Raw genomic sequence first — 138,556 nt, 5'->3', positions numbered from 1 at the left:
GGACCCCACTGGAAACACATCCGGTTGGTGATGATTCCCAGTTTACAAATACTCTCTGAGACCTATCAGTTAACCAGTTTTTAATCCATTTAATGTGTGTCGTGTTAATTTTACATCATTCTTGTTTTTTAATCAAAATGTAAAGCAGCACCAAGTCAAATACCTTACAGAAATCTAAGTACATCACAACAGCGCTATCACCTTTATTAACCAAACTTGCAATCTCACCAGAAAAAGATATCAGGTTAGTTTGGCATGCTCTATTTTCCACAAACCTGTGCTGATTATTAATTACATCACTCTCCTGTAATTCTGCATTAAGATTTAGGCACCTAAGTCTCAGTTAAACTCAGTTAAGCCTAGGTCTCCGTTTTAGCTGCACTTCAATCCACAAAACTCCCTCTGAATCCTGCAGGCACCTGAGCTACTTGGTAAGTAACTTTTCAGGGTAGAAGTTCTCTAAGCACCTACATTTCTGCCTCTGGGCCTGCACACTGCTGCCTCTCTAAGTATCTGGATGCCTCATGGCTTAATTAAAACAGCTGCTAGCGGGCTCTGCTTGGAACATGTATTACTTCTGATTTAGGTTTCCAGCTTTGTTATTTGTTGACGAGAAAAGGTAAAGTAACAAGACATTCCAAGGCTTTGTATGATCACAGCTAATGGAGTACAAAGCTGACGTCTGAAGGAATGCATGAATATTAAGACTGCATCTTCACTTCTGAGCACATTCGTGCTGCCAAGTTAATTTCCTTTTGAAACCATTCTAGTGTATGAGGCACTAGAGCACTTCCCCTAAGCAAACTAGGAAATGTGGGCGAGATGGAATTACTCTCAGGTGGGTGCACAAGCGGTTGAAAGACTGTACAGACACTAGTTATCAATGGTTCTCTGGGGGAAGCATATCTAGTGGGGCCCCACAGAAGTCAGTCCTGGGTCTGGTACTAGTCTAGATTTTCATTAATGATTTGCATAACGGAGTGGAGAGTAAGCCTATCAAATGTGCGGATGACACCCAGCTGGGAGGGGCTAGAAGCACTTCCTAAGACAGGATTAGAATTCAAAACAACCTTGAAAAATTGGAGAATTGGTCTGAATTCATCAAGGTTAAATTCAATAATGACAAGTGCAAAGTACTACACTCAGGAAGGGGAAAAAATCAAATGAACAATGGGGGATAACTGGCTAGGGCTATGTCTACACTGGCAATTGAACGACAAAAGTTTTGGCAACAACAAGCAAATGCCACTCATTGGGGGTGGAAGTTTTTGGCGTCAGGAGAGCTACGCTGCACGAATATTAGCGGCACGGTTGTAGCTACACAGCTGTGTTGCTAAAAGCCTAGGTGGCAGTACTGCTGAAAAGGATCTGGGGGTTGCTGTCATAGGAGTCAACAATGTGATGCAGTTGTGACAAAGGCTAATCTCATTCTGGGGTGTAGCAACGGGAGTGTCCTACATAAGAGATGGGAGGTAATTGTCCTCCTCTTCTTGGCTCTGGCGAGGCCTCAGCTGAAGAACTGTGTCCAGTTCTGGGGGCTGCACTTTAGGAAAGATGTGGACAGATTGGAAACTCCAGAGGAGAGCAACCAAACTGCTAAAAGCTTCAGAAAACCCGACCTATGAGGCAAGGTTAAAAAATCTGTTTAGTCCTGAGAAAAACAGACTGAGGGGAACCTGACAACACTCTTCAAACATGTTCAGGGCTGTGTCATGGGCTGCATCCCTATTGGGTGATTCTGGGGATTAGCGCCACCTGGTTCAGCGCCCCCTTTTCCCCTTCCAGCATGGCCGCTCTTCTGCCACAGAGTCGCAGCACGGCGGTGTCATAACGCGGGCTCTGGCCAGGTCACACTATGATTCCCCTTCTGGGGAAGCCTTTCCAAGTGGTGTCAGGAAGTTCTCACGCTCACCACCTGATTGTGTCACTCCCCATGACTCAGGCAGCCTTCCCGGTCACTGCCCCAAGCAGCCCCCCTCTGCAGTGCATGGCAGGCCCAGGTCCCCCTCTCCTCTGGGCTCCAGCCAGAGCCCGAGATCTGCAGCTACCCCAACCTTACTGCTCTTCTGCCTCCCATGCTTCTTTAAGCTTCCCCTCCATCAGCCTTCCTCAGGCCCCTCTCTCCTTGCCACCCCCACGCTGAGGCTAGCCTGCTGGTCTGTCTCAGGTGAGCTTCCTTCTAATTAGTGCCCTCGACACAGCCTAAATCTCCCTCCTGTGCTGCTTAATTGGCTGCTTGGGGTCTCTTGGCCTGATTCACTCTCTCCGGCCTTGTGGGGAGCAAACCTCATCACAGGCTGTTACACAGGACGGTGACCAACTGTTCTCCATGACCACCGGAGGTAGGACGAGAAGTGATGGGCTTCACCTGCAGCCAGGGAGATCCAGGCTAGATATTAGGAAACACTCTCTAACTCTAAGGACAGCTAAGCTCTGGACCAGGCTCCCAAGAGAGGTTGTGGAATCCCCATCACTGAAGATTTTTAAGAGCAAGTTGGACAAACTCCTGCCAGGGATGGTCTAGGGCAGCAGTGGGCAAACTTTCTGGCCCGAGGGCCACATCTGGGTGGGGAAATTGCATGCAGGGCCACGAATGTAGGGCTGGGGCAGGGGGTTGGGGTGCAGGAGAGGGTGCGGCAGGGGGCTCAGGGCAGGGGTTGGGGTGCAGTAGGGGTGTGGCATGCGTCAGGTGGCTCAAGGCAGGGAGTGCAGGAGGGGTGCGGGTGCAGCGGGGTCTCAGGGCTGGGAGCTGGGGTGCAGGAGGGGTGCGGCATGTGGCAAGGGGCTCAGGGCAGGGGGTTGAGGTGCAGGAGGGGTGTGGATTACAGCAGGGGGCTCAGGGCAGAGGGTTGGGATGCAGGAGAGATGCGGGTGCAGTGGGGGCTCAGGGCAGGGAGTTGGGGTGCAGGAGGAGTGTGGAATACAGTAGGGGGCTCGGGGCAGAGGGTTGGGGTGTAGGAGGGGTGCGGGTCCAGCAGGAGCTCAGGGCAGGGAGTTGGGGTGCAGGAGGGGTGTGGAGTGCAGCAGGGGGCTCAGGGCAGGGAGTTGGGGTGCAGAAAGGGTGTGGGTACAGCAGGGGAATCAGGGCAGGGAGTTGGGGTGCAGGAGGGGTGTGGGGTGTGGCAGGTGGCTCAGGGCAGGGGTTGGAGTGCAGGAGGGTGTGGGGTGTGCCGGGGGCTCAGGGTGGGGATTGGGGTGCGAGGTGCAGGCAGGGCTGCCTAGAGGCAGGGGCAAGAGGGGCAATTTGCCCCAGGCCCCAGACCCCGCAGGGGATCCCACAAGAGTTTTTAGGGGCCCCTGGAGCAGGGTCCTTCACTTGCTCCGGGAGCCCCGGAAAACTCTCATGGGGCCCGGGCCCCCGGAGCTTCTTCCACTCTGGGTCTTCGGCGGCAATTTGGCAGCGGGGGGTCCTTCTGCCCCAGGATCCACCGCCGAAGTGCCCCGAAGACCCACGGCGGGGGGTCCTTCCTGCACTTCGGCGGCTGGTCCCAGGGCGGGTCTTCGGCGGCATTTCGGCGGCAGAGGGTCCTTCCGTCCCGGACCCACCACCGAAGTGCCGGGTCTTCGGTGGCGGGGGGCCCCGCTGCCGAAGACCCCAGGCCCCTCGAATCCTCTAGGCGGCCCTGGGTGCAGGAGGGGTTCGGGGTGCGGGCTCCAGCCCGGTGCCGCTTATTTTGAGCGGCTCCAGGGTGGCAGCAGCGCGCAGCAGGGCTAAGACAGGCTCCCTGCCTGCCTTGGCCCCGCATTGCTCCTGGAAACGCCACGTCCCTGCAGCCCCTGGGGGAGCGGGGGGCAGAGAGAGCTGCTCCTAGTGCGGGCAAGGGGGCAGGTGCCAACCTTAGCACCAACACAAAAAAAGAAAAAGGTAATATTTTCTCTCTCCCCTTTCAAATAAATACACTTAGACAGAACACAACAAGCCTCACAGTAGAAATGGTTCCCAGTCCCCACTTCCCCATGTCGGCTGAGGTTACAAAATGCAGAGAAGTGCCCTCTCCTCCCCCGCAGGTTCTGCAGCCAGCAGCACTGGGATGCCCATAAAGATCTTGCATTACAAACTGATCAAATAGTGATTCTCGGCCCTGCTAAGCCACTGCTGGAATCAGTGTGTTCTGTGTGATTGTATCCCCCAAGCTAATTCCATGAAACTCCCTGAGCAAATATATTTCAAATGAATCCACTGATGGATGAACACTGCCTGTGCACAAAGGCTGCTCAGGCCTCTGTCATTCTGTATTGCTGGGTCAAGTGAAAACCAACATGATGCCTGCAACTGAAGGAATTGGTGAATGAAAGTGCATGATTTGCCACTTGGGATACTTTGCCTATAGCATTTTGGTAGACACCAAGAGCTGGCACTGTATGTGAGCAGGAGAGCATATTCCCAGTATCTACGAGCATTCTCTGTCTGCACCAGGCGAGATCATAGTCCCATTGAAGCTAATGGCAAGGCCAGGGTTTCATCTAGCAAGTGTCTGTCTAGGCTCCCATGTCTATACATAGCAAACAGCTGCCTGCTAGGGAGGGGCTCCCTGCATCCTCTGGCTTGGTGGTTAAGCGCAGTGCTCACACCCGTCTGTCTCAGGGGTCACTGTTATTTACTCGTGGTTTTATGGGGGCGCACGGAGGCCCCAGTCATGGTCCCATTCTCAAGCTTTCCTCCAAAACCACCAGGATTAGAAACTGACTTTTTTGTTAAAATAAAACCTGAGTCTCCGCAGACTGGGCCTTCAGAAAACCCCAAATGCTGTGAGGCTGCCATAAGAAGGGGTGAGTTGCCAGCACTGCATGGGAGGGCAAGTACCATTGGCTCATGATTCTAAATCATTTAGGCACTTGGAAATCCCAACCCCGCTGCTTCCCCCTCCTTGGTTGTTTAACCCCCAGGCCCAGATCCTGCAGCCGGAGCCACATGAGCAGGTGTTGCCCCATTGACAGGGCTTCTCACAAGCATAAGCAGCCCCCTGCAGATCCAACAACAGGACTGGAACCACAGGCCCCCGTCCTGCAATGTGAGGTGTAAGGGCAGACTCCTGAGCCCACATAGAGTCCCAGCAAAGTCCACAAAGCTGTGGGCGAGTGTGGCCAGGCGCCTGCATGCAGCACATTGCAGCAGCAGGGCTGGGGGCTGTCTCCAAATAGACGTTGGCTCAGTGGTGCAAAGCTGAATGTTCGGTGCCCTGTGGACTGTGGAACCTCCACCCTGAGCCAAGCACAGTCTGGGATTCACAGACGCCAGCCCACTGAGCAGGGAGCCGCCTGAGCCAGCCAAGAGGAAATTCAGAGAGAAGGGATGCCTAATCTCCACCCCTTAAAGGGGACAAAGTCCGGGGGGGTGGAGTGGGCTATCGCAGCATGATAGGACTCACAGCTCCATCCCTCTCCCGTAGTCAGCACCTGGGCCAGGTCACAGCAGGGAGCTATTCCCTGGGGCAGCGAGAGCAAATGACTCTGTGCCCTGAGGTCCCGGCACTTCCCCTGGGCGTGAGGGAGTCGAGCTCAGGCCCTGCACCGTGAAATATTCACACAACATGGAACATCCTCAACAGGGGACAGAGCGAGCCCAGAGGTTGGGGCACTCGCCTGGGATGTAAGAGACCTGGGTTCACAGCCCTGGCTCAGATCAGGCAGAGGAGCTCTGAACCTGGGCAGGGCCGGCTCCAGGCACCAGCCAAGCAAGCTTGGGGGGTGGCAGAGTCATGGGGCAGCATTCCACCCAATCCTAGGGTGGCACAGCTGCTTTTTTTTTTTTTGTTCGCTGCTCTGGTCGCCCTGTAGGGGGCGGCGGCGCAGAGGAGGGGAGCGCCCTGTAGCAAACTCGGCAGGGCAGCTCTCGTCCTTCCCTCCCCATCGACCGGAGCGGCGTGGAGCCCTCCGGCAAGCAGCGCGGCAGTCGGGGCCGCATGGCGAGCGCCCCGCTGAAGCGCGGGCCTCCCACCTTCTCTCTTCCCCCTCGCTCCCTCCTCCTCCCCTCCACTAGACCGGGCGTGCACTCTGCAGCACAGGAAGTCCCCTGGCTCCAGCTGCCCTGGAGGGTCTTTTTTGTTTTGTTTTTTGCCCTGCTCTGCCGGCCGCGCTGTTGTTCCCCCTCACTCTTGCTCTGCTGCTCTAGCCACGCTGTTTTTGTTTTGTTCCCCCCCCGCTTTGCCGCTTCAGCCGCACTGTGTTCCCCCCCACGCGCTTTGCTGCTTCAGCCGCACTGCGTCCTCCCCCGCTTAGCCGCTCCAGCTGTACCGTGTCCTCAGGGCCGGTGCAACCATTTAGGCGACCTAGACGGTCACCTAGGGCACTGGCATTTGGGGGGCGCCGTTTTCTTTGGCAGTGACTGCGGCGGCCCGATCTCCGGCCGCTGCTCGCCAGCGGCATTTAGGCTGAGGGAGCTGAGGCAGGGCAGCGCGGGGAGCGACGCCTGCAGCAGGTAAGCGGGGAGGCGGCACTCAGGGGAACTCCCCGCCCCAGCTCACCCCTGCCCCGCCTCCTCCCCGAGCACGCCGTGGCCGCTTCACTTCTCTCACCTCCCAGATTTGCGGTGCCTAAGCTGATTGGCACCGCAAGCCTGGGAGGCGGGAGAAGTGAAGCAGCCACAGCGTGCTCGGGAGGAGGCGGGGCAGGGGTGAGCTGGGGCGGGGGCGGTGCCTCAGAGTGGGGGGTGGGGAGCTGCCACAAGGGGGGCACCTCAGGGCGGAGGGGGTGAGCTGCCACGGGGGGGGCGGGGCGCCTCAGGGCGGGAGTGTGGGGAGGGAGGGCACAAGGTGGAAGTTTCGCCTAGGGCACGAAACATCCTTGCACGGGCCCTGCATGTCCTCCCCCGCTTTGCCACTTCATCCACAGCGTGTTCCCCCCCCACTTAGCCACTTCAGCCGCACTGTGTCCCCCACCCCCCACTTTGCCGCTCCGGCCGTGCCGTGTTTTTTGTTCCCCCCACACACTTTGCTGCTCCAGCTGCCCCCCCCCCTTATTTTTTTTTGTTTGGGGCTGCAAAAAAGCCAGAGTTGGCCCTGAACCTGGATCTCTGACCTGCTAGGTGCCTGTGCTAATTGGTGGGCAGTAAGGGAGCTCTGTTTTGTGCAGGACCCAGTCTTCTGAGCCCCACTTCCTGGTCAGGAAAGATGACCAGGGAGCACCTAGTGTGTGAGCGCTGCTGGCTTGGAGGTGAATTAGACACTGGCCAGAGGCCTGAGGCAGCAGGAAAGCAGATGCCTGCAGGGCAAGGCAGTGACCCTTGAGGGTGGGGGCGCTCAGGAGCTGAATTTGTGACTTAGATCCTTGAAGAGGCCATTAGGTGCCCACCTCGGGCCTGAACGCCCCAGGACAGGGCACCTAGGAATTAGTGACTGCGACACCCACGCTCCTTTCTGGATCCAGCCCTAAGGCATACAGAAAGGCTGGGGGAGAACGGAGACTTGTACCCAGCACTGTCAAGCCCTAGGGCCGTTCCCTAAGCACTGGACCCCCTTCCCTCTTGCTAGCCCTGCAGCGTGTATCTCAGCATCACTTCCTGATTTACCTCAGCATCACTGGCCGTCTCGCTAGGCCCCAGGCCTAGGTGAGCAGAAAGCTTCATGTCACTCTACACTAGTCAGCTTCACCTTGTCGTCAGGGGTTTGAACAATGCACACCCCTCCCCGAGCAGCATATTAAACCCACCCAAGTCCCTGGGCAGACAGCGCTAGGCCGATGGAAGAGTTCTGCCAACCTCTCTACGGAGAGTGACCATACGTCCCGTTTTGGCCGGGACAGTCCCCTTTTTAAGCCCTGTCCCGGCCGCCCTGACTTTTTTGGGAAAAGTGGGCATTTGTCCTGTTTGCTCTCGCCAGCTTGATCAGTGGGTCAGAGCAAACAGGATAAACACATCGTTTTGTCAAAAATGGGGGGTGGGGTGAGGAACGTGCTGGGGGATGAGCGGCAATGCCAGCCCCACATGGGGTAGGAGGCAGGGCCCGGGAGCGGGGCAGGCAGGGCTGGGGCAAGCAGCGACACCAGTCCCATGCGGGGAGGGGGGAAGGGCTTGGGCTAGCCCCACGCAGGTGTCCCATTTTCCCTTTTGGAAATACGGTTACCCTACCTCTCAGGGAGGCGGATTAACCCTCCCATCCACGTACATCGTGTGCACGGTGAAGCGCTGCGAAGCGCTGACAAGCCCCCGGCTGCAACGCAGGGATTACCAGAGCAGGGTCTGCAGCCGCTGCAGCAGATCTCCTGGTTTGCAGTGCAGCAGAGGAGACCCTTGTACTGAATTGCTCTCTGGTGGCATGTGTGGAGCCTCCAGCTTGCTTCCCACACTGCTGTCTGGAGTGGGGGGCAGCTGGATTTGATTTTCTTGGAGCTGTGTTTTGGGGCAATGGGTCCTGATCAAAGGAAGGCACTTAACTAAGGTCTCTGGATGTAGCAGGTGCTCCACTGCACTGTAGTTATTTTTCTGCGGCTTCCAGTTGCAGATTATCCCCAGAAACTAACTACATTTTCTATAAGACACTGTAACAGCTTAAGTCAATAAGAGGTAATTACATGGTAATTTTCACATCATTACAGAGCAATTTGAAGGCTGTTGCAATGTATTAAAAAGACTCTGGTTGCACCAGCATCACTGAGCAAGGAGAAATATTGCACTTCACTTCCACTTAATAAAGCAACTAGCTGGTGCAGGGGAGCGGGGGCTTTCCAGACCTAAGTTCAGTTCTGGGCCAGGTTGCTGGTGATGTGAGGGATGCTGTTGCCCTCTGGTGGCTTTTCAAGCTGCCTGCATGCCCAGAGTTTGGGGGGGTCTCAGAGCAGTGACCACGTCCCCACTACCAGCCCGGGCTGAGATTTTCAAAGCAAGCAAGGGCAGGGCTCCTCAAGCTGGGGGTCATGACCAACTATCAGGGATCGTGACCTCCCTGCCCTTCCCCTATTGTTATAAATAGGGCCCCACCAAATTCACAATCCATTTTTGTAAATTTCACAGTCATAGCATCTTAAAAATCTTGAATTTCATGGTTTCAGATATTTACATCTTCTGTTTCACAGGTTGTAACAAAGCATGACCATGTATTTAAAACCAGCAAAATATAAACGTGTGAAGCCCTTAAGTCAGCGTTTCTCAAACTGGGGGTCCCAACCCAAGAGGGGGTTGCAAGGCTATTGTAGGGGGGTGGCAGTACTGCCACTCTTGCTTCTGCTGTGCCTTCTGAGCTAGGTGACCAGAGAGCAGCTGTCTGGATGTCCAGCTCTGAAGGCAGTGCCACCACCAGCAGCAGCACAGAAGTCAGGGTAGCAATACCGTGCCATGTCACTCTTACTTCTGCACTGCAGCTGGTGGCAGGGCTGCCTTCAGGACTGGGTGCCTGGCCAGTAGCCTCTGCTCTCCAGCCTCCCAGCTCAGACGGCAGAACAGAAGTAATGGTGGCAATATCGAGAGCCCCTCCCCCCCCCGTAACCCCCTTTTGGGTCACAAAAGACCAGATTTAATGGTTCATGATGCGGTTTTCCAGGCCGTGAATTTGGTCGGGCCCTAGTTATAAATCTCCATGGGCTGGATGATGCAGAGCGGCCCGGATAGGTGGATGGATGGGGATAGATAGACAGGAGGGAAGGAGAGACTTAAACAGCCCCCAGCTGGCCCCAGCCATCTGACTGGCAGCCAGCTCTGAACTGGCCAGATGAGGAGCTCTGCGCTACCCACCTGGATCTCCGTGCTGAGCGGCTGCCACAGCAGAATTGCTAACCTGGAGCCATCTCCGCTGTGTTCAGTGAGGGGGATCTAAAGGGCTGCTGTGCTAATTGCAGCTTCCCCTCTGCCATGGTGAGTGGGTGGCTGGTTAATGCAAACCCAGGCAGGAGTGCGATCTGCAAGGAGCAGCGGCGGTGACAGTGGAAAATGGGTCAGAGATCCTGACCTAGGGATAGAGGAAGAACTGGCAGTGGGAGTGCATTCTCTGGGCATTTTGTCTAGTGGTCAGAGCAAGGAATCGGGGAGCCAGCACTCGGTTCTGTTCCTGGCGTAGGGAAGAGCGTGGCCTAGTGTCTGAGCAGGGGACTGGGATCCTGGCATCCTCACCCTGGCTCTGCCTCCAACCTGGGGGAACATCCCAGTTATGGAAGCCCCCGTGAGCCCCACGAGGACCTGCCTGGTTGCCCATTGGATGACTTGGAGCCTGCATCCCTGCTAATGGCTCACAGAGAAACTCAGGTCTCAACTGCTTCCGTAGGTCATAGGCCAGTGACCCAGCTTGGCTGCCCCCAAAGCCCTCAGGGGTCGAGCCCCCACCAGGCAGCGCTCGCAGAGCTGCCCCCAGCAAATGAGCTGCTCCGAGCCCTAGCACAAGCTGCCCCCACAGCAGGATGCTCAGGCTAGATGTGGGGATGCACAGCTCCCCCATGGGGCTCAGTCCTGCTTAGTGCCCACCTACGCCCTGCATCTTTCAGCCCCACAGCAGGCAGACTGGAGGCAGACCACTGAAGGGGGGACGAGGGGCACACAGCCCCGCCCCCAGAATACAGCCAGGGGGAACGCAGGCTGGGCAGCTGGGCAAGGAAAGCCCACTCACCTTGATGTAGGAGACCTGGGTTCGAGTCCCCAGAGGACTCCATGAGCCAGAACGGCAGCATAGCCACTGGGCCCTGGTGTTCTGGGGCTCTCACTGGTGCCTGTTGTGAGAAGAGGCTGCCGGTCGAACTTGAGGAGAGGGGTCAGGGCTGAGAATCCCAGCAGCAGAGAGGGAGCTGGCTCCAGTCAGTCAGACATCTGAGGCCCAGATCAAAGGGAGTTTGGTGCCCCAAGCCCCACTCCTCTCTGTGGCGTCTCCTAGGAGCTGGCGTAGGCAGCTCGCTGCCCACTCAGCCCGCTGGCATCTGAGAATCCTTGGTGTAGGCGCCTGGCGAGCCCGGGGTTGAGAATTGCCCTGTGTGTGTGCTGGAGGGTGGGCATTGCTATTGGCCTTGTGAAGCTGGGCTGGTCCCCAGCAGGAAGCACTCAGTGCAGTGCAGCACCAGCCTCCAGGGAGCAGAGTCCGTCCAGATAAGAGGTTTAACGCAGGGCCTGCTTCTCTCCTTTGCAGGCTGCAGTCTCCTCTGCACAGAGCCCTTTGCACCCCCAACCTCCAGGGCAGATCCTCAGCTGGAGCAAACCGGGGTGGCTGTGTTGATTCAACACGGCAGTGTCGATTTGCACCCGTGGCGGGCTCGGCCCTCATCATTAACCACTGACCCTGTGAGGAAGAAGTTCCCCGGCTCCCAGGCAGAGGAAGCAGAGCCGCAATGATGGGCATTATTCTTTACCCTGCCGTCGTTCTGTGCTACTTCTACCAGGTATCCTGGGGGAGCCAGCGTGACCGGCTTGTCCTAGACTTCAAGGCTTCCTTCAATGTCTTCTGCCTATTTGCCATTGTCCAGCCCATCTGCCTGGCCGTGGGCGGCTACACTGGCATGCTGGTGTATTGCATCGCTGCACTGCTCTCCTATGCCCTTCTGCCAAGGACAGAGCATGGCGGAGACGCGGGGCGGGTGAGGCGCCAGGACAGGAAGGCAAAGAGAGCCTGAAAGTGACCTGCAGCCACACCATGGCCAGGACCCTCGGGGTGGCACCATCTCCTCCCCCTGCTGCTGCTTCTGTGCCCACAGACCAGCTCCTCCACACAAGCGGGTCCTTCCCTTCCCAGCTCCACACCCAGGAAGAGGAGCAGGAGATGCTCTTGCCCAGGGATCGTGTGCCCAGCCAGGTGTGTTACGGGAGAGGGTGTGGGAGCAGTAGCTACACCTCCCTCTGATGCATCTGACATTGGCCATTATTGGACACAGGCCACTGCACTCTGGACTCTGCCCTTGGCCTGCTGTGATGCCTATGTCCAACCTGTGGCACCAAAGACTCCCTCACAATCCCGCCAGCTGCTGCCTGACCCGTGGCTGCCCAGCGTCCACCAGAGGCCGGGCGCGCTGTCCTGACGCTGCCCACCAGCAGTGAGCTCCTTGGCAGCCTGGCTCATGCCTAGGTGTGGCCCACAGGATTCTCACGCCAGGCATCGCTCGCCTGTCTCACCAGGGAGATGGGGGTCCAGCTGGGAGCAGGCCCAGGCCTTGCAGCCGGTTTGAAGCCGGACAGCCCAGGTTTCCTAAGATTTGTCCTTGTCCAGTGCTGATCTAAAAGCCAGCGTGGCTTTGGCCAGTGCCATTGGGGATGCACTGAGGGCCCCATTGATCAGCGTGTGCTTCTCTGCTCCCCCCATATGTGTGAGACCAGTCTGCCAGGGGTGGGGTCATGTAGTTCCAGAAGTCCTGTATTGTAGGAATCCATCAGTGGCCCCCTATCCGGCAGGTGTGCTTGGAGCTTGGCCAAGTGTAACCCACATGCCTCCTGGGTGTGGTGCTCTGTCCCATCTAGTGGCACTGAGCCCACGGAGAGAAAGAGATTAACAGGTCTGCTCTACACAGCCATCGCTAAGAGCCTGTTGGCTTTTAGCTCATGCAGTAGAGGCTCCTAACCTAAACTCCAGAGGCCCCAGGTTCAATCCCGCCCGTCAACGACTGGGGTCTGTGGGTGTTACACAAGGACAGAGCGGTGTGGGGGGCAGCGTTGGGGCACTCCCCCACACTATGTGGGAGACCCAGGCTTAGATCCCTGCTCTGCCTGACTTGGCCAGGGGCACCCTACCTCCAGAGACTTGAACCTGACATGCCTCCATTGCCCAGGGGTGCCTGCGCCACCCCATTGCAGAGCCACTGAACGTGTAACTTGTTATAGAAAGCAGAACAGCTTCAGCAGGAGTCCTGGAGAGATGCTTTCAGCCCAGCAGGCAGGGCCCTCTACTGGGAGGTGGGAGACCAAAGTCCCTGCTCCAGATCAGGCACAGCAGGACTTTGAACCCAGCTGGGCACCCGTTGGCTGGGTGTTCAGTGGCTTGGTGCCCACTGGCTGGGCACTGGCTGTTCACAGAAAGGGCTGGCCTGGTGGAGGTAGCTGAATCCAGGACGGTTCACGGCTGAGAAGGCTGAGCAGAGACTGGCGCCTCCCTCCTGCCTGTCTGTCTGCGTCTCTTTGTGGATTTGGGTCCTGAGCCCCATCCCCTCCCTCTGTCTGTCACCCCTGGCCTGCTCAGCAGGCTGGCATGCTGGTGCCCATTCTGGGGTGCCTGGCTCTTCCCATGCAGTGCACATGGCGCCTGCAGGCCTGACTGGGGACTGTGAATCCAATAGGGCAGCCGAGCCCATAGGAGTTGGGCAGTGCAAAGCCAAGCCCCCTTGGTGACTCTAGCAGTCAGGCAGTAGCAGCGCATGCGTTCAGTACTGGAGATCCTGGTTCCAGTCTCACTCTGGGCCCAAACAGGGGGTTGTGCCAGTAGGGGCAGCCTGGGAGCGGGGCTGGGTGGACTGGGTGAGGCCCCTTCTCTCATCCAGCTATGTGCAGGGCAAGGCAAACCTGGCCCTGGCTGGGCTCGTGGGCTGCTGCACCACTCAAAAGTGGCAGGGTTTGTGCTCTGTTTCCACCCCCTCCAGGGGCCCTGCTCCTGGTCTTTACAGCTGAGGATGACAGAAGTGCCACAGAAGCACTAAGAAGTGTGATAGGGTCAAAAAGACCCCCCAGCTTCCCAGGGGAGGGGGAGGGTTTCTCCTCTGAGTATAACGGATCTTTCTCACTAATGTGCTGCCCTGCGGCTCGGCGTAGCCCAGGCTTTGTGGTCACTCTGGTGAATTCCTCTCTATAGGTCGTGGGCAGATGCAAATGGGTGTCATTGCACTGGAGTCATTGGGGTTGAAACAGTCTGGGCCCTTCCTCAGAGCAGTCCAGTGGGGCCGGCAAGCAGAACCAGGCCCTTCTCCCTCCCTGTCTGTGACCAACCTTATTTCTACCGAGACCTGTGAGCTCTCCAGGACAGGCAGCCTCTGCCCAGTACATCCGTGTACACAGCCAGGGCTGGCTCACTGGGGCCCGATCCTTGAGTTGGACCCCTGGCCACTACTGTAATCCGAATAATAAATACTAGTCCCTAATTCTGTGGGCATTGTGTCCTTCCACTATGAAATACAGGACGTGGGTCTGTGGCCATGCATGGATCCCTCCCCTGTGGAATGCAGTCTCTCGTTTTGGGGTCACGTGTGTATCCTTCTGGTGTGGGTATGTGTGTATCCTTCTAACTAGGGAGGGCTCACGTAATCGCAGATCAAAAATAATCTGCGATTACATGAGCCCTCCCTAGTTAGAAGCCAGCTGGTGAGAACTGAAGGTCGGCTGGATGCGCCAGTAGGGTGAATGCCAGCATCAGGGATGCCCAGGGACAGTCTCACACACGTTGCAGTGTGCCATTATTAATATGTTCTGCATATGCAGATCAGCTGGTGGCACTGGCTCTGCTGTGTAAGAAATATTGTGGTGTCGGCCGTCTCATGCATTATTCACTGGATGAAATGAAAACGCACAGTCTCTGGCGCTGGCTCTGGCATGCTCATACGTGTATTACAAACCAGAGCCCTCCAGATCTTACCGCTGTGGGCAGAAGGATCAGCTGCTCGGCGGGTGTAAATCCAGAGGAGTGGACCTGTGTGGGTTTCTACCCACTGAGGAGCTGGTCCGTAACCGGCGAGCAGTAGTTCCAGCCGCAGCATGGCTGTGCACCAGCATGCAGAGAAACCAGCTCGACCGCAATGAGTTCGATGGAGGACTTGATGTGCTGGAGCGACCCCAACTCTCAGCTGCTGAATGTCTGCAGAGCTCCAGGGAAGACAATGGAGTTGCACCCATTTACACCCGCTGGGGATCTGGCCCAGTGAACCTTGCCCTGACCTACTGCTCAGGGGGACTGACACCAGGTAGTGGCAGAATGGAGTTTGCATTCTAACAATAGTGACAGAGACTTGCACCCGCTGGCTGTCAGCATCTGCTCTCCTCAGCTTGGGCAGGGAACAGGCCAGCATCAGGGCATGAACCTTGGGAGAGGGAAACCCACCCAGCTGGCTCTCCCCTGGGGAGAGGCTGAGCTGGGCAGGATTCACGGCAGGCCCTCAGAGCCGCCCGCAGACGGCCCAACCCTGGGACACAGGGCAGACTGTGAGGGAGCGGGGGGGGGGAGGGGGGCGGGCTAGCCAGTGGCCAGTCAGGCAGGCTGGGGTCAGGGTGGGGCAGCCACGAGCCGGCAAGTGCGGAATTTTGCCATCAGTGAGTCCTCCCCAAACACACCCTGATTTTCCTGCTGGACACCCTGTGGGAGAGCCCAGGCCTCCTCCTGGCAACTAGCCTGAAGAATGTCTCTGGTGACCTGCCCCATGGTGCCCACTTTGGACATGTCCCACCCACTGGCTGAGACCCCTCCCATCCCTGCCACATCACCAGGTGATCCCGACACACCCGGCCTGGGCCTCCTGTCAACCCAGCTTTACAGCAATGTAACTCCCTGACTTCAGGGGAGTCACTCCTGATTTACATCAGGGTCAGGGAGATGGGGCATTGGGCCCAGTGGGGTTACTCCTGATTTACACCAGGGTCAGGGAGATGGGCATCGGGCCCAGTGGGGTTACTCTAGATTTACACCAGGGTCAGGGAGATGGGCATCGGACCCAGACCTTTTTCAGGGCATACCTTGAATTAGCACTAAGTAACCCTTAACCGTGACTGAGCTCGGGGGCAGCAGTGTGACCAAGCAGGGCTGGTGAACTCGCTGTGACCAACTGGCAGCCTGGTGCCCCGTCTGAGCAGCTTTCCCTGCACTTTGCAGCTCTCCGCCAGGCACAACTGTCCTGCACTCGGGGGTCAGCCTGGGCTATCACCACCTTCTAATCCTCCCAAATTCCTCACGAGGAATCAGCTACATACAGATTCCAGCGCTCAGCCAGATGTGGCACTTGAAGTCCTCTGCTTGTGTTTTCCCTATTATTTAATTGAACCAATGCCTAAAATAACTCCAACAATTACTCCAGCTAATGGCTGTTCTGTTTACCAAAAGCCTTTATTCTCCCAGGCTTTGTCTCTAGGATGATTAACTTGCTGCAGATCTCTGCTGGAGTAAGGAGGAGAATTGTTTAGGGTGGCACAAGAAGCTGGAACTAACTGGGAGCAGTAGGGTGAAAAAAGAACAAGAACATTTGGACTGAATATCACAACCAATAGCAAGAGCTGACATTCAGCCTAGGAAGAGGGGGAAATCAGCCACCCTTGTGAAGGTGGAATGGAGAATAGACTACTGGGAACAATTCTGTGCCACCGCTGAATAGATGACATGACATCCAGGTATGGGATGGGACATGGCCCTGCCTACTTCAGCTCTCCGGTGTAGTAGCAAGACTGTCAACCTTTTATCCTCATGAGTTGGAGCTAATGAGAGCCATCTGGTCTGGTTGCCAAGGTAAGTTAGCAGAGCAGCTCTGCACCTCTACACAGGTCACCTACAAGTATGAAAGTGGAGCCAACAGCAGGATTTTGAACCTGAGCCACTTTGAATCCCATGAGGCTAGTCACATTCTGCTCCCCCTGGAATCAAACCCTGTAGCTGGGTTAGATTCAACACCAGAAGAAACCAGTTTTCAGGCTCTGTTTTGGCTATTGCCAAAATGCCATGAGACCAGCCATCCTCGGCCCAAGATGGTGGCAGTCTGGCTGGGACAACCTGGGCGATATTAGTGCTTGACCCTTCCAGACACAAACCCTCCGCCTCAAGCCTTGGCCTCACCCAACTTTGGATTGGATCCCCAATCCCATGGCCCAGTTGGCGTTCACCTGGGAAAAATTCCTGTAAAGAAGAATATTAAAACTGCGGTTCAACCTGCCAACCCATGAGAGTGCTGAGATCAGGCTGAAATCTGTGGTGATGCTTCGCTCTGAATTCACATTGTGCATCTGGGTTTACACTGTGGCCTGGGTCTAAAGCAGGGAGTTTGGATCTGACTTTTAAATTCCCCCTGCTAGCCTCAGCTAGCCTTGCATCACTGTGCAGAGTGTCTGTGTGCCATCAAAACAACTGCTGTGTTCCCCCAAAGGCAGCTGCATTTCAGTGATGGGTGAAGCAATTTCTATATTTAGTCAGTAAAGTAGGAAAGCGTTTTCAAAGCCTTCTGGATGAATATAAAGGCAAGTCATTATCACAATCCTTATTATTCCTACCTCAGAGTTTCCTTCCTTTCGCAGAGGTGAGCAGAGCCAGGAATTTAATTTTTCTTCTGCATAGTAGAATTTGGCACCTTTTTTTTTTATTTTAAGCTGGTATTTAAAGATGCCCTGACTGTCATGAGGCGAAGGTCTCCAGGCAAGGATGTAATAACTGACATTTCCATGGAACCTCTCAAGGGATCTCAAAGTCCTTTGAAAGTGAATTTAGGTTCACTAATACCCGGGGAGAGAGAGCTTGGTCTTATTAACCCCATATTACAGATAGGGCAACTGAGGCACAGAGAGGGGAGGTGTCTTGAGCAAAGTTCCCTACTGAGTCAGTGATGGAGCAGGAAAGAGAACGCTGGTTCCCTCCACTAACTGCTCTATCCCACTCCCCTCTCAAGGCTGGATACAGAACCCCGAAAGAGAGCTCAATAGAAAAGTTCAACCAAAACATTTTTTATTGGAATTTGCTGATTTGTTAAACTTGTGGAAATGGTTTGGTATGGGTGAAGGTCTGAGGCTGGGCTCAGAGGCAGGATGGAAAAATGTCCCAAAACTCCAGTGTTTGTGGAACTGAAATTTGGTTTCCCAGCCAGATCTCCCCACCCTAAACACTATCTCTGTCTCTTAAATACTAGATAGCACCCCTTGCCAGAAACAGGAAGAGAATCTAGAAATCCTGAGTCCCAATGCCCTGGCCTGGTGCTAGGGGGCTCTGTGCTGCTACCGCTTTATGGAGATCTAAAACAGATCCTGACTCCTATTACTGCTAGAGGCGACCTATAAAAATGATTAAGGGGCTGGAGCACATGACTTATGAGGAGAGGCTGAGGGAACTGGGATTGTTTAGTCTGCAGAAGAGAAGAATGAGGGGGGAGTTGATAACAGCTTTCAACTACCTGAAAGGGGGTTCCAAAGAGGATGGATCTAGATTGTTCTCAGTGGTACCTGATGACAGAACAAGCAGTAATGGTCTCAAGTTGCAGTGGGGGAGGTTTAGGTTGGATATTAGGAAAAACTTTTTCACTAGGAGGGTGAAGCACTGGAATGGGTTACCTAGGGAAATGGTGGAATCTCCTTCCTTAGAGGTTTTTAAGGTCAGGCTTGACAAAGCCCTGGCTGGGATGATTTAGTTGGGAATTGGTCCTGCTTTGAGCAGGGGGTTGGACTAGATGACCTCCTGACGTCCCTTCGAAACCCTGATATTCTATGTTTCTAGGACCTGCAAAGGGGGAAAAGTTTCCTCTTTGACCTCTCTAAGGGTGGCCTGAAAGGTTTTACTGTTTACATAGAATGGGTGCCTGCAGCCCTGGAGTTCTCTGTCCCCGGAAGGTGCAGGTCCGTGGTTTCTCTCCGGCTTAAGCTGCGGCCCCGCACCTGCTGGGGACCGAGAACCCCGGCTTCCACAGCCTGCAGCCCCGGAGAAGCCGGAGAGAAGCCGCAGCCTCGCACCTGCCAGGGACAGAGAACGCCGGTGCCCACAGCCTGCGGGCCCTGGAGTTCTCTGTCCTCGGCAGGCGCGGGGCGCGGCTTCTCTCCCCTGCTGGGCACTAGGCGGGCGCATATAAATGCCCCAGCGGGCGCCATGGCACCCACGGGCAAAGCGTTGGGGACCACTGCTCTAAGTTCTTGCAGAAGCTTGAAATCTGCAGGGTTTATGCTCAGCTGAGTGGAACTGAAAAGAACTAGAGAGAGAGAGATACAGCAGAGGCATAAAATTAAGGGTGATTTTCTAAACATTTGCCTTTCCATCGGCTGCTGGGCCAAGGAAGTGATTGGGGAGTGGCTGTTCCAACCACCCGTAAAGATTTATAAACAGAACGGAAGGAACTCAAATGTGAAATTGCAGAACTACTAACTGTGGTTGGTAACCTGTCATTTAAATCAGCTTCTGTCCCAGATGAGTGGATAGCTAATATGATGCCAATTTTTAAAAAGGGCTCCAGAGGTGACCCTGGCAATTACAGGCCAGTAAGCCTGACTTCAGTGCTGGGCAAACTGGTTATAACTCTACTAAAGAACAGAATTATCAGACACATAGATGAACATGATCTGTTGGCGAAGAGTCAACATGGTTTTTGTAAAGGGAAATCATGCCTCACCAATCTACTAGAATTATTTGAGGGGGTCAACAAGCATGTGGACAAGGGGGATCCAGTGGATATAGTGTACTTAGATTTTTGGAAAGCCTTTGACAAGGTCTCTCACCAAAGGCTCTTAAGCAAAGTAAGCATTCACTGGAGAAGAGGGAAGGTCCTCTCATGGATGGGTAACTGGTTAAAAGATAGGAAACAAAGGGTAGGAATAAACGGGTTTTAGTTTAGTTCAGTTTTCAGAATGGAGAGAGGTAAATAGTGGTGTCCCCCAGAGGTCTGTACTGGCACCAGTTCTATTCAACATATTCCTGATCTGGAAAAAGAGGTAAACAGTGAGGTGGCAAAATTTGCAGACGATACAAAACTGATAGTTAAGTCCAAAGCAGATTGTGAAGAATTACAAAGGGATCTCACAAAACTGGGTGACTGGGCAACAAAATGGAGATGAAATTCAATGTTGATAAATGCAAAGTAATGCACATTGGAAAACATAATCCCAACTATACATATAAAATGATGGGGTCTAAATTAGCTGTTACCACTCAAGAGAGAGATCTTGGAGTCACTGTGGACAGTTCTCTGAAAACATCCACTCAATGTGCAGCGACTGTCAAAGTAGTAAACAGAATTTTGGGAATCATTAAGAAAGGGATAGATAAGATATAAAATATCATATTGCCTCTATATAAATGTATGGTACACCCACATCTTGAATACTGTGGGCAGATCTGGTCACCCCATCTTAAAAAAGATATACTGGAATTGGGAAAGGTACAGAAAGGGGCAAAAAAATTATTAGGTGTATGGAACAGTTGTTGTATGAGGAGAGATTAATAAGACTGGGACTTTTTAGCATGGAAAAGAGATGACGGGGGATCTGATAGAGATTTATAAAATCATGACTCGTGGAGAAAGTAAATAAGGAAGTGTTACTTACTCTTTTGCATAACACAAGAACCAGGGGTCACCTGATGAAATTAATAGGCAGCAGGTTTCAAACAAACACAAGGAAGTATTTCTTCACCCAATGCACAGTCAACCTGTGGAACTCCTTGCCAGAGAATGTTGTGAAGACCAAGACTATAACAGGGTTCAAAAAAGAACTAGCTAAATTCATGAGGTTAGGTCCATCAATGGCTATTAGCCAGGATGGGCACCTCTGTTTGCCAGAAGCTGGGAATGGGTGACAGGGGATGGATCACTTGATGATTACCTGTTCTGTTCATTCCCTCTGGGGCACCTGGTATTGGCCACTGTTGGAAAAGAGGATACTGAGCTGGATGGACCTTTGGTCTGACCCAGAAGGGCCATTCTTATGGTTTTATGAACTACTATAACAAATCCTGGGATGCCAAGGGATTGTCACCATAGCCACTCAGGACAGCCAGCAGTAGCAGCAGGAGACCGCTGATCCCTGTACTCCCAAAGCACCCACCACAAGAGCTACAAAGGGACTCACCGTGAGCTATTAGCAGGATGGAACCTATGACACACAGAGGAGCAGTTATGATTCCATCAGCCGGAAGTGCTGAGCGCCTATGACTCTTCCTGATTTCTGCAAGGGGAGCTCCAGCACCTCTGGAAACCACACAACAAACAGCCTGGGCTGAGCCAGCACCAGCTGCCAGTGTCACTGCTTGGAGACTGACAAGTGCTTCACTGCTGAAAAGCATCTCCACAAAGCGCTGCAGGCAGCCTAGGGACCTGGAGCGTGAGAGCTTGGGGTGAGGCAGCCATGGACAGCGTGTTTCTCCCTGTCTTATGCTGCAGCACAGTGACTGAGTTCTGCTCCTCATGCTGCAAATTGACTAATAGGAGATTAGTTTAAATCTCAAGCAATTTATTGCCTCTGTCCCCACATAGAGCTACAAATTACATCTATTCCTCGCTTGGTATCACTGGTTTCCTCTGTCCCTGTCAGCTACAGAAAGCAATGGGAGGTGGAAAACTTTTCACGGAACTTTCTTCCACTGGGGAGCACCCAAACTTTGCCCAACTAGGGACACGGTGGCCATTTACTGGGAATGGCACTGAATAGAGATTCAAATCGGAGCCAGCCTTGTGTTTAATAGGGGCAGGTGGCCCACGGAGACTAGACCGCCCCCATGCAGTGCTAGATGTGGATCCAAATGGAGCAGTCGATGCTGCAGCTCCCCCCGTCCAGACGGGCAGCCCACACAATCCCACCATGCAACGTGCCACCTTGCACTGAGCTGTGCACAGCCTCTGCAGGGGTCCCAAAGCACGTGGGGGGGAGCACCACTGCAGGTTGTTACTGAGCAGCTGAACGTGGAAGCCAGCGCTCAGAATATGAACTGCTGCCGCTTGTGCTGCAGGAGCAAAGAGCTGCAATGGCGTCACGTACTCTGGAGACCAGCCACGAGGGGCAGCGTCGCTGATGTAGTGTATTGAGTACTATGCTGGAATTGCAAGGTAATCATTTGCAGAGCGGGGGATGGTTCCTGGTCCTGCCTGTAGGCTCGGGGGCTCTGTAGGGCAGAATGCAATCCAGGCCTAGCAGCAAGCTTCAGTCTGCAGTCAGCCAGCCTAAAAGAAGGTGGGCTGAGCAGGACCTCATGCCCTAGGGAGCAGCCTGCTTTGTCTCGCTCTGTGTTTGGGTCCTGAGTGCTGCGCAGACTGTCGGTCCTTCATCAGTTGAGACTGAGCCGATCACAACACATCTTCCAATTTTCTCTTGCTCTGGCCATTCTTCGCCATGCTTGTCCATATCTCCTTGTTAGGAAATCATCCCACCTCTTTGGAGGTTGACTGTGTGGCCGTTTCTGTTCATGTGGATACAACTCGAATATAGCTGCAGTCCATCTGTTGTCACCGAGTCAGGCCACATGTCCCACCCACCACATTTTGTTGAGCCTGCTTTCAACAACAACGTCTCACACTCCAGACTGCTGCCTAATTATTTTGTTGGGGATGTGACTGCGGAGCAAAATGCCCCAAAATGTTTATTCCAGAGCCCTCTGTGTGACAGACAGTTCACGTTCTTCAATCTTTGTCATAGAACATCGCTGGAAGCACGGTCGAGCTGAAAAGATTTGCACATCTTTCCTTGGAAGATGTCCTTGACGTCACTGAATGCATGTCATCCAGCTTTTTTTCTGCGCGACAGTTCACCTTTCTGATCATGGCGCATGTTGACTTCCTGGCCCAAATGAACGTATTTATCAACCTCTTGGATCTGCTCTCCTCCAGGAGTTATTTGGGTTCTTGGCAGATCTCATGTATTTCGTTTTTGACTGATTCATTTTTAATCAGACTTGATTACTTTTCACGTTCAGTTCTTTAAGCATTCTCTCAAACTGGGCTGTATTTTCGGATATCAGCACTATATCATCTACGAACCTGAGATGATTTAGCCGCTCGCCGTTGATATTAATCCCACCTTTCAAGTCTGCTCATCGAAAAACCAATGCAAGACAGGCTGTGAATAATTTTGGTGAAACTGTATCTCGTTTCACACTTTTCTCAATGGGGATTTGGAGGGGAGTATCAAACAGCAATATGTCTGTGCTGCAACCAGAGTTCGCTTCCTTTAGTATTTTGCGCTGATGCCTTTCTGAAAGAGCTTCAAGAACGGTGTTAGTCTCTACGCTGTCGAACAGCTTCTCAGACCATGAAGGCAATGCATAAAGGGAACTTATATTCCCTTGAACGCTCTAGTAGTTGGTTTAGAATGAATAGGTGGTCTATCATGCTATAATTCCTTCGAAAGCCAGCCTGCTCTCTAGGTTGCTGTTCATCCAGGTTTCATGATAGTCGATCTGTTATTATTTTAGTGAACAATTTATAGATAAGTGAAAGCAGGCAGATCGGGCTATCGTTCGCAATTCCAGGGCACAAGCTCTTGTTACATTGTAACCTTCCAGTCAGAGCGTTTATGTTTTCACCTAACTTGTGTGTGGGAATATAACACCCCTCTCCTTGCAAAGCTCCAGCCCTGTGGAATTCTACCCCTGCCTGGGGGAAAATTCCTGATTGGCTGCAACCCCCACTGCCCCATCTCTATGGAAAGAGCAGCCAATCAGGGCTGCTGTAGGAAGCAGGCAGTGCTCCAACCCCACCCCAGGAGCTGACATCATTTTCACGGGAGGTGAGGGGGAAGTAGAAAGAGCTCAGCCGCTCAGTGCAGCCCTGCTCCCTGTCCCCTCCCACGAGTAATAGATCAGTCTTCTCCCCCTCCCTGCAACACCTGGTGGGGGAAGAGGCAAGGAGGGGAGCCTCTGGAGCTGCAGGTGGAGGAGGGGGACACACAATGAATGAGTTGGGGGCAGAGAGGAGCTGGTGGCTCTGCCCCCATCAGGCAGCAGTGAGTGGGGGGCAAATCCTCTTGCGCTGTGCAGCAGGGAACTGGTGACACTTGTTGCCCCAACACCTAGTGGGCAGAGGGCAGTTCATTAATCCAAACACAGTGTTGTCTTTTTTTTTTAAAAAAGGCAGGATTCTGGGGCCGAGCTCATAATCATTAGGGTGGCCACATGGGGGCTGCCTGAACCTGTGTGTAGCATGTCAGCCGGGACCACCAAGGCTACACACCCCAGCATGCCCTGCTCCAGCATGTTCCCTGTGGATTCTGCAGTTCCCAGGCTGCAGTTCTCCAGCGTGGTCCCTGTGGAGTCTGCGGTTCCCAGGCTGCACTGCTCCAGCGTGGTCCCTGTGCAGGTGACATGTCCCAGCATGCTCTGCTCCATCTTCCCTAAGTAGCCTGGCTGCAGTTCAGGCTTGCTCCCTCCCAGAGCAAGGCTGGGGCTTGCCCCTATGGCAGACAAAGCACCGCTGCCCTGTTAGCCCCTGGGCCATGCTTGGGCTGGTCCAGCTGGAAATGAATTGAGAATTAGTCCCTGGGCAAGTTTCCCAGACACCCAGCCTGGGCCCTTTGCCCCACTCTCCTCTCTGGAGCAATGACCCCTGGGCTCCTGCAGTCCTCATCCCCAGCACAGCAGCTGTGGAGTGACACTGGTCCCTAGTGGGCACATTTGAGACTGGCTGGATGCCCAGGGGCTCTGCTTGTGCAGGGCTTCATAGACAGAGCTGCTCCAATCTCGAGCTGTGGGCTCCTTCCCCTGCTCCTCCGCTATGTTTTAGAGAGAATATGGTGCTGGGAAAGGAGCCGCCTCATCAGCCCTGGAGACCAAAGGCCTCTGATTACCCACCCCTAGGGCAGCCTTCGCAGCCCTGCCCAGCAGGGACCCCTTCGCCACATCCCCCGGAGCCACCTGGCCAAGACAGGGGCTGCTCAGTGTCACTGAAGATAGCTCTGCAATGTGTCCAGGAGAAGAAAAGCAAGGATTCACATGCCAGGTTATTAGAGGAAGGGGCCTAGGAAGCCTGTACCTGTACCTGTGGGGCCAGAAGAAAAGTGCAAAATGGAAAAAGGGCAACAAAGAGATACGGAATAAAACCACCTGATGAGAAATGCTGCACAGCAGGCAGTGACTTTGGAGCTGATAATCTGGACACCCAAACCGGCTGGATCAACTGGTTGGCAAACTGACTTTGCACCATTCTCTTGAGCGGCCTGGCACGTCTCCCGAGGCCAGTGACTTGGATTATAGTCATGCAGAGGTGGTTGGAGTGGATTACGGCCTTAAGAATTTCAAAATGGTTGTGTTCAAAATATGATGGGAGTGTTAGTTTGCTGTGGGATTGTATATCAATGACATTTTGACTGGTATTGCTGGACTTCTGAAATGATGTTTTATTCTACAATATAATCAGCCTAGGTGAAGATTTCCTATTGAAAACTGTATTAGGTATTTATGAATTTTAACATTTAAAATTTCCTTTTCAAGCTGTTTGGGATGTTGCCAGCTAGATAAAGGCTTAAATAGATTTAGATAATCTTCATCATTACTTATTTTCTCTATAAAACTGAGGCTAGAATAAATTAAGCCATTTAAGCGGTGGTATAAACAGCTGCAGGAGGAGGAATCTTTCATTTACAATTTCATGTTTTTCAAGCAGTGCCCCAAGTAATACTCGGTGAGAGTGACTTGCATTACTCTTGTTTCAGGGTCCAGGTTAGACAGAAAGGGGTTATGAACATCTATCAGCTGCAGTAGCTACAACTTCAGAGGCAGCTGCTGGCCCCAACAAACATACATCAGACAATAAGTGATCTGTATTGTTTTTAAAAAGACTTTCTTTATCATCCATAGTTTTGCTGGATGAGTTCATAATCAGGACCAGCAAATTCCAATAAGATTCCAGTTGAAAGCCTGCTCGGTTCATTTATGCAACGAATTCCCCCTTTGATTGATATAGTTCAATCAATACAACCAGGCTGTGCTCCACCTGGCGGAGCAGGTGCTGTCAGAAGGTTGCTTCAAAGATAATGCCCAATCACATCAGCCAACTCCCTCAGCACCCTTGGATGCTCTAGATCTGGACCCATGAACTTGTGCATGTCCAGCTTTTCTAAACAGTCCTTAACCTGTTCTCTTCTAAATAGTCCTTAACCACTGAGGGCTGCTCACCTCCTCCCCATACCGTGCTGCCCAGTGCAGCAGTCTGGGATCTGACCTTGTCTGTGAAGGACGAGGTTAAAAAAAAAAGCATTGAGTACTTCAGCTTTTTCTACATCATCTGTCACTAGGTTGCCTCTCTCATTCAGTAGGGGGCACACACTTTCCCTGACCACCACCTTGTTGCTAACATACCTGTAGAAACCCTTCTTGTTACCCTTCACATCCCTTGCTAGGCCAACTCCAATTTTGCCTTGGCTTTCCTGATTACCCCCTTGCATGCTCGAGCAATTTTATACTTCTCCCTAGTCATCTGTCCAAGTTTCCACTTCTGGTAAGCTTCCTTTTTATGTTTAAACTCACTGAAGATTTCTGTTAAGCCAAGCTGGTAGCCTGCCATATTTGCTATTCTTTCTGTACATCAGGATGGGTTGTTCCTGCACCCTCAATAAGGCTTCTTTAAAATACAGCCAGCTCTCCTGCACTCCTTTCCCCCTCATATAAGCCTCCCAGGGGATCCTGCCCATCAGTTCCCTGAGGGAGTCAAAGTGCTCTTCTGAAGTCCTGAAATGCCACCGAGTTGAGTGCAAGGCCTTGCACCTTCAGCCAATAAGGAAGTGGAGGTTGAATGAGTCCAGCGGGGACTTCAGTGCTTAGTGTGCAGCCCTAATGATGCATTAGTCAAGTTTCACATTTCACTGTTAAGAGAAAGTGCCCAGTCATTCAGCCTGACAACAGCAGACTAGTTGTGCTGCACCTCAGACTGCCTGCACCCCATCCTTTCCCCCTGCCCCTAGAAGGGACCAGCTCCTTGTTCAGTTGTCTCCTTACACACTTGTGCCACCTGCACAGACAGATCCACTCCACTCCATTAACTCCCCAGGTCCCAGAACTGCAGGTGTCCAGCGAGCAGAACCAAACCAACCAGCCGCCCGAGGGAAAGTTCAGTGCAACAGCTGCTCTGACAGGCTCTATTGCATTAGGACTGCAGCGAGCAGGAGATAGGATTCGCTTCCTGCCAAGCGTACAGTGCTCTGAAGGCAGATGAGTAGGCACAGGACAGCTGAAGAGCAGTCCCCGCTAGGAGTCAAAGGCCCTTCAAGGAGTCACATACATTTGCAGGGTACCACAGGTGAGTGGAGAGATTTCTTCTGAGCAACCAGCTCCCTGCAGGAGTCACCTTTGCACACCCAGTGAAACCAGACACCTCTCTACCTAGTTAGCATTTCCAGGGACAGAGATCAGAGCAGCAGTGAACTTGCCTCAGCCTACTGCAAGAGCAGTCCCCTTCAACCAAACCAGTCATTGTTTGCTTACCTGCCTCTCTTCAGGAGACTGCTGTCCCCCAGGAAGCTCTTTGAGAAGCTCTTCAATCAGAGGCCCTAGAAGTTATTAAGTTTTGCCAGCACGGAAGCACACAGTGGGAGCTGCTTTCAGGGGCATTTGAGGCAGAGCCTGAAAGCGTTATTTCAGTGGGAATGTTCTTCCACTTTAAAAGAAGTTGTATTAAAGCAATGGAGTCGCAGGCCCATTGACACTGTTGAGTCCTGCCCCACATCAGCAACCATGCTCTCTACAGAATGCATTTCAGACCTTTATTTTAAGAAAATCCACGTATTACAAAGAGTATACGAGAGCACACTGATCTTCCATGCATGCACACGTCTTCCTGCAATAAGGAGCTTCAATGGGGGAAGTGGGGGGGCGGTAGCGGGAGCTGAATTAGATTTCACAGAAACTCAGTTCTCTGAGAGAGGGGGATTCAGTATCCATATCCTAGAGACCATGGAAGATTCTGCTCTTCTCCAGGAAGCTGTGGATTCTCCTTACAAGTTCATTCTAAACATGAATGAATGACATTTAAGGTAGCCCCACCTGCTGGAATAGATTCTTCGGTGCTGGGGAAAAAGTTCCCACTGCCTGTTCTCCTAGTCCAGTTTGGCACATTAATCATGTTCCACTGTACTCTTGGTTCAAGTGATCCTATAGATTAACGTGGCCTTTTGGTTGCCTTTTAGAAAGATAAGACAGTCACTGATTGCCCAGCTCGGAGACTGCATTAAAAGGGATGCCATCAAGCTGGCTAGGCCCAATGTTTGCCAATAAATGAGGATGCAGGTTGTCAGACTCTCATGATTAGAATCTTCCTTCTCTCGACATGTCAACTCCCTCACCCTCAAAGGAGAGGGTGCTGCAACGCTGTTATTGCTCCTTTGCTGCTGAGGTACAACACCCACACTGGATTGCAGCACAGCTGTGAGTATGCATGGCATGCGAGCAATCTGCTCTGTGTGGCCTTTGCATGAGACAGTTCCCTTACCATCAGAACAGAGAGAAAAGGGGTGGCATGGTGGATACTTGCACCCTGGTCACACCAACCAAAACAGGGTTCAGCAGGGGTAATTTCAGGCCACAAGACTTTGACAAGAGACCCTTTCCCCAGTGAGGCAGCTCAGGAGAAACAGCACTGCCAGCACTCTTGGAGAACCCGATTCGTTTTAGTTCCTAGGCAAACTAATTGTAGATATTTTTAAATCCACTTTACTTAAAAAAAAAGCGCTGCCACAAATAGATTGTAGAGTAGGTAAAACTGGGCCTAAACCACTGGCTCACATTCCCTGGAATGACAGGACAATCCCATGGGGGATACAGGATTTAACACACCAGAGTGCCAACCAATTAACTGCAGAGGACTCTGGTCTAACCTGATGGGTAAGCCTTCAGAATCTTCACATCATCTGCTGGGCGATCTTGGGCATTTGTCTCCACCATGCCCACTCTGTTCACCATCCCGATCCCTTGGCAAACACGGCCAAAGATAGTGTGCTTCCCATCGAGCCACTGGGTTGGTGCCAAGGTTATAAAGAACTGACTGCCATTCGTGTCTGGGCCGGCATTAGCCATGGCAAGGATTCCTGCACCTTTGAAAGAAAGAGTACAAGTTAGTAACCTGCCCTTAGACCAAAGATCTGAAGCCAGTTTCAGTTAAAACCAAATCAAACCCAAAAACCAGATCAGTCTCTTCCTAAGCCAATTACTTCTGGTAAGAACTAAGGATCCAGTCATATGGCTTAGTTACCAGTATCAAACATACAGCAAAAAGCTTTACAGTTATTCTCTACTCCTGTTAAACATCCTTTCTGTGCTCAGCTAGGGTAATTTTGATTAAGAGAGACTCACGTACTGTAATTTTTTCCCATAAGGACGCCAGTGAGGTCTTTACGAGCTGAATTATAATGTAAGAACAGTTTAGTTGTATTACACAGGAAGCCTATCGCCACACTGCACTCCCAGGCGAGTTCAAAACATTGTGTTTGTAACAACCCAGTCGACCTTTACCTTAATTCACAGAAATAATTTTAAAGGCAGCAAACATATCATTCAGCCCTTGGGATTTGTGATTTAGCACAAGGAGTTCCGCTGGTGTTAGACCACTGATTAACTAGCTCAGTGGTTTAAGCATTGGCCTGCTAAACTCAATGTTGTGAGTTCAGTCTTTGAGGGGGCCACTTAGGGATCTGGGGGAAAATCAGTACTTGGTCCTGCTAGTGAAGACAGGAGGTTGGACTTGATGACCTTTCAGGGTCCCTTCCAGCTCTATGAGATAGGTCTATCTCCATAACTATCCTTGGGAAGAGACTACATAGCTGAAAACAGGACAGCTGCAGCATTAATTCTGCAGGCTTAAGGGTCAGAGCGCCTCAATTCCATTTGTTTGAGGAGGAGAGGGTACCATGTTATCATTTATTTGTCCGCATGGCAACCCTAGTTAGTTGTTACTTTTTCATTTCCTGCCAAGTCTCTTTAATGCTTCACTTGTCGTTAAGAGCTACCAAGCCTGCAGCCCTCACTCCACTCAGACTCCCAATGACTTCCTCATAAAGACAGTGGGACTGAGCCCTAAACTGGTGCTATGCCCAACCTGCAAGATTAACAAAACACCCACACAAGTCCCTCAAATGGCACTTACCTGTAAATTTTAGTTCTGGGTGAAGTTCATCTTCAAACTGCTTCCCATAAATGGATGCACCCCCTCTGCCTGCCCAGCGGAGAAAAGCAGATATGCCAATTCAGAAAGCCATGTTACACATTCAGGACCACGCTCACTGTCATATAAGTGCCAGCCAACAGTCTAGGAAATGAGGTTTGCTCAGTTCTATTGGTAACATGTGATGCTCACCACAGGAGGGACAGCTCAGTGGTTTGAGCAGTGCCCTGCTAAACCCAGGGTTGTGAGCTCAATCCTTGAGGGGGCCATTTAGGGATCTGGGGCAAAAACAAAAAACCCACCCTGTCAGTAGAGGGACCAGATGTCCCAATTTTGGGGTCTTTTTCTTGTGTAGACTCCTATTATCCCCCACCCCATCCCAATTTTTCACACTTGCTGTCTGGTCACCCTGGATACATCCCATCATCCAGTCCCCATTCCTGGCAGCCAGAGGTTTAGAGATACCAAGAGCATGGGGCTGGTCCCTGCCAATCTTGATTAATAGCCATTGAAGAACCTATCCTCCATGAACTGATGGAATTCTTTTTTGAATCCTGTTATACTTTTTGCCTTCACAACATCCCCTGGCACCAAAGTTCCACTGGTTGACTGTGTGCTGTGTGAAGAAATGCTTCCTTTTGTTTGTGTTAAACATGCTGCCTATGAATTTCATTGGGTGAGCCCTGGTTCTTATGTCATGTGAAGAGGTAATAACACTCCGTCACTTTCTCCACAACAGTCATGATTTTATAGACTTCTATCATAGCCCCCTTAGCTGTCTCTTTTCCAAGCAGAGCAGTCCCAGTCTTTTTAATCTCTCCTCATACGGAAGCTGTTCCATAACCCCTAATCATTTTTGTCGCCTTTCTGTGTACCTTTCCCAATTCTAATATATCTTTTTAAAGATGGGGCGACAAGAATTGCATTGCACTGTTCAAGGACTGGGTGTACCATGAATTGATATTGTTATTTACTGTCTTAATAAGAACAGACTAGTAGTCATGTTGTAGGAACCTGCAAGTCTAGAACCTGGAACCATGGGGGTTAGGGGCCGCTGCCACTTTGACATTGCCACTGGGCACTTACTCTGCTTCCAGGTAATGCAATCTAATAGGGTTCCCCATTGCCACAGAATCAAAGCAACTCACAATCTGTAATTTATTTAACCTCACACACCCCTGTGAGGTAGGGCCATACTATTAGTTCCATTTTACAGATGGGGAACTGAGGCCCAGAACAACTAAGAGAGAGGGCGTTGGGATCCCCAAGGTGCATCCTGGAACTGGGGTAGTGCCCAGAACAACTAAGGCTACATCTACACTAATGGCAGCGTGTGGACTATAGGCATCACACATATAGTTGCATACCACACTGAAAGGCTCCCCCCTTGCCAGAGCCTTTTCCACACTGTCTCCCCCCCGACAGAGCCTTTTCTTCACTGCTGGACTCTTTCACTGCAATGGGGAAAGACTCTGGCAGCAGGAGGCGGCAGCAGGAAATACCAGTGTGGAGGTGGGAGGCACTGCTTGGGTGTTTAGACAACACGGAGAGTTTATACCCTAGGGGTTCAGGCATGTAAGACACTCTAAGCTCTGCCTCGCCATCTACACTGCTGTTTATATACAGGCTAGCTGAATGTGCTTTTATCTGTACTCTGCAGGCAGCCTGTAGACCTACCCTACGTGACTTGGTCGAGGTCATACTGGAAATCGTTATGGGCACAGGGAGTTGAACCTGGGTTTCCCCAAGTCCCATATCAGTGTCCTAAACACTGGGCCATCCTTCCACTTTATTTTCTGCCTCCTTCAGTCCTCTGGCCTCCCTGGGATGGACAGCCCTTGGGACGCCGGCGAGGGCACACACTGGAGCAGGAAGCGTCACCGCACATATGCTTCCTTGAGGGCTGCTCGTGCTCCAACAGGGAGGTTTATCTCCCACAGACACTCACGCCCCCTGCACCCATGACGAGCAGACAAGGCTCCCAGTTGTGTACCCAGCGCACCCACTTCCGCTTTGGGCCTCACCTGTTCCCGTCGGATCTCCCCCTTGGATCATGAAGTCTTTAATGATCCTGTGGAACTTTGTGCCATTGTAATAACCTCGCCTGGCTAATTCAGCGAAGTTCTTACAGGTCTTGGGCGCGTGTTTCCAGTACAGCTCCAGGACAACGGTCCCCATGCTACAGGAGGGAAACACAGCGAAAGGGCTCAGGGCTCCCCAGCGCCTGGGAGGGGCGGCAGCGGCGATCACACCTACAGCCACACGCTGTGGGGTCTGCGGGGCGAGGGGCCAGTATCGTGCCGGCTCAGAGCCCGGGCACCGGGGGCTCGCCTCCCACCCTGCCCGGCAGGTCACTTCCACCCCCCGCCCCGGGCGGACACGAGCCTGGCTCCGGGGGGCTCCCCACGCGGGACACCCCGCCGGAGCCGGGGCCTGGGGCAGGCCGTGCGGTGAGCCCCGGACGCGCCCCCAGCCTGCAAACCGCCCCGGGCGCGAACCGGGCCAGGGACCCGCCCGCTGGGCCGAGCGAAGAGACCCGGGCGTCCCCTCCGGGCCGGGAGGATGGAGGCTCCCAGCGGCCCCTTACGTGGTTTCCATGGAGACGGCGGGCGGCTGCCAGGAGTCGGGGGGCACCGCTGCCATGCTGCTCGCACACCGGAAACACTCCGCCCGGGGGAGCAGCAGCGTTGCGCACTTCCGGTGTCACAGCCAACCCGCTCCCTCCGCTTTTGCGACGCGGGCGGGTGCGCTGGGGGCGGGACCTGCTGGGGACCGAGCTTTCAGTGGCCTCTAGGATCTGAAACTGGCGGGGGGGGGGGGGGGAGCCACCAATCAGCGCGCTGGGCGGTAACTTTGCTATTGTGACGTCCAGGAGGGAGAATTCGAATTTAGCCACGCCCCTTCCATGCCGGGATTCTGCTCGGCTGGGCACTGTGCGGAGTGGCACCCCGGGCCGGGGCCGGCCGGAGCGGGTGAGCGATGGGCGGGGCCAGCGCCGCCTCCCGCGGAACCGCAGGGATACAGGGTGGGGCTGGCTGGGTTGTAGGGGGGTGGGGTGCGGGGATTGGGGGCAGGGACTGGAGTCTCTCTCACCATCCACCAGTAGCGAGCGAGACCCACCAGGGGTCCAAGTTAAAACCCTACCAAGGGCCTTGGCCTCCCTGTTGGCCCTTTAACTTTGCAGGGTGTTGTGCGCAGAGGAGCGGAGCCGGCCCTCGCAGCAGTGGGGCTGTTGTAACTCAGTTAACTTGTGTTTGGTTTATTCTGTTATGCGGGGCCGTGTTGCATCAATGGGAGGTCAGGCCCCTAGGACTCAGCACTAGCTCACTCCGGGTGCTGGAACATGTTGGAGGTGGGCAGAGTTGGCCTCTGTTCTTCCAAAGGTATGGGGAGATTTTTGACTTGCTCTGGGGCAGGCAGAAGGGACCTGGGTTTCAATGTCCCTCTACCCAAGCCTAGCACCTCTTGGGCCTTTGGTGCATATCAGGCCCACACTGTCTGGTGTCCTCCATTTCTGGGTCGGGAGTTCACAGTCTTGGGTCACAGCTGAGCCTACAGAGTTCTGGGAGAGGGTGTTGGGATCCCCAGGGTGCATCCTGGAACTGGGGTAGTACTGTGCCCCCTTAACTCTATAGCCTGGGCTGTCTCTCACACTGCTTTGCTAGTCATAGACTATCTGGGTTGGAAGGGACCTCAGGAGGTCATTCAGTCCAACCCCCTGCTCAAAGGGGGATCAATCCACAGATAGATTTTTGCCCCAGATCCCTAAATGGCCCCCTTAAGGATTGAGCTCACAACTCTGGGTTTAGCAGGCTAATGCTCAAACCACTGAGCTACCCCTCCCCCTGAATCGCAGTGTTTGCAATTCAGTGACAAGCAGCAAACCCCTCCAGGTGCTGTGATCACTCAGCGCAACAGCACATGGAGCCCCACACCTAGCTAGATTGCATGAATGCTCCCTGAGCCACTCCTGAATCACACACAAAAAGGCATCAGCCAGTTCCTTCAGCCTTACACCCCAGAGTTGTACCATCTTGCCCTGTTCGTAACCCTGACTAGTGTAAGTTTATTACCCAGTCTGCCCCTCCCTCAGTGCGGTGAGGACATGGACTAGCTGAGATTTCCCAAGCACTTCAGCCAGAACACACTGTTTTTGGTAAAATATAAAACAGATTTATTAATTATAGAAAGATTGTAAGTGATTATAAGTGGGAGCCATAAAAGGTCAGAGATTGTGCATTTATCTTTTATTTCCTAAAGGTAACTATCTAAATCTTAAATCTTTATTACACTAGGCAGCATTTAGATCAAGCAGTTTTCTCACCCCACTGGATGTTACAGTTCTTAATACACTGGCTGCTCCTCCCCACTTCCTTCTGCCTCCAAAATGCTGCAAGCCAGCAGATTGCCGTGGGCAGGAGGTGGGGGAGGAACGGGAAGGCACTGATCCACAGACTCTTTTGGTGGGCGGGAGGCGCTGGGAGATAGGGGTTGTAAGGCGGCTGCCAGCTGTGGAGAAAGCAGGCAGCCAAACAATGTAAGAGTGGAGCATTGCAGAACTTTAAGTGAGTGTGTTCCCTAATTGATTAATAAAACAACGTTAAGCGGGACAATTTTAAGTGAGGAGTTACTGTACACTGTAGCCTCTGGATCATCCTTGTCCACCTTCTTGCTGACACTCCAAAAGTATCCTACCAGATTGGTGATGCATGATTTCCCTTTACAAAAGCCATGTTGATTCTTCCCCAACAAATCTTGTTCATCTATGTGTCTCACAAGTCTGTTCTTTACTATGGTTTCAGCCAATTTTCCTGGTACTGAAGTTAGGCTTATCGGCCTGTAATTGTCAGGATCACCTTAGCTGTCCTCCAGTCATCTGATACAGAGGCTAATTTAAGTGATCAGTAATGTACCACGGTTAGGAAGTCTGCAGTTTCATATCTGAGTTCCTTCAGAACTCTTGGGTGAATACCATCGGATCCTGGTGACTTATTACTAAGGCTATGTTTTAGTCATGGGTAATTTTAGTAAAAGTCATGGGCTTATGACCTGTCCGTGACTTGTACTATATACTCTTGACTAAATCTTGGGTGCTCGTGGGCAGGGTGGCGCCTCAGAGACCACTGCGGGTGCTCTGAGGCAGGAGAAGGCCATGGGTGCTCCTGTGATGGTGGAGTGATGCCTCGGACACTGTTGCGGGTGCCACAGGGCAGAGGGAGGTGGTCCCGGGACTGCTGCTGCTATTGGGCAGGGAAGGGAGGCCCAAGACTGCCCTAGCAGCAGCCAGAATGGCTGGCCCTGGGACTGCCCACGCCCCTCCGGCAGTCCTGGGGTCAGTCACACCGGCCACTGCACAAGTCACAGAGGTCCCAGAAAGTCTCAGAATCCGTGACCTCCGGCTCCATGACAGTAATAAGTAAGGCTGTGAGTCTATTTCATTTATAAATTTGTTCCAACCCCCCCCCCCCCCATTGACGCCTCAGTCTGGGACAACCCCTGACATTTGTAACCTAAAAAGGATGGCTCAGGTGTGGAATCTCCCTCACATCCTCAGCTGTGACGACGAACGCAAAAAATTCATTTTGCTTCTCTGCAATGGCCTTGTCGTCCTTGAGTGCTCCATTAGCACCTCGAGTATTCAGTGGCCCCACTCATTGTTAGCAGGCTCTCTGCTCTGATGTACTTTAAAAAAAAAATTGCTGTTAGTTTTTGAGTCTTTTGCTAGTTGATCTTCAAATTCGTTTTTGGCCTGCCTAAGTATACTTTTACACTTGACACTGTTTATGCTCCTTTCTATTTTCCTCAGTGGGATTTGACTTCCAATTTTTAAAGGATGCTTTTTTGTCCCTAACCACCTATTTTACTTTCCTGTTTAGCCATGGTGCCATTTTTTTCGGTCCTCTTACTGTTTTATTTCTTTTGTTTGTTGGTTTTATACGTATAGTTTGAGCCTCCATTATGGTGTTTTTAAATAGTCTCCATGCCGCTTGCAGGCATTTCACCCTAGTGCCTGTTCTTTTTAATTTCTGTTTAACTAGCTTCTTCAAAAAGAGGAACTACACAAAAATGAAGTCAAATGCTACTCTGGGTTTCTTTAGCACTTTTCCCACTGCAAGGATGTTAAGTTTAAGTATGTTATGGTTGCTATATAGTCTCCTCTTGGACTGCCTTGTAGCATCCACAGGACGCACTCACTATCAATGTAGATTGCAACTCTACGTAAGAATGATCATACTGGGTCAGACCAAAGGTCCATGTAGCCCAGTATCCTGTCTTCTGACAGTGGCCAATGCCACATGCTTTAGAGGGAATGAACAGAACAGGGAATCATCAAGTGATCCATTCCCTGTCACCCTTTCCCAGCGTCTGGCAAACAGAGGCTAGGGACACCATTCCTGCCCATCCTGGCTAATAGCCATTGATGAACCTATCTTCTATGAACTTACATAACTCTTTTGTGAACCCTGTTATAGTCTTGGCCTTCACAACATCCTCTGGCAAGGAGTTCCACAGATTGGCTGTGCGTTGTGTGAAAAAATACTTCCTTCTGTTTGTTTTAAACCTGCTGCTGCTTCATTTCATTTGGTGACCCCTAGTTCTTGCGTTATGAGAAGGAGTAAATAACACTTCATTTACTTTCTCCACATCAGTCATGATTTTATAGACTTCTATCATATCCCCCCTTCGTCGTCTCTTTTCCATGCTGAAAAATCCCAGCCTTATTAATCTCTCCTCATATAGAGGCTGTTCCATATCCCTAATAATTTTTGTTGCCCTTTTCTGAATCTTTTTAAATTCCAATATATCTTGTCTGAGACGAGGTGACCACATCTGCATGCAGTATTCAAGGTGTGGGTGGATTTATATAGAGGCAATATGATATTTTCTGTCTTATCTATCCCTTTGTTAATTAGTCCCAACTTTCCGTTTGTGTAAAGTGGCAGTCAAAAAAGCTGGATAGGTAAATTGATCTCCTAAGAAGGTGGCGCTTGGTTGGACAAAATATGGACTCGGATTCTAGGGGCTAGAGCACTGGACTGGGACTTGGGAGACCTGGGGTCTGTTCCCAGTTCAGCCACTGCCCTGCTGGGTGACCTTGGGCAAGACACTTCCCAGCTCCCTGCCTCAGTTTTCCCACCTGTAAAATTGGGATAATGATACTCATCACCTTGGTAAAGTGCTTTGTGATCTGCTGATGAAAAGTGCTAGATAAGAGCTAGGTGTTACTGTTACTTATCTATATAATCTTCTAGCGAAGGATTTCTCTACAACATTTAATGAATTTAGCCTCCTCGCACCCCATCAATAGTTGCATATTATTATCCCTGTTTTACACATGGGGAAACTGAGGCACCGAGCAGTGACATGACCTTCCCAGGGTCAAACATGGAGTCAGCTGCAGAAATTGGAAGACTTTTTTTTTGTTTTTTAAACTGTTTTTAACTGGATCAGTGACATTCTTTGGCAATTAAAAAAAAAATCAAGAAGCTCTATTGTTTCCCCTTATTTGAAGGACTGTTTGCAGGCACTAAATGGGGTTCCTTCCCAACTATCCACCTTGAACATAGATCCAGGTTTCTCATTCTGAATCACACAAATCAGGTGAGTCTTATGCTACCTGTCCAGAGGGCATCTGCTCCTCCTGCCCAATTGCAGCTCGCCAGGAGCTGCTTGGGAGGCTGTCGGAAACAGGCTAACTCAGAGCAGCGCTGGGAATCCAGTGTAGTAAGATGCAGCAAATGATGGCACAGGGTTTAATGTGTGAGTGAAGCTGGCGCATCTTGCCCAAGAGAGGAATAAATGTTTTATCCCTTCTTAGAAAGGGAATCCCTCACTTGTCAAGGGCTTAAGCTGACTTGCAAAAAGAGAGATTTGTATCGAGAAGGAGAAGGCGCGTGAAAGAACAGAAAGCCAGCTAGGGGAATAGCTGTTTTTCATGGTTCCTTAGGTGGAAATATTGAGCGTTGAAACGATGGGGGATATCTGAGTGTCCTGCTCAAACGCACGGACCGGAATGATTGTGTGGAGAGATGCCATTCCCACAGCACGCGAGCTTTTGAGAAGTAGATATGCTAGTGCTGGCAGCCAGAAGGGAAATAACTATCCGTAAATTATAATTGCCTCTGATTTGTGCCTTAAAGCATATTGTGCAAACGCTGTACCATGTCAGGGCAGGCTAAACCATGATTTACCCCACCGCCTTCAAACTGTAGCTCTAACACAGTTCTGCTTTGAGATCAGAGCTTGCTAGTGGTTAGAAATCAATGGGAGATAGGTGCCTAAATACCTTGATACATTTGTGGAGCTGGGCCTAAGTCTCCAAGGCAGGATCTTATTGATTGTGGTGAATGAGCCAGAAAGCAAATAGACTGATTGGCAGAGCCTTGGTGACATTTGCACTGCTGGTCATCTGAGGCTGTCAACTCCATGTGACGTCAGTGGTGGGAGATTAAAGGCTTGATCCTAGGAAGTGCTCAGCACCATCCCTCAGTTCCCTTGGACGTTGATGGGAGTCACTGGTGCTTTGAATCTCTTGGCATCATGCCCTACCCATCCCGTGAAAGCTGTTCAGTTACCGGAGCTGGTGCTTGAGTGTGACTGCACCTCAAACTGCTGTGGCTGGGCTAGAGGAGTGAGCTCAGGTAGGGCTTTTAAAATCCACTCTGCTGTGGTGACTAGACATCTGGCCTTGGTAAGTTGAGGGTTAGAGGTGCCAAGGGGTCATTGATTTGTATGGGATTTAACTTTCTTTTTTAAAGAAACCCCTAAGATTCTATCCCTTCTGATGGCAGAGACAACCTCATGACCAGGCCCCAGGGCAGCGCTGTGCAGAGCACTTGATGTGCATAGGGCTGTTCCTATATCCTCCAGAGAGACCTTGGTGAAACTTGCATGGAGAGACTCCGCAATCCTCTCCCAAAGGTTAATAGGGATGGCGGCCTCCCTCTGCATTAGGACACTTTCCCACGCCAATCTCCGATAAAATCAACTCGCATCAGGCAGTAAACAGGCTAGTGGCATGCAGGCGAATTAGTACCGTGCTTTGTCGACCATAAACCTGCCTGAGCGCCTTTGCCGCTGATGCGAGTCTGTGGTCTTTCTTTATGAATAACGTCGAGGTCAGCTGAGTCAGCGAGCTGCATTCTCTGCTTGTGCAGCTCACACCTGTGCTCCAAGGACTAGCAGCCCTAACAACCCTGCAGCACCAATAACCCCCCTCAGTAGTGAGTTATCAGCTAAAACCACCAGCGCTTGTGGAAAATAGTGCCAATGTTCAGCGCCATTGCCTGAAACTCACGCCCGTGAAATTGGAACTAAAATTCCTTCCCCCTCACCCTGCTGGGCAATACTCCCCGTGGCTGGGGCTGGAGACCGAGGCTGTGCCAAGGCTCCAAGTCTTTATAAGAATGAGGAACGAGAGTTATGAAACTTGTCTTTCTCTTTCTGGTGTCACTGTAAATCCAGTGATTTTTTTTTCTATCAACACCTGCTGCTATTGCAGCCTTGAGGGGCACCTCATCCACACCCACAAATCCCCTGACTCTGATGAGCAGAAAGAGGAGTAGAGGGGACACATTGTGCAAGATCCTGCAAGCCGGTGCAGCATTGTCCTGAGACCAAAGGGCCTGGAGGGCAAATGTGGCAGTTGGCCTGGAGAAGGGAAAAGGAGAGAGGCTCAGGACAAGGAGAGGGAGGTGCATCGGGGCATAATGGGTCTTCATAGGCAGCAAACCCAAATGCAGCTGACCCTGGTTGATCTGCAGGTCCAAAAATCCAACTCGCCACCCTTTGCAGTCCCCTGAGCACTTCACGGTAGCAGTTCCCTACATCCCCAACACACCCCATGGCAGACCACGCTGCAGTCCCGCCCCTGCCATTCCATGCCATGGGACAGCAAGGAAAACCCCAGTTCCACGTGCACTGACCTGTGAGAACCATGGCTGGTGTATGTGTGGCCACAATGGACTACATCTGGGCACTGAAACGGACACAAATGTTTGCTATCTTTCCCGTTGCAGAGTCCCGTCCCGTTACTTTATTTAAAGTTTGTATTTGATATCCTGTTGTTTTTTGATGCACATTGTTTTTTGCCACTCAAATTGCTATTTTTAGAGAATAAATTTCTTTATTAGATCACAGCAGACTGCCTTGTGGTACTCCAAGCACACAGTACTTGTACATCAAGCACTACACTGTTCCAACAGCGCCCCAACCTCCAGGCCCTGAGAACAATCGAGCAGAGAACGCTACCGTGACTGGCTGTTAAAGTGCTCTTTCAACTGTTCGACTCCATGCTGGGCACTTGCACTGGTCCTTATGGCTGACGGTTCAGAGTCAGCAGACAGCCCTGGCAGCAGCTTTTCCCCCTCTGCCTCACAGATATTATGCAGGACCAACAGGCAGCTAGAACTACTGAGAAATTCTTGTCACTGAGCTCTCCCGTAGTGAGTGTAAACCGCCAGCGGCCCTTCCACCTACCAGTCCTTCTGCACCAGCTGAGCTGGTAGTTGAATCTTTTCTTGGTGCTGTTGAGGTGGCTACTGTGCAGCTTCATATGAGCAGGGGGTAGGCTGGGTTCCCCAGAGTCACTGTTGGCATTTCAGTACCACCAGTGGTAATCTGTTGGTCTGGAAAGAAAGTCCCTACATGCAGCTTTCTGAACAGTCCTGTGTTCTTAAAGACGCAAGCATCATGCACCATCCCTGACCAGCCCCCAGAGCTGTCAGAAGTGTCCATGGTGATCCACCCAGGCTCGCGTGCCCATAGAAAAGTAGCCCTTTCTGCTGATTTACTGGGGGCCACCTATTACCCCACTGAAGTTTGGGAACCTCATTGCTGCAAATCCATCCACTATGGCTGAATGTTGCCAACAGTCACTGTCCTGCATAGCAGGAGACCATTAATGACCCTGCACGCTTGTCTGACAACAACCCCCACTGTGGATTTTCCACCTCCCAGATGATTTCTCACTGACTCCTAGCAATCTGGCATTGCATGCTTCCAGATCACCACTAGCTTTGCAACTGTCGGTGCAGCCTTCATTCTGGTGTCCTTGTGCTGGGGGGCTGGGGAGAGCACAGCGCACAGATCCAGAAATGGGGCCTGGTCAGGGCTGGCTCCAGCATTTTTGCTGCCTCAAGCAGCAAAAATAAATAAATAAATAAGGTGCGATCGGTGGCAGCTCTACTGCCGCTGCTTCATTCTTTGGCAGCAAGTCCTTCCCTCCGAGAGGGACTGAGGGACTTGCCGCCGAAGAGCTGGACATGCCGCACCTCTCCGTTGGCCGCCCCAAGCACCTGCTGGCTGCGCTGGTGCCTGGAGCTCGCCATGGGCCTGGTGCATCTGAAAGTTCTGCAGCCGCTGCTCATCGTCCCAAGCGTGCATTACAATGCAACGCCATCAGTTGGTGCCCACTTCTCAGGCCCAGAAGCAGCACTCCACTATCTGCAGCTGCTCCGTGAATGCCTCCAACAACTTTGATTTGATTTTCATTATATCCCTCAGCAAACTGTCCTCAGAGAAATCCTCATGTTCCCTGTTAAACACGAGTATCGTGTGTCCTGTGTTTGCCGTGTCTATGAGAATGATACAGAGCTGGGTGGGCTCCATGCTTCTGTCAGAGATTGCAGACACCAAAAAGTGCTGCATGGGGTTTAAAAAAGGTGAAAATGCATGGGCTATGGATGGCATATGGACTAGAGAAAGTTGTATGCTGGGAACTTGACTCAGATCCCACAGCGAGTCATTTCTATCCCACAACACATTGATAATTCCCCAGAGGCCTCACACCAGACAGCAGCGCATGGCATATACCCACGGTCCACTGCACTTTGCATTGACACAAGCACTCCTGGCGAGCGTACAGCACAAGCACAAGCTTCGGAAGCTGTATGCTGATGAGACTTGCGTCAGTCACTTTGTAGTGCAGACATGGCTTGAGTCTGCAGCCTCTCCTGTGTCTCCCCAGCTGCTCAAAGCTTTCCCAAGCGTGAGTGTAAAATGATCAAGTCTCTGGTCAGTTTCATGGCTGCTACTCAGAGCCCTGTGAGCCTGGGGACAGTGACAAGGATCAAGTCACTTTCATTTCTTCCATCCAGCAGCCAAAGGTTATTAGGGGGCTGCAGATGTGCCAGGGTCCTACTCAGAGGCTGGTAGAGAAGATGCAGCGTTCAGCACCCTGGAGAGAACTGGGGTGAGCTGTATCTACCTCTCACTAGGGGACCTCCCCCCATGTTTCTTAATGATCTTTTGGCTTCCAGGTTTACTCCTGTGGCAGTAGGTGTCTGAGCACAGAGTGGAGCGTTCTAGGTTCAGTTCCCAGCTCTGCCATTGACTTGCTGTTTAGCCTTGGGGAAAATTGCTCCCCCCAAGCCGACCGGATGGGCTGCAAGGGTTAGTCACTGTTTGTCCAGGGCTGTGAACTTGTGCAGCCAGAGGCAGGATTGTCCAGTGGTTAGGGCTCTCCCCTGGGACTTGGGGCATCTGCATCCAATTCTCTGTCCTGCAACAGACTCTCTATGGGACCTGGGGCAAGTCCTTTAGTCTCTGTGGGCCTCTGTGCAATGGGGCTACCTGCCCTGCCTCCCGAGGGCGTTGCAAGGGGCAATGTGCTGTGACTGTAAGGTGCTCAGAGCCTGGGGGCTGGTATATACTGACGAGGTAAAAGGAAGCGTTGTGGAGGGGCTAAGTGTCAGCGGAGGGAAAATGTCCCAGTTTGCTCAGCCTGTGTCTGTTTGCCGAGGCCAGGAGCACTGTGGGTGTTTTAAATCAATGCTCCGATGCTCTGCCCGATTTACTTACGGGAAATTGGAGCTGCCAGCCTGACGTGAGTGAGCAGGAACTAATGAGCAGTGTGGGCCTGGGCTGAGGATGAACTAGCACCTAAAGAGCTCAGCTTCCAGTTTGTGTGGGGCTTGTCGGGAAACGGAATCAGACGCTGATGGGAAGGGCTGATCTCTTCTGGGAGAGGGAGTTGCCCCTGCTTATTTTTGTGGCCTTACAACTAGATGGTTTTTCAAGTGATTCTCTCTCCTCTGTTGCTCTTTGAGGGCTCCCACAACCGCAGGGGAAACTGATTAACCCCCTGCCCCCACATACGTTTACACAGGGTAGCAGCTCCATGCCCATGAGAACTGTCTGATTGCTCGTGTGGGGAATGATGATACACACGCAAGGCTGGCAAATGCCCAAGCTGGAAAAACCAGAGACAAATCGTTATGTTTAAGCTTCCTAGTAAGTCCTCTTGCCACAATGGCAGGTGAGGAATGTTTGCGATGGAAGTAATTGTTCATTTGAGAGTGTCCGTTTGACCACAGCACCTCCCAGAATCTTGCTGTATCTCTGTCCACAGGCTGTGAGTTTTCTGGGGATACGTGTAATGGCTTAAAAGTTGTTACTGCTCATCCAAAATGACCAGCCCGTGGTTGCAATACAGATGCCCCTGTGATGGGTTAAACTCCTCTTGTGGGATGCCACCTGAGGTACTGGGATTTCACTGAGCCCGCCTGCTCCACTAGCCTGGGCTCCCTCTCCCTATTTTGCTGAATCGGGCTCCCGGGCCTCTGGCAGTGCAGCACACCCACAGTTAGGGAGCATCAGCTCTCTGTGAGATGGTTCAGCTAGGAAATTGCCCATCACTCAAGTGCCGCTTCGCTCTGGAAAGTACAGTCGAGATCATATTGTCCTGTGCTGTATAGAAAGATCTGCACAGCGCGAGCTCATAAACATTCAACCTCTCCCTCAGTGTGAAGAGAGACTCACAACTTCTTGCCACCCCCACCCCAGTTATAAATCAAACAAACTTTTGTCTTTTGGAGAGGGGGGGGATTGAGCACCTCTGAGTGACAAAAGTTTTGTCACTCAATTGCCAGTGTAGACATAGCCTAAGGGCCTATCTACACTGGCACTTTACAGCGCTGCAACTTTCTTGCTCAGGCGTGTGAAAAAAACTGGGAGAGCTCTGCTCTGCCGCGACCACACAAGCCACGTGAAAGTGCTGCCACAGGTGGCCAGTGTAGAAACTTTGTCTGGACTCAGCCCTTGCCTTTTGCTCGGGTCAGTTCCTTTGTCTCTTCAGGTGCTTTCAGCAGTCTCTCTCTCTCTCTCCTTGGGTGGGAAGGCAGTGAAGGGAAGGTCCTGTTTGCCTTACTCCCCAGCCTTAAATAAGATTTACATAAGGTGGGAATCTTTTGTTTCCCAGGCTTGACCTCTCCCTCCTTTTAGTGGAAAATTACTAGAAGTCCAAGGTGGTGCTTGGTACCAGATGACAGGACCACCTGACCTAGTAGTGTCACAGCTACATCCCAGGACGCCTCTCAGGGCTTGTCTACACTACCAAATTTTTCTGACAAAACTTATGTTGACACCCGAAAGTCAACAAAACAGAAATCGCCAAAGGGTGTTCACACCTGCTCCCTCTGTCGACAGATCATGTCCGCACTGGGGACACCACCATGGACAGGGTGAGCAATACACCGTGGGTATGTATCCCACAGTGCAGGGTTGTGGGAAGGAGGAGCTGATCGCTGCATGAGTTCTCCCACAGCCCCCTCAGCTGCCGAGAGCCACATGACGAGTAGCTCTGTGAGCTCTCCATGTTGAGGAATGGCAAAGCAGCACCGCAGTCTGTCCCCGTCCCCCGGCAGCAGCAGCAGTCTGTGCTCCTAGTGCCGGGCAGAACAAGAGCAGTCCAGTGATTTGCTCTTTGTTTGTTCCCAAAGGGAGCAGCACAGAGATACTTCCCAGAGCTTTGAAAGGGGAGGGGCGCATGCCTGCAGGGCAGCAGAGATCAAAACACTGAGCAGAGCAATCAGGGCAGGGCATTGTGGGATACTGGCGGAAGCCAGTTCTGTAGACAAAACAATCAGCAGTGTCTACACTGGCTCTTTGTTGACAATAAAGGGAGGGGAAATGAAAAAAGTCTGTCTGTCTCTCTCATAGGGAAATTTTTTGTCACCAAAACTGGGCATTTTTCATGACAAAAGTCCCATTGTAGTATGCGTGCTTTTTTGTTGTTGCCAAAAGGCAGCTTTTGGTGCCAAACTTGCCCATGTAGACAAGCCCTCAGTAAGGAGAGAAATAAGTATCTTCAAAGTCTTATTGTTTCTTCCTAATGGCCCATCAAGGCTGATGGCCTGTTATCTGTCTGGTGGGTGTCTCCCGAATACACACCCAGTTGTAATTGTTACATAGTCAATATATAGATTCAGAACTTCAGATTCAACTTTAGATTCAGAAATGATCCAGGCACGCAAATTGGATAATCGCATTCAGGAAATCAGAACCTTTCCAATGAGACCTTACAAGACCCATCTTGCGTATTCACCCATAACCATATTTCTATGAATAATATGGGGTGTAACGTCACAGTCCCTTGCGGTTTGCGTAGTGCGGGGTAGATCTAATTCACCCTTTTGCGTGTTTCTCTTTCAGATAGTCCCTGGTCCACCTCGATGCTCCCTGGAAAAACAGAGATGGCAGAAGAAGAAGGTAGGGGCTGGAACGTGACTGACAAAGTGGGTTTGGCCTGCTTTTAGGTTTGTTGCTGTGCAGAGAAACTCAGGTAATTTATTCCTGCTGCACTTTGCCAGGCGACTGCTCCATTGGAAGGAGCCTTTAGTTTGTTGGTAGAGCTGGAGGTGATCTGTTTGCTTGATCCTCCCGCTAGCCCCATAACGTGACTCTCTCCAGCTGCAGTTGTGTCTGTGCAATCACGGCTGTCCTTGTACCCAGAAAGGAGTGGGGCCCAGTAATCTGACCCAGGACGGTTTGGAGCTGCCTGAGAGACTCAGGACAAACACGAGTGGCACCAAACTGAGAGAACAGACTACTGGGAAATCAGACTGATGGGCTGCTTTGATTAAAACGCCCAGGTGTGCGAGGGTCCCTTAATGGTGACCGGCCCTGGGATCATTGTGCAGCACTACGAGCCCAGGTGTCATGATTCTGGGCTTGATCCTGGTCTCTCCTTAGTGGCACGCTATTGCCTTCGATGCCATTGCGCCTGATTTACACCGGTGGAAGTGGCAACAGAATCAGGGTCCTGGGGAAAGAGGGATTCAGTTCCCGGCTCTGCACTGACTTTGTGGGACCTTGACAAGTCGCCTAGGACTGGAGCTCTGGAGGTGTGGAGCTCCTGCCACTCAGCGACTTCCACGATAGCTGTGGGGTTCGGCAACTCTGAGAATTAGGGGCCAGGTGCACAGCGGTGTAAATTGATGTAGTTGGTTAGTGGTGCTGCTGCTTCAGTCCGCCCCAGGCCCTGAATCTCTTTGCCTTACTCCTAGCTAGTGTCCCTACGTGAACCTTGATACCAAGTTGATGGATGCCGGATAAGTTCTCTTGATTACACTAGAATGGCCATACTGGGTGTCACGGAGTCCCCGGGTGATGCTCTGGAACTGCTCCCCACAAAGCCAGTCAGGACTTTGGGGAGTCTCCTCCCTCTTGGGCCAGACTGTCTTTAGGGCAAGAAGCTCACACGGCTTCACCTTCCTGGGTCTGACCTTGGAGCATTCAGCATCCTCTGCCCCACCGTGCGCTTCCCACAGTGAGTCCTCCCAAGCGGGGTCCTGGGGATCCAGAGGGTCCTGCACCCCCACTTCACAGTCAGACGTGACTCTCAGCCAGCCAGTAACACAGAGGTTTATTAGATGACAGGAACACGGTCTAAAACAGAGCTTGTAGGTACAGAGAACAGGACCCCTCAGTCGGGTCCATTTGGGGGGGCAGTGAACCAGACAACCAGGTCTGCACCTCACTCCACGTCCCCAGCCAGCTCCAAACTGACTCACTCTCCAGCCCCTCCTCCTCTGGGCTTTGTCCCTTTCCCAGGCCAGGAGGTCACCTGATTCCTTTGTTCTCCAACACCTTCAGCTATCTCCTTGCAGGGGGGAAGGGCCTGGGCCATTAGTTGCCAGGAGACAGAGTGTCGGCTATTTATGTGCACTGGCCCTTTGCTCTGTAACAATTACACCTCCTTATCCCACCACCTAGCGACTTAAGAAATGCATAGGGAAAACTGAGGCACCCCTACAGTATTTAGAGGAAACATTAAGAACAATTCCACTTTGTCAAATGGGTCTGACCCAGGGGTCCCCAACGCCATGGCGCCTGCAGGGGCATCTAAATGGGCCTGCATCCTGGCCGGCGGTGGAGCATCTGCCGAAATGCCGCCGAATATCAGCGGCATTTCGGCAGCGACGCCTCTTAATGATGCCGCTTGCTGCTGACAAGTAGCGTCGTCGAGAGGCGTTGCCCCCGAATTTCTGCGGCATTTCGGCGGTGATGCCTCTCGATGACGCTGCTTGCCGCCAAGTGCCGTCATCGAGAGGCGTCGCCACCGAAATGCCACAGAAATTCGGCAGCAATTCGATGGATGCTCCCCCACCGCCATGGTCCTTCGTCTGGCACCCGCCAGACAAAAAGGTTGGAGACCACTGGTCTGACCCATGGGTCACCCAGCCCAGTATCCTGTCTTCTGACAGTGGCCAATGCCAGGTACTTCACAGGGAATGAACAGAGCAAGGTATTTATTGAGCAATCCATCCCCTGTTGTGCAGTCCCAGCTTTGGGCATTCAGACTTTTAGGGACACCAGAGTATGAGGTTGTGTCTCTGCCCATTCTGGTTAATAGCCATTGATGAAACTATTATCCAGGAACTGATCTATTTCTTTTGTGAACCAAGTTTATGATTTTGGTCTTCTCATCATCCTCTGGCAAGGAGTTCCACAGGTTGACTGTGCGTTGTGTGAAGAAGTGCTTCCTTTTGTTTGTTTTAAACCTGCTGCTTATTCATTTCATTTGGTGACCCCTAGTGTTTGTGTTACGAGAAGGGACAAATAACACGTCCTTATTTACTTTCTCCACTCCAGTCATGATTTTATAGACCTCTATCATATCCCCCCTTTGTCATCACTTCTCCAAGCTGAAAAGTCCCAGCCTTATTAACCTCTCCTCATACAGAAGTTGTTCTATGTCTCAAATTCTTTTTGTTGCCCTTCTCTTAGGGCCCTACCAAATTCACAGCCCATTTTGGTTGATTTCATGGTCATAGGATTTCAAAAATCATAAATGTCATGATTTCAGCTTGTTTACACCTGAAGGTTCATGGTGGTGTAATTGTAGGGTCCTGACCCAAAAAGGAGTCGGGGGGCGGGGGTCACAAGATTATTGTAGGAGGGTTGCAGTACTGCTATTCTTGCTTCAGTGCTGTTTTCAGAGCTGGACAGCTGGTGAGCAGCGGCTGCCCCCCCGCCCCCCTGCATCCACAATGACTCCAAGATCTTTCTTGAGCACTAACAGCTAGTTTAGGCCCCATCATTTTGTACATATAGCCGGGATTCTGTTTTCCAACGTGCATTACTTTGTATTTGTCAACACTGAATTTCATCTGCCATTTTGTTTTCCAGTCAGCCAGTTTAGTGAAAACCTAAGTTCCCTCTAAGCCAGTGTTTCTCAAACTATTGTACCGGTGACCCATTTCACACAGCAAGCTGCTGAGTGCAACCCCCCCACCCTGTGTTGTGTATTTAACACTATTATAAATGCTGGAAGCAAAGTGGGGTTTGGGGTGGAGGTTGACAGCTCATGACCCCCTGAGGGGTCCCGACCTTCAGCTGGAGAACCTCTGCTCTGAGCTGCACGGCTGTGTATCAGCCTATTAAGTGCTGCTCAACCTGCGGCTGGGAGAGGTGCCCCAACCCAGCCTGCTCAGACCTGCAGCGGCCAGGTGAGAGGCTCCTATCCCACGGCCCCAGCCCTGGAGCTACTGCAGCAGGAAGAGGTGCCTCTCTCCTCGTAGACCAGATGCTGCCGCTGGGAGAGAGAGCAGGGTGGAGGAGTCCTCTCTTTCACTGCCGTAGCCCCAGGACAGCCTGCACCCCAACCCTCTTTCTGAGCCCTGAGCCCTCTCCCACACTCTGAACCCCTCAGTCCCACCCCTGCCACATGAATTTTGTTATGTGCACAAATATGGCAGTGAAGTGTGGGGAAAACACTGGTGAGAACCCTTTGTAACTCTTCGCAGTCAGCTTTAAACTGGCAAATTTGTATCATCTGCAAATTTTGCCACCTCACAGTTTACCCCTTTTTCCAGATCATTTATGAGTATGTTGAATAGGACTCGGCCCAGTACAGACTCCTGAGGGACACCACTATTTACCTCTCTCAGTTCTGAAAACTGACCATTTATTCCTACCCTTTGTTTCCTATCTTTTAACCAGTTACCCATCCATGAGAGAACCTTCCCTCTTATTCCATGGCAGCTTACTTTGCATAAGAACCTTTGATGAGGGACCTTGTCAAAGGCTTTCTGAAAATCCAAGTACCCTGTATCCACTGGATCCCCCTTGTCCACATGGTGGTTTGACACTCTCAAGGAATTGTAGTAGATTGGTGAGGCATGATTTCCCTTTACAAAAGCCATGTTGACTCTTTCCCCCCACCCAACATATGGTGTTCATCTCTGTGTCTGATAATTCAGCTCTTTATTATAGTTTCAACCAATTAACAATGGATCAATATTTCTTTCCAGATATAAAATTTATCACCGATGAGAAGTTTGACTTTGGTCTGTCTTCTCTTTCAGACAGGTAAGATTGAAGGGCCAGAACCTCGGCTGGTGTCAGTCAACCTGGCAGTGAAGCCAACAGCTGAATTACACCAGTTGGGGGTCTGGGTTACTATCCATTCCCCTTAACGTTTTCTGTCTCTGCACGGAAGGGCCCTCCCAGGTTTCTGATCATGCCGATGGCGCTGAGTGGAAAGCCTGCTAGGGGGGCAGAGCTCTGTCCATGTCCCTCCCACCTCACTCCACGCTGGCAGGTTGTTGGGCCTTGTGGCTCTGGGAACCTGCCTCAGGAGGAGTGAGAAAACTGGGCTTGCGGTGCTTCGGCCTTAACTTGCCAAGAAAGCTAGGCCTGGCCCCTTGTATCCTTGACAAGGAGGGTGGGATTCAGCCACAAGCATCCCTCTGGGCCAGCTGCTCTCCTGGGGTCTGATCCTGCCAACATGGAAGCAGACCTCCCTCCTTCACTGGGACCAGTCATGGGCGAACAGTTACTGGTGCACACGCAGGGTCAGGCCCTTGAGTGGTATCTCTGATCGACCACTGCAAAGCTGTAAAGCCGCCAGGTCAGACACATGCAAAGGGCAGGGCAACCAGGCGGGTCAGCCAGGTTCTGACTGGCTCCAGTTAATAATCAGGGTTCAGCTGGAAAGAGGAAATACTTCCCTGGCTCTGGCTGTAGCCTGAGCTGTGTGGAGCTGGGCGGTCTCCGCTCCGTCCGGACTCTGATAACCGTGGCTTTGCCCCCACAGCCGGGAGGAGGAACATGTCGAGGAGGAGGAGCTCCGGGATGTTGACAGGGGTGTGGCACAAAGGCTCGACCTAAACGTGCAGCAGAGGGAGGGCGCGGGCCAGAGCAGAGAGTGCCTGGCCCGCTGGAGCCCGCTGAGTCCTGAGAAGCTGGAGGAGATCGTGAAGGAGGCTAACTGGCTGGCTGTGCAGCTGGAAAGATGCAGCCTGCAGGAGAAGGAGAACGCCAGCGCCGGGGCTCTGGGTCCAGCTGGGGAGCCCCTTATGCCTGTGCGGCTCCTGCACAAGGAGCGGGCGAGCCCCCGGAGCCCTCGGCGTGAGACCTTTGTGGTGAAGAACAGCCCCGTCAGAGCACTGCTGCCCACCGTGGAGCCAGGGACACTCCTTCCCCCGGGGAAAAGCCCCTCGCCATGCGCCAGAGCAGCGCCGACTCCCCCCCACCTCCGACACAAGCTGGGCAGCTGCTTCACTGGTGGCGAACGGCTCCGTAAGAAATCCACCCCCAGCAAGGGCCCTGCTCTGTCACCCACAAAGAGACCTCAGAGCAGCAAGAAGGTAGATGGGCCACTGAGAGGGGGAGGTGCTGAGGGGCCTGCATGGGGCTCTATCCTCCATGGCCAGCTCTGGCAGGTGAGGGGTTAGTCTGGAACCCAGCCCCCCTTCCTGCCAGAAGAGTGAAGGAGCGTTCTCTCCCATCCATCGCAAACCTCCTGATCTGCTGCTCCGTGTCTGGGTCCCGGTGCCTCCCTGGTGCTGCATAATGCTCATGCCAAGACCCAATGCTTGTAAATTTCTCTGCTGCCCCCAGTTCCCAGTAGCAGCCATGAAACTGACCGGAGATGTCTACTTTCAAACTGCAGGCACCTGCAAAGAGCTTTCAGCAGCACTGGCTCAGTCTGTCTGCAGACTCAGGCAGGCAGTGCTGCACCCAGGTCACATGAGGGAGGTTTGGCCTCCCAAGTGTAAGATCAAGGAACTCTAGTTCAGCAAACAAAAACTTAAATTCTGCCTAAACAACTGGCTTTGACCCAGCCCTTCCCTGAGGGAGGCCTCCCGTTTGTCCATGGCAAGCCATGACTTTTCCGCCATGCCAAGTGCTGTCCAAGAGCAAAGTATTTGTTGTTCTCGGCTTTCCCTCCTGTGAAGTGGAGCCAGTCCCCCTGGCATGAAACGTTCACCTCTTGGTGTCCTCAGGAGGTTGGGGTGCCTCCTGCTGGCCCTGGGGCTGAAACACCAGGGCAGCAAGCTGAACTGGGGCATCCCATGCGGCAGCCAGAGCAGGAGCTGGGCTTGTGGCAGTGCCTCTGGGGGAGCTGTTTGAATGGGCCGAGCCTGCAGGAGTGCAGGCAGCAGGTGCTAAGGTGTAGGGACGTGTGGGGCGTCGGGTGTGGGCTCTCTCGTGTCACTGAAGGGTCCCCAGTCCCTGGGCTCACATTGCTGCTGGGCTCTCGGGATTCCCAAGCTGAGTGGGGCTGGGCCTGGTCAGCACAGGGGTAGGGGACAATCAGGAGCACCAAGGGGCTGAGGGAAGGTGGATTCTGGGATCTGAGCGTGAGGCTAGGGGGTGCTATGCTGCAGGGAGTGGGGTGGGGGCTCAGTGGGGGTTGCTCTCTCCTATGCCCCAGTGTAGCCCTAAGGGGGGCCCTGTGCTGCTACACGGGGCTGTCGTTCAGATGGGATCTAAAACCGAGGCCCTGGCTGCTTGTGTTTCTTAAAGATGCCCTGGTGTCAGGAGCGTGACCTCCAGCATGTTCTGCCTCCTGAACTCCCACAGAGCTACAACCGGAGACAGTACTGCCCCCCCCCCCCCACAACTGTACTGCTGTGGAGCCTTGTCCCGCCCCCCAGAGGTGGCCGCCTGACCCCCCAGGTTATTGCTATGTCCGTTTGAAGCCTGCAGCGTGCTTTGGGGTTCTGGTCGCCAGGGAGAGGCAGGTGTCTGATCGCCACTGTACAGCGGGGTCCACACTTCACCTCGCTTTATCCTTCTTGCCGCATTAGCCGAGCCTCCAGGACCCACCCCACAGCCGTGTGTCGCCTGCAGTGGGGAGGAGAGAACTGATGGGCCCCAGGTCCTCCCCAGCCCAGCCCCGCCCTGCACAGAAGCCCTCACTGCCCTGCAGGAGAGCAGAGCCCCTCCAGGAAGCAAGTGCAGGTAACCAGGCTTCAGAGAAGACTGCTGAGCATGGAGGTGGGGGGCTGATCCTGCTCACTTCACCCTCTCTCTGCAGGGCACGCCATGCAGCGGCAGCATGGGATCAGGGGTCTGCACCCTGTGTGCCACCGAGCCGGGCCCTGCACCGTCTAGCACGTAGTGGGCACTGGGGGCAGCGTGGGCCCATGCAGAGGGGCAGGGGCTGATGCCTCCCAGGTTCATCAGGAGCAGTTCGGCTGCACTGCCCCTCTGCCTTTGTGGGGAGGATTCAGGATCCCAGGGTATAGACGTCCCAGGCAGGATGTGTCCCTGAATGGCTGAGTGTTTGCAGGCTCCTATTGCTGCCCCTGCCAGAGCCGGCCTCAGGATGTCTCAGCCCTTCCTGCATGCAGGGGTCCCTGGGAATCCACTCCCACCCTTGCACGGCCCTTCTCATCCAGCAGGGAGCCAGCGCCCCCTGGTGCCCTGCTCTGGGAGGGGCTTCCCTCCAGTGGGGAGAAGAAAACAAAATGGGTTTTTATGCCTGGAAAATAACTGTCGTGTGCTGAGCAGGGTGGGCTGGCTAGGACTGGGCTGGCCTAGATGTGCTGCTAGCCCATTCTGCTGAGCCATCAGGGCCAGGAACAAGCCCACGCTTCCCAGGACCCAGCCATCAAATCAGGTCCCTCCAGCAACCCCGGATGTCGCCCAGGTCTCGAGTTAGCCGCTGCGCTTTGTGCCAGCAGTTGTTGGCAGCCACACTTGGTGGCTCTGAGACAGCCGGGGCCTGATGTGAGGATCTGTCGGGCACCAGGCCTCGAAGTGCTGTGGCTGCAGGGGGGAACGGGGTGCAGAATTGGATGTCAGTCACGGTCACCTGCAGCCACTGGCGAGACTGGCTGCTGCCTGGAGTGGGAGCCAAGGGAGGGAAGGGGAAGATGGGGATTGCAACAGCGGAATCAGGACAAACATGTTCAGGCCCTGGCCCCTCGGTCAGCGATCTGCACTCAGCGATGTCTGGCCCAGGAGCGGGATCAGGGGCTGTGGGGGGAGTCCAGGGCCAGGCTCAGGCTTTAAAAGCCAGTCGACATCTGGGACTGCGAGCAGGGGCAGTGACTGGGGCCCCGGGTGATGGGGGTTATTGGCAGCCTCGGGGGACTGCACGCGGGGTGGGGAGGGGTAATGGTGGAGCCCCTGAGGGAGATTGAGCAGGGTGGGGGGTAGCAGCATGGCCCTCCAGTGCCTGGGGGTTGAGGGGGTGGCAGAACCCCCGAGGGACTGCGAGTGGGGGTGGGAGTAAGGGTGCCCCCACACCCAAGGAAGGGGGGTGTGGGGGGCTCTCTTGGGACCTGCCTGAATTTAGCCTTAGTGGCTCTTGCTTTCCCTTCTGGCCCATCAGGTCGGGCTAAGGCCTCCAGAGACGATGCTCCCCAGCTCCCAGCCAGCACCAGGCCTGCCCGCAGTGCACACACCCACCAGACCCAGGCCAGGAGCACAGCTGCCCCCGGGCTCACGAGTTGCCGCCTGGTGCCCAGTGGCATCCCCAAGCCGGCCAGCCGCAGTGTCCTGCTGAGCAGGGCTGCCGTGCCCGGGAGGCCCAGTCAGCCGCAGCCCGTGGGCCGTGGCTCAGCTGGCAGGAGGGTGCTGCCAAGCGCAGCCGGACAGAGAGGTGAGAGCCCCAAGGGGGCCAGCAGAGCACGTCGCTCGCCCCTGGGTTGGGGCTGGGACTGGGACGGACCCGCGGGGAGCTCCCGTGTCCTGCTCGTGCTGGGCTGGGACTGGGTCTGAGGGGGCAAGACTCTGCGTTAGCAGGGGGCCCAGGCAGCCCTTCCCTGGGCAATTAGACGCCACCTCTGAGCCAGCCCGGCTGTGCCCATGCCAGCCCCGCCCAGCCCCCTAGAGCAGCCCCGCGGCCCCTAGTCCTGCTGGGAGCTGGAGCCGCTTGCAGAGTGTAAGCGGGGATGCCCCGCCCCGCCCCACCCCCTGGGATCCTGCCCCAAGCAGGAGCCTTGTGGGCACACACAGCTCTAGCTGGGCTGCTCCTCCCCACAGGAGAATGGAAGTGTCTCTGCATTGTTACAATGGTCTAAGCGGGCGGCTTGTGCCCTGATGCCCATAGGGTGCTGCTTGGTGGATCTCCATCTCCATCTCCAAGCAGTGACGCTGCCCAGGTTACTGCCAGGTTTGCCAGAACCTATTCCCCAGCCTAGCTCAGGCCCCTGAGCTGCTGGCCAGGAGCCCCAGCGGCCCAGGCCATCTGGTGCTGGATGAGAGATCTCAACAGTGTCCTGTATCCTTGTGCCCTTAAGGCTCAGACGTTCCAGCCGGGCTGGGCTGCGCTTCCTGCTGACTTTTTTTCCTCTGCCCGCAGGCCCCGGCCCCCAGCGGACAGCCCCTCCAGGCAGCAGGCTGCAGCCTCCCCGGAAGGTGACCTTGCCCAGCTCTCTGAGGTAAAGCTCTCCCGCTGTGTGGGGTGTGAGCCGGACGGGAGCAGAGCTGCAGAACAGAGCAATCCCTGAGAGCTGTTTGCCCCAGGGCTGGCGCCGCCTGCAGGTTTCCTACGTAACTGCATGGACGCTTCAGGAGCAAAGCTGCCAGTCGGTGAGAGCAGCGTCCCTGCCTGTGGCCAGCCCTGGGTTGCAGCCACCTCGCTGCAGGATTCCTGAAGCAGGAGCTGTCCATCTCGCCCTGTGTGTTCTGCAACCTGTCAGTGGCCATCTTGTGCATTAACCCCACAGCCACTTGTCCTCCCTGCAGGCCTGGGGCTGCTCCATGAGAAATCACTTTGACTTTGGTCCAGGATCCCCCAGTGCTAAGGGCCCAGCACCCCCAGTTGGGCCAGGTTTGCAGCAGGGCTCTGCATGGTGGGCGTTGAGCTCTCTAGAAAATCTGGATCCATGTTGCCCCAGCACATGGGCTTTGGTCTTTAATCATCCTTCCCCATGGTCATCTGCGCCCATTGATGGATGTCTGACACCCTCAAGTCTGTGTGGCCTGCCTCAGTCAGCTTCCTGTCCTGACACTGGACTGCGATAAAACGGTTTGGGACCAGACACCGCCGAGACCCTGATCCTCCTCGTGCTGGCAGAACCGGACTGACCCTTCATCTGCCCACGGGGCATTGTCTTGCTGTGCCCGTGCATCTGTCACCAGCACATGCCAGCTTGGAGGACACGGGAGAACTCAGGGCTGCCACCTGCTGGGCTGGCAGCCTGCGCTCCCCAGTTTTCAGCCTCCGAAGTGAAGGTGCTTTGAGGGGTCGTGGTTAGTTCTTCTTTGTTTTTTTACATAGAGGAGGGGGAAATGCTGAGCTTGTTCTGTGTGTGTGGACCATACTGGCCTCGCCTGATCTCATATGGCAGCTGCCTCCCTATGTGTTTAGTGGTTATAGCTGGAGCGGGCCAGGAAACAGGGCTTCCCTGGAAAATCAAAATCCAAAATAATTTGATTCTGGAATGCTGCCACAGTGCTTTGTGGGAGTTGTAGTTCGAGTGTCTTGTGCCCTGTTGTTCTCTAAAGGTTACGCTCCCTGGTCAGACTTCATCTCCCATGGTGCAGCATGGAAAGGGGAAGCAGTGCTTCATGGTAATTGTAGTTTGGGTGCCTCACGCTCTCAATCTGTGTGCGCCAGGCTCCCTGATTGGATTTTGCCTCCATTACTCGCTCTGGCCCTGTATTTGCATGATGCATGGCCGCCTCTCACCAAGAGGGGAGACCATGGGGCATGATGGGAAATGTCTCAAAAAGCTATATTACAATTGGAAAAGGTACAGAAAAGGGCAACAAAAATGAGTAGGAGCATGGAACAGTTTCCATCTGAGAGATTAAAAAGATTGGGATCATTCAGCTTGGAAAAGAGACAACAAAGGGGGAATATGATAGAGGTCTATAAATCATGACTGGTGTGGAGAAAGTAAATAAAGAAGTGTTATTTACTCCTCATAAAACAAGAACTAGGGGTCACTCGATAATATTAATAGGCAGCAGGTTTAAAACAAACAAAAGGAAGTATTTCTTCAACCTGTGGAACTCCTTGCCAGGGGATGTTGTGAAGGCCAAGACATAACAGGATTCAAAAAAGAACTAGATAAGTTCATGGACGATAGGTCCATCAATGGCTATTGGCAGGGATGGTGTCCCTAGCCTCTGTTTGCCAGAAGCTGGGAATGGGTGATGGGCTGGATCACTTGATGTTGACCTGTTCTGTTCATTCCCTCTGGGCACCTAGCACTGGCCGCTGTCGGCAGACAGGATACTGGGCTAGATGGACCTTTGGTCTGACCCAGTAGGGCCATTCTTATGATCTTAGCCCCGCCGGGAAGCCCAGGCAATAGAGGACAACGAGTGCATGAAGTGCCGTGATTGCATTTCAGAATCAAAATACTTAGTTTTGGGGTGAGTGTCTCAACAAAAACTGGAAAATTTCTTTGGAAATTAGAGACACTTCATCCCAAATTCCTGTAGTTGAAAACTCAGGTGTCTGACAAAACTGTTTTTGAAGGATGGCCACCCCTGACTCATGCCACGAAGCTAACCCGCAACCTGTCAGTCTAGCTTCAGGCTGAGCAAAGAGCCCTGCTTTGGGCGCAGCACAGCCGGGAACATCCCTTTGCTGTGCTCTGGATTCTCAGTTTGGGAACTCAGGGATGGGGGCACTAGAATCCTGTGTTAGACAAAACCATCTCGTGCTGGGCTGCAGCGCCCCCAGGCTCTGTAATTGGGGCCTGAGCCTCGGAGAGGCCCCTGGAGGTAGTATCCGAGCCGAAAGTGGCTCAGCCAATCTGGGGCCCACATTATTGGGAGCCAGCCGGAGGTTCCCAGCTGTTTGGGAAATCTCCCCCATGCTTCAGGTGGGTTTGCGAACGCTGGTGCTGTCGTGGCACTGAAATGCTGTGAACTGAGCCCCCGAGGGCGGCTGGCCCCAGCTACCTGGCACAAGCAGTGTTAAGAGAGGAGCTATTTTTGTACTTGTTTATGGGCATTGAAATACTAACACTTGCAGGAGGGGTCGGCTCTGTACCCAACTCTCTCTCTTTAATACACTCTATTTTTTAAATAAAGCTGGTGGCTGCTGGTCCCGTTCCTGCAAGGCAGCGGCTGGGCTGGGGAGAGAACACACAAGCTGAGCAAGGCCCTGGCAGGCAGAGTCCAGCCCCGTGGAGAGGTCCGTTGTGGGAGCTGGGGCTCTGGGAGCGTCCAGGGGCTCTGGCTCCCTTTCCTTGCAGAGTAACCCGCTCTGCAGGCCTGGGAGAGTTGGGCCCAGGGAGTTAACGCATGCAGGGAGCTGCTGGGGCTGCGCTGGACCCTGGGGCCTGGTCGCCCAGCACGTGTGCTCCTGCCAGCAGGGCAGCTCCCATGTAATCGCCTTCCAGCCTGGGCAGGGGAGCAAGCTCAAGCCAGATGAGCTCGGCCCCCCAGCCGGTGCTAGGAACCCCCTGAGCCTTGGGGGCACTGCTGCTCTGGCTCCATTGCACCAGCTTAGCTGGAGCATGGGGCCTACCTGCCCCCACCCTGACATGATCTCTTCTGGCAGCCCATGAGGGAGCCAGGCAGGGGGGCCCTGAGCAGGGCCAGTGGGGTCTTTCCATTGGCGTTAGCTCAGTCCTAGTGACTTTCCTGAGGTCTATGGCTCAGTCCTAGTGACTTTCCTGAGGTCACCCAGTGAGCCTGTAGCAGAGGTGGGAGCAGAACCCAGGAGTCCTGGCTCCTACAACCCTGCCCCAAACTCAGCCCCCTGCTGAGCCTGGCCCACAACCCAGGGACCCTGCCTTCACTCTGCTGCGCCGCTCCACCCCACCCCACCCCACCCCACAGTGTGGACCAGGCGGGAGAGAAGCTGCAGCATTGGCCAAAGTAGCCTCTTAGCCAGGCCTGGGTTTGAATTGACACAAAGGCCGAGTCCTGTAGGAAAACAACCCACCTGGACTGCACCCTCGGCAGAATTGTTGCTGGATCCCCCCAGTGGGCCCCATGCCTGGGAGGGGGCTCTGGCAGCAGGGTGCCTGGGCGGGCCTGTGCCTGCTCAGCAAGAGCCTGGGTCCAGTTGATGCAGGGCTTTGGGGACACAGTGGTGAGGGTGGGGTAACCAGAGGGGCCTGACCCCAGGGCAGTGTCCTGGGGGCTGGGAGCAGAGCCAGGGTGCCATGGGCTCTACGGACCCCCCAGCACTGAGCTAACCGGGGGTGGTTGTGTGTGAGCTCAGCCCTCAGGCAGCATCCAGGCCTGAGGCCCAGGGGCTGTCATTGCAGCTAGGCCCCTTTATACTGGCTGAGGCTGAGTCTGAGTCTGGGGGATCCAGATCCTCAGCTACCCACCTTCCCCCCCGCAGCGGGCATCCATGAGCTGAGGGTAGCGAGCAGCCAGCTGCGTGTATGTGTCTGCCCCTAGCTCGGGAGGTTAGGGCCAGAGCCTGGGCAGTTGCTCCCCACAGCTTTGCCCAGTCAGCCCCAGAGCACGTGGCTTCACGCAGGAGGCCACAAGCCAGGGCTCAGCTGTTCTTCACAATGCAACATCTAAACAAACCCCAGCCCCAGCACGGCTGGGGCCAAGGGCCCACAAAACCAACATGGAGCCGGCCACGGGCTGAGCCTGTCCCTGCCCCCCTGCACCACTTGTTCGTGGTGGGAGGCAGAGCTGAGGTCAAATGTGGGGTCCAAGCGATGGACATCCTTGGGGCAGCACACAAGGGCAATGCCGCTGGCCTGCAGTGGGGCGTGGCACAGGACAGCTCCCCCTTAACACCCAGTGGCTGGGCCCTTCCCAGCTGCACCCAGCCCAGCTCCTGCCCAGCCCGGCCATGGGGCTAGTCAGGCCCCTGAGGTGTGATCTGGGATTCTTGCCACTCCCCAATCAATAACTGATTCTCCAGCCCCCCCCCCGGGTGGGACTGTGCCCCTCCTGAGCCCCCAACAGCTCAGCCCTTCGGTGCCTGCCAGGGGATGCGGGACCTGGCTCGGTGGGGGGAAGATTTTAGCAGCACCAGGACCAAGTTGCAGCTTTACAAATAAAAACCCAGGAAGGGTTCAAACCCGCAGCCCCCTCGCTGCCCTGGGCACTGCGGCGAGCGCCTAGCAGGTTGGGAGGGGGGGGCTCCTTTGTGCAGCTCTGGGAGGGGCTGAGCGCCTGCCCCCCGAGAACAGTGTCCCACACAGGGTGCCCCCAGATCCGGTGCCCCCACTCCCCTCCCCCCCGGCTGAAACCCCGCTGTGGAATGACACTGCAGCACACGAGCCCAGAATCAGGCTGGTTCTTTAAATAAAAAAAGTGTCCAGCAAGCGCCATCAAATTAACAATTACACCAGAGTCAACAGCGGCGTCATGTTTCTCTCCCCACCCCCCGCCCCCCAGCACCTCCCTGTCTACTTGCAGCAGAGACAGGCTGGCCGTGGCCCAGGAGCTGGGGACACGTATCAAAAAGCACTTTCCAAAAGTCCTGGTGGGTGCCCCCTAGGCCAGTGCTGGCAGGGGGCATAGAAAACGAAGGCGTTGAGGCAGAAAGGCAGGCATGGCAGGGCCCTTGCCCAGTGGCATGGGAGCCCCTCATTCACTCAGCGTGGGAGGGGGTTGTTAGCCCTCCCCCTTTGTTTTGTGTGTGTGTGTTCTGTTTGTGTGTGTGCGTGGTGTCCACAATAATTGCAGCCTGGCTGACGCAGCAGCAGGGATCTTATCTCCCCCATCAGCCTTGGCTAAGGGCCTGGTGCTGCCAATGGGGGCCTGGCAACCTTGCCAGCATAGCGGGGTTTAAGGGCTTGTGCCTATAGCAGTCCAGGAGTGTCTTTCCTGGCCCCGCCGTGGGCACCTGGCCCATCCTGCGGAGCTGGGGACTGCTGCTGTCGCTTGCTACAGGTGCAGAATGTGGCCCTATCAATGGGGCCTTTCCCTCACCCAGCTGCCCCAGATGCTCTGCAAAGCCACCCCCAGCCACCTGCACCCTGCCCCGATCCCCAGAGCGTCATAGCAACACGGCCGGGCACGGAACGGGTTCGCCATGCAGCACTGTGCCAGCACTGGAGACACAGGCACGTTCCAGGCCCAGCATCACCACGGCAGCGTGTTCAGGCCTGGGGCTGGTTCATTGTGGGGCCAACCCAGCCCCCACTCATGTTCCCACACCTGGTCAGGCCTGGGGGGCGGGAGGCACAGTGAGATTCCCTGGGGGCTGGACCAGAGCCGCTCAGTACACAGCCTGCCCAGCAGTAGCTGGGGCACTTGGCTCTCTGCCAGGCAGCCTCACATGGCAATGACCAACCCCGGGGCTGGTTTAGGGGTGGAGGGGCCATGCCAGGCCTCGTGGAGGGGGGGCGGAATAGGGGCAACCAGCACAGGGGCCCAGTGGCACTCAAGCCAGTGCCGTGCCCCAGGCACCCAGTCCCATCGCGAGCGGCTCTGCACGGCGACATCTGTTCTGCCAGCCGCATGCCTGGAGCTGTGGGGCTCAGTGCGTTCACCAGGAGCCAACGTGCAGCCGTTCAAGTACGTCCATGGTCCTGGCCCCCTGCCCTGCTCAGCACCGGCCAGCAGGGGGCTGCATTGGGCACAAAAACCCTGGTGGGTCGAGAAGGCGCCCTGGGTCCTTTCACTCCTCGCTGATGAGCCAGTGGGGCACCTGGCAGGAGCGTGGGGCAGTGCAGCTTGTGCTCCAGCTGGGGGCCCCGTCAGCTGGTCCCCAGGGCACAGGGGCCCCGTCAGCTGGCAGCAGGTCCCTAGGATGGAGGGGCCCCATCGGCTGGTCCCAGGGCAGAGGGGCCTCGTCTGTTGGCAGCTGGGTCCCAGGGCAGAGGGGTCCTGTTGGCTCATTCCTGGGGCAGAAGGTCCCCATCAGTTGACAGCTGCTCCCCAGGACAGAGAGTCCCCACTGGCTGGCGGCTGGTCCCGAGGATGGAGGGGCCCAATCAGCTGGTTCCCAGGGCAGAGGGACCCTGGCAGCTGGCGGCTAGTCCCCAGGATGGAGGGGCCCCATCAGCTGGCAGCTGGTCCCCGGGCTGGGACAGCAGGGGCCCCATTGGCTGGTGGCTGGCCCCCGGGGCAGAGGGCCCTGTCAGCTGGGCCCCGGGGGCCCGCTCAAATGGAGGTCTCGTCGCTCCTGCTCAGTGATCAGACACAGACCGAGGGGAGGGGGGAACAAACACACAGACGTATGGTCATGAGCAGCTGGGCCGGGCCCCCGGCAGGCTGGCCAGGGGGGCGGCAAAGCCACGTGACGCGCATGTTAATGGAGGAAATTAAAGAACAGAAATCTGGGCGGTTGGGGGCGGGAGACAGAGAGGAGGGGAGGGGTTAGTGCGAGTGGAGAAGGCAGCGGAGGAGTTAGAGCAGGCGAGCGCCCCGGCAGGATCTTCCCCCACACCGTGAATCGGCTCTGCCCCCTTGCAGCCCCAAACTCCCAGCTTGGAGCACTGGGCCAAGCCCCTGGCCAGCTGCTCGGGCTGCGGCAGGCTCCCAGCGGCTGGGGACAGCTCGGCCCATCCTGTGACTCGCAGGGTGTGGCCAAACCCCACGTGGAATTGGGGATGGGGGGAACTGAGGCTCTGGTCCCACAGCCCAGTCCAGCACTTGGGACTCACCCCGGTGGGGGGGCAGGATCCGGGCCCAGAGTGAGGGCAGAGCCATGGGGGCACTAGGCCAGGGGAGGAGCCATCTGGGGAGGTGAAGCCTGGCTGGTTTGAATGGGCACATCACCTCCCAGGGTGATGAAGGTTGACGCGGTGCCTGCGGGGCGGGGAGGGGAGGTTGGGGTGCAGAGGGAGCAGCTTCACAGCCTCCCCCTCCAGCCAGATCCCAGGCAGAGCTGTGGCCGACTGCCCTGGAGGTGGGCGCCAGGAGGGGTCAGTGGCAGGCCGGGATAATGGTCTGCCCCTGCCCTGCTGGCTCTGGAGGGTCTCCAGGCAGCACCTTGGCAGCAGGCTCAGCCCCGGGCACCTACTCACTCGGAGCCGGAGGAGTCCTCATCCACCGTGCCGGCCTTAATGCTCATGGCGATGGGCGTCACCCCGTTGAGCTGCTCCTGCAGCGTCTGGCGAGGGCGCGGAAGAACCCTGCCCCCCCGGCTGCCCTCGCTGCCCGTCGAGGAGCCACGCGATGCCACTGTGCCCGGCGGGGGGGCCGAGATCTCGCTGGGTACAGGGCGCAGGCTGTTCTCGCTGAGGGTAGGGAGGCACTTCTTCAGGATCCCTGCAGGGGGAGTTGGGAGGGTGTGAGGCAGGGGTAGGGGGAGATGGAGGGGGAGCCATGAGGCTGGGGCAGAAGGTGGAGCAGGCCCAGGCAGCTGGGGCGGGGACAGATGGGAGGGGCTGTGAGGCTGGGGCGGGGACAGATGGGAGGGGCCGCGAGGCTGGGACACGGGTCAGATGGGAGAGGCCGTGGGGCTGGACAGGGGGAGATGGGAGGGGTCGTGAGGTGGGGCAGGGGGAGATGGGAGGGGCCGTGAGGCCAGGTGGGAACAGATGGGAGGGGTCGTGAGGTGGGGCAGGGGGAGATGGGAGGGGCTTGCAGCCAGGGCAGGGGTGAGGGGGACCCTCCCGGTTCCTGTCCCAGGCAGGCGCCCTGTGCCGCGCTGCAGACTGAGGAATCGCCCCATGGGAGCAGAGCCGGCCCATCCAGCCTGGGCTCCCAGATCCTGCAGCCAGCAGGGCCAGAGCAGGTCCTGTGGCTTTGCCAGGCTCGCCTCACCTGCAGCGCCTGCCTCTCTGAAGCATTGGTCAGCCCCGGCCTAGCAGGAGCCTGCGACCACCAGCTGCCATGCGGGTCCAGTGCCACCCAGTGAAGGGATGGAGAAGCCATGCCAGGCTCTGCCAAGTCTATAGGGGAAGCTCTAAGGACCCTCTAGCCCCTGGAGCGCCCCACCCCCAATCATAGTATCTACGGTGACCAGACAGGAAGTGTGAAAAATCGGGATGGGGTGGGGGTAATAGGAGTCTGTATAAGAAAAAGACCCCAAAATCATGACTGTCCCTATAAAATCAGGACATCTGGTCACCATAGTAGTATCTGTGGAGGACCCCTGCCCTGCACAGCACCCTCCCACCAGCCTTGCAGTGCAGTGCTAGACGCCAACCCTGGGGTGAGGGGGTGCTGGGTTCCCCGCTTACCTTTCTGGGGCTGGGCAGTGGGGTTGGGTAGTGGAACCAGCACGTTCTTGTCCAGGGCCTCCCCGTTCTCCCTGGGTGTCTCTTCCAGGGGTCCCAGCCACACCTGTCCCACGGCTGGCTCCACCCGCAGCGTCTCGGGGCCGGTGTGCCCGTCGCTCTCGCTGGCCGTGGTCACAAACTCCCCCGGCCAGTAGGGCTTGCCGTGGGCCAGCAAGTTATCCACTGGGGAAAAGCACAGTGAGCCGGGGACCCCAGAGCCAGCTCCCCACCACCCCGGGGCTGCTCCTGCTCACGCCGGGAAGGCGAAGGGCGGGCAGCACCCAGCGTGGGGCAGAAGCCCAGTATGGGGCAGGCACCTAATGTGGGGCAGGTGAGGGGAGGGCAGGCAAGGAGAGGGAAGCACCCGGCAAGGGGACGGCAGGCACCCGGCGTGGGGCAGGCGAGGGGAGGGAAGGTGCCTAGCATGGGGCAGGCGAGGGGAGGGCAGCACCCGGCGTGGGGGAGGTGAGGGGAGGGCAGCACCCACCATGGCGCAGGCGAGGGGAGGGCAGGCGCCTGGCATGGGGCAGGTGAGGGGAGGGCAGCACCCGGCATGGGGCAGGCACCCAGGGTAACAGGACAGCCAGGGCAGGTGTGGAAAGGTGCCAGCCAGGAGAGCAGGGCGCTGCCCAGCCCCACGGATTACCCGCCTCCCCTCCCAGAATGGGACTCCTGGGTGCTGACCCTTTGTGGGGGCTGCTCCCACCCCTGCGGGCAGCCCCCAGGTCCCGACGTTACCTTTGGGGGCGCTGTGTGGCGGCAGCTTCTCACTGGGGAGGCCCAGCAGGTTCTCCCAGCAGGGCTCCCCCGGGAACGCCTCGTCCTCACTGTCCGAGGAGTGGGTGGAGGCGTAGGAGCCGCTTTGGTCGTCCTCCAGGGACAGGTCGCTGTCCGAGTCCGTGTCGTGCTCTGGGGCAGGGTCACACAAAGAGCTCAGCATGGTGCCCGCGCCTCTAGCCCTCAGCTCCCCACAGCGGGCCTCTGACCTGCAGGGCCCCTCCCAGCCTAGGGCATAGCCAGGAGGTGGATCCTGGTGCCAGGCTCCAGACACCCCTGTTCTGCCCCCCCGGCGTGGCAGCCACCAGAGGACACTGTTGCTAGCCGCTTGCCCTGCGTTGCCCAGCAGATGGCAGTACCGTTCCACCCCTCCTCACCATTCGGCTGGTCCGTGGCCTCCAGGAAGTGGGCACTGGTGTCCGTCTGCCCACTGGGCACCTGGCAGCTCTCCAGCCCGGACTCCTCCCTGCAAAACACGGCCAGGACGCTAGAGCCACACAGGGTCCGGCCACACTGGGCTCTCGAGCCCGCCCCCCCCCCCCGGCCCCTCCAGGCCCAGCGCTGCCCCGGGGGGGCCCTGGCAGGGCGGGTGGTACCTGAGCACGAAGGGGATGTAGCTGTGCTGACTCTTGCCGGAGTGCACGGCGCTGTACAGGGATCCCGTGGAGGCACTGAAGGGCATGTGGTACAGCCGGCCGGCCACATATGTGTTGTTGCAGTTGTAGGCCTGGGGGTGGGGGGCAGAGAACAGGGGGGCGGACAGTGAGTCACTGCTTCCTCTGACACTTCCCACTCAGCGTGCTGCCCCTCCCCCCAGCACCTCAGCCCTGGGCTCCCCCGCAGCTCTGCCGGTGCCCCTCACTCCTGATCCGCAGCTCCTGCCAGCCCAGCCCTGGTAAAGATGACGCCGCCCAGGCCAGAGAGCTGGGCCGAGGCACAGTTACTCTGGCTGTGTGGGGTTGGCACTCACCGCAGTCAGGGTGGATTTGGTGGTGAGCTCGGGGTCTGCGCTGTGCTTCTTGCTGCAGCTGAATTTCAGAGCCTTCCTCACGTCCTTGCTGAAGACGATGCAGGCGAGGAAGATGAAGGGACCCTGAGGGAGGGCGCGAGGGGCAGGTCAGAGCCCGCCAGGGCTGAGCTGAGCCGGGGGGCCTGAATGGAGCCGGGGGGGGGGTCCATGAGCCAGGCCCCCTCCCCTGATGTGCTGCCACGCTTTCTGCTGGGGGATGATGGCTCTGGGGGCAGGGGCCCGCACCGGGCTCCTCCAGAGGGGATCTCTGTGCCAGGCCCAGATCCCCCCCAGCTGTCACAGCACAACCCCCTCGGCAATATGGTGTGAGGCCGGCTCTGGGCCAACAGGGCCACGCAGGGCTGCAGGGGCATCCGGCCACCTCTACTCAGGCTCAGCTCCCGGGCCAAACTGGGGAGACCCCCTCCCCCACTGGGGAAAAGGCCCCACGCATCCTGGGGGAAGGCCCCACCCCCTGTCCCACCGTACCTGGAGGCAGTTGAAGCCGGCAAAGAGGTAGTGGAAGAGGATGGAGTCGCTGTTGACGGAGAGCAGGGCCAGGAGCCATGTCACGCTAACCAGCAGCAGCACCAGGAATGCCGCCCGCAGCCCCGACCTGTGCCGGGCAGAGAGGTCAGGCCAGGCCAGAGATGCCAACCTCGCCCGCACCGACCCCTTCCCCATCCACACCAACTCCTCCCTCATCTGCCCCCACACCAACCCCGCCTGTGCCGACCCCTCCCCTGGCCATGCCCACACCAACTCTGCCCATGCCACCCCCTCCCCCATCCCCCCAGCAACCCCACTCATGCCAACCCCTCCCCCACCCACACCAACCCTGCCTGCACCTACCCCTTCCCTGCCCATGCCCACACCAACCCCCCACACCTGAACCACTGCCTACAGGCCCCACTGCACAATACAGCCCCCCTTCCCCCACAATGCCCCATACCCACCCCTGCAGCACACACTGAGGTAGTAGGGGCTGTTCCCTCAGCAGAGCTTCCCCCCACAACAAACACCTCCCAGGTTTCCTCCCCCTGGGAGCAGGCCTCAGTCAGCACTTCCCGTGCTGCCCCGCCAGCCAGGGCTGCCCAGCTCTGCCACAGTGTGCCAGGCACTAGGGAGGTGGGGGAAGGGGGAAGACTCACACTGGGCCCCTCTTCTCGAAGCCCTGCTCCTGGGCCAGGCAGGCGGCTTTGGTGGCCAGGACATGGAGGAAGACGCTCGTCTACAGGAGGGAGAGGGTGGGTCAGCAGCTGGAGGCAGGGCCTGGGGCCCCCTCGCCCCTCCCCACAGTCTGCCCAAGTGGCCATAGTGCAGAGCCCAAGGCAGAAGGGGGTATGCGGCTGTGCCGGAATGAGCCACGGGAAGCAGCCCCCAGGTCAAAGCCCTGGTCTGGCTGGGCTGGGACACTTACAAGGAATCCATGGTAGGGGGGTTCCCTTCCTGGCCCTGCATGACAGGAGGAGTCTGGAGGCCAGTGGGAGGGAGAGCAGCAGGTCTGCATGGCCCGGGCCCTTTCCTCGCCCCTCATGGCTCTCCCCAGCAGGGGACCTCAGCGGGGAAACTGAGGCACTGAGAGGCAAAGGGGCCTGTCCTAGGTCAAACAGAAAGTTAGTGGCAGGCCTGGGAAGAGAAACCTGGTGTCCTGGCTCCCAACCACCGTGCTCTAACCACTAGACACCCCCCCAAGCAGGGATAGAATCCAGGAGTCCTGACTCCTAGTCCCCCGCCACAACTAGAGTGAGTGTGTGTGGGGTGGGAGGTGCAGCCCACATGGGTGAGTGCCAAGTGCCCAGCGAGGGCGTGGGGGGGACAGCACGTGCAGTGTGGGTGCAGGTAATGAAGCTGGGGCTGCTCTGTGCAGGATCAACCAGCTGTGCCCGTGGGGGTGGTGGGGGCACCCAGGGCGGGTGCAATGATGTTGCGCGTCCTAAGCGAAACTTCCACCTTGCACCTCCCACCCCGAGCCCTGTGGCAGCCCTCCGCCCTGAGGTGCCCCCCCGCAGCAGCTCCCCCACTCCGCCCTGAGGCACCTGCCCCTACGGCAGCTCCCCTCGGCCTGGGGAGCCGTGCGGCAGCTCCCCGCCCCAGCTCACCTCTGCTCTGCCTCCTCCCTGAGCATGCCATCGCTGCTTCACTTCTCCCGCCTCCCAGGCTTGCGGCGCCAATCAGCTGTTTGGTGCCGCAAGCCTGGGAGGGAGAGAAGCAGAGCGGGGCGGCATGCTCAGGGGAGGAGGCAGAGCAGAGGTGAGCTGGGGCGGGGAGCTGTTCCCCCGCGTGCAGGGATGGCTCTAGGCATTTTGCCGCCCCAAGCATGACAGGCAGGCTGCCTTCGGCCAGCTTGCCTGCAGAGGCTTGTGGGAGGTCCGCCGAAGCCGCAGGACCAGCGGACCCTCCGCAGGCAAGCCGCCGAAGGCAGCCTGCCTGCCGCCCTCACGGCGACCAGCAGAGCGCCCCTAGTGGCTTGCCGCCCCAAGCACGTGCTTGGCATGCTGATACCTGGAGCCGCCCATGCCTGTGTGCCATCCCCCCCATTACTCGCTGCAGGTGTCCTTCCCTGCGCCTCCCTACCCCAGGTCCCTCCACCTAAATGCCGACGACGACCGGGGAGGCTGAAGATCCAGCCGCCGTGGTCACCGCTGAAGGACCCGAAATGCCGCCCACCAAATGCTAGTGCCCTAGGCAACTGCCTAGGTCACCTAATGGGTTGCACCGGCCCTGGAGGCACCCCATGTGCGGCCCCTGCAACTGTGATGTCAGAAAAGGCTTCAACCCCGACTGCAACAAAACCAGCGGGGAACATCACTGCAGGGGTGCCTGGGTGAGCTAGGGGGAGATACCACTGCAGGGGGGCTGGCAGGGTGCCCGGGCCAGCTGAGGGGAGATACCACTGCAGGGGGCCTGGGGAGAGATACCACTGCAGGTTGGGGAGGTGTGTGTGAGGATAGCACTGCAAGGGGATTGGGGATATGGGGGGCATACCACTGCAGGCGGATTGGGGGGTGCCTGGCTCAGTTGGGGGGAGATGCCACTGCAGGGGGATGGGGGGTGCCTGGCTCAGCTGGGGGGAGATACCACTCTAGGGAGACTGGGGGGGTGTCCAGGTCAGCTGCGGGGAGATACCACTGCAGGGGGACTGGGAGGGTGCCCAGGCCAGTTGAGGGGAAATACCACTGCAGGGGGCCCTGGGGGGGGGGTGTCTGGGCCAGACCATGCTGCTGTTGGTCTTGCTGGCCTTTGATCCTCCCCAGCCCCATGCACTAGCCTCCAAGACCCCCAATGCCCCCATACGCACTGAGACAGCGAAGGCGATGGGCCCAGCGAAGCTCCAGACCAGTGTGTCGTAGATGGAGAGCCAACAGAAATCGGGGTTCCCGTAGCCCTCGGGGTCCAGCCCCACGGCCAGCCCTGTGAAGAGAGGAGCCGCATGGCTCATCACATCCCATCCTGGCAGGGTACTGAGGAGCCAGCAATCCAAGAGCCCTCAGACCAGGAAGGATGTGATCAGTCTTTACTGAGTGCTCGGGAGCTGCTGCCGGCGTCAATTTCACCCAGAACATCCATATCTCTGATCGCAAGATGACATCTAAGGGGTTGGATTGTGAGCCTGCGTGCCGGTGGGACCCAGCAGCCCGGAGAGATGTTAGCTAATGTGAAGGGCTGGGCTCCAAAGAAGAGGTGACCCTGCCCCTTGGGAGAGGTCCATGAATACCGGACCTGCCACTGGAATGTCCCTACGTACCGTCAGCGAGAGGACAAAAGACATTTGTTCTCCCTCATGCCCATGAAGAGGAATCAGGCAAGTGGATTTGCAGCTCAGAGCACATGGCAGGAGGGGGATCAAACCCCCAAACAAAAGAAACTTGTCATCTTTGTGCTGCTTGGATGCTGGGGGGCCAAGTGTTTCTAGGCATAAGCAAGAGCTGCCCAGCTGCTTGGCCTGGGTTAGCCCTAAAGGACACATACAGCTGGCTTCTCATAGAAGCCTCTATTACCTTTTGAAACTTAAAATTAGAACTCATTTGTGTATCTGTTTCCTGCTGTAACCTCGACAGTAACCCTCGTAACCTTTTCCTAGCTAATAATTCTGTAGATAGTTTGTTAGAGGATTGGCTGCAAGCCTTGTCCTTGGGGTGAGATCTAAGGTGCAGCAGAGCTGGGGGAAGTGACTGGTCCTTTGGGACTGGGAGTGACCTGAACCTTGCTGTGATCTGTGGTGAGGGACCAGCTACCAAAAAGGCCGGCTCACTGGGGTGGCAAGACAGAGGGGAATGCCCCAGAGGACTGTCCGTAACTCCAGAGGCATCCACACTTGATAACCGGTTGGTGAGGGCTCAGTACAGAACTCCCAGCCAGCATGGGGGGCAGGTGCGCCCTGCTCCTCCCAGCCTGCCGAGAGCACTCCCCTCCCTGCCTTGCCCAGCTGCTGACAGCGGAGACTGGGTGGGAGCAGACGTAGCCCCAGCAGAGAGGCGGGGCAGCGCCGGGCTCACCTGTGATGAAGGCTGGCACACCCCAGCCCACCATATAGTAGAAGCGCATGGGGCTGTGGTTGATGTCCCGCACCTCGCTCAGCATGCGGTAGAGGTGCAGTGCCTCCAGCAGGAGCCAGGCAAAGGTGCACATGTAGAAGAAGTGCAGCAGGATGGCGATCACGGTGCAGGCAAACTGCGGGGAGAGCTGGGCGTCAGGGAGTGGGGGGAGCCGGCATAGCCGTGGAAAGGCCCCAGGACACCCCAGTTAGCGTGTGCCCCACAAGCTCTGGGGCGACCTGCTGCCCCCAGCTGGGAGACTGCACACTGCAGGGCCTCCATGCCTGGGCTCAGCCAGAGCCACCAGGGCTCCACGCAGAGGCCCAGGGCCCAACTGCCGCCTGCACAAGGGTCACGAGGCCGCTCAGCGCCCACCCCTGTGCCAGTCATGCCGCAGGAGGGACCCAGGCTGGCCCAGCCCCCCCCCCACCCTGCCCACAGGCTCACGGGGATGTCGGCCTGGTTGATGCCCAGCAGGAAGACAAGCTCAGCGAGGAAGAGGGCGGCGGCGGTGTTCTTGTGGATGCTGTGCTGGTTGGTGTGCAGGGCCCGCAGGCTGGCCAGCACCAGGAAGGTGAGCAGGAGGCTGCCCAGCGTCACAGCCACAGAGGCGTAGGTGATGGTCTGCAGCGGCAGGATCTCCCCGTTCTGGGGGGCAAAGGGGGGTCGTTGGGCAGCAGCCAGACACCACAGGACCCGCCCCCCAACCAGTTCAGGGCTCAGAGATCACCATAGCCCCACCCTCTCTCACATGGGGCCTGCCTATGGCTCCATCTCCTTGGGGATGGGACTCCTCCACCTCTCACCCTTGACACTGTGGGCCCACCCATAGCCCCACTCCCTAGAGGATGGGGCTCCTCCCCCGCTCACCTTTAACACTGTGACCCTGCCCATAGCTCCACCCCCTGGGGTGGGGCGCTGCCTGCTCACCTCTCTCCTGGAGATGTCCATCAGCACTGCGAAGCTGGTCATGTGGCAGCACTGGCAGCTGACGTGGCTCTGGTTCCTGAAGACCAGCTCGCAGCCCCTGGCCGACCAGCCGCCTGCCCCGCCAGGCCTGGGGAGCAGGAGAGCTGGAGTTGGGGGAGGGCTCTGGGCTCGCAGGCCCTGTCCCCTCACCGGGATTCCCCAGAGCCCCCCTCACAGGGGGCGGGCTGGGGGTGCTGGGCCCGGCTGGGGGTACTCACAGCATGGAGTGGTTCCAGAAGACGCAGATGGGTTTGGAGCGCTCCTCCGTCTCCAGCAGCCGGAACTGCACGGTGACAGGCTTCTCCAGCGCCCGCGGCCCCCGCTGCTCCTCAGCGTGCACGCTGATACTCACCACCGGCGTGTTGATGACGGGCCGTTTGGGGACCCTGCGGGAACAGCCAGGGCTGTGGGACCCACACCACGCGCCCCCCTCGCCATGGCCCCAGGACCTGTGTGCTCCACCCCCCAGCAACCTGCCCCCGCACAGCTACCTGCCCCCCGTCTGCGCCCCCTGCGCCTCTGCCCCCCTACAGCTGCCTGCACCCCGTTTCTATGCTCCCCTCAGCTACCTGCCTCCCGCCTGCGTCCTGTGCCTATGCTCCCCCTATAGCTACCTGCTCCCCTCCTGTGCCCCCTGTGCCTCTGCCCCCCACAGCTACCTGCCCCCGCCTGCACTCCTGTGCCACACCTACCTGCCCCCCCCAGCTACCTGCCAGAGGAGATGGGGGGAGGGTCCCAGCCCAGTTCCCAGAAGGGCCAGGGAGACCAAGCTCCCCTGGGGACCCCACAGGGCAGGGCCATGGCACGTTGGCTGACGGTAAACAGAGGCCTTCACTGCCTCTCGCTGCCCGACCCCACACTATCTTCTCCCCAACGCCCTCACAACTCCTCTCCCCAGCGCCCCCCGCTCTTGTCCCGAGCACCTCCCAGCTCCTCTCCCCATCACCCGCCCCGGGCTCCTCGCCCCAGCATCCGCCCCACCCCGGGATCCTTTCCCCAGCACTATGGGTACCGCAGGCTCCGCTTGTCCGTATCATAATGCTCCGGCAGCAGCCCTGCCAGCGTGCGGTAGATAATCACGCTCGCCACGGCCTGGCCCTCATTCAGGTCCGGATGCCTCTTGTGCCGAGTCACCAGCGACTGCTCCTCCTCCTCCTCTGCAGAGCTGGGGGGCTGCTTGGCACTGCCCATGGGGGGGTCTGGAGGGAGAATCAGGGTAGGTGAGAGCTGGGCCGGACCTTGCTCCTGCGAGGGCAGCACAGACCCAGGCAAGGACCAGTCCCACCGCACTCCCTGCACTACAGGCCGGTGCCCGCAGAGAGTGCCAGGCTGTGCCATGTTCCCCCAGGGCTGCAGCAGCTCTAGGATTACAGCCCAGCCCTGGGCTCCCCCCAGCTCTGCCAGTGCCCCTCACTCCCAACCTGCTACCCCTTCAATCCCAGCCCTAGGGTCCCCACAACTCTGCCGGTGCCCTTCACTCCCGACCTGCTGCCCCCTCAATCCCAGCCCTGGGTTCCCCACAGTGCCCCTCACTCCCAACCTGCTGCCCCCTCAATCCCAGCCCTGGGCTCCCCGCAGCTCTGCTGGTGCCCATCACTCCCGACCTGCTGCCCCCTCAATCCCAGCCCTGGGCTCTCCCCAGCCCTGCCTGTGCCCCTCACTCCCGACCTGCTGCCCCCTCAATCCCAGCCCTGGGCTCTCCCCAGCCCTGCCTGTGCCCCTCACTCCCGACCTGCTGCCCCCTCAATCCCAGCCCTGGGTTCCCCACAGTGCCCTTCACTCCCGACCTCCTGCCCCCTCAATCCTGGCCCTGGGCTCTCCCCAGCCCTGCCTGTGCCCCTCACTCCCGACCTGCTGCCCCGTCAATTCCAGACCGGGGCTCCCCCTCCAGTCCTCCCTCAATCCTAGGCTCCCCACAGGTGCTGCCCAGCTCCACCCCCTGCTGGCACCGCCGGTGGGGCACTGCCTCTGACTGACCTTTGCCCTCAGGCACCTGGAAGACGGTTTCGGGGAGGATGACAGTGGTTTCCAGGTCCGTGGGCTTCTCGCCCCGCAGCGCCTCGTAGTGGGGCAGCTTGGCCCCAGCGAAGTTCCCCTTGTCCAGCCGCACTATGGAGATGACTGGCAGAGAGACCCCCCCATGAGGGGCTGGGCCTGCCGAGGGCACAGCCGGCCTCCGTCAAGCTCACCCCACCCTCCTGCCCATTCTGGCTCCCAGCTCGGCCCATCCACTGCCTGGACCCAGATCCCAGCCACCGCCTGCTGCCACCCCCCTGCACCACACGCAGGCCTCCCAGGCTGGGCAGCCAAGCCAACATATGGCCATGATTCTGGGAGCCCTGGAGACTCCCGGGCCCAGCCATGGGGGCGCCGAGTGCCCACCTTCCCCGGACTGGGGCTGCTCAGGAGCAGCCCTGCAAGGAATAAGGCTGGGCTTCCTCACACGCTAGGGCTCCCCTTCCGGCTCCTGGGCACAGCAGCCTGCACCCCCTGTGGAGCCAGTGCCAGCTGCGCTGTGATGCACAGGCCAGGGGAGGTGCCCAGAGACCCCTCGCCCCGCCAGAGCCCATGAGCCGCCTGCTGCGGGGGCCTGGCTCTGGGGCTGGACAGGCCCCCAGGGCGTAGAGCTTCGACAACGAGGTTGGTCTGCGGGGCCATGTCCCCACCCTGAGCACAGGGCACTCTGCCAGGGCCAGGGAGCCCCAAGAGAGCTGAGCCCCAGCTGCTTCTGCCCGTCCCTGAGCAGCCAGGGAGGGAGGAGTCCCAGGATAACACCTCCACCCCACCAGAGACAGGTGCACCCTCTATGGGCAGTGCCATGCCTGCAGGTGGGGCTGGTCAGATCCATGTCCTCGTCCTGCCCCACGGCCAGGCAGCGGCACCTAGGGACAGCGCAGGGTGCAGTGGTGTTGGCCCACCCAGCTCCACGCTCCTCAGCCCCCCCACCCGGCCTCCGCCCAGCCGCACACTCCTCAGCCCCCCACCCGGTCTCCACCCAGCCCCACTCTCCTCAGCCCCCCACTGGTCTCCCTGGCCCCTTCAGCTCCTGCCCTCACTGGCCATGTCAGGAGCTAGCTGGCCCTCTGCAGCGAGCCCCCAGGCCCAGGACATCTGCCATCCTCACTGCACATGGGCACAGCTGGACCCACTCAGAGACAGTCCCCCCATGCAGTGGCCACGCCCCCCACGTGACAGCCACACCCCCATGCAGCGGCCACGCCCCCACGCAGCGACCACGCCCTCACCGATGTTGGGTGTGATGAGGGTGAAGGGGCTCAGGTAGGTCTGGCGCAGGTTCTGGCCCAGGGTGCTGGCGTAATCCTCGTAGCGCTTCAGCAGCCAGGCCGTGCCGCCCTCCGTCTGCTGGATCAGCTCCCAGTGGCGCTTGTTGCTGGGATCCAGCAGGGCACTGCCCACCCGCAGCAGGTTCTGCCGGGGGGGCACCATGAGCACGGGGCCCTGCTGGGCCGACACACGGGGCACCCCCGGGTCAGCATCCAGAGCACAGGCCTGGCTAGGCACTGCGGCAGGTTCATCACCATGGTGACCAAGCGCCTGAGTCCCACCCCTCCGGGGTTGAGCCAAGGTTGCGGTTCGGGTCTCAGTAGGGCCATCTGGGGATCCAGCCCTGTGGCTCTGATGCTGGCGCCTAGCACCGTGGGGTCAGGGTGTCTGGGGACCTGCTTGACCTATGGGACCCGCCCAACCCCGTAGGACCCACCCAACCCTGTGGGTTCTGCCTGCCCCATCTCCCCTGCCAGGCGTTTTGCTTGTGGGTGTGAGGGGGAATCACCTGCCCCAGGCCACAAGAGCCCCAGGAATCCCCTGGGCAGCCTGCACCAAGCGACACTGGGGCCCCACATCCTTCCAATCAGCCCTCTGCCCATGCACATGCCACCAGCCATGCCCGGCCTGTGTCCTATAAGGCGTCACCGAGCCACCCAGCCACCCTGTGCCCATACTCAGGGGCAGCCCGGACAGGCCTGGCAGTGCTCAGATTCTTTCCCAGGTTCCTGTGGCAGCTGCTTTGCACAGGGTCAGTCTCCAGCTTGCCCCATGAGGCATATGTGTGACCCCAGCAGGGGAGTGTCCTCTGATCACAACAAGCCCCCCCTGCCCAGGAGCCAAGGTCCCTCCCTCTCCAGGCAATGCCACCTGAAGCCCCCACCCCTGTGCCTGCCCGGCTGGGCTTCCCTACCCCACCCCAGCTGCTCTCCCAACCCGCTGGCACCTCGGTGAAGTGGACGTCCTGTGTGGCAGCCAGGCCGAAGCCCTGTTGGTGGCTCTCGTGCTGCAGGAGGCGGGTGCAGAGCTGGTACGCCACCCGCACATCACTGCCGAAGTAGCTGGTTGTGTGCTGAGTGGCATTGTGCAGCTGCAGGGCCGCCCGCTGCACCAGCCCTGGGTCCAGGAGCGACTCGTTCCGCAGCAGCCGCTCCGCCTGCGCCAGGCAAGGCAGTCATCAGTGCCGGGCACTGGGGCACCGGAAGTGGCACAGGGGCCTCAGACCAAACATGGCCTGGGAGGCTCAGGGCCGGGCACTGGGGAGGTGCGGGGGCCTCAGACTGAATACGGCCTGGGGGCTCAGGGCTGGGGCACTGGGGAGGCAGGGGGGCCTCAGACTGAATACAGCCTGGGGGCTCAGGGCTGGGGCACTGGGGAGGCGGAGAGGCCCAGGCTGAAAGCAGCCTGGGGGCTTCAGCACTAGGTACCTGGGGGGACACAGGGGCATGGGGGGCCTCAGACCGAACGTGGCCTGGGGGGCTCAGGACCAGGCACCAGGAAGGCCGGGGAGTCCCAGACCGAATGCAGCCGGGGCTGGGGAGAGGCCTCATGGCTGAGGTCCTGCTGCCTTTGGAGCCCAGCTCTCATGATGCCCTCTCTAAAGGATGGGACTGGTCAAATTGTGGGAAAACCCCCTCAGATTGGCTGCCTTGCCCACTGCCCTGTCTCCTGGGGAAGGGCAGCCAGTCAGAGCCGCTGCAGGAAGCTGGCAGAGCTCCCCCCCCACCCCCGATACCATTGCATGGGGGGAGCTAAACAGCCCAGCAGGTCAGGGCCTTCCCCACGGTGAGTGACAGGGCAGCTCCTCGGCCCCCTGCACACTTGTCCTGGGCAGAGGCAGGGGGGTTGAAAACCCCTGAAGACACTGCTGGCCTGGAGGGGGAGAGGAGCCCCCAGCACCCCCAGCCTGGGAGAGGTGAAGCCTGAAGTGGACTGGGGACAGAACTGCGGGGCCAGGATGAAGTGTGGGGCAGGGCAAGGGGAGCCTGGCAGCACCGATGGCCCCTGCGCTGGGGCTCGCCCAGAGCACAACGCAACCTCATCCAAAGCGCCTGGCGCTGGGGGGCCAGCTCCTGTGGCAATGACATCTGGGGCTGACCATACAGGGAGCACCACTCCCAGCATGCACTGCTGCACCACACCCTAGGCCTCACCTCTCCAGGTGGAGCAGTGCATGCTGGGCCCCCCTGGAGTCACAGCCAGGGCGCTGGGAGCTGCCGAGGGGCCCTGGCAGGGCTGGGTCTGGGCTCTCCAGCTCTGAGGGTGCTGGGCAGATGCCACTTACCAGGCTCCGGAGCTGGGCGAAGGGCAGTGAGGTGCAGTTGAAGAGGTTGGGAGCCAGCCAGCCCTTGTGTTCGTCACAGTGTCGCACGGCGGTGCCTGCGGGAAGAGAGCAGGGGTCACTGCGGGGTCCCCAGGCCCTGCCGCCAGCGAGTCAGCACTGTCCCACGCCTGCGGGTCCTGGGCAGGTGGGCACAGGGCAGCGCGCTGCAGCCATGGCACGAGGGCACGTCGAGCACCGTCTCCCATCGCAGCAGCACATAGTTACCAAAAGATCCTCGGGGGCAGGGCGACGCGGCGGGAAGCCCAAAGCGGGTGCGGGGCCACCAGATGTTGGCTTCGATTGCACGGGGGCAGCTGTCATAATTCACTGCACAGCAAAGAGGCGAATCAGAGCGACAGCCCAGGGGTACCCAGGCAGGTGCTCCCAACTGGGCAGGTCCAGGGGCCAGCTTAACGCAGTGTGCCCAGGGGAGCCCTGGTTGGGGGTCACACGGGCCACATGACAGCCCCGAGTTGGGGGGTTGCTATCACAGACCCTGCCTGGACAAGGGCCTGCCAGGGGGTGGGCAGGCAGCGGGGTCCATGGGGAGTCTGGGGGGACGAGACATCACCCGGGGCCGTAGGCCACACCCTGGCTGGGAGACCTTGGCAGCCGGTGGCCCAGGCACCCCTTCGCCAGCGTGGGGAGGGACAGGGGGCCCACAGTTCAGGGGCTATGGTCCGTTCAGCCTGCTGATACTGACAGCTCCACCCTCCAATCCCAGGGCGGGGCGGAGCTATCCAATAGGACCCCACCTCCCAGCAACTCCTTTATTTCCTGCTGGGGGGCCGTGCCCCCCCCCACTGCCCCTAGTTGCAATCCCATGTCCTGGGCGTGCCCCCCACTGGCATCCTGAGTGGTGCTGGGCCTTGGGGGGCCGCGTCCCGCCTCATGCTGCTGGTTGTGTCCTGCCCCCTCCCTCAGGGCTGTGTCGGCCGTGCCATGGGAACAGTGCCCCACTGTGCCCTGGGGGCTGGTCCCTGCCCTGCCCTGGGGCCCGTGCCCTCCTATGCCCTGGGGGCTGCACCCACTGTGCCCTAGGGGCTGGGCCCTGCCATGCCCTGGGGCCCGCGTCCTCCTATGCCCTGGGGGCCGGTCCCTGCCATGCCCTGGGGCCCGTGTCCTCCTATGCCCTGGGGACCGCATCCCACTGTGCCTTTGGGGCTGCACCCATTGTGCCCTGGGGCCAGTCCCTGCTGTGCCCTGGGGACCACGTCCTCCTATGCCCTGGGGGCTGCACCCACTGTGCCCTGCCCAGGGGGCCAATCCCAGCCATGCCCTGGGGACTAGATCCCACCTTGCCCTGGGGGCTGGTCCCTGCCATGCCCTGGGGACCACGTCCTCCTATGCCCTGGGGGCTGTGCCCACTTTGCCCTGGAGGCCGGTCCCTGCCATGCCCTGGGGATCGCATCCTGCTGTGCCCTGGGGGCTGGGCCCTGCCATGCCCTGGGGCCCGCGTCCTCCTATGCTCTGGGGGCTGCACCCACTGTGCCCTGGGGCCCGCGTCCTTCTTTGTCCTGGGGGCCGGTCCCTGCCATGCCCTGGGGACCACTGTCCCGCCATGCCATGGGGGCTTGGCCGACCTTCGCAGCCATTGGCGGTGACCTCAGCAAAGGGGTTATCACAGCGGTCGCAGCGTCGCCCGATGACGCCTGGCTTGCACTGGCACTGCCCTGTCTCGGGGTCACAGAGCCGCGCCAGGGAGCCCGTGGGGTAGCAGTCGCACAGCAGGCAGGAGTCGCTGGCCAGCGGGCGGTAGTGATTCTCCTGGGGGGCAGAACACAAGACGTTAGCCCCAGAGAGCAGCTGACAGCCCTGGGCAGCCAAACCCCATCTATCAATCAGGCAGCCCACAGGCCGCTGCAGGGCCAGAGCCACCCACTGCCCCCTGCTCCATGGGGCTCCTCTTGGTGGAGGGAGAGTACAACCCCCACCCATCCAGTTAAGCCTGCTGGCAGGACCTAGCTAGTGCCATGGGGGAGGGAGGCTGACTCGCTGAGACAGGCCAAACTGTGCTCATGCATGGACCCCCATGCAGCCAGCAGGCACTGCCACCGACCATGTCCCACTGCCAGCCCCTCGGCTGCCTGAAGCCCAGACCATGGGCAGAGCCGTTCCATGGGGCAGGTACCACCAGAGCTCAGCAGCCCAGCCCCACCTGCCTGCTTCCAAGGCTGCAGAGGGCAAAAAAAATCTCACAATCCACCTGGGCCCTCAAACTGCCTCATAGGAACCCCCTGTCCCAGTGCTGCTCAGCTCCAGGTCCCTGCTGGAGCCCTTCTGGGAACCCGGTGTGGGGTGGGGACACAGGGCCCAGAGCCAAGCAAGGGGGCAGGGGATGGGCAGAAGAGCCGGAATGCAGCAGGGGGCTGATGGGAGGGGCAGAAGGAGCCAAAAGCCCTGAAGCTAAGCTCTGGGTCACTGGCACCACCCAGCAATGGTATCTCCCCCCAGCTGACCCAGGCACTCCCCCAGTCCCCCTGCAGTGGTATCGTCCTCACTCACCCTGCAGTGACACTCCCCGCTGGTTTTGTTGCAGTCAGGGTCGAAGCCTTTGCTGATATCACAGTTGCAGGGGCCGCACATGGGGTGCCCCCACCACCCCCGCGGGCACGGCTGGTCGATCCTGCGCAGACCAGACCCGGCTTCGTTACCTGCACCCACACTGCACACGCAGCCCCGCCCCACGCCCTCACTGGGCACCTGGCACTCACCTGTGTGGGCTGCACCTCCCCCCTCAAACTCTGGGCACTGCTCCCACACACGCCTGGCACATTCACTGCATACGCACAGCACACACAATGCCCCCCACATGCTAGCAGACACCGGGCACACACTGCCTGGCCCTGCACTGCACGCACCCCCAACGCACACCCAGCATACACCTACACTGCACACACACACTCACTGCCTACATCTGCACTGCACACATACCCAGCACACACCTGCACTGCACACACACACACTCACTGTGCACGTGTACACACATACACAATCACTGCGTTACCTGCACTGCATGCACACCTGCTGTGTACACCTGCACTGCACACACAGACACACTGACTGCGTACACCTGCACTTCACACACGCACACAATCACTGAGTACACCCACATGCCATGCACACACACATACTGCATAAATCTCTACTATGTGCACAAACAGCATACATGTGCAGTGCAAACACACACTCACTAAGTACACCTGTATGGCACACACACACTGCATATGCCTGTACAGCATGCATGCACACACACACCGTGAGTGTACACTTACACCACACACACATATTCGCTGAATACACCTGCATGGGGCATGCACACTCACACATTCACTCCATACCTCTGCACTGCACACATGTGCACACCCACATGGTGCTCTCTCACACACATACACACTGCATACAGTTGCACAGAACACCTAGAGTCAGGGTGACCAGACAGCAAGTGTGAAAAATCGAGACAGGAGGTGGGGGGTAATAGGCACCTATATAAGACAAAGCCCCAAATATCAGGACTGTCCCTATAAAATCAGGACATCTAGTCACCCTACACAGAGCACACACCTGCACTGCATGCACACTCGCTGCCTACACCCCCACACTGCACACCCAGTACTACGCCCGCACAGAGCACACCTGCACTGCAGACACATATCCCCCCCACACACACACACGTCCCGGCATCTCACTTGTTTTCGCAGTAGGGGCCGAAGTAGCTCGGGGTACACTCGCAGGTGTAGCCGTGCGGGGCGCTGGGCTTGCGAGTGCACGTGGCCTGGTGCTCACAGGGATTGAGGGCACACACGTGGGCACAGCTGTCTCCATAATAACCTGGGGCAGGAAGGAGGAGATGCCTGGGGGTTCAGTGTCCCAATGCCCCAGGCCGGGGCTCCCACGGCCGCCCGCCCCTGCTGGCTGAGGATGAGTGATGCTCCGAGCGTGCGGCAAAAGAGTCAGGGCAGCCTTGTCCCCAGCAGTTCTCCAGGGGGTTGGCCAGCCTTGGGGTGCCCCTTGCATGTGATCAGCCCCAGAGCTGCTGGCCTGAGCTCCCCACAGCTCCCCAGCCTGGCTGAGATGTGTCCCGCTGATCCCAAGGGGCTCCTGGGGGCTGTACTGGGGGCGGCAAATACCCCTGAATTTGCACATGGGGCAGAGCCGATCCTGTGCACAGGGATCGCCAGGCAGCACATGACCCCCCTGCACCCACCCGCCCAGCTCCTGGTCCCTCACCTGGGTCACAACTGCAGGAGAAGCTGTCCCAGTCATCATTGCAGTAGCTGTTGGCCGGGCAGGGGCTGGAGTCACAGGGGTCAGGGACACTGCAGCCACGCTCCACATTCACCTGCTCGGCCTGGTTCATGTTCAGGGCCACAGCACTGGCCGCTGTCTCACCGATCCGCACCCCCTGCCAGGGCACAAAGGGCCCCAGTGAGCCTGGCATTGGCCCCGTCCCCCTCTGCTCCCCTCAGAGCAGGCCCACAGCCCGAGAATGGGCCCACAGCCCCACCGAGAATCAGCCCAAAGCGCCCCCCCCCAAATAACGGCCCACAGCCCCACCGAGAATCAGCCCAAAGTGCACCCTGCAAGAACGAGCCCACAGGCCTCCCCAGAATAGGCCTGGAGCACCCGTGAGAAAGGGCCTGGAGCCCCTTCGAGAATGAGCCCAGAGCCCCCCGTGGCAGCCCTCCGGAAGGGGGCTGGGTTCCCCCATCAGTCCCCTTGTTTGCATGTTTCATGCTGTTCCACAGACCCAGCAGCCTGGGGATGGAAACTGGCCCCCAAGGGCTAGTCTGTGACAGGCTGTAGCTGCCGGGATTGGCCACTAGAGAGCGCCATAGTCTCACCCTGGAACCCTGGAAGTGCCCATTATCCGAGGGGGCAGCGGTAGGGCTGCCTGAGAGCGGGGGATTGTAGGTCTGGCCCTGGTGCTACCATTACCTGTTCCCCCTGCCCCCCTGCACCAGATCCCAGCCAGATGGGCCCATCCCCCCAGCTGGGACCCAGACGAGGGTGCAACCCCCACAGCACCCCCGATACCTGCATGCAGCCGCGGAATCCCTGCTGCACCTGGCCTCCCGCGCCCGCCACGCCGCCCATGGTCAGGTTCCTCAGCTTCAGCCCCTGCAGCTCGCTGCTGGGGACCTCCAGCACCTGCAGAGAGACCGGTGAGCACTGGGCCCTGCAGAGCTCAGGGGAGCCCAGGGCTGGGATAGCAGGGGCTGCAGGTCGGGAGTGAGGGGCACCAGCGAAGCTAGGGAAGAGCCCAGAGCTGGGATAGCAGGGCAGGGGATGTAGGGCGGGATGGAGGGGCACTGGTAGAGCTGGGGGGTGGGGGAAGCCCAGGCGTGGCTGGCAGGGGGCTGCGGGTCAGGAGTGAGGGGCGCTGGTGGAGCAGGGAGCCCAGGGGTGGGGTAGCAGGGGGCTGCGGGTTGGGAGTGAGGGGCGCTGGTGGAGCAGGGAACCCAGGGGTGGGGTAGCAGGGGGCTGCGGGTCGGGAGTGAGGGGCGCTGGTGGAGCAGGGAGCCCAGGGTGTCTCAGTTGCTCTCACCCCTGCTCTGTTGTTGGCCCCAAAATTCAGTTCAAATGTGAAGAAACAGACACAAGGTTTAAAAGAACAACAGCGACAAACTTCCCCCCCTGCACCTTGCCCCCCATCCTGCTCCCTACACATCCCCCCAGCCCCCATCATCCCCCATTCGCCTTGCTCCCTTCCCCCTGCACCTGCCCCCCATCCTTCTCCCCAAGCCTCATCTGGCCCCCCATCCTGGCTCCCACACTTCACCCAGCCCCCCCTTCTGCCCTCTCACCCCCCTTATCTTGCCCAGGACCCCCCCGCAGCGCCTCGCTAGTCCCACCCTTGCTCTGTGCCCACCAGCCCCCGCACCTGATGCAGGCCATAGTCGAGGGCCAGGACAGCCTCGACCTCGGTGCTCTCCCGCCTGCGCCGCAGCTCCAGCTGCAGGTGGTGCCAGTCGCCGTCGTTCACCTTCACCTGGTGCAGCCGGAGCACCCAGCCTTGGACGCCAGGCTGGGAGACGCTCATCAGCACGTACCCCTCACTCAGCTGGGAGAGATGGGGACAGTCAGAGGGGGCGGCAGAGGGGGGAGCTGGCTGGGAGTAGGGGGCCTGAGGCAATGGGGCAGGAATGGGGAGTGGTGGAAAGAGACGGGCTGGGGGCAGTGGGGGGAGCAGGCTGGGAGGGGGGATGAGAAGGGCAGTGGGGGAATGGGGGCAGGGGGCAGTCGAGGGAGCGGTCCAGGGGCGGGGAAGGGGGAAGCAGGGGGGAGCAGGGGAGCAGTGGGATCCAGGGGACAACGAGGGGAGTAGGTGGCCGGGGGCAGTGGGGCAGAAACAGGGAGTAGGGTGGGAGCGGGGGGAAGCAGGGGGCAGGTGACGGGGGGGGGCAGGAGGAACAGGGGACAGCGAGGTCCAGGGGGCAGAGTGGGGAGCAGTGGTCTGGGGTCCAGGCTGCTGGGACATGCCCAGCCGGTGTCATGAGGGCCCGTGGGTGGGTGCTCAGATGCTGGGCAGGGGCCCCTGAAGACGGGGAGCATCTCCCAGATCTGGGTGCTACCACCTACCCTGGTGCGAGGGGCCCCGGGATGGGCAGCGTTAGCCGGAGGCTGATGGGCTTCTGGGGCAGTGCCCTGCCCCTGCCTATTGCAGCCCATGTGGGGCCGATGCCAGGGGCCCTGAGCGCTCTGGCCAGGGCTGGCTGTAGACACCAGCTTAGCAAGCAGGTGCCTGGGGTGGCCACTCCAGAGAGGGGCAGCTCGTCCAGCTATTCGGCGGCAATTCGGCAGAGGGGTCCCTCACTCCCGCTTGGGCAAAGGACCTCCTGCTGAATTGCCGCAGATCGCCATCGCGGCTTTTTTTTTGGCTGCTTGGGGCGGCAAAACCCCTGGAGCAGGCCCTGGCTCTGGCACCAGCCCAGCAGAGGGCGGGTGAGTCGCTGCCTGGGGCACCATGCCAGGAATGGGTCCTGCTCTCACCTGGGCAGTAGGGGGGGTCCTGCTCCTGCCTCCCCCAGGCTCTGACACCCGCAGGGAGTCCCTATGGGATGATGGTCCCTCCCCCCATGGCACCCGCTTGCCGGGCAATGGCCCCTTCCCCCGTGGCACCCGTCTGCCGGGCGACGTCCCCTCCCCCATGGCACCCCCCTCCAGATGGCAGCCCCTCCCCCATGGCCCCGCTCTCTGGACGACGCCCCAGGCCCCACCTGCAGGGTGATGGTGGAGAGCTGCCCAGCCAGGGCCCGCAGCAGGACGCCGTTGGCCTGGCGGGTGCGGAACATGAGCCCCGTGTGCCAGGGCAGCGAGATGCTCAGGGCCAGGTTACTCCAGGCCACCAGGCTGCTGCCCACGAACCGCTGGGGATTCGCCATTTCTGCAGGAGACACCGGCTCAGCCCATGGGGCCTGCTGCTCCCCCTCACAATAGGGGCCTGCTCCCCCGCACATAACAAGGGCCTGCTCCCCCTCACACAACAGGGGCCTGCTCCCCCACACACAACAGGGACCCACTGCTCCCCCCACAACGGGCCATGCATTCCTGGGACCAACACTTGGGCAGCGGTTTGTGGCTTCATTTGTGTAACACCTGCCATCCCCCTGCCCAGCTTTGTCCTGGAGCCTCCTGTCTGCCCCCCCAAACCCCTGCTGAAGCCCCCACCTGGTCCCAGAACCCCTGCCTGCCCCCCTGAGCCCCCACTGAAGCCCCTGCCAGGCCCCACAGCCCCGTACCTTGTCCCCCTGAAACCCGCACCTGCCCCCCAAAACTCCCCGCCTGCCCCCCTGAGCCCCCGCTGAAGCCCCCGCCTGGCCCCAGAGCCCCCTACCTTGTCCCCTTGAAACTCGAGCCTGCCCCCTGAAACTCCCCGCCTGCCCCCCTGAGCCCCCTACCTTGCCTGCAGTTCTTGCCCCCGAAGCCCAGGGGGCACTGGCAGCTGAACGTGTCCCACTGGTTGACACAGGTGCCGCCGTTGTGGCAGGTGTTGCTGTCACAGACGTTCTTCTTGGCAGAGCAGCCTGCGGGGGGGCGAGAGCCAGGCTGAGCCCCTGTCGATGGGGGGGTGTTCCCCAGAACGGGGGGGCAGATGATGCTTTGGGGCTCAGGGAGAAGTACAGACCCAATGCCAGCTCCTATCCCAGCCCCCCCCCGGGCTACCCAGCACCCACCCTGCACGGTGCCCCCCAGCTCCAATCCCAGAGCCCCTCCTCTCTCAAGGACCGCCCAGCACCCCCCCAGCTCCTATCCCAGAGGCTGCCCTTGGGCCCACCCCCGACACAGTGCCCCCCCAGCTCCATTCCCAGGGCCCCCTGGAGCTGCCCAGCACCCACCCGGCACGGTGCCATTGTTGGCGATGAAGTCAGCCATGTCCAGCTGGCGGTTATCGATCAGCAGGTTCCGGATGCAGCCCACGAACTGCCGGTTGCGCACCGGGAAACTCTCCGGCAGGTCAGGGACCCCGCCCAGGAGCAGGGGTCCCGTCAGATCCAGGGACCTGGCCAATGGAAGCAGAGTCACATGGGGACATGGCCATGGGGTGGAGGATTCCTCCCCATTCACTACCCTGACCCAGGAAGCAGAAAACACTCTCCTGCCCAGGGTGGGCTAGCAGGGGCTGTGGGTCGAGAGTGAGAGGCACCAGTGGAGCTGGGGGGAGCCCAGGGTGGGCTAGCAGGGGCTGTGGGTCGAGAGTGAGAGGCACCAGTGGAGCTGGGGGGAGCCCAGGGCTGGGACAGCAGGGGCTGTGGGTCGGGATTGAGGGGCACCGGCAGAGCTTGGGAGAGCCCAGGGCTAGGATAGCAGGGGCTGCGGGTCAGGAGTGAGAGGCACCGGTGGAGCTGGGGGGAGCCCAGGGCTGGGACAGCAGGGGTTGCGGGTCAGGAGTGAGGGGCACTGGCAGAGCTGGGAGGAGCCCAGGGCTGGGCTAGCAGGGGCTGCAGGTCGGAAGTGAGAGGCACCGGCAAATCTGGGGGGAGCCCAGTGCTGGGCTAGCAGGGGCTGCGGGTCGGGAGTAAGGGGCACCGGCAGAGTTGGGGGGAGCCCAGGGCTGGGCTAGCAGGGGCTGCAGATCAGGAGTGAGGGGCACCAGCAGAGCTTGGGAGAGCCCAGGGCTAGGCTAGCAGGGGCTGCGGGTCGGGAGTGAGAGGCACCGGCGGAGCTGGGAGGAGCCCAGGGCTGGGCTAGCAGGGGCTGCGGGTCAGGAGTGAGTGGCACCGGCAGAGCTGGGGGGAGCCCAGGGCTGGGCTAGCAGGGGCTGCGGGTTGGGAGTGAGGGGCACCAGCAGAGCTGTGCAGAAGCCGCCTGGCCCCACACATGACCCCCTGCCTGCCTGGGAGCCCCAGCGAGTCTCTTACTTCTTAGTTCCCGACTGCATCCCCCGCGCAGAGCAGGAATAGTTCCCCAGCACCTCGCCAAACTTCAGGGCCACGGCCACGTCGCAGTCGTCCACCGTCACCATGGCCACCTTCTGATCCGAGGGGCCCTGGGGCACCCCCAACTTCCCAATGATGGGCTGTGGAGAGAGCGAGACCCCAGGTGCAGCAGGTGACTGGGCAGGGCAGAGCCCCACACAGGGCAGAGAATATGCTATGGGGGCTGTGGCACAATCAGCACCTTCCCAGCCCAAGGGATTTGGGCACCAGTCAGACTTTCGCTGTCATCCCATCATGAGAGCAGCCCAGCAGGGCCGTACCCCAGAGCAGAGGGGTCCCCAGCGCTCCTGGAACCCAGATCTCAGCCTGCACCTGCCAGCGGGAAGCAGCTGGCAGCCTGCAGGTGTGTGGGGTCAGGGAGATCGGCAGCCCCAGGAGCTGCCAGCAGAGCCAATTTGCCAGCACCCACCCAGCCAGCTCATGGCCCGACCTCCTCCTGGCCGGCTCCCTGCCCAGCCAGGCCCTTGGGAAGCTGGCCCTGCCATGGCCCTGGGGGAGTCAGGCTCCAGGACTCCTATCCCCCAGGCAGTGCAGTGAGGGCCTGTGACCAAGTGGCCTATGTATGCCTCAGTTTCTCCAGTATTTCACACAAGGGCGGCTCCAGGCCCCAGCACGCCAAGCACGTGCTTGGGGCGGCATGCCACGGAGGGCGCTCTGCTTGTCACCGGGAGGGCAGCAGGCAGGCCGCCTTCAGCAGCATGCCTGCGGGAGGTCCACCGGAGCCGCCGGACCTGCAGAGCTCCCCTGCGGCATGCCACCGTGCTTGGGGCGGCGAAATGTCTAGAGCCGCCCCTGATTTCACAGGGTTACTGGAGGGGGTCTGCTCTCGGGACAGGCTGACACAGGTGAATGGCACCCAGCTATCTGCGCCAGGCAGGCCCTGGCGACCCCATCTCAGTGGGGAAGACAATAGCAAAGCCAACCCCCAGACCAGCGACACCTGGCGCCCAGTGCCCCAAAGGAGGAGGGATTCCTTACCCCCAAACCCCCCACCCCGGGTGGGAGGGCAAGGAGGGGGAGCAGAGCTGGCTGCAGGTCCCCTGGAACAGAGTGAGGACAGACGGACGGACAGAGCCTGACCAAGGGGAGCCGACACTTTACCCCTGCTCTGTGCTACCCCCAGGCCTTAGTCTGCTGTGCCCAGCAGGCAGGTAAACCCGCACGGTGCTGGCAAATGGCACTAATCCAAGCCAAGCCGCCACGTCTCTGCCAAGAGGCTGCCTCAGGGCGTGGCCACGCGGGACACACTGGCGCATGCCAGTGCAAACACTAGCTATGCCTGTGGGAGGGACTCTCCCCTCGCTGCAGTTCACCTGCCTCCCGCCCCCAGCGACCTGGTGCCATCTACACCCGCGTCACTCGGAGGTTTCACACTGCGCTCATGGACAGCTCGGGGCAGAGCTCCCAGTGTGAGGCTATGGGGCCCACCCTGGGCAGGAGAGTGGGAGCCCTGGGACTGGGGCCTCCACCCCTCCCCCAAGGACGCCCCACCCTGGACCAAGGGTCTCAGATGCTTCCTGAGGGTCCCACCCCACAATTGCCTCCTCCAACTCTCTGGGGGCCCAGGGCAGGAGCCCCCCACCCCCCACCCCAACCAGGGACTCTATTTCAGCATCAAAATTTGTGGCCGGCTGAGAATTGAGGGGGCTGGGGGAGGTGGGGGGATGCAGCGAGCTCATCACCAGGATCAGCCCATAGCGAGGGAGGGGCTGGGCTGGGCCCGGGGCCCAGTGCTGCCCCCTGGGGGTCTGCTGGGACCTCTAAGTGCCTTGGTGATCGCCCCACGTCCCCAGCCCTGTGGCACGGCTGGCAGGCATGGCACTGACAGGCAGCTACCTGGATGCCCTGCCCTCCAGATGCCCGCCAGCGCTGCCCCACTCACCTGGTTGTAGTACTGCAGTCGGACCGTGTGCCATTGCCCATCGCTCACGCCACCCGGCACAGACGGAGACACTGTGGTGGTCGACTCGCCTGGGGGGAGCAGGGGGATGCTGGTTACCGCAGGGCCATGGGGGAGCCACTGCCTGAGGTGGGCAAGGGAGCCCAGAGCTCCCCACCCAGCAGCAGGGAGCTGGGCCGTGGGAGGGGAGCAGGATCTGGGGGCAGAGGGCTCTGTGGGGAGCTGCACGCTTGGGAGCCAGGGGGTGAGAGGAGCTGGGGGGAAGGGGAGGTAGGGCCAAGGGAACTGAGAGCCAGGGAAACTTGGGCGAGGGATGGGAAGGGCCATTGTGCCGAGGGGAGCCAGGGCCAAGAGGAGTCAGGCCCGGGGATGAGGGGAGTCGGGCCCAGGGCAGAAGGGAGTTGGGCCCAGGGCTGAGGGGAGTCGGGTCCAGGGCAGAAGGGAGTTGGGCCCGGGGATGAGAAGAGTTGGGCCTGGGGGTGAGGGGAGTCAGCTGGGGCCAAGGGGAGCTGGGCCTGGGGCAGAAGGGAGTTGGGCCTGGGGCCAAGGGGAGCCGGGTCGGGGCCTAGGGAAGCCTGGCCCAGAGATGAGGGGAGTCGGGCCCGGGGATGAGGGGAGTGTGACATTATGAGTGTGACCTAATATCTCAGAGAAAGATGACAGGACCAGAAAGAGTTAATTAACTCACAGACTGACCTGACCCATGGCCGAACTTTAGAGACTTGTTAGAAAATATGTAAATGAATAGAGCTTTGAAATGCAAGTCTGCATTGTTAGAGGTAGAAGGGTAGGTGTTTGCTCAGGTCTTGTGATGTAACCAAACAAGTCTTGTCTATTGCATAGCTTTGATTCAAAGATAAAAAAGGAATATTAACGTTTAGGAAGATACTTGAGTGAAATAGTGTTATTGTCTATATGTCTCTTTGAAGATTGTGGCAACCTGTATCTGAACTGTTTAATGGATAAATTACCCTGTGCTAATTGCTAGGATGTTTGGGAGAAGAATTAAGCCTGTTGTTTCTCAGGCCAAAAGGCTGCTGGAAATTTATAAAAACCCTGGGACACGATCCTACTTCATCTCAGATCTGCTTTGGGTTTCAAGAGGAGGAAACCTTAAGCCATAAGGATTGAGATCCCCAGTCGCTGACTGGAGTCACTCTGAATATGGACATTGGACTATAACCTATGGGCTATTTCTAAAAGCTCATCTCTACTATGTATCTGAACCTCAAGAATTGAATTCAAGTCTATGTATATTGATCTTTTAACCAACACTCTCTCTCTCTTTTTTTTTTTAATAAATTTTAGCTTAGTTAACAAGAATTGGCTATAGCGTGTATTTTGGGTAAGATCTAACTTATAATTGGACCTGGGTATATGGCTGATCCTTTGGGACTGGAAGAACCTTTTCTTTTATATGATGAGATAAGATTTTCAGTAATCATCATCATATCTGACGTGTGTGTCTGGATGGAGGCCTGAGGCTGGGCACGTTAAGGGAAGTGCGGTGTTTGAACTTCAGAGTAACCAGTGAAGTACTATAGAAGCTGTTCTGTGCTGGCTTGGTAAATCTAAGTACTGCAATAACCACCAGCTTCTGGGGTTTGTCTGCCCCATTTTGTTTGCAGTTCACCCTAATTGAGTGACCTTGGCTGGCTCCCACAAGCAGCAGCCTCACAGGGAGTCGGGCCTGGGGCAGAAGGGAGTTGGGTCCGGGGCCTAGGGGAGACGGGCCCAGGGATGAGGGGAGTTGGGCCCAGGGATGAGGGCATTCGGGCCAAGGGATAAGGGGAGTCGGGCCCAGGGCCGAGGGGAGTCGGTCCCGGGGCAGAAGGGAGCCACGCCCGGAGATTAGGGGAGTCGGGCCCAGGGATGAGGGGATTCAGGCCAAGGGGAATCGGGCCCAGTGCTGAGGGAAGTCGGGCCCGGGGATGAGGGGAGCCAAGCCCTGGGCCGAAGGGAGTCGGGCCCAGGGATAAGGGGAGTCGGGCCCAGGGCCAAGAGGAGTCAGGCCAAGGGGAGTTGGGCCTGGGCCAGAAGGGAGTTGGACTTGGGGACGAGGCGAGCCGGGGCCGAGGGGAGTCAGGCCCAAGGATTAGGGGAGTTGGGCCTGGGGCAGAAGGGAGTTGGACCTAGGGATGAGGGGAGCCAGGGCCAAGGGGAGTCAGGCCCGGGGATGAGGGAAGCGGGCCCGGGGCCGAAGGGAGTCGGGCCCAGCCAGGCCCTACCTGCCGAGAAGGTGAGCTGGATCTGCTCACGGATGATCTCCAGGGCCACGAAGTCATGCTTCTCGTTGAAGCGCCCATTGTACAGGAGCAGCCCGTTTCGCTCCTTCGTGGCGAACCTGCCCAAGGGGGAGAGGGTGAGAGCAGCATCCAGAACAACACATCCCCTGGATCCCTCACAGCCTGAAATGGGCTGAGAGAGCCCAACCCCCCGGGACCCTCTAAGATGGGCAGGAGCAGGGTCGTCAATTAGTTTGTGTCAAGGTCCACATTTCTTGGTCAAGGGTCCAGACTCCAGAGAAAAAAATAACAAAATGATAATAAGTAAAGGAAAAGATTTCGGGGTGTGTTCAAAAGCATCTGGCTTTCCAGATTTGGCCTGCTGTCCCCCTACTGATGAACCCTGGGCAGGGGCATGGCCAGAGGACCGGTGCATGGAGGCACCTTGGCCTGCGTGGGGAATGGATGGCATCAGGGCACAGAGTTAAGGTGGGTGTTGGTCACAGTTAAGGGGGCATCAAGGCATAGTTAAGGGGGCATTGGGGCAGAGTTAAGGGAGGCACTGAGACAGAGTTAAAGGAGGGAGCATCCAGGCAGAGTTAAGATGGGTGTTGGACCAGAGTTAAGGGGGCATCAGGACATAGTTAAAGAGGGCATGGGGCAGAGATAAAGGGGACATCGGGTCAGCATTTGGGGGGGCATTGGAACAGAGATAAGGGGGGCATCCGGGCAGAGTTAAGGGGGCAGCAGGGCAGAGTTAAGGTGATGGGCCCACATGGAACATTCTCCCTGTGCAGTAAGGCATGAGTTCAAGGCTGGGTAATGGCGATCCCATCTTTGCTCTCCCCACAGCAATTGGAGTCTAAAGGCAGCCATGGCCTGGCGCCCTCATGCTCCCCGATCTCCCCCAGTCAGTGATCAGAGGAATAGCAAGGAGCCTGCAGAGTAGCTGACTGCAGCACCCCTGCATGTGTGGGGAAAAGCTGGGCAAGGCCCAGACCCCACGCCATGGCAGCCTCACCTCCCTGAGAGTCAGAGACTAGGGCTGCTGGGCTGGTTCTGGGCCTTCCTCAGCCCCACGGATGCCAGGAACAATGAATATAATGGGGCTGGGACTGCAGGGGGCTGTGGGTCGGGACTGAGGGGCCAGTGAGCATGGTACATGGAGGTACCAGTGACACAGGAAAAGGCAGAAGGGGTACAGAGAGGGTATGGCTGGATGGGGGTACAGAGGGAGGTATGGCTGAAGGCCAAATTTAAGCTGCTAGGGAAGAGGTTAAAGTCCAGGACTCCCTGGGAGCATTCTCTGAAATCTCCCAGTTCCACACGCAGGGCCAGGGAGATGGGCAGAGCTATGGTGTGTCAATGCGGGGATGAGACGACAGTGTAGGGAGGAGGGAGGCTTATGAAAGGGAAAGGAGGGGCCGATACTGCAAGGATGGGCTCTGCCTAAACCACAATGGACCCAGGTTGCTGGTGCGTCGAATTAAAAGGTCGTAGAGCAGTTTTTAAACTAGGGGCTGGGGGAAGCCGACAGGTGTGGAGGAGCTCATGGTTCGGACAGACACTCCTTAGGGGATTCTCTCTGTCCTAGTAAGGTGGGGAGGACAGAAGCTGATAAGTACAGTTAGGAGCGGAAGAGAAACAGATGAGAAGAGTCCCAGACAATTAAACAGTGACGCATTTTATAAATGCCTGTATACAAATGCTAGAAGTCTGAATACTAAGATGGGTGGACATGAGTCTGGTATTAAATGAGGAGATTGATGTATCAGGCATCCCAGAAACTTGGTGGACTGATGCTAATCAATGGGACATGGTAATACCAGGGTACAAGTCCTGACCGAGTGGGTCATGCTGGTGGCGGAGTGGCACCGTATGGGAATGCAGAGAGTCCAACAGAGTAAAAATCTGAAATGAATCAATCTGTGCCGTATGATCTCTAATAGGTAGGAAGGTCAATGCTTGACCACTAAAAGTAGGGGAACATGCTACCGACCCCCTGAGCCGAATGGTGATGGTGACTGAAAAGCTCCTGGAGCTCAAAGAGGCTATACAATAGAAAACTCAACAATAATGGGAGATTTCCCTCTCAATGGAAGGAGAAACTGAGGCACAGGCAATGACTTGGGCAAGAGCACAAATGGAGTCAGCAACAGAACCCAAGAGTCCTGACCACCCCCCTCCTGCCTGCTTTTAACTATGACACGCCACTCCTCACCCAGAGCCAGGGTAGAGCCCAGGAGCCCTGGTCACCTATGTCCTGCTCTAACCATTAGACAAGACATCCACACAAAGCACCGCTGATCTCCAGCCCCGAGGAGCTGTTCCAGCTTCCACAGGGTGTGCTGGAAATTCAGGGACTTGGTCGGGGGCGGCTCTTGGCTTTAAAAGCAAAATCAACCCTCCCCCACTATACACGTCCGAGCCCCAATCCCCACACATCCCTTCCCCAAGGTCAGGGCGGGTCTGGTCTGGTCTCTTCCCTTCGGGAAAACCTTCCCATTGCTCATCAGCCAACCTGTTCTCACCCCAGCTGAGGGCTGGGGGCACTGGGGGCTGAGGCTGGTGGCACAGAGGGAGGCTGGGGGCTGGGGGCACTCAGGGCTGGGGTACTGGGTGCTGAGGGTACTGGGGGCACTGAGGGGGTCTAGGGACTGAGGGGTGCTGAGGGATGAGGGCTGTGAGGTGCTGGGGGCTGAGGAGTGCTGAGAGCTGGAGGGTACTGGGGGGCACTGGGCATGCTGAGGACTGGGGGGTGCTGGGGCTGAGGGGCACTGGGAGGTGCTGGGGGCACTGACGGGTGCTGAGGCTGGTGGCACAGAGGGAGGCTGGGGGCATTGAGGGCTGGGGTACTGGGTGCTGAGGGTAATGGGGGCCCTGAGGGGATCTGGGGGATGAGGAGGCCTGGGGGCACTGGGGGCTGAGGGGTGCTGAGAGCTGGAGGGTACTGGGGGAGCTAGGCATGCTGAGGACTGGAGTTCGCTGGGGCTGAGGGGCACAGGAAGGTGATGGGGGGCACTGAGGCTTACTTGGGGGAACTGGTGGGTGCTTCCTGAGCCTGACTGCTCTGGAAGAGCATGTCCCTCTGCAAACAGGACGCTCCCCCAGCAGGCCGTGCTGCCCTGGTGTGGCACTAGGGGGCGCTGTTATACAGGGCACAGGCAGGAGCTCGGCAGGGGGCTTGTAGCCAAATTCCAGACCAAGCCCATCAGTGTCAGCCAAAGCGTCTCCTGCCTGTCCCTGTGGGCTGCCTGTGCAAAACGGCCAAGGGTGGCTCCAGGCACCAGCACACCAAGCGCGTGCCTGGGGCGGCAAGCCACGGGGGCACTCTGCCAGTCACCGTGAGGGCGGCAGGCAGGTTGCCTTCGGTGGCATGCCTGCAGAGGGTCCGCTGGTCCCGCAGCTTTGGCGAACCTCCTGCAGGCGTGCCGGTGAATCCGCAGGACTGGGGACCTCCTGCAGGCAAGCCGCGGAAGGAAACCTGCCTGCCATGCTTGGGGCAGCAAAATACCTAGAGCCGCCCCTGCAACGGCTGCTGGGTTCCACCCCAGAGGTGGCTGCATTTGGACCCTGACGGATGAGATGGGAGAAGGGTTTGACACTGGGTGCCGTGGGGCACAGCTACAAATATTATTATAGGTGCTGGGGCAGCACCTTGCGGCCGAGCTCAGGGTCCCGTGCTGCACACGGTGTGACCCAGGCCATGCCCTGAACAGCTCACACCATGACTATACGCAGGCTAGCAGGGGAAACTGAGGCACAGCGAGAGGAAGTGACTGGCCAAGGTCACTCAGCAGGGCAGGTGGGTGTCCTGAGTCCCAGCGCTCTGTCACTGGCCCCCCCATGTATCCAGCACCACATGCCCATTGGCCCACCCCCTAACAAGTGCCCAGCACTGCCAGATCCTTCCTCCTCTGCACTGCCAGCCATTCACTCACCTCCTGGTGCACCTCTGCTCTGTTGGGCCTGACCCCATGTCCAGCAGGGGGCAGGTGCCCACCAGCCCCTTCCAGCAGGGATGTTCTGCCCCTTAGCCCCCCTAATGCTGACTGCAGCACCCCCAGCCAGGGCAGCAGCACATAGGGCGCCCCCCATGGCCACAGCCCAGCAATTTGCCAGGCTATGGGGCTGCTGGAGGGGGCCATCCCCTCCGCCAACCTGAGCAACAGGCCTAGTCCCAGCCCCAGCCCCCCATACCAGCTGCGATTCATTACCCGCTGTCAGTGTGCGGCAGCCCCCCGTGGGGTGATAGCCCCAGCCCCGGCCATGGCTCCCACCCCAAGACAAAGGGCCCTGGCTGCCCTGCAGAGGCTGCGGCTGGCTAGCTCTTTGTGCTGGGATGACAATGGCTGGAGATGGCAGGATTATGGGAAGGGGGGCCAGGCCCATTGATGAGGGCTGTGATCTCATCGCAGCTCCTGGGGATAATCTCTCCCATCCCCAACCCCCGCCCAGCCTGCTCTGCCTTAGCTGGTGGGACAGCAGGGCAGGGCTGGGCCGGGCAACGAGCCTGGAGGCAAGGGGGAGCAGCTGTTCCAGCCCCAGCCTTGGGGGATCCTCTGGGGGGGCCAGGCCTGGATGGCGAACTCGCAGGAAAGAGCCTGGGAGGGCAGACACCCCACCCCACTGGCAGCTAGACCCCCACCACGTCCAGTCGGACAGGCCCTGCAGTGAGTGGAGGGGGCTCCTGCATCGGGGAGAGCCAATGGAGGAAGACCCCCATGTGTCCTGCTGGAAAACAATGGGCTCATTCTGGAGCAGGATAGGGAGGGGAGGGCCCCGGGCTTTGGAACAAAGATGCCATTTAGTGTCCACCTGCCAGACCCTGACCCCCAGGGGATCTGCCGTGGCAGGGCTGGGGCTGGGGCCCTCCAGATAAGAGCTGCCACAGCGGGTCAGCCCAATGGTCCATCGTGCCCAGTAGCCTCGCTGGAGCAGAGGCAAACAATCCCAGGCTGGAACTCTCCTTCCAGAGGATATGGTTGTACCGAGGACACCCCTCCGGGGAGGGGCTCCCATTATGGAGGAGCGGGGGATTCGAAGATGAGAGATACAGAGAGCTGGGTTGTGATGAGCGGGACACCTGCAGGGTGAATTGCTGCCTGAGTGGAACTCATGAGACATCTAGACGGCCTGGTAGGCAGTGCTGGGCGGAGCCGGTGGGTGTGGGACCTGCAGGTACCAATGACATAGGGAAAGGCAGGAGAGAGGTCTTGGAGACTGCTAGGGAAGAAGTTAAAGTCCAGAACTCCTTGGAAGCATCTCTGAAATCTCCCAGTTCCACACGCAGGGCCAGGGAGACGGGCAGAGCTATGGGGTGTCAATGCAGGGATGAGCTGATGGAGACCAGTGGCTCTCAATCTGTCCAGACTGTCCCCCTTTCAGGAGTCTGAGCTGCCTTGTGTACCCCACATTACACCTCCCTTCAAAATGACCTGCTGACAAACTCAGACATAATAATACAAAAGGGTCACAGCCACTAGTACTGAAACATGGCTGACTTTCTCGTTTTGACCATATAATTGTCAAATAAATCAATTGGAATCTAAATCTTGTCCTTACAAATCAGTGTAAAATACACAGAGCAGTACAGACAACTCGTCGTCTGTATGAGATTTTAGTCTGTACTGCCTTTGCTAGTGCTTTCTATGTAGCCTGTTGTAAAAAAAGGCAAATCTCTAGACGAGTTGATGTACCCCTGGAAGATCTCCCACGTCCCCCTGGCTGAGAACCATTGGTGTAGGGAGAAGGGGGTTAGGTTTACAACTGGAAAAGGAGGAGCTGATGCTGCAAGGATGGGCTTTGCCTAAACCACAATGGACCCAGGTTGCTGGCGTGTCTAGTGGAGCAGTTTTTAAACTAAGGGCCAGGGAAGCCGACAGGTGCGGAGGAGCCGATGGCCGGACAGAGATGCCCCTTAGGGGAGGAGCTATTATGGGGATTCTCTCTGTCCTAGTAAGGCAGGGAAGGGAGGAGCTGGGAAGGCCAGGCTTGTGGGCAGGGAGGTGTTGAGTGGGTGGCTGGGAAGGTGGCAGGGGTGTGTGTGTGTGAATGGACTGTCCAGTTCACTGACAACACAGAGGACGAGCTGGGAACCCACCTCAGCCCCAGCTCCGCAGAACCCTCGGCCCCAGGGTCCTCTGCCACTGACACGCAGGCAACGGCTTCCCACCCTGGGGCCAGCACTCACGTGAGTGTGATGGCCCCCAGATGAGGTGCCAGTCGCCCAGCCCCCCTGGTCGGTGCCCCCCCAGCACTCACATGAGGGCGATGCCCCCGGATGAGGTGCCAGTCCCCGCCCCCGGCACTCACGTGAGGGTGACGGTGAAATGGAAGCGCTGGCGCAGCCCCCGGAAGGTGACGAAGGAGCGGGCGGGGAAGCTGCGGCTGCTCATCTCGCAGTAGGGCTTCTCGTAGTCCCCCGAGGGGCAGTCACACTTGAAGCCCCCAACCAGCAGGTTGGTGCAGGTGCCCCCGTTCTTGCAGACGCCCAGCGTGCAGCGGCCCAGGCGGGCGTTCACCTCACAGTGCTCTCCTGTGGGCAGGGGCAGCTGTCAGGGGCAGTGCCAGGGAATCCCCCGCCCCAGGCATGTGCTGCTGGTCCCTGGCTGGCACTGAGAGCCAAGGGCACAGCACCCTGCTGCACCCAGCCCCCAGGAACTAATCGCCCTGCACCAGACAGCACCCCCAGCTCGAGCCCTCCCAATTCTCCGGCTCGCCAAAGGTCTCACCAGCCCCAAGCAGCTCCCCACTGCCACACACCTGGCACACGCCCTCATGCCCGTGACCAGCCAGCCTGGCGCACTGGGGTACCTGACCAAGCAGGGCGCGAGCTCCAGGCCCCACTCACAGCCAGGGACTTGTCTTCGCACATGGCTCCCTGGGATGGCAGCACTGGTACGTGGGCGTGGGGGTCTGCATAAAGCCGGGGGCTCCGCTGCTTGCCTGGCAAACACCGTGGGGCATGAGGCCAGCTGGAGCCCAAAGGGACATGGGTTCTGCTGACAGATCCCAAGCTGGAGGCTGCCCTGCTGGAGTGATGCCAGGGAGCAGGCGCTTGCCCTGAGGCTGGGAAAGGGGGTGCTGCAGGCACAGGGGGAGGGGCTGCGAGGCTCGCTGGAGTGAGGGCATGGCGAGTTAAAAACAGGGCGGAGATGTGCACTTCTTGGGATGGGCAGGATGCAGGTGGCAGCACTTCACACTGGAGCGGGGCCTGGGAAGCTGGGACTGGGGCAGGCCAGAGGGCAGGACACCCAGCTCCTGGGTGAGAGGGGAGTGGGCAAGCAGTGTGGCCTGGAGCACTGGCCTGCACTCAGAGGAGCTGGGTTCTGATCCTGCCTTTGCTAGGAGACCTTGGGTGAGTCCCCCCCGCTCTGTGCCTCAGTTTCCCCCAAACAGGAATAAGGACCCTGAGCACCTTGTGACGCATTCAGAGCTCTACAGCTGGAAAATGCCATTACCCCCCATAATCGAGGCCCAGAGAGCTGGCCTGAATTTCAATTCCAGGGGTCCTGTGCAAGACCCATCAGCTGTATGCGCGGCTGTGACTGGCGGCTCTCCCTGCTGTCAAGCAGGCCCCTGAGCACACAGCAGATAAAATAACCCGGGGAACAGAGGTCTGGGAATTCACAGAGATGAAAGTGCTGCCCCGGCGCCCCAAACCCGCAGCCCAGATACCCGCCCTGCTTTGCTCCGCCTCGGGGGCACTAATGGGATGCTCATCCGCCCTATCATGTGCTGCATGCAGCCCAGCACCCGCCCAGCCCTTTAAACAGCAGGTGCTTTTAACCCCCACTATCCCGCTGCCTCCTGCCGCTCAGACAATAACCAGGCCGGTCAGTTTCACTGCCCCACTGCTGGGCTGCACCCCCGCAAGGGGGAGGGGCCTTGGCTGGGTACCAGCGCCAGCTTCCATGGGGACTGGCAGCATCCAGGGCACTGCTCACTTGGCTTGTCTGTAAATCTAAGGGCCAAATTCTCAGCTGATGCAAATTGGTGCAATGGGGCTGCACTAGCTTACACCAGCAGAGAACTGGGCCCACCCTTGATGTGTCAGCAGCCTGGAACCCATAAACAGATAGTTAAGGGTTAAGGGTTAACAAGCTCAGTGAACCTGGCTGACACCTGACCAGAGGGCCAATCGGGGGACAAGATACTTTCAAATCTTGGTGGAGGGAAGTTTTTGTTTGTGTTTTTTGGGTTGTTCTTTGTTCTCTCTTGGAATTAAGAAGAGCCAGACGTGTAACCAGTTTTCTCCAATCTTTCTGAAACAGTCTATCATGTTCTAAATAGCAAGTACTAGATAGGAGGCGAATTAGTCTTTATATTTGTTTCCTTGATTTGCAAATGTGTATTTTGCTGGCAGGATATTTCACCTCTGTCTGCTGTAACTTGTATCTTATGCTAGGGGGGAGGGAGTCTCTCTGGTCTATGTAGCTGAGACCCTGTAAACATTTTCCATCTTGATTTTACAGAGATAATTTTTACTTTTTCTTTCTTTAATTAAAAGCTTTCTTTTTAAGAACCTGATTGATTTTTTTTCTTGTGTAAGACTCAAGGGGACTGGGTCTGAACTCACTAGGGATTGGTGGGGGGAAGGGGTGGGGGGGAAGGTGAATTCCTCTCTGTTTTAAGATTCAAGGAGTTTGAATCACACTAATCTCTGTGTTAAGATTCAAGGAGTTTGAATCACACTATCTCTTAGGGTAACCCAAGGAGGGGAAAATCTGGGAGGGGAAAAGAGGGGGAATGCTTTATTCCTCTTTGTTTTAAGACCCAAGGGATTTGGGTCTTGAGTCCCCCAGGGAAGGTTTTTGGGGGACAGAGTGTACCAAACACTATATTTTGGTTGGTGGCAGCGTTATCAGATCTAAGCTAGGAATTAAGTTTAGAGGGGTACATGCAGGTCCCCACTTTCTAGACGCTAAAGTTCAAAGTGGGAATAAGATCTTGACAGCTGGGTACCAGCGCCAGCTTCCAAGGGGACTGGCAGCATCCGGGGCACTGCTCACTTGGCTTGTCTGTAAATCTAAGGGCCAAATTCTCAGCTGGTGCAAATTGGTGCAATGGGGCTGCACCAGCTTACACTGGCAGAGAACTGGGCCCAGCCTTGATGTGTCAGCAGCCTGGAACCCCGCAGAATCTGGGATTAATGACAACAGCAGCTCTGGTCTATCTGCACCTCCTGCTCTAAGCAGCCAGCGTGTTCCCAGCCCAGAGACCCTGCACATGCCAGCCCCATGCTGCACTGCAGTCCCGCAGCCAGGAGACCCAACAACAAGAAGCCCGTGTGTACACAATCCGGCTCACACGACAGACCCGACAACAAGCCCGTGTGTACACAGTCCGGCTCACACGACAGACCCTACAACAAGCCCGTGTGTATACCGTCCGGCTCACACAACAGACCCGACAACAAGCCCGTTTGTACACAGTCCGGCTCACACGACAGACCCGACAACAAGCCCGTGTGTACACAATCCGGCTCACACAACAGACCCGACAACAACAAGCCCGTGTGTACACAGTCTGGCTCACACGACAGACCCGACAACAAGCCCGTGTGTACACAATCCGGCTCACACGACAGACCCGACAACAAGCCCGTGTGTACACAATCCGGCTCACACGACAGACCCGACAACAAGCCCGTGTGTACACCGTCCGGCTCACACGACAGACCCGACAACAAGCCCGTGTGTACACAATCCGGCTCACACGACAGACCCGACAACAAGCCCGTGTGTACACAATCCGGCTCACACGACAGACCCGACAACAAGCCCGTGTGTACACCGTCCGGCTCACACGACAGACCCGACAACAAGCCCGTGTGTACACCGTCCGGCTCACACGACAGACCCGACAACAAGCCCGTGTGTACACAGTCCAGATCACACGACAGACCCGACAACAACAAGCACGTGTGTACACAGTCCGGCTCACAGGACAGACCCGACAACAAGCCCGTGTGTACACAGTCCGGCTCACACGACAGACCCGACAACAAGCCCGTGTGTACACAGTCCGGCTCACACGACAGACCCGATAACAAGCCCGTGTGTACACAGTCCGGCTCACACGACAGACCCGACAACAAGCCCGTGTGTACACAGTCCGGCTCACACGACAGACCCGACAACAAGCCCGTGTGTACACAGTCCGGCTCACACGACTGACCCGACAACAAGCCCGTGTGTACACAGTCTGGCTCACACAACAGACCCGACAACGACAAGCCCGTGCACATGCCCGAAGAGGAGTAACCACTGTGGTGACCGTTTTATTGCCAAGGGGACGAAGCACTGAAGGGGCCTGGCTGAAATCTGCTTAGAGCTGGTGGTAGGGTGACCAGATGTCCCGATTTTATAGGGACAGTCCTGATTTTTGAGTCTTTTTCTTATATAGGCGCCTATTACCCCCCACTCCCTGTCCCGGGTTTTTCACACTTGCTGTCTGGTCACCCTCCTGGTGGAGCAGGTCACTCGTGATCACAGGCCAGCACGTGCTGCCGTTGTTTGCTGGCTCAGGGCCGTAGCCTGGTAACTGTGTGGGGCAGGGGCTGTCGTTCCCTGTCTGTGCTGCGTCCACCCGATGAGGCCACAACGTGCTGCTCGACACCCACGTTTAGGGTGACCAGATGTCCTGATTTTAAAGGGACAGGCCCGATTTTTGGGTCTTTTTCTTATATAGGTTCCTATTACCACCCCACTCAACCCCCTGTCCAAATTCTTCACACTTGCTCTCTGGTCACCCTACCCAGGATCAATAACACTAATGGCCAGGGGCTAGGCCGAGGCTGCTGGTGAGAGACCCAGGAGCCGGTGCCTTGGGAAGTTGTAGATTTATGGCTGTTTCTATGGGAAGAGGCACCAGGAATCACCAAGAAGCAGATTAAACCTTTCAGCTGCAGCTAATACGAACTAACGCGTGAGGCGACTGCTTTGGCACGGCACTAATGCACGTGTGGGTGATGCGTCGGACAGGCAGGCTGGGGCCGGGACCAGGGGGTGGGATTGGTTTCTTTGCTATGACTTTGGCAGTCGAAGACAGAGATTTTGAACAAGCGATTGCAAGCTGTGCCCCGGGGCAGACTCCCACCACAGAGCCAGGGATGCAGCTGGGACCATGGCCAGGCGTGTGCCACGTGGAGACCGTCCCTGTGCCCAGGGCAGGGCGGGCAAGGAACTGGCACGTTAGGAAGTAAACCCCTGCCTTTTAGCATGGCTACTGAGAGGCACTTTGCCCTGCTGCATTATTCCAAATGCCCCCCTCCCCCAGCTCCATCTTTCTAACTTCCTGAGCAGGCTGGCACCTCCCAGAGAGCTGCTTGGCTGGGCCAGTGTCTCCCTCCCCCATGGCTTGCTGTCTTTGGGGTTTACCAGCAGGGCAGTGGGAAGGGGAACCTGTCCTGTGGCTCTACAGTTTCACCACAGGCCACCTGCGTGCGGCGCGCCAGGGATGCTGGGCACAGCCCAGACAAGCCTGGCTTGCGTGGATCGCAGGGGGAACAGGGTGCCCTGCAGAATGCACCCCCCCATCCTGTGCCCAAGTCTCCTCAAAAGCCGGGGCAAGCGTTCAGAAGTGTTCAGCACCCAGCAGCTCCCATTGGGACCCTTCTCACTGGGGGCGTTCTCCATTGCCCCAGTGGGGGAGGGGGATTCTCCAATCCCCCAGTGGGGGAGGGGAATTGTCCATTGCCCCAGTGGAGGAGGAAGATTCTCCATTGCCAGGGAGCTCACAGCTTTCTACAGTCCTGGGTCACACTCCCTTCAGCACCATCACCCCGTCTACAGTTGGGGAAACTGAGGCACAGAGCAGGGCTAAGGGCTAAAAAGAGAATCTGTGACCCAGCCAGGGAAAGAACCCAGGAGTTCCAAACCTCCGCCCCCACCCTGACACCACTCCCCTCTTAGAGCTGGGAAGAGAACCCAGGAGTCCTAGCTCCCAGCCCACATTGCTGTAACACCGGACCCCCCATGTCTCTCCCAGAACATGCCTGAACCCAGGAGTCCTTCCTGCAGCCATGTGTTCTAACCACTAGTCCCCACATCCCCATGTCCATCCCAGGTGATAGGGGGAGGGCAGGTTACTGTGGTGCCAGCAGCCTCCTGGGGCAGGGCTCGGGGGCAGGCAGTGCCAGGGACACAGGGGGGGGTGCCAGGGCCTGGTTTACCGGGGTCCTTGATCCACAGTGGGTATCACAGGGGCACGCCAAGCAGTTATGTCACAGCTGGAGTTTGGGGGTCACTAGCTGCTGGGGTGCACAGAGATGGGAGGCTGGCAGCTGTGGAGCATGTCTGGGGGGAGGGAGAGTCTCTGGGAGGCTTTTCTGGGCCAGGCTGGGGGTGTCTGTGTGCAGGGTAATGGTTTGGTGGTTCACCCCTGGCACTGGAAGATGGGATTCTCTAGGCAGGTCTCCCTGGGGTGCCAGGCAGGTGGAGGTGAAGTTGGGGTCACCAAGAGGTAGGAGTTTGGGAGCAGTCAGAGCACACCAGAGCAGTGCGCAGTCTGTGCTGGATGCCGCATGGCCTGCCCCTTAGCACCCCAAAGCCGGACACCCCCACATTTCCCCGTCGTGTCACAGCCCTTTATGGCATCAAATTCACTCCTCCCCCTCCCCTATCAGCCCCCCCCACTCCTCCTCCCACATCCCCAGTCCTCCCCCCAGAGGATTTCAGGAAGGATCTCCATTCCCAGCCTCTCCTCCAGCCCTAATGACCAGCTTCAGTTTCCAGGGAAACTGATGCTCCCCCCCACCCCCCACCCCGAAAGGAACCCTGCCTGCAGAAGGGAGCTCAGGCTGGCACTGGGACGACCCAGCTCGGGCCCAGGGGGATGCAGTGTGGGGTGTGGGGGAGCTGCTCCCCTGGCTCAGTGTCACCAGCTAACAGGGGCTCCTCAAGCAATAGGCCACTGGGGACTCGGATCCCAGGGCAGCCACTGAGAGCCCCCGCCCCACCTCGCTCCCTCTCACCGCATGGCCAAGGTTCCTGGGGGCCCCTCGTAGCTCTGGGCCTGGCTGCCCCGGCTGTGGTGCTGAGCAGCTCTCCCAGCCATGCCACGAGCCCTGGAGCACCAAGTGACCCCCAGGACCCCTCCCTGGGCAACGGAGCCTAGCCAGGCGCCGAGCCAGTCCAGCCGGTCACTGCCTGGGCATCACACCACTCTCCAGCCTCCCCCTCTCCAGGCCGCAGGGTCGGGGACTCGGAGCCCGGGGGGTGGGGAGGCCAGGTCACGGGGTGGGTGGTGTCCCTGCGTGGGAGCAGACCAGACACTGGGCGTGGGCAGCCCAAGCTCTTAGCCGGCGCTAAGAGGGGGCAGGGCAGGCCAGGAGCTCGGGATTAGAACAAGAGGCTGCTGCATCCTCAGGCTGCGGCTGGGCGGCCCCACAGGTGGGGGCAGCCTGGCCAGTGCAGGAGGCTGCCCCACTCCATGGCCTGTCCCATGGCTCGCAGCACGGCCTCCAGCAGAGCTCAGCGCTCCGGCCCCGGCTCCAGTCCCCGGAGAATCTACTCGCGGTGGGGACGCTCCACCGCAAGGCTGGGGCTGGGGCTGGGGCAAAGACCCCGCCTCAGTAGGCTGACCAGAGAGCAAGTGTGAAAAATCGGGATGGGGTGGGGGGGGGGGGTAATAGGAACCTATAAAAGAAAAAGCCCCAAATATGAGGACTGTCCCTATAAAATTGGGACATCTGGTCACCCTATGCCTAGGCCATGGGCCTCAGGGACACGCCCACAGCCCAGGGACACCCCCCCACAGGGACACAACCCTGCCCCATAGGGACACGCCCATGGCTCACAGGGACACGCCCCCCGGGGGGACACACCCTCACCCCACAGGGACACACTCCTGCCCCATAGGGACATGCTCACAACCCTGAGGCTCACCCCCCCAGAGACACATCCCTGTCCCATAGAGACATGCCCCCGGCTCACAGCGACATGGCCCAACAGACATGAGATGTGGCCACTGCCCTGGGCTGGATTTGAACTAGTACCTTGGGGGGGTGAAGGTCCCCCCATTCCCTAGCCCTCCAAGCCAGCCAGCAGAGGCCCCAGGAGGTAGAGACGGATGGCTGGATAGGGATACAGAGGGGGGATATGGAGGGCGCTGGCCGGACAGTACAGATGGACAGAGACGGACAGAGGGGGGTAAGGCTGGAGATGGCCGGGCGCAGTATGGCCAGGGATAAGGAGGGGGATATGGAGGGCGCCGGCCGGACAGTACGGATGGGATGGCTGGACAGGGGCATGGATGGGGACAGACAGAGTGGGGGACGGCTGGAGATGGCCGGGTGGGGGTACAGCTGGGGCTGACCGGACAGACAAAGGCATGTGTAGGGACAAAGGAGCCCTTTTTCCCCTCCCCCCCCCCGCCTGGCCCCTCTCCCGCTCACCGGTGAAACCGGCCTGGCAGTGGCAGGTGTAGCCACCTTCCCGGCGGTGGCAGCGCCCGTTGCGGCCGCAGGGGCTGGAGTAGCACAGGTCGATCTCGCTCTCACAGTAGTGGCCAGTGAAGCCGGCGGGGCAGCGGCAGCGCAGGCCGCTGACAGGGTGGATGGGCCGGAAGAGGATGGTGGTGGAGGCCAGGAAGGGCGCGGAGCTGTCAAAGCGCAGCACGGAGACACAGCGCATGTAGTTCTCGCAGGGCTCCCGCAGGCAGATGTTGTCGTCGAAGGGCAGCACCCGCTGCTCAGAGATGGCAGCCAGCAGCGTGCGGTTGAGGTAGAGCCGCTCCTGCAGGTCCTGGGAGGGGACATAGCGGCCCTCGCGGGCCCCGCCCGGCAGCAGCACCGACAGGCTGACATTGAGGATGTGGGCGGCTGGCACGTCCGAGTCGTTCTGGATGTTGAAGAGCACCACGTGGTGGCGAGGGGCTGAGAGCACGGCCGCCACCCCCTCCAGGAAGAGCGCCAGCAGCGGTGACAGGAACCGCTCCGGGGACATGTTCTCCAGGCGCAGCGTGATGCTGTTGGTCAGCATCTCGTCCGTGACGATGGTCACCTGCAGAGTGCACTGAGCTGCCACGCTGTGCACGCCGTCTGCCGAGAGATAAGGGCAAGTGGTGAACGGCGCCCAGAGGGACTGGGGCTGAGCCTGCCATGGGAACAGGCTTTCTACAGCTCCAGAGTCCACCAGGGGCTGGGCTAGCAGGGGCTGTGGGGCAGGACTGAGGGGCACCAGCAGAGCTGGGGGGTGGGGGAGCCCAGGGCCGGGATAGCAGGGGCTACGGGTCGGGAGTGAGGGGCACCAGCAGAGCTGGGGGATGAGGGAGCCCAGGGTTGGGCTAATAGGGGCTGCAGGTCAGGACTGAGGGGCACCAGCAGAGCTGGGGGGTGGGGGAGCCCAGGGCTGGGCTGGCAGGGGCTGCGGATCGGGAGTGAGGGACACCAGCAGAGCTGGGGGTGGCCGTGGGCACACAGGGCACATGGGTTGTGTCTTCAAACAGGCCCTCAGGCAATGGCGCCCTCTGTGACATCCAGCCTGCTGGTCTTCAGCCATGTCCATCCCCCCCCACCCCCACTTAGCCCCTGCAAGGCCTGGGGCTCAGAAGGGGCATTTCGGTGGGTCATCTCCTGCACGAGGCCAACAGCTGTGGGCCCGGGGCCAGCAAGCGCCAAGGCAGATGGCTGGCACCCAGCACCCAGCAGGAACCCCTTCCCCAGCAGCTGGGGGGCCCTTCTCACACGCTGGACCTCACTGGGGGCTCCCTCAACTCCTAGCCCATGTCAGCCTGTGGCTACCAGGTGATGTACCCTGGCTAGTCAGTATCTGCCTGGTTCCCAGCCCAGGGGACATGACAGACCACACTGCCAATCACTGACCAGCCTCACTGGAAACCCGACAAAATCTTGCTGTCCCGGGGTCTGAGGCTGTTTGCTACAAAAACCCTGGCACATATCCCTGGCCCAGCGCGGAGGGCACAAGGAATGCCCCAGCACATATCCCACAGACAGCCCCAGCACATACCCCGCACAGACAGACAATCCCAGGCACAGCCCCTGGATGGATGGATGGATGCCGGGCTCAGCCCCTGGCCAGATAGACTCCTGGGCACAGGTCCCACCCATCCATGGCCCCAGCCTGCCCTTCCTAAGCAGGTAGCTGGTGGTGGCAAAGGGGGGGCAGGAAGAGCAGCTGGCAGGGGGTGGTTCTCACCAGTGCACCACAGGCGGGCGGGTCAGCATCAGTCCTAGGTGACAGATGGGGAAACTGAGGCCCAGAGGAATGCAATTTGCCCCAGCTCAAGCAGCAGGTTGGGGGCAGAGCAGGGAATAGGACCCAGGAGTCCAAAGGCCCCATCATTGCTGCTTCTCCAGCGTGAGGTTAATTCCCAGCCCAGCTCCAAGGGCTGCCACCTGGGACAGACAGGGGGCAAGGGGGAGAGGCCGGCAGGGGCTAAGCAGGGCGTGTGGAGCTGCTCTCTCATCTCCAGCACCCGGAGCCAGTCTGCCCTCCCCTCAACCCTCCCAGAGCCAGTCCGCCCTCACCAGCCCCCTGGAGCCGGTCTGTCCTCCCACTCCACCCTCCAGAGCCGGTCTGCCCTCACCAGGCCCTGCCCATCTCATCTGGGTCCAGCAGCTCAGCCCCAGCCGCACTCTGTGGCAGGTTAGCTCTGGCCACAGGAACAGCCTCTCTCACTGACCCCGGGGATTTAACCTGCGTGAGTTGCCCCCGAACCCTGGGGGCACTGAGGGGAAGGGGCACATGCTGTACCAGGGGCTCATCACGCTTCTCCATGCCATAGCAGTGAGGCCTCTCTCTGTGGAGAACCTCCCTCAAATAGAAGCAGTGTAGGGGCTATGACACACAGCTGAGCATCCAGCAGAGGGCAGCAGTCTCTGTCGCTCTCTCTTTCACACACACACCAGTTCATCACAACTCTTAGCACTACTTCAGCCAAGGAGCTCAAAGCACCATGCAACGGCAGGTCAGTAGCATCACCCCCATTGGACAACTGGGGAAATTGAGGCACAGCGTGGGAGAGTAACTTACCTGATGTCACCGAGGAAGTCAGTGCCAGAGTCCTGATCTAACCACTAGCCCTCACATCCCCCCCCAGAGCCAGGGACAGACCACAAGAGTCCTGACTCCCAGCCCTGTACTCAGTCCAGACCGCAAAAATCTGAAGCCACCTTCCTTAGGAATGGGGACTTTGCCCTGGTGCCAACATTCACATTCCCCCCTCCTCACGTGCGCCTCCCCGCAGAGGTGGCTGCCGCCCAGCGGCACCACATTATCTGGGCAAGGAGCCACTCCTGGGCACCGTGACATTTCACTGTGGAAATGCAAGGCGAGGCTCCAGCACCATGAACTGAGTGAGGGGGGCTGAGCCGGGCGGCTAACAGATGCCCCCAGGCAGGGCGAGACACTGAGAAGGGGTGTACACAGAGCCTGGAGAGCAGAGTTACACATCTGTGTGGTCCTGCCTGCCTGAGGCTGCAGAGAACTGGCCCCAAACACCTGTCTCAGGGTGATGTGAACTGCTCTCATTCACCACTGCCAGCGTTCACTCTGAAGCCTGATGGTGACACGTTCAGTCCAGGCCTGGCTGCTTCACTGCTGGTCAGTTCTGCAGAATCTTTCTGCCCATCTGGGGTGAAGCCTGGACATATGTAAGAGGGGCCTGGGGCTGTGAGGGCGGAGCTTACGGGGGAAAGGTTTGAGGCCCTGGCATAGTCCATGGGTCCTGTTTCCAAAGCTGCGGGGCCCGGGGTCATGACCTCACCAAGGAGGTCAAAGGTCATCATCCCCACCAGGCTGCAGCAGAGAATGAAGAGGGGCCGCTTGGCCCCACAATGGCCCCGCCTGACCAGCGGGAAGGCCACGTGCAGGGAGCCCATGCCCATGCTCGCGCCCCCCGACCTATAGAGCATGGGGGAGCAGAGTGGCCGCATCACACTCCTGCAGGAGATATTTACTGAGTGCCCAGCACCCAGCCCATGTCTATCTCAGCTACGTCCATCCTGGAATTCACTCTCCCAGCCTTGGCGCCCGCTCCCCTCCAGGCCCCCGATTCTCCTGCCCCAGCAGACTGATCCCCTCCCCCCAACCCCTCCTCACCTGCCTCCCTCTCCTCCCAGACGGGACATTCCTGGGCCGAGCCCCCCCCGACACCCCACGCCCTGGAGCAGGCAGCCGTTAGCTCAGCAAACACGGAGCCCTGGGTGCCCAGCACCGAAGGGCTCTTGGGCTGGAGTGCGGATGCCTCAGATGCCTGGGGCAGGGGCTGACAAACACTCCTGGCCACAGGGGCCTTTTTCTCACTCCACACCAGGTGGCCTCCCTGGGCCTGGGATAGCAGGGACTGCGGGTCAGGAGTGAGGGGCACTGTGGAGCTGTTGTGTGGGGAGCCCAGGGCTGGGATAGCAGGGGGCTGCGGGTCAGGAGTGAGGGGCACCTGCAGAGCTGGGGGTGTGGGGGGGAAGCCCAGGGCTGGGATAGCTGGGGCTGTGGGTCAGGAGTGAGGGGCACCTGCGGAGCTGGGGGTGTGGGGGGGGAGCCCAGGGCTGGGATAGCTGGGGCTGTGGGTCAGGAGTGAGGGGCACCTGTGGAGCTGGTGGAGGGCAGGGCTGGGATAGCAGGGGGCTGCGGGTTGGGAGTGAGGGGCACCTGCGGAGCTGTGTGTGGGGGAGCCCAGGCCTTGGCTAGCAGGGGGCTGTGGGTTGAGAATGAGGGGCACCGGCAGAGCTGGGGGCTGCGGGGAGCTGGCTCTAGCAGATCCTCCTGAAATATGCACGTTTTCCCAGCTCTATTCATTGTTTGACAAAGGACAACGGCTGCCATGGCAACTGCCAGCGCATCTCCCCTGCGCCCACAGGCAGGGCCTCGGATCAGCAGGGCTCAGGCTGGGAACCCCTCCTCCTCCTGCTGCAGGGGCTGAGGGCAGTGCTGGCACCAGGCAGTGCCCCATCTCCCCCTGCTCCCTGGGGCACCGTGCTAGGGCCCTTCCCTCCATCAGGCAGGGGAGCAGGGCCTGGCAAGGACAGCCCAGGCTGAGGGACTCTCGGGGCCCTGGGGGGCATAACCCAGCCTGTCCTTCCCAGTCCCGACCCCAGGGCAGAGCCAGCTCTGCCTCAGGGCCCAGGCCCTGTACTGGGACAGCCCATAACCCCAGCTCCTCCCTGTGCAGCCCCCGCTCAGTGGCCCAGGCAGAGGGCCACACTGGGGTCACTGGTTTCTGTATGGACACCTGGCCTGCACCGAGCCCCAGCGAGCGCATTATACGCAGGGCCCAGCAAACAAAGCACCGATGGTACCAGCCTGCCCTGGAGCGGGACCAGCAGCCCAGAGACAGAAGGTTCTGCTGGCCCAAGGCTGGGCCTGGCTGGACCGGGGGCGGCAGGGGAGTGATGTCACATCCCTGTGCCCCTCATCTTCTCCTGCTGGGTCTGATGCCAGGGGTGTGTCCCGGGGCACAGACCTCTGCCCAGTGACCCAGCCCTGCGCTGGCTTCCTGGGAATCCCCCCAGTGCAGTCCCCAATTGCCCAGCCTGGGCAGCTCCCGTGCCAGGCTGGGCCCAGCGTCTCACTGGGTCTGCGCAGCCTCACAGAGCCCCTTGGCCGCAGTGTCTTGGAGCTCAAGCGCCAGCACCAGGCATCTGCTTGGCTCCCCAGCACACAGGGGTTCAGTGAAAAGCTGGGCTGAGTCCGCAGGAGTTCGGAACAGCCCAAACCCAGCTAGAGACAATGGCTGGGCGCACACAAGGGTCCCCCTAGCTCCCAGCCTGCCACAACTCTACCAGCTCCCCTCAGTCCTGACCCGCAGCCCCTGCTAGCCCAGCCCTGGGCTCCCCCAGCTCTGCTGGTGCCCCTCACTCCCGACCCGCAGCCCCTGCTAGCCCAGCCCTGGGCTCCCCCAGCTCTGCTGGTGCCCCTCACTCCTGACCCGCAGCCCCTGCTAGCCCAGCCCTGCCCTCTCCCCAACCCCGCTTTGCTGATACGCTGTCTCTCTCACTGCTGGGGCCAGAACAAGAAGCATGGGTGTAAATTGCAGTGAGGTCAGTTTAGGCTGGAGCAGAGGAAAACACCCGCCAGGGCAGTCCCACCTCGGGAAGCTGTGGGATCATTGTCATGGGGGGCTGAGTCCAGGCTGGACAAACACCTGCTGGGGTGGTGGAGGTTCCCTTGGCCCTGCCTTAGCGCAGGCTGCTGTGCTCAGGGACCCCCGCGGCCCCTCCAGTCCCACCTCTCTGTGATCCGACGGCCATTTGGGGAACATGTCCAAACCCAGCGTTGCTCCACATGCCAGCCCAGTGGGATTCCAACCCAAGTGTCCAGGGACTAATGGCCAGTGCTCAAGCCCCACAACCTCCCAGCTCAGCCTTGTAACCTGCCCCATGGGGGCCCTGCCAGCCACCTACAGCCCAGTGACTGGTGCTGCCAGCCCCTCATTGCCAAGCAGCTGCCGGCCCCGGCCCCTCTGAGACACGGCCCCGGGGAGGGTAGGCAGGCGAGGGAGTGGGAGCGCGCCCAGCTGCCCTCGGCCCCCTGCGTGCCCAGCCCCTGCCCAGTGGCCCGTGGCTCTGGCTGGCCGCTTTGGGTTGCCATGGTGGCGGCAGGAAAGAGCCAGCTATGTAGGGGAGGCTTTTGTTCCTTGCTTGGTTCTCTTCTCTTTGACTCACGAGACAAACGCCCCCTTCCCCGAGCAGCAGGATGCTCAGCCTGGGGGGGAGGCAGCTGGGGGAGGGGGGAGGCTGCAGGAGTGGCAAGGGACTGGGGGGCCCGCGGGGAGTTGGGGAAGGGGCTCTGGGGTGAGCGGGGGAAGGTGACAGATGGGAAGCTGAAGGGGTGTCAGGGCTGAGAGTGGGGAGCTGGGGGAGGTGCTGTGGGGCTGGCAGGCAGGAAGGCGGGTGGGGGAGGGGAGGGGAGGGGGAGCTGCCCCTATTCTCTAGTCCCCAGCTCATTCTTCCGCTTTCCGACCTGGTGCCCCGAACCCCTTTGTGCCCGGCTGCCCCCACCCCGCCCTCACCCGCCCCGCCTTTGTGCCACTGTGCTGGAGAAGAAAGGGCTCCTCCCCCCACCCCGGTCTTCCCCCCCATCTCTGGAGCGGTCACAGGGACGTGGCTGCAGCCAGATCCTCTAGCACCAGACCGGGGCCGGGGGGAGCTGAGTGATGCGGGTCCCCATGTGGATCACCATGGAGACAATGGTCCCATGGTGATGCCCCCAGCAGGCACCCACCGGGCAGGGACCATCTGGGGCATCAGCCCCCTCCACGTCTGTCCTTCCCATGTGGCCTTAGGCCCCGCCAGCCCCACACTAGCCTCAGACACATGGGGGGGGGCAGACTCACTGACTCCAGCTCTGGCTGGTTACACCCCAAGGACATCCCCCCCAATCTCTCCTGCCAGCCCCACACTCTGTGACCTTCCCCCCAGACATGCCGGGTCCCAGTCTGGCCTACCCCAAGCAGTACCATGTGAGTCTCTGGGGGCCTGGATGCTGGGGTCCCCTAGCAGAAGAGAGGTTCCTTGCTGGACTCAGACCAGGCCGTTTCCAGGCACAACGCCGGGCTGGGCAGGCCAACAGAGCTGGGCCCAAGGCCTCTGTGCCCAGCTCAGGACTTGGCTGCACCAGCACTGCAGGGATTAAAGGAGGGACCCCAATGCCCTGAACCCCTCCCACTCCAGACCCCAGGGGTGTAACCCCCCCCCAGCCCCAGGTGCCCTCTGTGAGCAGGGGGGCAGCGGAGCCCCGGGATGGCATCAAGCGCACCCCCGGCCCATGCAGCTGGCAGCTAACGCACAGTCGCAGGCCTGGCCAGGCTGGGGAGAGATTAACAGCACAGTTGAGTTAACGGAGAGAGAGTGTCTCACTGCTCCATCCCACACAGTCCACTGCCGAGACCGACTCTGCCACTGCCACCCCTGCCCCCCCCCCGAAGCCAGAGGGGCAGGAACCATTAATGATCCAGGAGGAACCCTGCCTGTGCCCCCCACAGCACAGCATCCCCCTCAGCACCCTACCTACACCCCCCACAGCACAGACCCCCCTGACAGTGTCCCACACTGCCTGGGGGAAGCTGCCTCCGTGACATCAGGGATCAGCCCCGGCTGGCGCACAGCCCTGACTCTGGGGTGGAGCAGATGTGTAAATACTTGCGCCCAGGGCAGGCCACACAAGCAGGAGCTGGGCTGGGACACGAAGGGTTATTTTGGCTTCCAGGTGTCAGCAAGACACTGGGCTGGGCCAGAGCTAGGTGAAGGGGGCCAAGCTCAGAGACCAGGCTACGGGCCCAATACCCCTCTTCCAGCTCCAAAACTCAGCCATCCCCTTCCCCAAAGCCAGTTCCCAACCAGCCCCCTCAGCCAACCCTCACCCCATGGCCATGCTCCCCATGAACAAAGGGGGCCCCTCATTCTAGGGGTGCAAGGCAGAGGTGGTTGGGGGCACAGCGAGGGGAACCCACAGCACCACCCAGGAATGACTTCATGTCCCCCCAATCCCACCCTGCACATGGCACTTGCAACCCCCCCTTCAGTTCAGTAGGGCCCATCTGCCTCTGGTGCCCTGCGCTGCTCCCCAGCCCAGGGTCTAAGCCTCTCTCTCCCCGTCACGCTGCAGGGAGATGGGGTCTGGACCCTGGGACACATAGCTTCACAGCCAGGACACTCCACAGGCCCCAGACCCAGCAGCCAGGGATGGAAGGTCTAGCCCATTTCCCACCCAGTGCCTGGCTAGCTGGTGCCAGGAGGGGGCATGGACCTGGGGTTGGCGAGGGATACAGCACCAGTGGACCTTATGTTATGAAGGAGCCTGTGATTGCTGGGAGCCATGGAGAACCCGTAGGGAAATCAAGGGGGTCTGTCTGTTCCACATCCTACGGGAGGGCAATGAGCGGCCAGGCCACGCCAGGGGGAAGGGGACGCGGCCAGGTGGAGCCAGGCTGCGGTTTTGTGACACCGAAGCCTTGGGGGGAACTGGAGGGAGGCCAGCAGGAAAGGGTACAATTATCCCAAACCCCTGGCTCTGGGCCCCTCAGAGCAGCAGCAGCACCACAAGCCCCTGCACTGGCCTTTCCTTTGGGTGGGACTGTGCTGGCCGGGAGCCAGGGATCAGAGCTGACCCACACGCCCAGGTCCCTGCAAGGTAGCCCAGGACCCGCTCCCACCAGAAGAGCTGGCTGCCATCACTCTTAGTGCCTAGTGCTGAGCCAGCAGCTGAACATCGCTTCATGGGAGGATGGGGGCGTGTAGCAGCATCCACAGGCCAATGCTTGGGAAATTGAGGCACGGGGAAAGGCCAGCATGAGTCTTATGGTGGTGACCGTTACATTACTGGTGGGGCACTGCATTGCTCCTTCAATGCCAATCCCATGCCAGCAGGCTGGCACAGGGCACTGGGATCGGGCCCAGACTGCGGAGCCTATCCCCTTGGGGCACTGGTTCAAAGCCAGCTGGGGTCAGCAGTGGCTGAATGTTATCGCATCTCTGAGCCGCTTAACTCCCTCTTCCCAGGGCGGAGCCCCTGCTGCCAACGACCCGCACAGCCCCAGCTGCTAGGGTGACACAGACACAAACCCCAGGCCTGAGAAGGGCAGCGGAGGGGCAGAGTTCTGCTAGCGCTCGGGGCACAAGGGGCTGGACACAGGGGTGCAAACAGGCCTCGGTAACAAATTGCCCCCAGGGCAACCTGGACCACAGGGGCAGCTGGGCCTGCTCAGGTCCCAGCTGAGCCAGAGGATTGGGGTTAGGGGGAGCATAGGGAGGGGGGAGTCCCTTCCATGGGGAGGGGCTGCTCAGTAAGGGGCAGGGGGTGCTGCAGGGGGCCCGGCTCTCTGCAAATGGCAATGGCCAATCAGGGTGGCCGTGCCCTGCAGGGCTGGCGGAAAGGCAAGACACAGAGGCTGTGTGGCTGGCAGGAGAAGTCTGCCAGGCATTGACCATGACCAGCCTGGTTCCTGTCAGGCACCGGCCAAGCTGGAGGGGACGGGGACAGGCTGGGTGCCAGCCAGCCCCTGACATACATACACAAGCCCAGGGCGGTGTCCCAGGGGACACTGGGGTTCCCCACAGTGTCTGTTCTCTCCAGACACCAGCGAGGCCCTGGGGAAGAGCCCAGCAGGCCAGGGGTTCCAGACAAAATCAGGGCATTTCAGCGACAGAAAAGCAGCAGCCTAACCATCTCTCGCTCTCCTCAGCTGGAGCATTGTCTGACAAGTCCACTTCCCCAGCCAGCCAGCTCCAGCCAGCACTCAGCAGGGCCTGGGCAGCATCTGAACAAAGACCAAGCTAAACGGGCCAGCTCAGCACAATGAGTGGCTCCACCAGAGGCCGTCACATGGCCATTGCCGTGCTGCTCGATGCTGCAGCCTGGATGTGCCGGGCCCTCAAGAGTCACCCCAGCTGCCAGGAGCCAGGCTCAGTCTCACCCCAGCAAAGGGCCTCATGGCTCCACCGCCCTCAGCCAGAAGCAGGCTCAGCCTGTTGGTTGCTGCTCTGGACTCAGAGCAGGGGGAGAGGAAGGCAGGGCTCAGCAAAGGGTTGGAGGTCAGTGGAGACGTGCAGTCGGGAAGGGCCTGGCCCCCGTGTGCCCACTGACGGGCACAAGATGAGCAGGACCCGGGCAGTGGAAAGACTCAGGTGCCCTCGGCTCAGTGCGCAGCGTGATCCAAGCAGCACCTGATTGGCAGGTTGCCCAAAGATCCCAGGGCTGCCCTGAGCTTCCCACCTGGGGCTGGGCTCCGGCCCTTCCTTTCCTAGGGGGTAGAACCCCCGCACCCGAACGCGCCCTCGGTGGGCTGAGATCAGTGGGGATCACATCTGCCCTGAGCCCTCCTCTGCTGGGTACACCCCGCCCCTGCCCCATGGCAGAATGGTTCACTCTAGGGGGGGTGTCCAGGGAAGGACAAGCATGCCAGTCCCCTCTGAGTCCCACAAGAGGGAGTGGGAACCCCCCAATTTCCTCCCCAGCCCCCAGCATTGGCCAGCCCCATGCAGACAGCTCCCCCAACCCTGTCCAGACCAGGTATCAGGGCATGTGCCAGGCACCCAACAGAGCAGGGGATCCCCTCCCTGGCACTGCCAGTGTGCCACCTCTTAGCCTGGCAGAGCCCCGGGGTCTCTGCCACTCATCGCCCATCGCCATAGCACAAGGACACGACTGAGTGACCACCCACAGAGCTTCAAGGCCCACCCAGCCACTCTCCAGTCTGGACCCTGGGAGCTCTCAGCCCTTCCTCCTCGGCTCACCCTTTGTGGGCCCAGGCCACAGCCCCCGCCCTGCCCCTCGGCTGGAACAGAAATACTGCCTTTGCACAGGGGCCATGCCTCCTTACCCCCATAAGCAGTGCCCTGGGGTCCCCAAGACCACTGCCCCCCCAGACACGCACGTCGTTCCAGCCGGCAGCGGAAACATGACCCCCAATGCTCTATCAAGCATTTGGCAAGGAGCAAACAGCCACTAAGAGCCTCCACCCTGACAGGTGACTTCATCCTTATGTCAGCAGTGGGGAAACTGAGGCACAGAGCATCAATGGCTGTCAGAAACAGAACCCAGGAGTCCAGACTCCCAGCTCCCCTGCACTAGACCCACTTCCCTCCTAGATGCAGGGAGAGAACCCAGGCATCCTGATGCCCACTACCCTGGCTCTAGCTACCAGACTCCAATCCCATCCCAGAACTGGGAACAGAACCCAGGAGTCCTGACTCCCAGCTCTCCCCTCCCCCGATCTAACCCACTGGACCCCAAGGCCCCAGACCTTGGTGAGCAACGTGTCACATCCAGCCCCCCTCCCATGTCTCACCATGCCCCCCAGCCTGGCTGGACCCACATGCCCATTTCTACAGGAACGTGGGGAGAAAAGCTGTTGTCTTCACAGCCAAATGGCAGGAAGGAACTGCTCTGGGGTGCAGCTCCGGGCCCTGCCTGGGGACGAGTCCTCCCAGGGCATCACAACTCGGGATGCGTTTGCCACCCTCACCCCCTATCTCAACTCCCTGATCTCCCTGTGAACAGGGCTGGGCCCTGGGGTGCCCTCCAGCCTGACACCTCAGCATCTCCATCGCCCTCCTCCCAGCTCCTGCAAGCTGCTCCCTGGTGTGGCTGCCCTGGGCACCTGGGGGTTGGTCCCCTTCCTGGGGGAAACGGGCACCCCTCTGCTCAGCCCCAGGTCATACAAGCCTTCACTTTACCCAGCCCAGGAGAGCTCTTCCCAGCCCCACAGACTGTGCCAACACCACCTTCCCCTGCCAGCCCCCCAGCGCTGCCTCATGAAGTGGCTGATGAGGCAGGTCTGGAGGCAGCACCAGATGTCTGAGGGAGGGGCCTTGCTGGGGTGCCAGATGCCCCTGACCTATTTCACGTCTTTCCAGTGGCTTATGGCAGCAATCTGCTCCTTCCTATTCAAGACTCCTGCGCCACTCTCGCCCCACCCCCCCCAAGCCATATAGGTCGAGCTGGGCTAATCTCCTGGCTTCTCGGCCCACCAATCCCCTGGGCCACCCCCCAGTGCCCCTCTTCGCTTGGTGGCAGCCCTCACCCAGAGCAGGGCCAGACAGAGGCACTCCCAGGGCTCCCTGAGCTGCTCATGGGCGGCCAGGCCTCTGCCTGCAGCCCCAACAGCGAGCAGATGGCTCGAGTGTCTTAGCTGCCACCAAGCCACGGCCACCCCTCAGCCCCCACCCACTCTCCTGGGCTTTGCACTGGGGCAGACGCAGCCATGCCCCTGGCTTAAGGGAGTAGCAGGACGAGTGTGATGGTCGGCGGTGCATCCCCTGGGAACACAGGGACACAGCTGAAAAATGCTGGGCTATTCCACACAGCTTGGAGCTGGCCCAATGAGGGGAGCTGCGGGTCAGGATGGAGGGGGACAGCATAGCAGGTCCTTCCTCAGAGCGCCAGTCACTGGCCCCGCACCCCGGCTCTCTCCCCCAACCCCATGCGCCAGGCAGCTGGGGGGAGAGCTGCTGTCCACCCCACTCTTCCAGGCTGGCCCCAGTGTGCTGCTCCCACATCCCGCTGGTGGAGACAGGCCCCTTGCAGGGACGCAAGGGGACCGAGGTGTTTTCGGGCTCAGCTCCTGTGGAGAGGCTCAGGCCCAGACCCCCAAAGGCAGGTAGGCACCTGACTCACAGTGGGCTCTAGCGCTGGTTCTCCCCCTAGCCCCAATCAACCCCTCCACCTAAGGCATGGACAGGCTCCCAGCCCCTTCCTCAGGCTCGTCCCCAGCTGGGCACCACCCCCGGAGCCAGGCTGGTGGTAGAGCTGGGGGGCGGCTCCCCCTCTGCATCTGCCAGGAGAGGCGCCAGCCCCACCCCCTTGGCAGCATGGCTCGGCTCTGTCTCCCGGGGCAGGCCCAGCCTGAGGTCGGGGCAGGGGCGTTGACAAGAGGTTAAAGCTGCCTCATGTCTGAGCTATTGACACCTCGCAGCACAGCCCCAGCTGGGACCTCCCTGGCAGAGGGCCCAGGTGCGACTGCGCTAATCACCAGGCCCCCCTCCAGCGAGAGCGGCCCCAGGCCCAGTGCCTACCTGCTCGGATCTCTCCCCCAGCCCCGCAGGTGCACAGTGTGGCCCCCATGGAGAGGCTAATTGCAGGACTCAGGCACAGCTGCTCCCCAGCTGCCTGCAGCCTGCAGCTACAAGCTGGTCCCGGCGGGCTGGCCTCAGAGCAAACCTTCAGCAGCATTAAGGAGGGGCCCCAGCAGGGCCCTCTCCCCACGCTACCGTGGGTGATACCCCTCCCCACTCCACGCCAGCAAAGCCGGGCCGGGCCAGCCAGGCCCTGGGACTCTGAGAGCAGCCCAGATAACAGTCAGGCAGCACCAATCCAACACAGCTTTGGAAAGCTGGAAAGACTCTGGCTAGCGCCTGTCCACACCACTGGCCCCGTTGGCCTGGGGAAAGGGCTACAGGCTGGTCACATGGCACAGATCACCAGAAATGCAGCTTCCCCCACCCCCACGGCACATATAGTCCCCCCTGGTGCTGAGTCCTGCCATGGCTCGTCCCAGCCTGCCACGCCCTCTCCTCAGCCAGACATAGCCCCAGCAACAGCCCTGGCCGGCCGCGCCCAGCGCCTCACTGCTACAGCTGCACACTCCCCAGCACAGCACCGGGGGGGCACATGGGCACTGCCCCCTCCGCGGACACTGACGCAGCTCCATGGCCCCCAGCAGCAAGCTGGCAGAACGGGCCCAAGCGAGACGCCAACAAGCGCCAACTAGTGCAGGGGAAATCCCGAGCCAGGAGCAGGAGATAGTGGGCAGGCCCTGCCTCCAAGCCTGTGCAGGGAACGCCTGTCTAGGTGTTTACTCACACACCCCGCCCTGCTTCTCAGGCCCAGTGCCAACCACTCGCATGTGGGGGAAAGGTCCCAGACTGGAGACCTCTGATTCAGCCCTAGCCCACGGGCAGCGGCACGGCACAGCAGGGCACGGCAGAGCCAGCCCCCCCAAAACTTGTCCCCAGGCCCAGTCAGATCTTGTCTTCTCCGCTGAGATGCCCACACCAGGAGGACTGGGGGAAAGTGGGACGGGGTGGCTAAGGCTAGCTGGGAGGGTGGCCCAGTGGCCAGGGGCTGGTCAGCTCTGGCTTTGTCGCAGGCCTAGTGTGTTCCACACGCCCAGCCTCTCTGGCCCAGCTCCACCTCCCCACCCCACCTGCAGCCCTTGATTTCAAGGCACTCAGGTTCCAAAAGCCCTGGTAGGATCTGGGCCGCATTCTCCAGCCCACGAGAAGAGAAGCCATGCCCGTAGGATCAGTCTGGCTGCCCTGCGAGGGGCCAGGCACTGGGCCCAGGCCAGGCAGTGCTGCAGACAGACAGCAGCGACAGCTGTGGTGGGTCTGAGCACATCATCCCACCCCGAGCAGCAACTCCTGGCCCTGACAGGGTCAAGGCAAAGCCCTGGGGCTCAGCCACTCCCCCGACACGCTGTGAGCCAGGCCCCACCTCTGCCCCTCCAACCAAATCCTGTCCCCAGCCAGCAGTGGGTCAGTGACCCCTGAGAGCCCTCGCCTGGAAGCACCTGGTGCCACGGCCTGCTGGAGGGGCCACAAAGGAGACACTCAGCAGCTGCCTGATCCTAGCTCTGGCTAAGGTGGAAAGACCACGTGTGACCAGGGCCGGCGCTACCACTTAGGCGACCTATGCAATGGCCTAGGGCGCCAGAATTTTTGGGGGGCGCTATTTTTGCCGGGGGGCGGCACGCGGGTCCGGTGGACCTACTGCAGTCATGCCGGCGGACAGTCCGGTGCTGGAAAGGATCCGGTGGAGCTGCTGCAGTCATTTCGGCGGATGGTGCGCTGGTCTAAAGGCTCCGGCGGACCTACCACAGTACCCACCGGAGCCTTTCCAGCACCGGACCGTTCGCCGGCATGACTGTGGTAGGTCCACTGGATCCGCGGGGGGCGGCGAAATGGCCGTCCGCCTAGGGCATCAGAAACCCTAGCGCCACTCCTGCACGTGACAGTCACAGCCCCCGGCTCACATCTGCCTGCCTGTTGCCCCAGGCAGCGCCTGTGCTGCTGTGAGATGGTGTCTCCCCTGGAGCCCGCTGCACCATGCCCCGCCCCCAGCACCCACCTCACCCCACCCCTCCTCCGGCATCTGCTGCACCCCACCCCTCGCCACACCATGCCCCGCCTTCAGCACCCACCTCACCTCACCCCTCCCCCGGCACCTGCCGCACCCCACCCCTCGCCGCACCATGCCCCGCCCCTAGCACCCACCTCACCTCGCCCTTCCTCTGGTACCCGCCACACCACTACAGCTACATTAGGGAAGCAGAACAGGGGCGGGCGCATGGGGAAATGAGAGCTGTCTGGCTAGCTACAGGGATCGCCCCTTGCATTGGCACCGCCCCCCTGCTTGGTCCCCACCCCAGTACCATAGCCACACATAGCCCTTGTGATTACACTGAGGGGGCCCAGCCACTTCCGCAGCAGAGCTCTGAGTGATGCAGCCCCACAGCCCCACCGATGGCCCCATGCCTGCTTCCCGCCCCAGAACCCAGAGCCTTGCTCTCTGCGAGGCTCCCAGGGGCTCCTGAGCTCCCCCAGGGGCCCTTTCAGGGGAGATTCTGGAAGCTAGAGGGGGACGTGGGGCAGCCTCAACCCGCCCTGGCTCTGCTGGCCCCTGGGCTGAGGGCAGCTTGGCCGTGGAAAGGCCACGGCCTCCTGTGCTAGCCCCAGATGGTTGGTTTCGAACATGCAGAGGGGGGTGTCCCCGGCAGGCCGCCACAGCCTCCCCCATAGTCCAGCCAGGGGAGAGAAGGGAAGCAGCCACCTGGATCAGCAGAGATCTGAAGGGGTTGCACTTTGGTTAGGCCTTAGCCAATTGCAGACCGACACGCAGCACCCACCCCATCCTGATCTCAAGGTGGACTGGAGGCCAGAGGGTCTGGCACAAAGTGGCCAACAGCTCGGAATATCCACTAGCCCCACTACAAGTCTGAGGTCAGAGCCACTAGGCAGACTGCCCCGGACCGGAGCGCCTCCACCCTCACTTGGGGTCTTTGCGTCGACGCTGGACGCCTGCATCCAAGAAACGCTGCTCCAGCCAGGGCCCCGGTGTGGGCTCTCTGGCCTGCGTGACACTGAATGGGCTCTTCCCCCCTTCTCTGGCTGACACCTCGGCCCCTTGGACGTCCAGGCCAAAACCCCACCGACTTGAATGTGTCCCTGAGTTTCGGCTAGGATCCCCTCTGCCCGGCCGGCGTCTTACCTGAGACAGACACCCTCATGACAGCCTCCAGAGGCCTGTTGTTATCCAGGGCCTGGCTCAGGCGCAGCTCCCCGGAGCTGTGGTTCAGCAGCACCAGGTGCAGCTCATTGCCCTGCTCAAAGCTGTAGGTGAGTGTGTCAGAGACATCGGGGTCGTGAGCTGGGATGCGGCCAATCACCCCACTGGGGAAGCTGCTGGACTTGTTGGTGACGTAGTTGTTGAAGAGGATCTCAAAGTTTCTCAGCACAGGGGGGTTGTCATTCTGGTCCAGCAGGCGGATGTGCACCGTGGCCCGGCTCACCAGCGGGGCTGACGTGGCCTGCACCACGATGACGTACTCTGCCTTGGCCTCATAATCCAGATCCGTCAGTGCTGTCAGCTCCCCGGAGAAGATGTCGAGCTGGAAGACCTCGGGGATGTTGCCCTCTACGATCTGGTACATGACCTGGGCATTGGTGCCCTCATCCGGGTCGCTGGCTGTGATCCGTGCCACTGCCAGGCCAATGGGGCTGTTCTCTGCCACAAAGACATCAAACTCGTCCCGCTCAAAGACCGGGGGGTTGTCGTTCACATCCAGGATGGCCACCTGGACATCGACGGGGGTCCTCATGGCTGGGATGCCCTTGTCCATGGCATAGGCTCGTAGCTCATAGAGAGGGACGTTCTCCCGGTCCAACCGGCGCAACGTCCGCACAATGCCGGAGGTAGATTCAATTATGAAGTCCCCGTCCCCATCATCCCCGCCCTGGAAGGTATAGAACACCCTCCCATTAAGCCCCGAGTCCCGGTCAGTGGCGGAGACCTGCAGGACGCTGGTGAAGGCTGGGACATCCTCATAGACAGAGCCCTGGTAGGAGTCCCGCAGAAATTGGGGCGCATTGTCATTGACATCATTGACCAGGATTTCCAAGTAGGTGGTGTCTGATTTCTGTGGAATGCCATTGTCCCGGGCCGTGATGGCCAGTGTGTAAGACACTTGGTCCTCGTAGTCCAACTCCATCTGGGTAGTGACTCCACCTGTGTCCACATCAATCCGGAACTGGGGGATACTGTCCTCCATAAAGTAGGTAATACGGGCGTTCTCACCCGTGTCCTCGTCCGTGGCACTGATGAGCACCACCGTGGTGCCAACCGGCCGGTCCTCATTGATGTTGACAGTGTAGTGGGAGCTCTGGAAGACTGGCCGGTGGGTGTTGGCGTCAGTCACATTGACGAAGACCTGGGCCGTGTCGAGCCGGGTGCCGTCAGAAGCAGTGATAGTCAGCAGGTACTGCCGCTCCAACTTGTAATCCAGCGGTAGTGCCAGGGTGATGAGGCCGCCCCCACTCTGGCTGGTGATGGAGAAGCGATTGCGAGTGTTGCCGTTGGCTATCTGGTAGGTGATGACGCTGTTGGCGTCCCGGTCGATGGCCGAGACGGTCAGGACACTGGTGCCCACAGCAGCGTCCTCGTTCAGTCGCACAGAGTACTCCTTCGCGGTGAACTCAGGGTTGTTGTCGTTCACGTCCAGCACGGTGATGCTGACACTGGCCGAGGAAGCCATGGGGGGGCTGCCGTGGTCCCGGGCCTCCACCCCAAAGCTGTAGAAATCCACCGTCTCCCGGTCCAGCTCTGAGGCCACCACGATCCAACCCGTGCTGTTGCTGATGGCAAAGGGAAACCTGGGGCCGGCCTCCAGCAGGGCATACTGCAGCCGGGCATTGTCCCCGGAGTCCGCATCGATGGCTTGGATATGCAGGACTGAGTAGCCGAGGGGCACATTCTCCAGCACCGTGGACTGGAAGGGGGTGCTGACAAAGATTGGAGCGTTGTCGTTGACGTCCAAGACCTGGATGGTCACCAGCCCGCTGATGTTGGACAGAGGGGGCCGCCCCCCATCCTGGGCCCGGATGCGGAGCGTGTACTCCTTGCTCAGCTCGTAGTCCAGCTGGCTGACCACGTCAATGCTGCCCGTCTGAGCATCAATGTAGAACTGGCCCCGGCTGTTCCCACTCATGATGCTGTAGTGCACCAGGGCATTGCTACCTTTGTCCCGGTCCGTGGCCGTCACTCGCAGCACATGGGAGTTGGCAGCCACGTCCTCAGGCACCTGGGCCACATAGCGCTTTTCGCTGAACTGTGGCGCATTGTCATTGTCGTCCTCCACAGAAATGTGGATGGTGGCTGTGGTGCTGCGGGGCCCTGGGGTCCTGCCCTGGTCACTGGCCTCCACCAGGAGCTGGTAGGACTCCACAGCCTCCCTGTCCACCAGCCCCTTGGTGCGGATGACCCCGGAGCGGGGGTCAATCTCAAAGGCTGCATGAGCCCCATCGCCATTAAGGAGCCGGTAGAGGATGTTGGCGTTGGCGCTGGCGTCCCCATCGGTGGCCCTGACCGTCAGCACTTCATACCCGATCTCCAGGTTCTCCCGCACACTCTCCTTGTACTCCTGCTGCTCGAAGGCAGGGTCGTGGTCATTGGTGTCGCTCACCAGGATGGTGAGTGTGGCCAGGGCTGTGCGCCGGGGGGTGCCGTGATCCACGGCTGTCACCCGGAAGACGTGGGTGCTCTTGGTCTCGCGGTCCAGCTCCTCGGCCGTGCTCACGGCCCCGCTCTTGGGGTCCATGGTGAAGAAACTGTTGGAGCGGCTGTCGAAGAGCGCAGCCATGGAGTAGTGCAGACGGCCCGCGTCGCCCTCGTCGGGGTCCGTGGCCTGCAGCAAGATCACTGGGGTGCCGGCTGGCCTGTTCTCTGGCACAGACACCTGGTAGGTGGGCGGCTGGAACTGGGGACTGGTGTTGACATGGCGCTTCGTCCGGCTGCCCCCTCTGCCCGGGGCCCCCTCCGCCCCCCGGAGCAGCTTCTCCAGCTCCACCTGCTGCCTGGGGGAACTCAGGCCCAGACTCCAGTTGACCAAGACGCTAGCGCCCCTCCCCTGCCTGCCCCCGCCCGCCCCTTCCCCCTTCGCGCACCGCTCACACAGCAGCCCCAAGCGCACCGGGTGCCCCGATCGGAGACACACGGCCCGGACGGGGAGGACCAGCTCCCCCGAGGCCTGCGGGGAGAAGCTCCCCCCAGCGCCCCGCACCCTGCACCGCGGCCGGCAGCCTCCCCAAGCGGCCGCGGGGGGCAAGGGGATCCGGGAGCCGGGCTCCAGGCACAGCGCCCAGCTCCACCTCCTGGCCCCAGGAGCCCGAGCGGGCAGCAGTCGGCTCAGCAGCTCCCTCCCCGCGGCAGCCCCGCAGCCCTGCCCGGACATGTGCGCCCAGAGGCCGGCTGCACCTGCCGGGCAGAGCCAGAGGGCGTGCGGGGCGCAGTGCTGCGGCGGCCGGGACCGGTCCAACAGCATCAGCCGCGTCCCGGCCGCTGGCCCCAGAGCGCACGGCCCGTGGTGCCCGGGCGCTGCGCCCTCCAGCCGCGGCACCCCGAGCGCCAGCAGAAGGAGCAGAGCGCGGCTGGGGTGGCAGCAGCAACCGCCCATCTCCCGCTTCAGCGGCGGCTCCTCCAGCGGCTCTGCCCGGCCCCGCGCCTCATGCCCGGCGGGGTACGGGGCAGAGGGGCCCGCCCGGCCCCCTGCGGCCCCCCGGCAGCCTCCGGCTCCCCGCTCCCCAGTCCCCTGCGCCCCCTCCGGCTCCCCGCCCCCCGGCTGCCTGCGCCCGCCCCCGTGCGCTCCCGGCTTCCCGCCCCCCTGAGTCCCCCCGATCCCCGACCCCGGTTCCCTGCGCCCCCTCCGGCTTCCTGCCCCCCGGTTCCCTGCGCCCCTCCGATCCCCACCCCCGGGCGCCCCCGGCTCCCTGCGCCCCCCGCCTCTAGGCGACCGAGCCTGCCTCGCCCGAGCGCCCTGGCCCAGCTCCGCTCCGCTCTCCCTGCCTGGCAGCCCCGGTTCTGCGATGCGGCGGCAGCGGCTTGCGGGAGGCTCATTACCATAGACCTGCTCAGCGCAGCGCGGCGGCCCTTAAAGGAGCCAGGGCAGCCTCGCCACCAGCGGGGGGACCCACCCGGGCCCCTGTGGGCAGCCAGGGACACGGCTCTTCCCGGGTGCAGGGCAGGTGCTGGGGCGGCTCCTAGGGCAGCCCAGCCTGTCTCCATCAGGCCCATTAGAGTCATCTACCAGGTGAGGGGCAGTGAGACCTAGTGGTCAGAGAAGGAGCCTGGGGAGCCAGGATTCCTGGGTTCCTCTCCCAGCCCCCACTGCTCAGTCATGTCCCTATTTGCAGAAGAGGGATAAGAAAGTGCGAGATCCTGGGCTGAGATGGGAGGTCATCCACGGGGACCAGCTGGGCACTCTGCCCTGGTCCATATACACCAGCCCTGGTCCGTACACATCAGCTCTCTCCATCTGCTCACACTATGCATTCACACCAGCCAGGCTCTGTTATGGCCAAGGACTGCTCTGCTCCTGTTAGCTTGACTGAGGGAGGGGGGCTCCAGAGAAGTGGGCTGAACAGACAAGGAGTTGAGATTCAGGGAATGCTGACATGCCCACACTTTGTGCACATGCACACCCTGTGCACACACATATACACACACATTCACTGTGCATATGCTGTGTGCAAACTTTACACTCAACACATGCACACACACACACTCACTCCTCTTCCAGAATTAATACAGCAAAGCGGAAAGGAAATAGCTAGTCAATAAACTCCAAACTAGCCCCCAGTCCAGTGGCCCATCCTTGGCGGTCAGGTGAGTGGAGATCGCAGTGACACCCTGGAAGACTAAATCCATGTAGCCAAGTGCCCTGGTGCGTGTTGGGGGTGGGGGGGAACCAGGCCTGAGTCCGTGAGCTGCTGACTTCAGTTTCCGGGAGAGATTTGTTTGTGCAATGGCCTAAGTCAGCCTTTCTCAGCTGCCCCAGGCCTCACTCACAAGCGACAAGGAAACTGGCCTGGCCTGGGGTTCTGTAGCCACCAGATCATCATATAAATGGGACACCTCAGCCTCCGGCTATGTCCCATGCTCTGGGGGCCAGAGCCTCAGCTCGTGTAAACCAGTGTAGTAACACTCCTTTACACCAGCTTAGCACTGGTCTCATTCAGTGTAAACAGACCATGGAGGAGTTGATTTTACTAGCTGGGGATTTTCAGAAATATGTTTTCAAAGTTGTTGTGGCATCAAATTAAAAAGGGGCGTTGCCAAGCTGTGGATCTGTCATTTCCGGGCCAGGCAGTGTGCTCAGGGTGCTGCCAAACACTTCCAGGAGTAACCAGCGCCTGGCACCTTTCAGGCAAAGGGTGATGCTGGTGCGGCAAATGAAGCAGTCTCAGCGAGTGGGTCTCCCTTCCTGCACCAGCTGTGCACCAAGTTCCATAAAGTTCCTCCTGATTTACACCACGGTGGGTCAGAGGGGAATTGGGCCCAGTGGGTTAGTCCTGATTTACACCATGGTGAGTTCAAGGGGAATTGGGCCCAGTGGGTTACTCCCAATTTACACCAGGGCGAGTGGCATGGAAGTCAGGTCTAGCCATGCCAAGAACTGGCCTGTTGCCCTGACTGGAGCTGACTTAGGCCTGGGGGCGGATTGGCTGCACTGGGGGCAGTGGTGAGAGGGGCAGGTTCAAACACTCCCTGCACATTAGCATCCCCTTTCATGGGGTGACACTGGATCTGGATTCTGATGGGGGGAGGGGTTCCTGTTTGAGACCACGTGGGAGGGGGGGACTAGATCTTGGTTAGTAGCTTTAGCTGCAGCTATCATCCATAAGGGCTCTGTGTCCTCCTGCTTCCGGGCAGAAACTAACTACAGACTTCCCAGGTGCGGGGAAATAAAGCTTCTTCTGAAGCATCTGATCCTGGCCCCGCCCGGACAGAGCCCGGCGCTGACCCGGTCCGACCCGACCCGCCCAGACAGAGCCCGGCGCTGACCCGGCCCAGCCCGGCTGTTTCTCCTGCACTGGGTTTGTTTGTAGGTTTTGCTGCTGGCTCCAGGCCGAGGCCAGCGACTCCCCTGCGGCGCTGGTGCCCAGCACCCCCCGCCTGCCTGGCCCCGGCCCCGGCCTCGGCCCCGGCCCCGGCCCCAGCCCAGGGGCTCCCCCGCCGGGCTGCACCCTGTGGCCTGGGCTGTGCTTCCCCCGCGCCGAGCCGATCCGAGCCAAGCCGCGCTCCCGGCAGGCGAGCGCACGTTGCCTTGTGTATATTTCACAAGGACACTAACCTGGCTGTACCTGCGTACAGCTCGTAGCAGGCGGGTGCTGCGCCTTCTTAAAAGGGCGATGCCACGCTCAGCTGCCAGGGCAATTGTCCCCTGCACAGCCCTGCCCGAGCCAGGCTCTGCTGCGTTTGTCGGGCAGGCCCGAGACTGGCGTTGCCAAGAAGCAGACGAAAAAAGCGGTGGCTGGGGCCCAAGCGGCCACAGGAGGCTGGGGCCAGCTGTATGCCAGGCTGGGGGCATGAACTGGCCGGCAGTGAAGCTGCCCCTGTCCTCGTGGCTGCTGAGCATAGCGGGCAGGTGCCCAGCCAGCCCAGGGCTGGGGCATTTCCCGCTGCCCTGGCTCAGCGAGCAAACACATGCGGAGCCTGAGTGCCCTGAACAAAGAGCCACAAATGCCACTGAAGTCAGGCCCCAGAGGCCAGAGCTCCCCTGTCTCTGCCTGAGCGAGTCAGCTGGCTTGGGCTGAAAGGGGCTGGGGACTGCTAGTGATTAGCTCCTGTGGAGATGAAGACAAGAGCAGCTGGAGACATGCTACCTGCCGCAAGGGCCAGATCCTGCAGCCTTGGCTGAGGATTTTGCAGAAGTGGGGTCTGCCCCTGGCTACAGTGTGTTGTGCCAAATCTCCATTAGCAGTTAACAGTACAGGGCCTATGACACACAGCCATGCTGTTCTGTACCATGCAGGAGGTGGCAAGGCAGTGGTGACTCATACACCAGCCAGGCCATTACATTGGGGTTAACTGGGAAAATATGATACTCCCCACCCCCTTCCTTGCCCATTTTCCAGCAAAGTAGCTGCCTGACCCTAGCTCTGTGTTGGGCTCACACGTCTAGCCGCTCTCTCCATGGCACCCCTCAGATGGCTGCTCGTGAACAGGACCAGAGAGAAGAATGTTCCCCCTACTTTTCCAGGTTCTTTGTGTCCCCTCTGGCCCATGGCTAATCAGTTCCCCTCCCATCCTGTGCTGAGCTCCCTGCAGGCCTGGGGTTCTGCTCACACTGACCTCAGGGCATGAGCGGGGCTGCAGTTTGTGGGGGTCTTTCATCAGGCAGCAAGGGAGAGCAGCATGTAAAGGGCCAGGCCAGTGATGCAGGAGGCCTGGGGAGGGGGGCAGGGGGAAGTTAAGCACAAACTATTTTTAATTCCTGAACTACCATTTCCAAGTGACGTCCTGTTAATTGGGGCTACAGACTTGCCAGGCCAGATCCTCAGCTGTGGTGAAGCAGAGATGCCCACTGACTCCAATGGCTCCATGTCCCTTCTCTGCATGGCAGACGGCACCCCAGAGACCTGGAAGCGAACAGGAGGTTTCTAAATACAGGCTGCCTTGGAAAATGAACCAACCTAACCTCTAACCGAGCACAGAGCCATGCCCCAGGAGAGCACTGAGCAGTGCGGGGCTCCATGCCAGGTAATGACAGTTCAGAGGACACCAGGGTCAGGGCCCATTCTTTGCCCCGCTGGCTGGTTTTTAATGTTTGCTGGCATTGGGAGGGGAATAAATACGCAGACCTAGGAGTGTATTAGAGGCGGCTAAATTAGCCCTTGCCTTGGCTCGCTGAAGTTTTCTGGTCCCATTTAGCAGTGGCCAGGCCTGGCTTGTGAATAAGCCATCCCAGCTCCTGATGAGCAGGGAAATGGGATTCCACGAAAGCAGGTGGCACTGGCTGGCCAGCAGAGCGGCATCATCACCCTGTATCAGCTGTGTTGCCATAGTGCCCAGGACCCCATGGTGCTGTACAAACCCAGAACGGTAACCTGAACTGAGCACCAGGCTGGCAGTGCCCAAAGGTCCTTTGGGCTCAGGACCCTGTTGTGCCAGGTGCTGTACGAACATAGAACAGAGCCAATCCCTGCCCTGCAGAGAGTCCAGCCTGGGTTACTGATGGTCCTGTGCGAGGAGGGGGCGTGAGGGGGTGGCAGCAAAGGGCTGAGCTCAGGTGGGCTCAGATTCCTGCCGCCTCATCTGCTCATCTGAGCTGGAGCTGGGCCAAAAGGCAGGAGCCAGAGGTCAGGGCTCAATCCTGGGAGGTGCTGAGTACCTGCAGCTCACATTGACATCAGGACAGCTCAGGATCGGGCCCTAGGACAGGAGGGCCTGGCTTGCTTTGTGTGCAGAGCAGACACAGCCCTATGCAGTGCAAAGCATGACCCATGGACAGGCTAGTCAGGTGGGTACCTGATGGGTGGGGCAGAGGGGACAGCTCACACCCAAGCCCAGGGGAGCAGCCTAGGCCCCCTTCCTTTTCAGGGGGCACATGGGCTTAAGGAAGGCAAGGGATCAGCACCCACAGGGGGGCCACACTGCCTGGAAGGAGCGGAGATAAGTCCTGTGTCTGGGAGCATTCAAGGGCCTCTGTGAGTCTGCAGAGTGGGCTAGGCCTGGGGTGGGAGTGGGGGTGTGTGTCACCCTCCTTCCTCCCTGGAGGCTGTCAGAGACATTGGCCTTCTGCAGCTTGTTAACTTAATTAGCAGCCTGGCTGCCCTGTGCCCATCACAGGGCTGACACTGCAGCGGAGCTAGGGGAGCAAATACACAAGCACCACTCAAGACGGGAGCTTCAGAGACCAGGATGGTCCTGGGCACAACCAGGGGAAAACCTGGGCTGCCAGGGGCCAGCCTGCACCTGGTGCTAATGCAGATGCAGCAGGCCCCAGGCAGGCAGTGTTGGGTGTGAGCCAGGACTCCTGGGAGCTATGCCTGGCTCAGGCACTGACATATCCCGTGGCCCTGGCCAAGTCACTTACGCGCTCTGATCTTCCTCTGGCCACTGAGCATGAGCTGCCTGCACGCAGCAAAGCATGTTCAGGTGCGAGACCTGAGGCAAACGCAAGGGCATGTTACTGTTCTGTGCGGTCCTGCGAGAGACCCGGGGAGGAGGCTCTGCTGGCTCTGAGCTGTGGGGTTTGCAGCTGACAAGGCAGGGTGGTTTCGGACAAAAGGCAGGGGGGTCCCTCCAAACATCCCATCTCTTGCCAAGTGCTCTGGAGCCCTTTCTCCTTTGGTTGCAGTGAGCCCCTAGCAGCGCACATCTATGCTCAATCGCCGCCTCCCCCATGGCCTCTGGGCTTCCCAGGGAAACCTGGATGGCAGGAGCGATGAGCAAAGAACTGGGGGACAGGGGGTGCTGGGCCGACACTCAAGGTCCATATGCTTTTGCTGAATCTTGGGTCAGCAGAACTCAGCCTGGGAATTGCTGCTCCCAGCCCGCTCCCCATCATACTGGAAATACTCTGAGCCCAGCGGGACCAGGCAGGGGGTGAGATGATGCCCAGGGAGCCAGTTGTAGCTTACGCTGTTCATCAGAACATTTGTGACCCTCAAAGTATTTGGGATCCAATCTGGCCAATCTTCCCCCCCTCCACCCACTAGCCCAGCATGTGACATGGGCCCACGCCGGGAACAGGACAGGCAGTTTCACAGAGCTGACCAGCTCTTGTAAGCCAAGCAGGGCTTTGACCAGTGTCACTCAGGGTGTCTCCACTGCAATTAGAAACCCAAGGCTGGCCTGTGCCCGCTGCCTGGGGCTTGCAGGATTGGGGCTAAGGGGCTGCGTAATTGCAGGTAGATGTGAATTGCCTGGAGCACACATGGCTTCAATTCTGTAGGGACGCTGGCAGGTGCTGCACTCTGACCTGAGCCAAGTCTCAGTGTAACTAATGGGTGAACACCCAGAGCAGGTGTGGCGTGGGTGGCCAGGCTCAGGGCTAATCCAATGGATGGAGGGGGATCAAGAGCTCCCCTGGTCAGTGAAAGGACACCGGCTGCACCTGCTCTGTGGCCTGTGCTAATACTTTGCCTCTCTCTGGAGCACGTCTCCTGTGGGATCTCAAAGCCCTGTGAGGACACGGCTGAGTTTAGCCCCATGTGCACCGTTACCCCCGGGGAAGGGGAGGTGAAGTGCTTTACGGAAGGTGCCAGGGGGAGGCTGCGCCAGGCCCTGGTCGAGACCCCACGCTTGCTGGGCAGCACTCTTGGCCCAGCCAGATAGCAGCGTGCCCAGCATCTATGCTGGGAAACATGGCCAGGAGCATGGTCAGCAGTGATCTCTACACCCGCTTGAACTTGTCCTAGGCACGTCCATCGTCCCTTGCTGCACTGGGCCCTGGGCATCCCCAGACAGCTCAGATTCTCCTCTCCCTGGGGAGGCAGCGGAGCGGTTGGTGCTCAGCACCAAGACTCAAGCCCAACCCCCGGATCAGAGGCCCCGTTTGAACACTGTCTGTTGGTGGCACGGCCTGTGAGCGCCCCAGGGCGGGGGCTGTGTGGACATGCCCGATTGGCGCACACAGCCTGAGAAAGCTGAACTGGATTTCGTGCTTCGTTTCTATTCTTATTCCTCCTGGAGCATCTGTTGTTTGCAGCCCCCCCTTGCCCACGCCCCCGGTTTCTGGATCTGTGATTAACGGGATGCACTGGCTTAGCCCCAGTCCTGCTGCATTCTAGCGTTGCTGGATTACAGCATCCACTGGCAAGCCCAGAATCGCCTTGCTGGCAAAGCTGCTGAGATTCGCCATCTCCTCAGCAGGAGCCTTTCTTCCAGAGCACGGCCTGGCTCACATGGCCAGGGGAGGAAGGCTCCAGCTGCAGCCGCCTTACTCCCTAGCCACTGGGGCTGGCTCAGCACATGGCCCCCAAAGCTCCCTTCCCCCACGCCAGGAATGTGAATTCCAAACCCCTTTTGAATTACAAATTGGATCTGCCTGCTTTGTGTCCCTCCAGTTGGGCATTGTCTGCGCCTGGGGAGCAGAGCGATGCCCTTTGCCGAGCGGCTGGAAGATGGGAGGGGAGCCTGGCTCCCCAGCCCAGCTGCTCTTTCATGTGCAAAAAGTTTGGCCAGTTTTTTTTCTTTTTTTTATGCAGCTACCGAGTTAATGGGATAAAACCCCAAAGAACTTGAGCATTTAACGAGCTTTGCAGGAAACCCATTAACAGCTTCTCCAGCCCCTGGCCCTGCCTGACTCTGAAATTACAGCAGTAATGACCAATGTCAGGGTGCCAGCAGCCGACTGAGCAGGGAGAGACCCGGCAGCCTAAGAGAAGGGCAAGCCTGCCTACCTACCTACCAACCTACCTCAGAGGATCTGGGCCTAGACGCCCTAGGCAGGAGCTAGACTCATAGAATCTCAGGGTTGGAAGGGACCTCAGGAGGTCATCTAGTCCCACCCCCTGCTCAAAGCAGGACCAATCGCCAACTAAATCATCCCAGCCAGGGCTCTGTCAAGCCAGGACTTAAAAATGTCTAAGGAAGTAGACTCCACCACCTCCCTAGGTAACCCATTCCAGTGCTTCACCACCCTCCTAGTGAAAAAGTTTTTCCTAATAGCCAACCTAGACCTGCCACACTGCAAATTGAGACCATTGCTCCTTGTTCTGTCATCTGCCACCACTGAGAACAGTCTAGATCCAATGCTGTAACACGCTGCCCTTGTCTAAGGCCAGGGGATGTGCAGCTCCCGCTGAACAGTGGGGTACGCCGAGCTTTGGGGCAATCAGAGTGAATTTACTCCAGTCCCATCTGCAGCCTGGCCGAGGCAGTGCGTGGCCCATCAGGCCCTGGCCAGACCTGGACTAACACGCTGGCTGGACCAAGACGCCAATGGGCTGTGTTGCATCTGTCGCCCTGATGGTGGCCCGCCACTTACAGCTCACTGGTGAATACAACCCCCAAATATGGGGAGAGTGCAAGGATTGAATCCAGAACAGTCCCACAGGGTCAGATCCCCAGCACCTGAATCAAGGGTTGGGCTGCCAGAGGGGCCCAGACTGTTGCAGTGCCTGTCTCATTTGAGGTGGGCAGCGGGAACTGGGCAGTATCCCTTTAAATTGTCTGTGAGCCCTCTAGCCATGCTCCTGGCTTTGGAAGCTACCAGAAGCCAACGGGCTGTGCCCAGGGCCCCAGCATACAAGGTACTGTCCACGCAGCACAGACAGCACTTCCTGTCCCAAAGAGTGGACCGAGGCCCTGCATGTTTGTGACTAGTCAGTGCACACAGATATTTGGGACCCAACGGGGCCAGTGTGTGTGTAAACAGCTGGCAGCTGCCTGTATAAACATCCTGGACCCAATTCATCCTGCTCTCACTTAATTAGCATCAGGAGATTTACACCAGAAATGAGTTTGCAGGTTGCTTTAAGACTATCAGCCTTAAGGAAAAACAGAAATTGGGTTTTCCCCTTTCTAAAGGACAAATAAAACATGCCCCAAGGGGGAGGTGTTTTAAGATTTTTAAAACAATTCCTGTCCCCCCTGCCCAGAAATGCAATTATCTACTCCTGTTTTCTTGGTGGTTTCTCTCGACAGATGGAGAACTAGCTACATCATGGCACCACATTTACTACAGGAGTGAAACCTGAGTCTGAGGGGAAGGGATTTTTAAAAGATACTTATTGAACTCAAATGCCTGCCAGGCACTTGGGAGAAAAAGTCTCTGGGTTAAAGAATCAAGCCCTCCACCTCCACTTAAGGCTGGAAAGCTCTGACTCCACAGCTCTAGCTCTGCCAAGGAGGCCCCCAACAAACCCAGGGTAGCCAATCTGAAGGTAAAACAAAAATGGGCCAGGGGAAAAATCTCATCACCCGATGTTGGTCCATTAAATGACATGACCACCACCACCCTGGCACTCTCATATTATCCATCATAAAGCAGTAAAACAAGAGGGACAGAACCCCACTTCCTTCCTTTTGCAGGATACTTAAAAACAGTGGGTCAAACCCAGCCCTGGTGCCTGGCACTGCAACCCTTATTTCACCTGACTGCTGTGCCCTGGTGGCAGTGGATGAGCTCAGGGCACAGGGTGTGGGTGCACAAGGCACATGGTTGGATGCCCATAAGGCAGAGCAGGGGAGGCTCTGCTGGATACAGTAGCTCGTAGCAGATCCACAAGGCCCAGGTGATATTAACTGGCTAGTAGCTGAACCAAGCTCAGTTGTGGTCCTAAGCTCAGTGAGCAGGAGGCTGATTTGTGTATCTGCCCTGCTGGTGGGTTGGAGGGGCATTCGCTTCCCAGCCGGCCATTAATACCTTTGCCCTCTCTGGGCAATGCAGCAGTTAATGACTTGCCCTGTGATCAGCCTCACTCCGTGCAGAGGGAAGACCGTATGCCGGGCCTGTCCTTTAGCATCTATGTCAGCTTCAGGCCAGCACCTGACCAGGCTGCCGAAGCCAGCCCAGCAGGGCCCAGCCTTACCTGGGTGGGTGGCACAGGAACTGTCCTCAGTGGCTAAGGTGCTACCAGCCCCATCACCACGCTCTCCAAGTGCCCCAGTCTGCACTGGACTGACGCTTCACCTGCCCAGGAGGCTGGGCAGCATGGTTCCCCCTGTCCAGAAGTGCAGACCCCGAGATGAAGGCCCAGCTCCTAAGAGGTATGTAGATGCCTGATTTCCCTCACATCAATGGGAGGTAGGGGCTAAGACACCCCATGGGCTTGTGGGGAGCTGGTCTCCTGCACCCCAGGCTGACACCCTCACCTTGACATCACGCTGCTGCTTTGCCGGGAGTAGAATGGTCACTGCTGAATGGCTAGTACATACCTTTGACAGCAGCCTCCCCCAGAGCCAGCACCTAGCTGGGACCCACACCCCATGCGTGGCTGTTTGCAGCCTAGCAGGGTACTGCAGCAGCTACCCCTTCAGGCTAGCATGGCAGCCTGCCCCCCTGGCATTGCCCATCTTGGGTGTGACCCACCTCTGGAACTAGGGCCCAATCCAGCAAAGCACACGCTGTGCAGATTCAGGGCCTGGCCCCACGTCCGTGCTCTACCTGCAGTCTGGGGAAGTGCTGCCAGCCCCAGGACAGCTGGGAACCGAGGAGAAGAGCGAGCGACTTGCCTTGGGATGAGAGCAGCTGCACAGTGCCTTCACCACAGACCCGTCCTTCCTCTGCCTCACACCCACCACCGGGGTGTTCTAGCTCCTTCCCACCCCCTCACATCCCCAGTGCTGCTATGGGGAAACTGAGGCAAGAAGTTCCTGGGAATCCGATTACCCTCCCACGCCCACTTCAGTGTTTGGCACAGCCTCTGCCGTATTCCTGGCCCTGGGTAAGGGCACGGCAGGAAGATGGCCCCTGGAAGGGGGTTTTGCCCCACATGGCTGGTATGGGAAGAAGCACTGAAGCTAATGAATGAAATGCCAGTGGCATGGCCATGGGAAGCAGACTGGTGCCTGGCCCAGAGGTCCTGCGAAGGAAGATGGCTGTGATGCCAGGTCACCCTGACTCGAGCACTGGTTTATTTAGGGTGTAGAGGGCTAGCATGTAGCTGGGGGCCCACCCTAGAGGGGGAAAAAAAAATCACACCTTTGCAGTGCAAGTCAGTCAGCATGAAATTAGCCACTAGACTGAGCCACCTGCCTGCAAGGGCAGGAGACGTGGCATCGCTGCACAGAGGAGCCAGGCAGCTGGGCTCATAGGCACAGAACAAACCAGGATGGAAAAGGGGACTCCCTCTGCCCTCCAGCAGGGAAGCTGGGTTCCCCAGCTGGGCAGGGCCACACAGACTGCATGCCAGCTCCACACAGGTTAGTTCAGATCACTGCAGAGACCCCGACACTCCCAGAACTCACCCACTTGTACGGGTAACATCCAGGTTACTGATTCAGGCTTTCCGCTCATTATTCTGCTCATGCACCCGCTCTGCAAAGCCTTTTATGGTGCATCACTGACCACTGCTCAGGTCCCACGGGCACATTCTGCACCGTCCCAGGGACTGGGCAGGGCGCTGCAGGATTCACAGTGACATTAACATGGTAGGTGCCTAGAGCACGCAAGCAGGGTCCACCTAGGGCAGCTAGAGTGAACATCCAGCCTGTGGCTTTGGCAGTGAATCCAGCACCCGGTTGCCTCCTCTCAGACCCTCACGGTGCAGGGGGCGGGTGAGAAGCTGGAGGGGCAGAAGAGGAGCAGGATCACATCCAGGCAAGAGACTGGCCAAGGTCATTAAGGGTCCCTACACACCCTAGGAGGGTAGCTTTCCCAGGGCCGATCCTCCCCTTCTGTTTGGGGATAGGGGTCAGGGTCTAATGGGGGTGTGTGTGGCAGAAGCCCAGCCCCACCCCTTGGCCATAGGAAGGGAGGGGAAGGAGGTCCTGGTTTCTTGGACGGGTGGTGGGAAATAGGACCAGAGAGGTTGATATGGATGGAGTTCTACAAGTGATGAAGCTGGCACAACGTGCATCATCTTCTCGAGTAAATAAAGTAGACCCTGCCCAAACACCACACAGCAGCACTGCCCTGAAGCTGCTCAGATACCAAGCTGAGCCCTCATGCTGAGGGCTGGCACTTAGCTACGATACCGCTGCCCACTGGGCCCCTTTCACATGGCAAATGGAACGAGGCTGTTGGGGAGGGTGGCTGCGGTGGGCGACACTCCCTGGCCAGCTGGAGAGCACCGCTAGAAGCTCCAGTACTGGCCCATTATTGACAAATGGCCAGGATCTGGCAGACACTGTGATCTCGGCCTTTCCAGGGCTTGGGACTTGCTTGCACATAGTGAGGGTGTGTGTGTGTGTGGGAGAACAGTAGGTGGCTGGCCAGACAACTCTCCAGTTCTGCTCTCGGGATTAGCAAGGGTAGGTAAGCAGCAGCCTGCAGCCTCTGGTACCGAAATGGGAGGTTTCAATACATGACCCTTCCTCAGAAGGCAGGTGGGAGAACAGGCAGCATGCTTCCTCCGAGCTCCTTCTCCAGGATCTATAGGGCAGAGGGCCCCATGGACTTCCTTATCCTAGCCACTGAAGAGTTAAGAGCTTCCCTGGCATCACACTGCATGGAGATACATGATTTCAGCAGCGCTGCCTAGATCCATCCATCTTTATCATCCTTTGCTTCCACAGCTCTTCATCCCAACTGCTCTAGAAATACATCACTGGCTGCAGCCAATCAGCACAATAGGGTGAAAAGAAAGACAGGCCAGTTAACAAGGAAACCCCACACACTCCCAGGAACTGCCAAGCGCATGCAAAGCAGAGAGGAGCCCAGGGTCTTGTCGTACAGAATCAAATTGTCCCCCCGTCAAAGCAGAGAATCCGCACAAGGTGCTTTCACCCCCCAGCTGCCGATCTACCAGAGCTCTGCAACAAGACCTGGTCTAGCTCAGAGCATGAGCAGGAAATGTCTCCAGGCAACGAGTCCTGCACTTGCTTCTCAGTTTCTCCTCTAGCTGAAGAGTCTCCCTGCACCCTCTCTGACTCCTTCCTCAGAGGCTGAGGAGGCGGTGCAGAGGGTTGGCTCCTTGGCATTTGGTACCTGACGTGGTCTGGAGAATGCCCCAACCTGCATTGCCAGCTCTCACGCACCAGGGAGAGCACCACGGCCAGAGAAGCTGGGCCTCTGGCCTGCTGTGTGGCCTTAGGCAGGGGCTCACTATTCTGTTGACTAGCAGGTGCTAGTCCTGCTGGGCTAGTCCCGCTAAGGAGAAAGAGTATCTGCAGGCCATCGGCTGACTCGCCCGCAGGGGAACCTGAGCGGACAGTTCTAAGCTACGGGGACAAAGCAGCAGGAGCCCAAAGAGTCAGTGGTGAGGAGCCTGTGCCAGCTGTCTCCCTACATTGCTTTATTGCACTGCATTGATTCAGACACAATCCTACATCCATGCAAAGAGATTATGGGTACAGTAAATCACATATGTAACAGGAGCCCCGCCTGGTTTTTCCCTTCTCAACTCCTTACCCTTGGGGTTCAGGTGGGGGGTGGGGGCTGCTGAGAGCATGAACAGGACATCAGCACTTTGCCCTGGCTAGGGCCCCCCCCAGGAAACCCTTTCCACAGGCTGCCAAACAATTGAAGGGACATGGCTGCTGGGGAGAATACCAGCTGGCACCGCGAGTGCTTTCCACCTTCCAGGTGCGGGAGCCTCAGCACCCCGCGAGGCAGGGGAGTTGAGTGCCATCCCACGCTCCAGCGGGGGACACGAAGCAGAGGGGAGTGATTTGCCCCAGGTCACGCAGTCAGCTGGTGACCAAGCTGAGATTGGAATCCAGGAGCCCGGCTCCCAGCCCTGGGTTCCTCACACCAGACGGCACTGCCTTGGGGAGCTGACGGGGGAGCTGGGTTTAGGCGTCGTTTACGCCCATGTTCTGCATTCGCCCTTCCAGGACTCTATCGCCACCAGCTGGTTTCTTTTTGCTTCCTTCATGCTGCTTCTTCTGTTTCTTAAAAGGTTCCTGGTCAATGGGAGCAGGTTTCACAAAGGGGATCATTTCCTTCAGACCTGTCGAGAGACGCAGGCAGTTACCCATGGTGAGAGCGGGCCAGGAATGCTCTCCTGGCCTGAGAACCGTTCCCCTTTATATCACCAAGGAAAGTCCTGCCCAGAAGCCCTCATTCCTCCAGTCCCCACAGCCACAACCTTCCCTCCCCCTTCCCCACTGCTGGCTTCCTGCTCAGAGGGCAGAACTTGCAGAAGAGTCACATGGGAAGCAGTGGGGTTGGGGGAAGAAATCCAGGAGAGGTATAAGCGCTGGGAAGGAATGAGCAGACTGGACTTGCTCCAGGCCAGAGTCCCCCTTCACCCTGCCTCTCTGGTGCTAGAACCCCTCTCTTAGGCTACCAGGTGCGGGAGGAGACAGCAGACAGGGAGAGGTGGGTCAATGCACAGAGCAGGGGTGCCACGTGAAGGGGTTTCCACGCTGTACCTGGTGGCATGAAACTCTTCAGTTTCTCTGGTATGAGGATGCCGTCCTGTGTCTGGTAGTTCTCCAGGATGGCACAGATTGTGCGGGTCGTGGCACACATTGTAGCATTTAGCATATGGACAAACTCCACCTGCAAGGACAAAGCAGGCTAAAGGGGCTGCTTCCCCTCCTGCAGAGGGGAGACTGATGCATCATTGACCAGGGAGCTCAATGGGAGGCACCGCAGCAGCATTTCCAAATCAAGATTTCAGTTTGGGGCCAAAGTATTTACATATCTGAATTTTTGTCCCAACCTACTCAGGAGCTGTCCCTGGAAAATTAAGGTGAAAAATGAAGGGCAGTTAGGGGGAGGAGGTTCCAACCAAAATTTTCTGCAGAAGACACCTCCCCACCCCCACTGCCAAATTTTCTGCCCAGCTCTAACTGGGACCCAGCAGAGAGGACGGAGCG

General features: G+C 58.6%; 4 protein-coding genes across 10 annotated transcripts in view; 1 reads left to right on the top strand and 3 right to left on the bottom strand.

The window, feature by feature from the left end:
- Window positions 1–27,212: 27,212 nt before the first annotated feature.
- Window positions 27,213–32,355, bottom strand: PPIL1 (peptidylprolyl isomerase like 1). The gene is made up of 4 exons (XM_050956480.1): window positions 32,207–32,355; window positions 31,644–31,798; window positions 29,602–29,670; window positions 27,213–28,552 (listed from the first exon to the last, which is right to left on the bottom strand). The coding sequence occupies exons 1-4, from the start codon at window positions 32,260–32,262 to the stop codon at window positions 28,332–28,334; spliced, it is 501 nt and encodes a 166-aa protein (XP_050812437.1). The 5' UTR covers window positions 32,263–32,355; the 3' UTR covers window positions 27,213–28,331.
- Window positions 32,356–32,449: 94 nt separating this feature from the next.
- PSRC1 (proline and serine rich coiled-coil 1) lies at window positions 32,450–56,165 on the top strand. Its single transcript, XM_050956331.1, has 7 exons — window positions 32,450–32,591; window positions 45,052–45,108; window positions 49,155–49,212; window positions 49,940–50,492; window positions 51,939–52,092; window positions 53,471–53,740; window positions 54,443–56,165. The coding sequence occupies exons 1-7, from the start codon at window positions 32,525–32,527 to the stop codon at window positions 54,523–54,525; spliced, it is 1,242 nt and encodes a 413-aa protein (XP_050812288.1). The 5' UTR covers window positions 32,450–32,524; the 3' UTR covers window positions 54,526–56,165.
- A 4,613-nt stretch (window positions 56,166–60,778) lies between these two features.
- On the bottom strand, window positions 60,779–123,662 carry CELSR2 (cadherin EGF LAG seven-pass G-type receptor 2). 4 transcript variants are annotated; one of them, XM_050956054.1, is made up of 35 exons: window positions 120,335–123,069; window positions 104,065–104,709; window positions 95,979–96,201; window positions 89,667–89,782; window positions 87,421–87,509; window positions 85,461–85,618; window positions 84,438–84,601; window positions 84,000–84,125; window positions 83,319–83,485; window positions 81,983–82,162; window positions 81,136–81,249; window positions 80,329–80,503; window positions 79,788–79,929; window positions 78,604–78,724; window positions 77,682–77,865; window positions 76,324–76,425; window positions 76,060–76,154; window positions 74,722–74,931; window positions 73,736–73,919; window positions 72,468–72,611; window positions 71,503–71,689; window positions 70,709–70,876; window positions 70,452–70,578; window positions 69,969–70,169; window positions 69,483–69,657; window positions 68,285–68,397; window positions 66,135–66,214; window positions 65,473–65,599; window positions 64,945–65,067; window positions 64,571–64,701; window positions 64,352–64,440; window positions 63,936–64,106; window positions 63,159–63,380; window positions 61,998–62,241; window positions 60,779–60,936 (listed from the first exon to the last, which is right to left on the bottom strand). In XM_050956054.1, the coding sequence occupies exons 1-35, from the start codon at window positions 122,979–122,981 to the stop codon at window positions 60,864–60,866; spliced, it is 8,217 nt and encodes a 2,738-aa protein (XP_050812011.1). In that variant the 5' UTR covers window positions 122,982–123,069; the 3' UTR covers window positions 60,779–60,863. The 4 variants fall into 4 exon arrangements, with proteins under 4 accessions (XP_050812011.1, XP_050812010.1, XP_050812012.1 ...); XM_050956053.1 differs by having other exon boundaries at window positions 60,844–61,307; window positions 120,335–123,662; XM_050956055.1 differs by having other exon boundaries at window positions 60,844–61,153.
- A 13,341-nt stretch (window positions 123,663–137,003) lies between these two features.
- SARS1 (seryl-tRNA synthetase 1) overlaps window positions 137,004–138,556 on the bottom strand; it is a 16,802-nt gene continuing 15,249 nt past the window's right edge. For all 4 annotated transcript variants that reach the window (XM_050956244.1, XM_050956246.1, XM_050956247.1 and 1 more), the window contains 2 exons: window positions 138,107–138,236; window positions 137,004–137,682 (listed from right to left, as the gene is read on the bottom strand). In XM_050956244.1, coding sequence (XP_050812201.1) covers window positions 137,525–137,682; window positions 138,107–138,236 — 288 coding nt within the window. In that variant the 3' untranslated portion in view covers window positions 137,004–137,524. The remainder of the gene's footprint in view (window positions 137,683–138,106; window positions 138,237–138,556) is intronic.

This window comes from Gopherus flavomarginatus, chromosome 5 (assembly GCF_025201925.1).
Source record: "Gopherus flavomarginatus isolate rGopFla2 chromosome 5, rGopFla2.mat.asm, whole genome shotgun sequence".
Classification (NCBI taxonomy): Eukaryota; Metazoa; Chordata; order Testudines; family Testudinidae; genus Gopherus; species Gopherus flavomarginatus.
Note: the sequence above shows the minus strand (reverse complement) of the source record. Positions and strands in the feature narration are given on the sequence as shown.

Excerpts from the sequence above, each read along its gene's own strand:
- PPIL1 (XM_050956480.1), bottom strand. The coding sequence starts at position 32,262 with ATGGCAGCGGTGCCCCCCGACTCCTGGCAGCCGCCCGCCGTCTCCATG. Across the intron at positions 31,799-32,206 it reads GCCGTCTCCATGGAAACCAC|CATGGGGACCGTTGTCCTGG; the intron begins GTAAGGGGCCGC and ends TCCCTCCTGTAG. Across the intron at positions 29,671-31,643 it reads GGGAGATCCGACGGGAACAG|GCAGAGGGGGTGCATCCATT; the intron begins GTGAGGCCCAAA and ends TCCGCTGGGCAG.
- PSRC1 (XM_050956331.1), top strand. The coding sequence starts at position 32,525 with ATGCCGGGATTCTGCTCGGCTGGGCACTGTGCGGAGTGGCACCCCGGG. Across the intron at positions 45,109-49,154 it reads AGAGATGGCAGAAGAAGAAG|ATATAAAATTTATCACCGAT; the intron begins GTAGGGGCTGGA and ends ATTTCTTTCCAG. Across the intron at positions 52,093-53,470 it reads CCTCCAGGAAGCAAGTGCAG|GTCGGGCTAAGGCCTCCAGA; the intron begins GTAACCAGGCTT and ends CTGGCCCATCAG.
- CELSR2 (XM_050956053.1), bottom strand. The coding sequence starts at position 123,662 with ATGCTGTTGGACCGGTCCCGGCCGCCGCAGCACTGCGCCCCGCACGCC. Across the intron at positions 84,602-85,460 it reads ATGCAGTCGGGAACTAAGAA|GTCCCTGGATCTGACGGGAC; the intron begins GTAAGAGACTCG and ends TCCATTGGCCAG. Across the intron at positions 84,126-84,437 it reads CAACAATGGCACCGTGCCGG|GCTGCTCTGCCAAGAAGAAC; the intron begins GTGGGTGCTGGG and ends GCCCCCCCGCAG.